The sequence below is a fragment of the Ammodytes marinus genome (genome assembly GCF_949987685.1).
Source record: "Ammodytes marinus genome assembly, chromosome: 8".
Taxonomy (NCBI): Eukaryota; Metazoa; Chordata; class Actinopteri; order Uranoscopiformes; family Ammodytidae; genus Ammodytes; species Ammodytes marinus.
Genome location: NC_137212.1, coordinates 23913931 through 24058109, shown reverse-complemented (window position 1 = coordinate 24058109; position 144179 = coordinate 23913931). Strand labels below are relative to the sequence as shown.

The 144179-nt window shown below is 42.5% G+C and overlaps 3 protein-coding genes across 3 annotated transcripts; 1 reads left to right on the top strand and 2 right to left on the bottom strand.

The window, feature by feature from the left end:
- Nucleotides 1-5325: 5325 nt before the first annotated feature.
- Nucleotides 5326-17021, bottom strand: usp46 (ubiquitin specific peptidase 46). The gene is made up of 9 exons (XM_080033006.1): nucleotides 16674-17021; nucleotides 14675-14755; nucleotides 14151-14364; nucleotides 12121-12359; nucleotides 9793-9869; nucleotides 9596-9679; nucleotides 9010-9207; nucleotides 8107-8185; nucleotides 5326-7990 (listed from the first exon to the last, which is right to left on the bottom strand). The coding sequence occupies exons 1-9, from the start codon at nucleotides 16707-16709 to the stop codon at nucleotides 7889-7891; spliced, it is 1110 nt and encodes a 369-aa protein (XP_079889132.1). The 5' UTR covers nucleotides 16710-17021; the 3' UTR covers nucleotides 5326-7888.
- A 21588-nt stretch (nucleotides 17022-38609) lies between these two features.
- Nucleotides 38610-40661, top strand: rasl11b (RAS-like, family 11, member B). The gene is made up of 3 exons (XM_080033010.1): nucleotides 38610-38889; nucleotides 39019-39152; nucleotides 39694-40661. The coding sequence occupies exons 1-3, from the start codon at nucleotides 38775-38777 to the stop codon at nucleotides 40219-40221; spliced, it is 777 nt and encodes a 258-aa protein (XP_079889136.1). The 5' UTR covers nucleotides 38610-38774; the 3' UTR covers nucleotides 40222-40661.
- Nucleotides 40662-41561: 900 nt separating this feature from the next.
- Nucleotides 41562-134508, bottom strand: scfd2 (sec1 family domain containing 2). Its single transcript, XM_080033000.1, has 9 exons — nucleotides 133626-134508; nucleotides 132792-132960; nucleotides 121742-121869; nucleotides 114835-115010; nucleotides 90521-90821; nucleotides 56772-56917; nucleotides 51682-51816; nucleotides 45334-45453; nucleotides 41562-43179 (listed from the first exon to the last, which is right to left on the bottom strand). The coding sequence occupies exons 1-9, from the start codon at nucleotides 134437-134439 to the stop codon at nucleotides 43087-43089; spliced, it is 2082 nt and encodes a 693-aa protein (XP_079889126.1). The 5' UTR covers nucleotides 134440-134508; the 3' UTR covers nucleotides 41562-43086.
- Nucleotides 134509-144179: the final 9671 nt, after the last annotated feature.

Sequence of the window (144179 nt, the reverse complement as noted above, 5' to 3'; positions counted from 1 at the left end):
GTATGGGTATTAGAACGCAGCAAGAGTCTCTGAGAATGTTTCAAGATAAAGAAAAACACCATCTGTACTGAAAACACACTTGTGATGCTTTGTAATTGGTTCATATGGCTGACACCAATATAGGCCTACACAAGTAGATTCTCTTTCTTGCTTGCTTTTCTTAAAGTTACTTTTAGTCTGTATTTCACCATTAGACAATCTTGCCTTTTTTGGTCTACTAAAATGTTAAGAGCTATTTGTATCAAACAGTGTCTCCTTATAGATTTTTCCTGCGAAGCAAGGCTGCACATTTCCTGCAAGTCTTACTCATTGGCATAACATGCTGTAAAACTAAAGAGGAAACCAAATTCTAAAGAAATGCCTCGCGTGTTTACAGTATTTACTTAACAATTCTCAGATTGAGTGGAGGAAATTGTTTATTGATGTTTGTACAGCTCTTAAATCTGTGGGTCCGCTCTTTGATGGAAACTCCGTTGCCAGAAGAGTTAAGTCTGTTTGGCGCTGCACCCAGCCGTTTGAAGGCTAACTAGGCCATATGAAAATAATCCTCAATTATCCCACATATTACATATTGAGCATTTTGACTCTTTCTTTGCCATAACCAAAGCTTGCGCTGAGCTTTCGGTAATGTAAGCTGTTATGTTGAGGCAGGGTCACTTCTATAAAAAGAGAATAGGCCTATTTTTGACACTATGAGGCTGTTTCCTTTTCCAACACAGTTCACTCGATATAAGCGAAAGTTAACGATCCTGTTCTTGGGGCCACAGACAAAAAAGGGAGACAGGTCAGTTCTCGATGTGCCACTGACACACTTACCTTGAGACACAGTCAGTGAGTTTTCCGTTTGAAAACTAGATTGAAGGAAAAGTGTTTGTCCGTGTTCTGTGCATACTTAAGGTTGAGGACCTGGCACACATCCCAGGCATTTTTTTAAATGACCCAGTAATAGGACTCCATGAAGTCTGATATCTACTCAAGCTATAATAAAAACATTAGTTTTAACAGTGAACTTTTGCGATACACATTGAAGTTTTGCGATATTATGAAACTATTGACATGTTGGTCATTTGACTTGAATGCTTATGTCATGAAATATCTTTGGGGAAGGTTTCTAAGGAGCTCTGGACAGTAAAAATGGCCTCATAGTGTTGAGCTGGCAAATGGGAGTCCAGAAGAATTAACAAGAATTTACTGAGCCCTCTTCTCTCAGGGGGACTCTGCACAGGAATGTATAACACACATCTATTTTTAGAGCAGTGCTCCAATAATTTGAGAGAAGGATTTCATTTCGGTGTGTTTTTTGATAAGGCTGTCACCAAAAATAGCCATGACTAAGGGACATGACTTATAATAGACTTTTGTATAAGCTCTTCATTTCGTTCAATGTAATCTCTGCCCACTGACCTGCTTTTGAAAATGCTTTTCTTGGATCTGTTTTGAATTTCAGTTTTTGGTTCATCTGCCATGTATAACCATCCATAATAAGAGAAACAATAAAAGTCATGTGGAAATAAAAACGTCACAGACATCGAACAAATCAGACCAAAGATGAAGCTAAGAAACAACTATAAATCTGTAAAAACAAATGTAGAAGCAACTGATTTTTGACTGTTTTGATACAAAGAAGAAGGCAGAACACCTGTCCACAGTATGAAAAGAAAATAAGTTAATAAATCCTCTGGGGAGAAATTGCTTCATGAATTCAATGAAACACTGTTGCTCCTGGTCCATAAAAATATAAGAAAGGCTATTTATAAAACGGATACTTTGTCCTCCTTTATCCTCCTTCTTCAGAACACTTGTTTTGGAAACACATTAAAACAAAAGTTGCATTGATTCGAAAGTCTGCTCATTACTTTTTTTTCTTCTTTTCCCACAAATGACCTTGTGCAATAAATAGATTTGAAACTTTTTACAAAATGATTACATACTGTCGCTTCCCTGGATTTCGGTTACTTCACATCCATGGAACATTCAATATCTTTAGTTTCTGGGAAGAAGTTGAAGGTCTCCAAAAGTGTGCTGATAAACAAGACCCTTTCTCTACAAATAAATAGTGTGTGTGTGTGTGCTCGTATTACTCATGTTGTGGGGACATGTTTCTGTTTACATAGTGATATCGTGGGGACGTACCTCCCTTTTGGGGACAAAATGGAAGTCCCCTTAACGCAATAATGACATTTTAGGGTGAAGACTTGCTTTAAAATGAGGGTCGACTTGGGTTTAGGTTAGGGTTAGGGTTAGAGTAGGTTTAGGCAAGTAGTGGTATGGTTAGGGCAAGTCTCCAGGAAATGAGTGTAAGTCTATGTAATGTCCTCGGAAGTGATGAAAAGACAATGTGTGTGTGTGTGTGTGTGTGTGTGTGTGTGTGTGTGTGTGTGTGTGTGTGTGTGTGTGTGTGTGTGCGTTTATGCTTCTGTACAGCTCTCTGCGGGAGAGGAAGTGTTTCTGAGAAGTGCCTGCCTGGGATCTTTCCAGAGAAATAAGATGGGCGGCCTGTGTCATGTCTGAGACCACCCTAGGCTTTTCACTGTAGTTTCATTTCTGAGTCTTACACAAAAACGTTACAGGAAAAAAAGACAAACACCCTCGGTCACCCCTTTGCCTTTGTTGTGCCTCAGATCCAACTAAACAAAAGGGTTCACGGAAAAATCCCACTGGAAACATTGGATTGACACAGCCACTGGTGTCCCTATCGTTAACATTAAATCATTGTGCTGACGACAAACAGCACCCAGCTCCGGATGGCAACAATATATCGATACACTACAAGCAAACACTTTATCCTCCTCGTTGTGCACATCCCTGCTTGTACTGTATCATGAGGACATGTGCGACATTGAGACATAGATGTGCACGTCACTGACCCACCAACATAATTGTATACATCTTTGTTTTATTTATAAAGGAAAGAAAGAGGTATCAGTTTATCAACATACCAGTATAGTCTTCAGTGTTTAAGATGTCGGTGAGCTAATGGTTGCAAGTGATTATTTTAATTATGCTTCATTATAATTAATTGTGGTTCAAGGGAGGGAGGGGGGGGGGGCTTTGAAGCTCTGCAAAGTAGATATGATGACGTACATGCAGCAGCGGGATAGCTGAAGCACTGTTTCCTGATCTCGATACCTGAAGCAGTACTGGTAAATCAAATTCTGAATATTCTTTGTTGTTTTGATATTTCTATTGCAAGAATAGGAACCAAATGTTAAATCACACTGTGGTTTTTTCTCAGGACTGTGTGGATGTGTACAGACACAGCTTGATTAACACCTTCTGACTTGGGTGCTGCAACTTGCAATTTGATGTTTTTTATGACATATGTTTGTTGATTTCTATGACCTTGACAAGTGCCCACAACAGCCTTATTTATTCTGATAGGAAACTGATTTCTAATCACTGTACTACGAGTTCCTCTTATCCATTATGCAGTGTCAAAAATCGTTTACTATTACTGCCATGGTACGAGTAGACATTAGTACTGTTACTGCTTAATGAATGCTGAAATTGTCTCCTGTGTTATTCCTCCATGGCTTGCAGCCTCAGTGAGAGCAGGCAGAGAGCTGGAGCAGAAAAACATGGTGAAAGAGAAGGGAGAAGGTGGAAGTGTCAGCACAGGGTATTTAGACAGCAGGGCCAGTCTCTCTGGCAGCTGCACTGTTTTCTCTCCTGGGGGATTAGCTGAAGTTTCAGGGTGACTGAGAGGACACAAAGCTGATAGCTGTAAAGATGGACATGTCTCATTTTCAGTGAAAACCAAAACAAACAAGAGCTTTCTTTTAGACTAAAGATACAGCCTGGACAGACTTGGATGCTCTAGAGGTGTTGATGATGTTTTTTTTTTATCATCTTTCTACGAAAATCAATGGTAAAAAAAAACTACTTTTCAAATAGGTTTTTCCCAGCAATGGTGGGTGAAGCAATATCAATTTTGTTCAAAGTACTCCATTAAAGGTAAAGGGAGTCCTGCAATCATAATTTGACTTAATGACTGATCAGTCTAGTCCATCGACACTGACAGCATTACACCACAGAGCCCTGATGCCTTACCTTAGTAAATCTAACTCTATAAACAACACCATGCAATATTAACTGATTATCAGTTTGAAAATATACTCCCAGACATCTCAAAAAAAAAAATGACAAACAAGAAATAAACAATAGATAGAGAAAATACATTTTGAGTCACTTCTAAATGCTCCTCTATGTTCCCCAGCTAGTCCCACATAGTCTATGGTCTCTGCCTGTCGGTCCGCTGTTTGATGCTGAGCAGGTCCAGTTACATTTGACACTCTTCTAGACAACTTGTTGTGGCAAACAGCTGTGAACCAAAGCAGTAAAGTTGTGATATTTGTAGATAGTTGGGTACCTTATGATATATATATAAAATGTGTTGGTATTAAAAAAAAATACCTTCAAGGACCTCAAAATTGTAATAAAGTGCAGTAAATTAACTTACAAATAAAGTTGTATTCCACTATATGATGCTAAAGATACTCCAAAGCTGCAGTTTGATTAACAGTACAAGTATCGTATCATTTCTGATGAGTATAAAACTGTGAATGTGTTTTTTATCCATACTAAAAAAACAAGCATTCTCGTTCGATTAGCAGGAAGTATGTAATATACTACTTATGATATAAAAGAATATCAACACAATGTATTCTTTCCTATAATTTTTTTCACCGCTCTGAGCAACTCTTCCATCTTCTCTGTATATTGCAGTAAGAGATTAGTGTGTGCTACCCACAAGTAATTACCATAATTACTCTGCAATCTGTCTCCATCTGTTGAAGTATACTTCAAATTGATCGAATGTGAATACCTGACCTACTTTTAAAAACCTAACTGGAATACAAATTACTGTTGTCGATTTTTTTTTTTTTTTTTTTGACAATTTAAAACCATGTAAATATTGTTGTTGAAATAATATATCATATTCACTCAAATCCACAAAAAAAACTGTCTTAGGAACAACTGAACCAAATCCATCCATGAAATATTTCACGAGATAAGTAAAAAACTTTGCCCTGCTGCCAGTGGTGAAAGGAAAGATTTAGGGGGTTCACCACAGTCATTAAGGTTGACCCTTTGGGGCCAACAAATGTTTGTACAAATTTCCATGGCAATACATCAAAAAGACATTGAGTTGTTTCATTCTGGAGTGCAGGATAGCTAACATGGCTAACAAATGAAGAGAAGAAGAACCCTGGGTAGGGTCTATAACAGGAAGCAGCAAGGCAATAAAAAACAAACCGCCCACAAAGTGAATTGATGGTCATTTTATTGAACAGAAGAAAGAAAAAATTAGTGTGTGAACTGGAGTTCTTTATGGTAAAGCATTTGAAGGTCATCACTAATAAAGTGCACTTTCAGTTCATGTCCCCCAGCTGTCCCTCCAACAAGTTCAGACAGACCCCACCTGACGCAGGACTCACACCACACGGTCACAGTAAGATATAGAAGAGCAAGAAGTGCAAAACGACTGTCCGAGTGCATAAGTGTTAGTGGAAGATCAGCGCGTTCAAGAGTCTCCGTCCTGTCTAAAATGTCTTAGACCATTTCTGCTACTGTTTCCTATCCTGGACAAGTTTCACCCAGCAAGATAAAAGAAAAAAGAATAATATGACAAATTGCGATGACTTCAGCACCAACGTTATGCGATTGATGATGAAAATTGAGAAATTGTAAAATAGCAGAATGTCTTCCAACAGTATTTCATTAATGGTCAGCGTTGAGCTAAAAATCTTTGCCGTAATTGTCTTTACATTTGAAGATCTTTGCTTTAAAAAAATATTTTTCCTATTTCCCAGTAGCATTTTGTCTTCTTCTACATATTATATATGTACAATTGTATCTTTACAAAGAAAATAATGTTCCGTTAAAGACGGTTGCGAGGTCAGTATTGACTCCAGTTTGGCACATATATCAGCCAGTAACAGACTCAAGGAAGAGACGGCAGAAACGAGTGCGCTCGACACCCAGTTTCACTGATGTCACTTTTAAATTCTGCCTCTCCTGAACAGACACATACACTAAATTAGCAGATTAATCATATCCCTACCTTATTTATAATGAGATGAGTTTGAAATGTTAATTCCTTAGATGTGCAGCAAATAGGAATGTCATTCACATCCAAGGGGAGTTGTTTGTTGTCGCACTTTTCTACAGGGCAATGGCCACAGACCTCAGTGAAGAGTAAAAACATCTATGGTAAAAAAAACTTTGTTGCATAAATTAACACTGAAGCTGGAATTTGTTTCTTTTTTTCTAAGGGAATTTTGGATTGCAGTGTACAAACGACACAAACAATTTACGCCTTCAAAGTCAGAGACTTAAGAGGAAAAAAACCAAGCTGTAGTTTAACAAAAACGGAGGGACATTAAAATGAGCACTGGGGAAACATAAATCTACATCATCTACTAGCAACATATACATGTACTTCATATTAGTCTCACTGTGATGCTCCACATGGGATATCTTCAGCTCTTATTGCTTATTGTTTTCACTTTTTTAGTGTTGATCGAAAGATTAGGTAGTTCTGGGTTTTGCGTATCACGCTTCTGCGTCACGTTAATCCGTTTTACCTTTTTCATTAGCATGCAAACTTGAGAAATGAAACTGATAAAACCACCTTTTTGTTTTTTGTTGTTGCCCTATTAAATTGTGTATCACGTACACAATGAGAATTTAGACAAAAAGGGTCCTCACACAAAAAGGAGCCATATTACGTATACACACACACACCTTCATTATCTCCCGGTCTTCATTACAAATAACAGTAATAAATATTCTGAGCTCAATAAATAGGAGTTTTTCCTCTCAGCATAAAAATGTTATAAAGATTCAGCCGATTTTAATAAAGATACAGCAGTCATGTGTAGTGTTGGGAGCATTGGTTTCAGTTGGGTTGAGTGTTAAAAGTAGCCTGGTCCTACCACACCATCGTACTTCATTTCCTTTGTACAGAAGGACTGGAATCGCTCAATTGACAAACGTTAACTCACTTGAAAGCGGGCGTCTGTTGAAGTTTAAAACTATTGGATCTGCCAACCTATCGCATAAGGTTTGGTTGTGATGTATGTCATGCACCGGCTTCTGAGCCACTCCCTCTGTCCAAAATCTGTCCGGAGAAAATCTAAGAATATACCGCAGGCCCAGACTGACTACAGAAGGGAAATGAAAATTGAGTGGATGTACGTAGGCGGGCAGTGCCAGGCTATGTTAAAAGTATATTAAAGTCATATCATCATATTGTCTCAAACAGTAAAGGTCCATTTCAGCTTGTGAGTTCTTTCTAACCGGTGCTTAGATTTTGCTTCAACACCACTAGCAATGCATGGAATCTCCTAACTTCAACTTTTATCAACTTAATTCCCTTCTCATGCATCCACCAGAGACATGTACATGGTGATGGGGGAAAATAGCCCTGACGGGAATTATGAGTGGGTGACACACAGCATGGAAGTACACAACACAACCTTATATACACAGAAAAGATAATCTGACAGCAGTCTGTCTTTGCAGCAGACCCTTAAACCCCATCATGTTCCCTGGTTTGCAGGCTTTTCCCCCACTGATCTAGACCAAGAATGCACCCGCTCAATTTTGGTTTTCTGTCAAGCATTTTTGCGTTTGTTTTTTAAAGTGCAGTCCAGATGCAGGTGACTCAAAAGGCGAGAGAGAGAGAGAGAGAGAGAGAGAGAGAAAAAAATAAAAGAGAGGAAGAGAGATGAACCAGAGAGGCTGGATTGGAACAGAGGATTGGCACATACGTCAGAGAAGACAATGGGATAGAGGTGGCAGGAGGCTGAAGGTAAAAAAAAGAAAAGAAAAAAAAGAGTGTCATCCTATTCAGTCTTCTCCTGTGTCACTGATCCGGCTGCAGTCACTCCCTGGACTGGTAGAAGAGGATGTACCCCGACTCGGAGTTCTTGGAGATGTCTGAGGTAAGCCCGTAGAACTCCTCGATGGCCTGGGCGTCTATTTTCTGCAAGACACAAGAAAAGAAAAAAGAAAATGCTTAGTTTACTAATGACACAAACAATGGCAAGAGAGTACAATGTGAGAAAAAAGGAACCATTATAGAGTCTGAGAGTGACGCACCTCCACAATGTCGTCGTCAAACAGCAGCCAGAAGCCGTGGCTCTTCACTATGGTGATGTAATGACCTCTATTTGGCCCACTGAGGGAAACAAAAAAGGTAAAAAAAAAAAAGTGACTCCCACATTGTCCTAAATACATCTGACGGGAGTCATTTGTACAACATAAATGCAGAGGATATTTTGATGTATTAGGATCTAAAAGTAAGGAATAGAAAGAGAAGATGACTGTCAATCTCATAAAGCCAAGGGACTTTGCACTCACGCTGTTTTTCTATTGCGAGCTTAGAGGAATAGTTTGACATTTTGGGAAAATGTGCTTATTCGCTCTCTTGTCGTCACGGTGAGAATGTTCAGAATCTATAAATACGCAAATAATGTTCTTCTCAGAGGAGACACCACGTCTCCTTCACTCTTTTGTAAGATAGATATTGAACCATGATCAGCGTCCAAACTAGTCGTAATATTATCTGCTTAGGCGTTTCGGAGATCAATGTGTCTGAAGAAGTCCGGCTATTAATCAATGAGCACGTTTACATGCACACTGATGAACCGATCGTTATCTGATTTTTGGAGTTACCAGATTATTCAAATGCTTGTGTAAACAGCATAAACCTATAAGAATGATCAGATAAAAGCCATTATCAGATTATGATAAATCCGATAAACCTAGGTATAGCTATAGTCATATCAACAGGATGTTTTGATAGAAACTGTTTTACGTGTTGTGTTTATGTACTTAAAAGAGAAATCCAGCTATCTGACTGAATCATGTCAACCTGTTTTATTTTTTCACTTATCGCATTACTGAAGAGCATGTAGACACGTCAAATCAGATTATTACCATGACCTGATTATACCCAGTTAGATCATTGCAGTCACGCAAAATGCACTCAGTGAACTGTACCTGCCACAGTGAACCACCACAGCCACTAGATCGTACATGCGATCTAGGTTAACGGCATCGGCAGACGTGTTGAACAGACGCAGCTCTAGGGGGAACACCACTCGGTACGAGAGCTTAGTGTAGCGGTGCAGCTGCTCCATGTACTTGAACCTCTTCAGGTGCAGGGCCAAGATCATGGGAAGCTTCTTCACACGCATCCTGCGGAGAGGCACACATGCTTAGATAGGCTTGTGCCACAATGAAACACACACACACACACACACGCTTGTTCGGCTATACTTGTGAGGACATTCATTGACATAAGGCATTCCCTAACCCCTTACTCTAACATTCAAAACTAAACGCCTAACCCCATCACTTACACCAGCCTTTAATTAAACCTTAGTCATACCTGAACCTTAAAACCTACTGTCAACCCTCAAACCAACCTTTAAAAAGGCCAGTCCCGAAGTGAGAGCCGTCAAATTTCCTCACTTTCTAAAAATGTCTTCACTCTGAAGGTCTAAAACTTAAATTGGTTCTCACACCCACACACACACACACACACACGTCGTGACAGAGCTGATAAGTTCAATGCTTCACTGACCGTTTCTGTGCTTCCTGCTTGCTGCAGCATGCCTCACAGTAGTATTTGTATTCGCTGCACAACGTCTCTGTGTTGCTGAAGTCCCTGGAGAGGAGACAGAATGCCACTGGAGGCTCAGTTATTCAACCTCGCTCAGGCCAAAGGGAATTATGGCTGGCCTTTTAGCCGGGAGTGAATGTTTCATAAATCCATACTACCTGAGACAGTGTGTTATGGATGTGTTCTGCTCCACGTCCACAGAAAGATCCAGAAAATCTTCATCTTTGCTGCTCACCTGTCAGAGAGGGAGAAACAGTCAGTAGGTTTACATTCACAGTTAAAGCAGCTCCGAGTAACATTTAAATATCTTTTAAACAGCCTCATGTTTCCTCTGATAATCATAAATGACCTTTAACAGCAAACGAGACCATCAGTGCAAAGAAAGACGTTTTTATATAGTTTTTATTACTGCGTTTGGTCTGGTCGCACACCCAGTTCGATTTTCGGTTCGCACGTGCAGGCTCTTTGATCACATATCCGTATTGGTCGCAGATTTCAGTGTGGCGCAACAACGCGATTTGAGAAGCCTATCCCTCCAGGTGAGGGAAGGGGAGCGGGAGCCTTGTTTGAGACAGTTATTTGTCGTCATAATGACTGATAAGGGGGCTGAATCATCAAAGAAAAAAAAGAAAATGCAATGAAGAAAAGCTAAAAGGGAGAGTGGTAGACGAGCGGGAGGGCGTTGCCAAGCAACGTATACACAATTTCACGGGAGCGAACTGCAGTGTTTACTCCTAAATGAATGAGCGATAGCCTACTAAAACAAAGTTTACTTTGCCTCACCATCATCAGATGAGTCGACCATTATTCATCTGAAATAGTCATTATTTACAACAACATAAACACATTACCTCATCGTGATCCATACTAACTGCCGTCTCTCGTTCATTCGCTTTCTGTGAGGACACGGAGTCTTTCAGCTCCGTGAGAGTAGGCCTACTTCGGTGACACTGCATCAACTCATTGCAATCAGGTGTGTGTAGCACTTACTGGCATTAGTTGATGCTGTGTCACTAACCACTCTCACGGAGCCGAAAAGAGTCCGGTGCCCTCACACTTTCAACACACGGACATGCACTATATTGCTTCCTGATTATTTGAATCTTGCACGCCCGGCACGAGCTAGAAAACAGCTTCACGACAGCTGGCGTCGTAAAAATACTACCGCTTTTGTCCAAAGGGGCCGCCAAGGGACCAAGTTACTCGTAGTGGCTTTAAGTCGAGCTACGGTTACAGCTCAACTAGGCTATTTAATTGGACTACCATATACACTACTTGTATCCAAGCAAGATGAATTGACCCAAGTAGGTCCAACTCTGCTACGGTAGGTGGTGATATGCCCCCTTTCAGCTTGTTAGCATTGGACCATTTTCCAGTTGACCTTTTACGTCACACAACAAACAACCGATAGCAAGCTAGTTAGCGAGTTGCTAACGGTTAGGAGGTAGCAAACTGAGACCTGTGCTGTGTCTGAAATTTTTTGAGTGCACTTTGCGCAAAACCAGAGAGTGTGCCAAAATGCAGTGCACTGTAAATTCCTCGGTCGTGCACTCAAAACGGTCTAAAACGTGAGTGTGGAGCGATGGACACTTTCCACACTCAACGCTCACCATCTTGCCTACGTAGCGGAGAGGGGCGGGACATTCTAATCAAAATAGAGGAGCTTGAAGCATCCATGGAGACGGAGGCTCTCTACAAAAGTTAAATTACACGTGTTTTGTTTTTCCGCGACTAACGTGTCTGTTTTGGCTATCGGTAACACAAGCACAAAAAAATACCACCGTAGAAGAACCGTCAAAATGCAAAGTCATTTCCGGTAGGTGCGCGACGGAAGTCTAGACAGTGCACTGTAGAAATGAGAGCACTGCGTCTATAAGTAAGTGTACTGCAGGGATAATAAAGTGCACTCAATGTAAGTGCACTTACGAAAGTGCGCGATTTCAGACACAGCACTGGTCCAGTCGAGGTGATAGCTCGACTTGAACTGTGCATGTAAACATACTGACTGAGGTGACTAAACAGCCTGAGTCAGTGAGTATAAGTCTTCCGTTGTTGTCACAGAGCAACCCCCCCCGCCCCCCCCGCCCCACACACACACACACACACACACACACACAGTCAGTCTTTGAACTGCTTATTATACTGAGTAGCTTTTGTCAGAGCCTCGGTGTTTACAGGGGTTGTTCAGGGCGACTCGTCCCACTCCCTCACCCTCAATATGGTGAGGACAAAGCCCTCCGCCAGCCCTGACGTAACCTGGGTGGCCTGGGCCCACCGCGAGAGCTCACAGAATGTTTGTTTTTTTCATTTTCTGCATCTCTCAGCATCTTTTGAAATAGAGGCTAATCCCCTTTTCAGACGTATTCAGGAGAGAGCTCTGACTCAGGGTGACACATGGGCTGGGGACAGAGACGAGGACACATTACACCATTAAATCAAACTGCCCCTCAAAAAACACACACACACACACACGCACACACACTCACCGTTTCACAGTTGAGGCAGCGGGTCTCGTTGGTCAGTGTGCCCTGGAAGATATCGTGGACCCAGGTGGGCTCCGTCTTGTTCTCGGTGTCGGTCTCCGTGGTGACAGCGGTGCCGTTGTTCTTGAGCCGTCCGTTCTGCTTCTCCTGCTTCTTCTCCTCCTGCAGGATGTCTGCCACCGTGTTCAGCAGGTAGTTGAGGAACTCGTGGGCGTCCTGCTGCATGTAGTTGTCAAACAGATCTGGTAGGAGAGGCACAGAATAAACTGATAATGAATAAATAAGATTAAAGCACCATTCGCGTGGAGTCTTACATTGGGCCCTCGTGTGATATAGTGTCCAACCGTGTCCAGATTAAATCAACCAAATAAAGACTGAATGGTTTAAAAAAATTAATTTGTGCTCGCTTCAATCAAATATTATCAAAAAATAACTTAAATAATGCTTCTTGATGCAATATGGGTTGGGCACTACTGTCACAGTTTTCCATTGCATTGGTATATGCACTTCTTTTACATGTGTTTTTTTTTCTTTTTATATATATATATATATTTCTCTATTTATTAAAAAGGTGGAGTCAGCGATTCTGGAGAACACTTGTCAAATTCACCTTTTGACAATATCATTCAATATCTCTTCACAATACGCTGCCTGTCCGTTCTGTGTGTGTGCCAAGAAAAAAAGCCTCATCTTAATACACAATTTCTCTTTATTAATCTTTATTGTAAGTGCAGCTTAATTGTTAAGCCCAAGACACTGGCGGACTTTTCCCTATGGGGACACTACAGCGTAATTGAATTGAATATTAAATCTATACACTGCTGCTGATCGACCTCTGTCGCTGAGGACATGTCGGCATGTCATTAATAACAGTATTGACACAATGAGCAGATTACATTGATTAGTATCACCTGGGCTATCAGACGCTTCTACTGAGAACAGATCTGTATGTGAAAGGTGAAAACTGAGATGTGGAGAATAGGGGATGGGGTGGGTGGTGGTGGAGGGAAGTCCAGAGAGGAGGAGGAGGAGGAGGAGGCAGCTGACCAAAGCTGGGTCCCAACAGAGATTTCATTGTTCATTCACATAAAGAGCTTCCTCAATATTATGGACAGCGGAGAACAGTCAGCCTCTCTGTCAGCTTTACTCTCCCAATGACCTTACCTCCGACATGCACCTGCCCTTCACCCTCAAATATTCAGACTGTATTGAAGCCAGCCACTGCTTAAGACACACACAACACAACACAACACAACACAACACAACACAACACAACACAACACACTCCACATATCTCCACTCTGTGAGTATGTACTAGGAACATGTATGTGGAGAGACAAGAGGCCTTTGGCAAGAACATGAACCCAACAGGGAAAAAGTTGCCAGTGTGCAGAAAACATGAGATGTAGGGAGTTCCGTGTCACACACTGGTGAAGACAATTGAAGTTACAATTGCATGAATAACACAGGTGTAACTAATGATTGCTTAACGATGGCTTATACCCAGTACAAGTGAGGCAGCATTTTATCTCATGGCTTTATCTCAACTTTTCTTGATATTGTTTTATCATAATATCGGTAACATTTTGGATTTTCTTTTCTTTTTTTATTCCTTGTTTTACTGTGAAGCCCTTTGTTTTAGAAAGGTTTGATATCAGTCGTATATCGTAAGGTCTTTTATGCTCCACTGTGACCTCTACATTTGTGAGTACAACATTTTAAGAATGCATCGAGGGGTTGTCGGTCAACTTTAGCACAAACTTACACTTTCACTCAAAGTGAATTGATTATAATTTAATATAAACCACCACTGTACTTTCGCCGTTCGGTAAATTGTATGCCATGCAGAGGCGGTACTTATAGTTTAGTTTGTATGATCTGCTGTCAACTTTTTCTGAATGTTTTGACGGCTCTGTGTTGCACCGACTGTATCTTTTAAATGAACCAATCTATGGATCAGATTTTGAGGAGATGTACTCTTCATCTGGCAGCACACAGTCTAACTCGGTTACCAGCGGGTGCTTTGTTCTCACCGTTCTCTTTCCGTAGTCGAGAGATGAACTTCTTGGGGGGGATAACGCCCACTTTCTTCTTTTGCGTGGCGATGGAGTGGAAGAGGTCAGCCAGGCACGTGAGCAGGTTCTCCTTCTTCTTCTGCTGGGCTTTGTACGCCAGCACATTCTCCCGGAACGGCCGGCAGAAGTACAGCGCCTGGAGCACCGAGTTACAGTAACACGTGTTCCCAAACTGAGGAAGGAAATAAATATGAAGACAAAAAAAATATGACCCGATTAATTTGGCTTCTGGAAAACTACTAGTGTTTTTATGCACTGGGCCGACATAGCAGGTATCTATGGGAGTTGAGTAACTTGTTTATGTGACACATGGCGGAAAGAGAACATCCCCATATTGGCCAACTGAACACAAACAACAGTGCTACCTTCAATAATAACAGTCCACATGACTCACCGGGAGTCCCCATAGCAGTTTGTTTTGTTGAAAAATGACACCAGTGTTTTGGTGGCAATGGCCTTTTGCTAATGTGCGATATACTCACATTGACCAATCCAAAGTAGTGCTCATTGATCGGGAACTGCTCCGGGCCGATGTCTTTCTCCAGAGCAGAGGCATTGGTGCCCTGAAAGAAAAAAAAAACACACAAAAACATGGTTCAGATGAAAAGCCTCATTTGTTTAGTATAGTCCATGTGTTTATAGCCAAATGAATATGGAAATGCTTCAGTCAGGCAGCACCAACCGACCTAGTGAGGCTTTCAATACTGTCGCTATAACAAAAAAAAAAAAAGTAGAGGCCTCTCTGTCATACTGTATTGCTAGTTAAATGTATCACTTTTCGAATGTCACTCGTCTCTGTCAAAGTAGAAAAGGGATATGGTCTAAATAGGTGGACTCGTGTCAAACGTCTGACGCTGAGCACTTATCTCCTGTCAGGAGGCTTCTCACTGGTCAGAGCTCAAAGCTTTTCCCAAAATGAACCACAGCTTTGTTGAGCAAACACACAGACAAGAATTCAGTTTTTCTGGGGAAGGCTTTGACTTTCAGTGATTATCATTTCTCTCTTGTCAAAGCAAAGTGGACTTGGGTGAATATAATAGCCCATTGTCTGACACATGCAGGCATCGCTCCACTTCCTGCACACAAACAAGCTGCTTCTTCACTTGTGTGTGGGACTCTCACTGGCATCGCACCACTAGTTAAACCTAAAAGTCAAAAAAATAAAAGGAATACGAGATCGCAAGGCCTACTAACACCTGACGTCACACTTTGCCATTTGAGCCCCTTTTTATAAACAGCAGGCGGAAGCATTATTTATTTTAAAAGCAAAGAAAATTTAAAAAAACATTTTGTCCTCAAAGAAACGGTGACAGTCAGATGTGTGAAGGCTCAAGACGCACGCACAAAGCCTTTACCAACATAATTGCAAATGATACACGGTACAATTACTGTACTGAGGCTTTGAATATCACATTGTGAGTAGCCTACGAATGAATGTTTTTTTTTTCATACAATAGGCCTGGTACAATGGATCCCAGCTCACCGCATTAGACATCAGACACGGTTTGATTATTATTTTTCTACATTTGCCAGATTGTGATTTATCGGTATTGGGAGAGAGACAGAAAGAGTTGGAACGATTAATTGATTAGGTCAATGGACAGGAAATGAATCAGACACTATTTTTGATCATCGTGTTCTATCGGTCAAATATGACGATAAACTGATAAGTTTCAGTTTGTGATGTGCTAGTCGGATTAAACAAGCACACTAATTTCATTACTGTGGAAATACATCTATTTTCTATCACTATTTCCTGTTATTAAAATAATAAAATTAATTGATTAATCGAGAAGCATAGTTTGGAAATATATATTCATTTTAATGTTGTGATATTCACCATATCACTAAGCCCTACTAGAAATCAGAGAAGCTAGTATTGCACAACATCACACTGGCTGTCTCATGGGATTAACGCTGCATCCATTCAGTTTCAGGACTGTGCATGCTATTAACTGCTTATAAAAGACACACACTACTAACTACTAGACCTATTCAAACTGGATTGGTAGGCTATGTAGCAATGCTCTAACACTTATTTGGGAGGGTCGATCTCCCCCACAATATCTGTACAATTCCCAGAGCATGTAGTGCTTGTGTAGCCTAAAGCGTGGATAGAGATGCAGCGCCCAGCAGCATCAAGAGGAGACGGCCTGGAGCCCTGGACAGTTGTAGGCTATCCAGTCTGAATGAAGGAAGAGGGTTGGAGGAGGCCTGTGGATTGTGACCAGCCCTCTACAGCAGCAGCAGCAGCACATTATGCAATCACAACAAGCTGTCATAGTGACCGCACGCTGCTTCATTCACCTGTCAATCAAGAGTGATAGACACAATTTGCATAGGCCTATACTGTGTGTCACATTGTACAGTGTCTGAGAGAAGGGGAGGGGCCGAGAGGGGGGGTAAAGTAAATCCTTTGACAGTGGCTGCAAGAGGAATCGATCGCAAACATAACACACATTAACCGTCAGGATTACTCACCATATTACAAATGGAGGCGATGTTTCTGACAGTCATTTAGTTCACAGTTTTCCCCTCGCCGCCATCTTTATGAAATAAACATGATTTCGGACACAAGGGCGACGCTCAGAAACCAAGTTAATTCGCAGCCGCAGCTCTGGAGGCCAGACCGCAACCCCAGTAGCGTCACCAGAAAGCAGGCAGAGAGACGCGGAGCGGCATGCAGCTGCACGAAGAGTCCCGCCGACCCTCACCGCTTACACGGCTGTTGCTGCTGCATCCTCGCGCACATCTCCCAGAAACACACCGCAGCTTTTTAACCGTCAATGCGCGAGCGAACGGACGGACAGCGGATGCACCAAGTTGCAGGCAGCAGGTTGTTAGCAACGACCAGGAAACAAGCGTGATGTGTGAAACCAGTGCAGAAGCCCCGCCCACATAATAATAACTCGGGAGCTGATTGGTTCATGTAGACTCTGTGTGATTGACATGATCCCAAAGCCAAACACAAGCCCTGAGTGATAATGCTAAGGTGAGCTGCAGCCAATTAACGGCAAGGCTTTTGACACAGCCGTGTTAGGGAGTTGTAGTTTATATTTGTGAGGAATTTAAAGGGATTGTAGGCGCTATGTAAAACACGAAGCGGCTCTAAATTAATCTTTTCATTGATTTAGACTATTGAAAAACTGATACGTTTAGTCTATAAAATGTAAGAAAATAAGTGTGCTTTGAGCCCAAGGTGTTGCCTTCAAATTGTCAAATGGCAGCCTTTGTGCAAGTTTCAAAATCTAATGTTTTCAATTAACAATGATACACAACAGAATAGGAAACATTAGAACAACAAATCCTTTAATTGGAGGGACTAAACAGAATATTTTTTTTTCTTGATAAATAGCTCAAATGATTAATTTACATAATTTTTGGTGAATTGTCACTAGTAATGCACTGCTACAACACTTAATTGCCAATGCACATAATTAAAGGGGCACTTTAGCAGTTTAGAATTGAAGATTTGCTGCATAAAGATGACATCATTACCAGAATGGTTTTTTGGATTTTGGATGCTGCTTTTTATTTTATTTTTTTACAATTTATAAATCAATAAATACTATGTACAGCTCTTATAAATGCATGTTTGTCTTTAAGAACAAAATATATCATAAATCGGACATTTAACAACGTATGAACTAACCCTTTAACCCTCAGAACAGGGCTAAGATGATTATGGACAACTTACATACTGTATGACAAGCTGGGGGCAAACTAACGGTTTGTCACTGAAGCAATTAGCAACTCTTTACAAGAGAACACTCAAAGTGTTGGACCAGAAGCCTAACAGTTCACATCATTGTACTATATTAAATAACCGTAAACTGCTGAGCTGGGAAGATGTAATCAAATATAAAAACATCTGCCTGGTTTTCAAAATTCTGCATAACACCGCTCCTCCTCCTTTAAAGTCATTCATAATCCAACGTAACAGCAGCAATCAGATCACCAGAAGCACCACACGGGGTGACCTTCTAATCCCATTTAGAAAAAGCTCATTTGGTCAACAACCTTTTTCTGTTAGGGCACTACGAAATTGGAATTCACTGCCTACCACTATCAATGATACACATACATATTCCACCTCTACAGCACACTTAAAACATGGCTGTCCGACGACAATAACTGCACACATTAATTTCTGTCAGACATGATGTGTGTGTTTGATGTGACATAGTCTTAGTCATTGTTGCTGCCGCTCCATCTCTGCTACCTGCCTGCATGTCCTGCCCTAAGTGCTTTCGATGTGATCTTTGTGGCCTATTTTCCCTTGTCTCCTGTGTGTTTGTGTTGTTGTTGCATGAACTGCCTTGATATCTTTGCCATCATCTGTGCTTGCCTGTTTGTTCTTGCTCCAACTGTGTGTAATATGTTTGTTTGTCTTTTTCCCCTTTTTGCTCAGGCCTGCTGTAATTATAAATGTAATGTATTTATTTAAATTGTTTTACTGTTATGTATTGTAGGTTGCCTACTGACAACTGGCCGGGGACTACCAAATAGGCTAAAGCTGCTCCTTCTCAAAGGGGACTGTCCACAAAACTATAAACAAATAAACTAAACTAAACTAAACTTCAGTTGTTGTAAGGGGTCTAGAACTTCTAACAAAAATAACACAAGGTTGAGATAATGGCCATTAAAGATGGTTGTATTGGAGAAATATAAAGACGCAAACAGACAAGGTTTAGTAAATACACTCCTAAATGTACACTACCCTTTATTTATACTATGAAAGAAGACATGTTATGGAAGCAAAACAGACAAATACGCTTAAAATTGGTAAATGCTTGAAGAAAACGTGTCTCGCCTTAAAGGCCAGGACACACCAGCTCGATAATCGCCGTCGTCAAAAAAAAAGACGAATCTGTTTGGTGTGTGCCGTGACGTCGGCCGACGTAGAGGTCGTCAGGCTTGTTTTGAGCCTGTCGGCCGCCGATTGAACATGTTCAATCGGCGGCCGACCGTCTTTCATTTGGAGCAATTTGATTGGTGGAGGGCTAGCGAATCAGTGAAGCCCGGAAGTGAGACGTGTAGCACAAACAGCTAACAACAGCTAGCCATCGTTTTAATGTGTTTGTTCGTTTCGTTTTGCGAGTACTCACATGCATCGACACTCTCTGCTAAAAATTGTGCTCTTAAGGTACGAACACACTGCACTCCGCGGCGCGGCGGTTGGCCGCGCGAATTGCAGGTTCCGCGCCACGTGATCATTTTGGCTCATTTGGCTCATTTGTGTCCGCCGCCGCCCGCCGCCCGATGACTCATTGAATGAGCACGTGGTCCCGAAGTGAGTGACGTCGGGAGGAGCTCAACGCTGATTGGCTATCGCGGCGCGGCCGGCGGCGAAAAGTTCAATATTTTCAACTTCTGCGGTGGCCGCGCCGCCCCATTCGCGCCGCCCCTGGCCGCGCCGCGTGAACCGTTCGCTGCCGGTTCGCGCGGCGGCGCTCGAAATACATTGACTTTCTATTGAAACTCGCCGCGCGGCGATGTGCAGTGTGTTCGTACCTTTATGGTCCATAAATATAAATACGTATTTCTATCTATGTTTATGCTCTAGAGAGCTGTCCCATCATTTCCGGCTTTCGTATTTTTTCGGGCCACAATACAGATTAGCGCCGCCTGCTGTTGTGGAGACATTACAAGCGCGGGACGTACGGAAAATAAGCAGTCGTCTCGGTGTGTTTTTGGGCCGCGACGGAAAGACTGGAGCTTCCTGAAACGGCGACTCCAGTTTTTGGGTAGTCGGAACATGTCGGACTGGTGTGTCCTGGCCTTAACACTCATGTCTTTTACAGTCTTGTCGCCTGTTTGATATGCAGGTATGGGTTATCTGTTTTGTAGTCTCCAAGCCCATACTGACATGTCCCCTTTTATGAGGGCCACTTTTATCTGAGGAGACGAGACCTTAGCACTCAACATTGGGTTGCACTCGCCATCATTCTTGACATTTTGTTGATAATAAATAAATAATCATTTAATGTGCTGGTATCCTGCACTCAAGCCAACAATTAGCTGACCATTACTAAGACGGAAGGTATCAGAAGGTAAGTGTAGAGCTCTGCCAGAGAACCCTGGGCCCCTCAGGACACTCTTTGTTTTGTGCTTTCACAACAGTCCCCCGGCAATTATCTCCTTAGCATTTACATGCGAACAAAAAGAAAGGAAAACAACAAGTAATTGTGGTCCTTTTTCACTTCAAACGGAATGGGGAAGGAGATAGGGATAAACGTATTTACAGTGACAACAAAAGAATTACAAAACAGAATAACAGTAGCGCTGGTTTTAGAGTCTCACTGTTGATCAGACGGTCGTTATGCACCATTCATTTCACTGACATGTTCACATTCATTTATCTAGGAATTATTTTAAATTGACAGGGAAAACAATTACACGTCTTGCGGGTAGCTTTGTGGGCTCTTGAAACCAAATGTTCCCAGACTTATACTTTTTCTATTTTTGCCCAGTCTTATTTATGAGGATTGAGAGGCACAGTGAAAGTAGCTGCCCTTCTTCCTGACTCATACTGCTTTTAACTGATGGATTGTGTGTTTTTTTTACTGGTTGATGCTCTCACTGTAAAAACTAACATTTTATACACGTAAAACGAACCACAAAAACATCACATGCTCTATTCCCAGCCTTGTTGATGGTTCAGGCCGGGGCAGGGCATGCACGTTGACACGAGGCTTGGGATGAAAAGAGACGACGGGTGAATTCAGTTTGTGTTTATTTGGTGTGTTAATCTCTCTCATCCACTATGTGCTTTGCCTTCCTAATGTTTGGATAGAGCTGACAGGACATGTTTCTCCTCCCCCTTCCCCCCGTCAGCCAGCAGGTGAGGACCCTCATCACTTTTGGTTGAGATCAGAGGTGACACTTTGAATTTTCATGTGGGTGCCCATGCACTACACCAGGGGTGTCCAAACTTTTTTCACTGAGGGCCACATACAGAAAAATCTACGAAGGGCCGGGCCACTTCGCAAAAATAACACATTTATCAGGACATGTAGCTGCTCTGATGTTTAGTTTCATAGTGTCTTCGTCAATTGTAATCCTTCTTCACGGCAATAATTTTCTTGCACATTAAACAGACACATCCCCTCTCTTGTTAAATGCCAGTGTTTTCCTTTTTTGCGTTCAATGTCCAGCTGGGTGAACATAGTAGCCAGTCGGGATCCCGACCCTCGTAGGGGGGTCCGGGGGTATGCCCCCCCGTGAGTTTTTTTTAAGTTTTTAAAGTGAAATGCATGAATCTGGTGCACTTTGAGAGGGAAATTAAGAGGCAAAATCATATTCATACAAAGAATTTTGTATGAATAAAAATGGAGACACTGTGTCAGATGAATTAGAAGCTATTGGAGAAGGACACATGGATTTTCCATGATAATATTAATTAAAACATTTTTTTATGCAGGATCCTCTGGGATGGGCTTGGTGCTCTTTTTCTTTTATGGGACATATTTCTCTGTAATATAATGAGTGCATTTAAATTATTTAAAAATTAAAAGGGCCATATTACATAAAATTTTTAAAATGTGCTATGGGCCAATCAATCAGTTTTAACATCCCTGCACTAGTGGGTTAACTAAGAAATGCAAAAAAAAAAAAAAAAAAAAAATTTTTTTTTTTTTTCAAAGGGCCATTTCACATTATATTTTTAAAAACGGCCGCGGGCCAATAAAAAGCGGGCCGCAGTTGGCCCGCGGGCCGTAGTTTGGACACCCCTGCACTACACAGACAGATAAATACACAGAGAGCAAAGAAAAAAATACATATATTTAGCTCAGAAAAACATTTCCTGTAAAAGGCTGCACTACTGAACGCTCTGATGATCTTCTTGCCGTTCAAGCCGCTACAAAGCCAGGCAAATGAATCATGCATCATTTTCTGTGTCGCAGAGAAAATAAGCCTCCAGTTTAGAATCAGTGACTCGATGCAGCCAGCTGTCATTCGCCACAGGTTTATGAAACATCAAGGCTAGGAACAGTCTATTAAGATTGTTTGTATTTCTGGGAGTTTACTTGCAATAAAGAAGTCTTTCTTTTTCACTGACAAAGCTGCTATAAGTTCCAGGAACTAGGTGTACGTATTGTGATGGCTGTGAATGCAAAATGAATCAAAGCCCAAATCTTACCACATTAGACATTTTAAACGGCTAGGGTAGCATTGTTTGAAGTCCAATGTAAAAGATGACTGCACCATGTATCTCATTGTTAATGCTATAGTCAAAACAATGTATAGAAAAATAACGGCAAAAGTTTATAGCAGCCCATAGCTGCTCCACTGAAAGATGCTAATGGTTATAATGGTGCTGTCAGCTGATGACACACAGGCTTCACACACTGTACTTTTCCTTTTATCATCGTGAAGGTTGCCAATGTCTGCGAGGGCATTTTTTACTTTTATAATAATAAAGCCAGTCTCTTTTTCAAAGTCCCTGTATCTTGTATCAATAGCTTGAAGAATACTCTGACTGATTTATTATCTGGTGAGGCAAAATCCCAAGGTAAGAGATGAAACAGCTCTGTCTGGAAAATAAGCTTGTATAAAGCATAGATAGGTATAAAGAAACAAAAACAAGTGAGTGGCCATCAATTTAAAGCATGTGGATGCTCTGTATAAATAAACTGTATGTGTGTTGTGACCTCCAATCTTGATTCATTTGTCCAATCAGACATAGTGTTAGAGTTACCATCCTGGCCAAGTTAACATTCCTCATACTCCCAAACACTAAAGCCTGGTGAAATAAACATTGTCCGTGCTATATCAAAGGAGGTAAGAAAAAAAAGAACAGTGAGAACAGAAAAGGAGGAGAGGAGAGGGGGGGTGAATTATTGGTTGCATACACAAGCTTTGGTGCTTTACTGGCCTTTGGCACACACTGTTCCAAAAACACTGTCATCCTGACTGGTTTAATGTACCGTACCCTTGCTTCTGTAAACAGAGGAGCAAGGCATATTGGGTACTGGCACTCTGCTATGTCAAACGGCACCTCTCTATTGACAAATTGGCATGCAGCACATTTGTTTACCGTGTCATTAGTGGCCCAAAACAGAGGACAGAGCATTCATTAAAGGAAATGTGCATTTTAAACAAATACGTAAAAAACAGTGGCTTAATCTGTTATCAGAATTGTTCATTAATTCACGCCTACTTAAGACAGCTCTTTGTATCTCTCTAGTGCTTTGTAATTACACATCCAAGCAGCCAGTTCACTGGTTAAAGACCTGCATAATACTGTTTTGTTATTTCTCGTTTGAGGACAGTGATGGGTTTGGTTAATTTTTTCAGATTATTTCCTTCTTGTTTTGTCAAAAAGGGTTGATTGGCTTAAGAAGACCAGGTTAAACATCATGGACACTAATGGCTGTCAATGGAACTTTTATTATCTATGAATAATTTATATTAAAAAAGAGAGGGTAGGACCAGATTGTTTTTTAATTCTTCCTTCCCCTTTTGAAAATTAACGTCCCTTATTTTTATATGTTGCTGAGGATCCCACTCTTTTTTAATGCTTATAAGTTTTACTTTGGGTTTATATTATTTTTAAACATGTTCATTAAACTGACTAATTACAATTATAATATAACCCACTGTATTTATACATACAGGAATTAATCATGCAATATCTATTTCGCTGTATGTCCTCTGTATGTGTAGCATCCTGTAAATTGTAAGTTAACTGAGTTAACTGTCCTTTATACTCACACAACAACCCCAAAATACACACATCCAGAAATGTTCATTCAGGTGAAGACCTTGATTACTGCCTCATCTATCCCAAAATGCACCTGTTCGGCCACTTTCGGCCACAGCGACAATAGCCGCATTGTTCTCATCACACAAAGCGGGTAGAAGAAGGTTTCAATGTGATGCTCTGATACAGGCAGAAACAGTATCTGCATGTGTGCTTGTATGGATGTGTGCGTTTGAGTGAGTGCACATTATTTCACGTGTGGATTTGGAGCTAATGTAATGCACAGCACTCGAAGGTAAAAGGATCAAATGCAATGTTTATGTAACCTCCACTCAGCAGTCTATGTAAACACTCAAGTTTATGACTGGCAGGTCAGTGGAAATTAAAACAGTGCTATAAAAAATGCTGGCCTACTTTCCCCCAACGATAACACAATTCGCCAGCGTGTTTTTACAATAGGGTCATGGAGGAGTCTGAGTCCCCTTAAAGAGTATAGGACTACCTGGAACTGTTTAGACAGGAGAGCCACTCATGGAACATGCATGGAACATGCTACAGGTGTATTAGCACAATACTGAAATGGCCTGAAATGGGTAGTTTATCAGAAATCCCACACACACACACGCACACACTCTCACGCACGCACACACTCTCTCTCACACACACAGACACACACACACAGACACACACACACACACACACACACACACACACACACACACACACACACACACACACACACACACACACACACACACACACACACACACACACACACACACACACACACACACACACACACACAAGCAGGCTTTCATACAATGTCCCCTGCATGGTTTTCTCCGGGCCTTTTTTTCTCCTCTGGATGCTCAGCAGCATCTTGTTATGATCTGTTTGTATAACTGGATAGCTATAGCAAGCTGAGATGATTGCAGATAGCACTGGAGCTTGACCCACATTTTAGTCCTCCTGTGAACCGTATTAATTCACCCAGCCAGGTGCTTGGGTGACTGGATGTCTGTTATGTGAACACATTGCTCTGCCACGAGACAGTGCAGTCTTACAGTAAGCTGTTGAGGAGAGATATCCAAACACAAAGAGTTAATGTGAATCATCAAAATACACTCCTCCTTTTTCTGTTACAGAACCCATCCCAAATATGTATTCATCTGTTCATTTTCAATCATGAAAATTATTTTAAAGGTGTGTACAGTATCCATTCAAACTGGGAAAGGACTTGGTGAATAAAACATGAATTACGTAAGGCATAGGATTTAAACTGAAGTGTCCTCTACACTGGAGAGATGACTAATGAAGGCAGTTGAAAATATGCGTGACTGCTGAGGACACCTACGTTCCTCAAATGAATTCATGATTCACTCCATAATCCCATTGTGTTTCCAGTTGTTTGAACTTGGACTAAGGCTCTTTTAATTACCGTGTATATTATCTTGTTGCACCCTCTCCCTCTGCAATGATGGACTTACAAAAAAAATGATGGTTGGTGCTGTTGGGAATTCCACCCTTAATATCAATTCAATTGTGTTCGGCAGAAGGGAATGTTAATTACTTTTTCCAGTGTTTTGGACAGTGCTGTAAAAACGTTGCCACGGTGAACCCAGCTGAGTCTGCCGTCAATTTGATTAGTCTAGACCCAACCACTGCTTGGCCCAGTCTACTTCCTGCTAAGCTTTTTGCACCAATCACAAACAGGCTTTCTCCTCAGGTGCACTAGAGACCGGCTTAAACAAGATGACGACAGTGAAGCGACAGTGAGCAGCTTTTTGTTTACATCCAATATGGCGGCCAACATTTGTCTGATTGTTTGAAGGTGTATCCAATTTGTGTACTGAGACGTTTTAGTCTGTTGATCTCTTAAACTCGGAAATAAAAATGCCGATTCCAGACCCATGTTCAATCTTAAATAAGAATGGCGATAGCCACGTTAGTAAATATGAAAACTTTGGAGTTAATGGGAGTTCCCTTTTCACTAACATGTGCCACAACTGTCAATTGAACACTGAAACTTCACTTTCACTTCACATACCAGATAAATTGCTGGGAGTAGTAAAATAATGTAATTGCAGAATTTTAAATTGTAATCTCTTATAGTGTGTTACTGGAGTAAAGTAATCACACTACTGTCAAGCATTGCTAAGTTTAGCATTCCTTCCCAAAAGGGGCCTTATAAAACCCCCCACATTACCTTGTGGTGGCAGATATTGAATGTTGGAATGCTTATTAATGTAATAGGAAACATTGTATTTATATTGTTTTACTCCTGTATGTCTAAGGTTAAATTCCTCAAATGTGTATTGAAGAGTACTCAGACTGTACCTCCCCATCCCCCCTCCCTTGGATACCCCCCCTGCAACAGTAAACAGTCTGTCAATGAGCCCTCCCCCACCCCCTCCCCCGACTGCCAATTGAAACACACAACACTATTCTTGATGATGTGACTTGCCATCTGATCGGGGCCATTCTGCTCAGAAAGTCATCGCGGGGCTTGCTGGGTCGAATGGACCTCCTTGTTCTTACTGGATAGAACATGAAGCCTCTGTTGTTTGATTGAATACTCCTTGCTTGATTATTAAATACACTTTGTTTGATTATTACAGTCTTAAGATCTCACTTTTCTCACTACAACCTCCTGGCTCATTGCTGATGTTTTAAATTGTGGACAGTTGGGTTTAAAATCTGTCAGCTGGGAGGAAATTCTGGGATTTGGGGGTGCTTGAACAAAATCCGGACGTATACCTGTAAACACATACTTATTATTAAATTCCAAGTCTTTGAATATTGCTACATTGCAGTAAACACAGTCTTTCCCTGAGGTACGCAGGGACCAAAACATTTGGTCAATATAGCCTACTTTTGAATGCAATGGGCAATGTGTGCAGGAATATTATTTTCTAAAAGGAAATATTCTTTTCTAAAAAAAAAATGTATCTCTGTGACACAGCTGCATGACATTTAAAAAAAGCTACAAGTGAAAACATTCCTTAGAAAAAAATCACCACACTCACCTTGATTTTCTTTTGCGTCATACCAGAAGAATCTGAAAAAACATTAATGCAAGCACTATTCTATGAAACAATTAAAGTGATTTTAAATTAATGGTCACGTTTATTAGTTTTTCTTTGCCAGTAATTCTAAAGTCTCATAATGCCACACAGTTTTAGCTTTTATTCTCCAATGAAAGGACTTGAAGTGCAATTTTCAGTAGCAGTCATTTCCCCCGTGTGTGTGATGTGTGAGGCATCAACTTCCCGACAGCTCCCTCTGTCTGTATTCAGTGGTCTAATGAAGGAGGTAACCGAATCTCTGACGCACATCCTCTTTCTTCTCTCGACTATTTTTTGGTTATAGGGTACAGCTTGTACCTGACAAGAAACACTTACACGGTTCCAACATTATTGCCCAGAGCAGTTTGGCCCCATCTTGTTTCTCCTTTGCTCACTCACTGGTAAACCTAATGGCCCCAGCGACACCACAACTCTTCCCCCTGGACATTATGTGCTAGGATGGGGAGGGATGGAGGGAGGGCGGTGGTGGAGGAGTGGTGCTTTAATAGTCTCATCTGTGGTGGGGCTCGAGAGAAGCAGCAAAGAAATGTGTGATCAAGATATAACTATAAGCAGAAATAAGTGGTTGGATCATTTTAGCTAACTTCCTGTCAGCGATTGCAGTTAGCAGTCTACTCCCTTGTCCCTTCCTCGCCACATGAGAGCAGCGAGTCATTCATGCTTTTAATTTCATAGTTCTGAGAGACAGAGATGAAATAGGTATAGAGGGGGATGACATGCAGAGCGTACGACCCGGGCCGGATTAGAACCCGGGTCTGCTGTGATGAGGACTGAGCCTCCATGGGAGGGGTGGGGGTGGGGGGTGGGACACACACACACACACACACACACACACACACACACACACACACACACACACACACACACACACACAATCTAACCACTACACCACGAGCGCCCCCAACATTGGGAATGATTTTTACCGCCTCCGCTATTGTAGCCAGGTAAACATTCAGCTCTCTTCGCGTTCACTAGCAGAAAGACCTGCCTCATTGTAAAGTTATCCGTCCTGATTGGATAGAGGGTTTAGTAGGGAGGTTAAGTGACTTTTGACTTCAAGTCATGATGCAAAAGTCCCCTTTGGTATGGAAGTACCTTAGGGTCATAGAAATACATTTATCCAAAGACACAAGTGAGATCACCCTTTTTTTCTGAAATACACACCTTTTTCGAAAATGGCCGCGGAATGTTATGACAATAAACAGTGCAATACACCAGAGCTCATATATTTGCTTCTGTTTTAGCTATAATGACAAACCTATTGTCAAAATGTACATTGTTTGGGTCAAGGAATGCAATTTGATAGGTTTCAAGGCAAAAAAAAAAAATCTCCTTTTCTCCGGCTATTCTATTTTCCGCCATAGCCTAATTATGCATTTCGCATCATAACTCCTGAACCAAACATGATAACACATAACAGGTGATGCCTACCCCCATGTCTTCATGGTCAGGGATTACAATGCTACCACATACAACATCAGAAACTGTTCAGGTCAATAGTTAAGGTTGAATTAATTGATTTTTGGAAAATTAAATTTTTTTAGTAACCCAGAAATAGGCTTAGGTGTCTGTAAAAGAGTATAACAGTATCAATATTAAAACATATATTTTTGTCTGTTGTCTACACAAAGGGCCACATCCACTAAGAATGGATTGCACATGCTAATAGTTTGACGCATTGTGGAGAAACAGTGGGCGCAATCTGCCCCTGTTTTAGCACAGTATCCACAAAGTATATATTTATATACCGGTGCTTACACCCACAAAGTTTGACAGCTGGGCGCTGTTTGCCATTGTTTATCGTTTACTTGAGTAAACTAGTTTTGAGGTTGAGGTGCAATCTGCAACGAGTTCTATTTGCAGAGGAAGGGAGTAATTTTGCGCTGGATTTTGAATATTCACTCATTTAAATACATTCAAATGGGACAAGCGCACCGTCGGCGCTGTCTGCTTGGCAGGGCCATTTCATTGCAGTCTGCGTGAATTTCAGCCTTTGTGAGTCATCTGTGCAAAGCTATTTTTTCTCACATTTGCAACCGGTTTAGCGGCCGAAAAAGCAGCTCAATCTTTTAATGGATGTGGCCAAAAGAGTTCTGTACTGTCCAAATAGACTGGAAAATTGGCACAGTGTGGTAGCCTGGAAATCCAGATCTGCCGCTGGCCAATTTAAATTTGCTCAGCTTGTTGGTCAAGGCACTCTGCATTGAAGCTCATTAAATATGTCAGAAAATTCTGAGCAACGTTTCAATTAGTTCTATCTGATATGGGCAGGCCAGAGCCCTATGTATGGTGCTCTGGGGCGAACATAACCGGATGACGACAGTGCTGTGCATGCGCCGCCGAAGCCGTGATAGTAAACATCAAAGATGGCTGTGGATATGTTGTTTGAGTTTCAGACGGCTTTGGCCTCGACACTTTACAATTTGGAAGACGGCACTCAAATCTTTTATTAGCAAGAAAGAGCATGTTCTGTTTTGCCGACCGATCACGGCAAAAGTTTAACTTACCAGTTAACCCCGCTGTTCGCTAAACAAACAGGGCTTAATACGTCACCTTGTGCATCGCTCTGATTGGTTGTAGTGCAATCCAATTGTGTGCACTGATATTTGAAATGCATGCGTAGGAGCCACCCCTTGAGTTGGGAAGGTCTATTGATCGTGGCCAGACCCTCTATCAGTCTAGATATGGGTCTGGATTTACAGGCTAACAGTGTGGCACTCACTCAGTGAAATCCTCCTTCGTCTTTCTCCCAAATGTTGATATTCTACCCCCATCATCACATTTGATCAACTGCTTTGATGGAAGGCCCTTTTGATCATAGAAGCTGTGCCACAGGGAAGTGACTTGGGCAGCGTGGTTTTGGGGTCTGTTGCACATTTCATGGCTGGTGCTGAGTTGCAGGAGGAAATGGAGCTTTTCTAACTTTTCTTTTTGCTAATATCAGTAATATTTCCCTTATCTATGTGCAGTGGATGTGCAAGCTCCTATTGGATCATCCAGATATTTACCAGAAATGTGTGAACACTGGCGAACAGAACAAGCACATGGCGGATGCAAGGCGAGCATGCGACATGAAGGATACACTGATCTGAACTACCTCCAAGAAAGACACCATTTCTACTTGGATCCATTCTTATGCAGTGTCTCTACTGGGGTCAATGCATACCTCTATGGAATGTTGATAAGGGAAAGATCATCCCAAACACCATTTTGGCCAGCATGGATGGACAGACTACTGTCAAGAAGTGGGTTCAGGCGGTCAACAACAGTACAAAGAATGTCAAGATCGATTGTGGAGTAGTGCAGGTCGATCTTCACCTGCTTTTCCAGCGCTCACAATTGCTGCAAAAGGTTCATCCAGAACCGTTTGACACCTTCTTGTTGCTTCAACAGCCAGAAAAGCCACTATTAGCAGATGCCATTTGGGCGCTCCACACACCTGACCTTCCAGGAGTCACAGGTCAATTTCAGTATTTGGTGGTCCTGGTGGATTGTGAAGCACTTGTTCAGTCTAACTCGGACACGTAGATCAACATTCAAAGACATCAGTTAACCATACAGTAAATATTTCAAAAGAAGGTATGGAGAGTCAGTTGTCGTATTTCAGGTTATCAGGGCACATCCACCGAAGACATGGCACACTGTAGGCGCGCACATGCCAGGACCGGAGCAACTGTCACCATAGGGGAGGACATGCTGATCTGCTCATAGTACAGAAAGTAGTATCTGCTAGTCTTCTTTATTTACCACACCAACCTCCAGTTCTGATTTCAACAAGCTACAGTGTTTGACCCACTGTCAGAGAGAATGCTTTGCTGTGCCTTTATGATTTTAGGAATCCGAAAAATTGGTACAAAAGTATGGTAAAGAAACCCCTTAGAGAATGACATTCCTCCACTAGGATTCCCTAGGTCTTTGAGTATGTTATGAATTACAATTTCATGAGACAAGAACAGTTGAAATAGTTTCTTTTGCAATTTGTGGGAGGTCCACACTATTTTTCTCATACAATGAGTGGACTTTTGAAAGCATGCATTTTTAATAAAATGTGTGAATTTTATCCCCAATTGTTATGGGAGGGAGAAAAATATTATTTTTTTAGTCTTGAAACCTCTCAAATTGCATTCCTTGACCCAAACAATGTACATTTTGACACTAAGTTTGTCATTATAGCTAAAACAGAAGCAAATATATGAGCTCTGGTGTATTGCACTGTTTATTGTCATAACATTCCGCGGCCATTTTCGAAAAAGGTGTGTATTTCAGAAAAAAAGGGTGATCTCACTTGTGTCTTTGGATAAATGTATTTCTATGACCCTAAGGTACTTCCATACCAAAGGGGACTTTTGCATCATGACTTGAAGTCAACGCCCTATTTTTTGCACTTAACCTCCCTACTAGTTGTGGGATACCAAAAACGTTTCCCCACTGCTTACTGTACCGCGCTCACTGTATAAGTGATTGCTGTATGAATATAGAATGATGTAACTTGTATATTTAACAAAAATATATCACTTACTTCTGCTTTAAAAGGCAGAATGTCTGGAGATTGCTTGTTTTTATAATCACTTTTTGTCAAAATCAGTGAATATCTCCCAGCGATTCGTTGTCCGTAGGCCTACTGTGTGTGCTGCAGAAAAATATGGTGTCACTACTTAAGCTCTGTAAACTGGTATATCAACAAAGGGTGTGTAAACGGGGGCCCACCGTAGCTAGCAACAAGCCAGTTTACAGAGCCTAGGCTGTGTATTAACACCAGATTTCTTTTTTCAGTGCACACACAGTAGTATTTAATGGATTGTGAGCAGATATTCCCAGTTAATGACAGCAAACGTCGCTGATCCCAACTTTAACATACGTATGCCAAGTATGTCCGTAGATTCACAGATAAATGTCATTTATTTAGTGTGTCTGTGAGTAGACCTCGCAACCTCCGAATGCCATAACACCCTTGCACTTCCGCTTACGCATTTGCTGATTAAAATGCCCAGCAGCTGTATTTCCTCGCCCTCTCTCTTCCTGTTAAGCGCCATACACAAAGGACAGACACTGCAAAGAGAGAGAGAGAGAGTGTGGACCTTGAAAAACCTGGGTGAGAGAGAGAGAGAGAGAGAGAGAGTGGTCTCGGTCTACCTCTGAGTCAGGCAAACACATGTTTTAACCCTTTGTGCGTTGTCTCTGTGAGCATGCTCCATGATTAGTACTCAGAAAGCCACAGCATGGGAGACGGTGTGGGTGTGGGCGTGCGTGTGTGTGCATATGAATGAATGTGGGGGCCCCCTAAATCATGACTGTCTTTGGTCACAATGAAAACAGTTGGAGGATCTCTTTGCCCACTCCACTGCTAGTCATGCTGTCTGCATGTGTGGAGGCTAAAAGGTTTGAGAGAACAGTGATGGTAGATTTAATAGTGATGGTAGTTTTAATAGTAAGTGCAAAGGAGCAACTCATGACAACATTAAATGTAAACTTCACTGTGAACAGACGCCATGACCCTAGCACACAGACGTCATGCTCAAATTAAAACAAGACGAGACAAAACAACTGTCAATTAGGCCTACAGGTCGGAGTAACACACTTGGCAGACTAGCAGCAGCGATAGAGTGTGAATCTCAGGCAGAAGGTGACAGCACCCGCTCTCATAAGCGAGCACACACGTGTAATTGCCTCCCTGCCTGGCCAAAACGAGGCTCCCCTCAGTCAGAGGGCTCAGCCCAGGGAAACGAGAGACGAAAGGTAATTCATGGAGGGATCAGCTGAAGACTCACCTCAGGCTTTAGCTCATAAAACACTTTTCCAGGACAAAAGAAAAAAAAATTACTGAAAGAGCAAACAGATATATCATTTCCCAACAGGGCTGGTGAACTCACAGGCTGGTTTATCAGCACGTGTGGCCATCCCCCCCCCCCCCCCCCCCCCCCCCCCTTTGACCTGCTTTGACATGTAATCACAGGACCTTAAACTGCCTCTATCTTCTTGTGTTTAAATATATTATCGGCCTGTCCACAGCATGTTGAGGTCCGTTAAGTCACAGACGTGCATTAAAGCTACGTAACTTTTCCATATGGATGAATATAGGTTACATTCAAGCCATTGCCAATTGCTCTTTGTCTATCTTTGTAATTCTCAGTATGGCAGCATTGATAAACTGGTATCGCCCCCTGACATTGGCACGGTATTTCAGAAAAATCCCAAGAACAGCCCAAGAACTGTTCCAGTTGTTAATTCTACTGCTTAGAAACAACCTGGACGTACAGCAGAAGAAATAAAATCCATGCACCAGATCACCAAAGGCTTACCTAGATGCGCCGACAGTGCATGTTGTTGTAATTACTCAGAATGACTCATGGGGGCGACAGAAGTTACGCACTATAGCTTTAACATTGTTATGTTTGTCTGTTGGTTTAGGCGGGCCTATTTACCCCATCAGACCTGTGTTCACAGGTGCCTAATCCGACTGTGTTCTGTATCCATTCTTCTTGTGAGAAGCAGTGACAGGACAGAGCCCCATCTGTCAGTTCGCACACAAAACTCTTATTTAGTCTCGAAAGGCACTGGACTGAGGGGAAAGCTGCCCCACAGACACACAGGTAAACTGTGAAAGTAACAAGGTCGTAAAGGTAATCGATAAAGGATAATGACGATGAGAGACGTCTTGACAAGAAGCTCTGGCTGAGAACATAATCATGGATAAATATCTGGTAGCTTTTTCCCCTTCTCGTGTGAACATGCTGTTCCTTTCTTTACTGTGTTTACTTCCATATCTACACCTGACCGAAGGCTACATATGGGGCTGCACGTGCGACAGCGGCAACCCACACCCCCATTCACACCCGGGCTCTTGTTACATGTGAACGGAGGAACCCTGAGCGAGTCACTGTGTCCCGCTGAGGAACTGTATAGAGTTGTGATAGCAGTCACATCAAAGCTGGCAGGGTATTTTCATTTAACCCTTTTCTTGCACACAAAAGACCAAAAAAAGAAAATCCATACCTGACACAATATTACACAGCACACAGAGTTCTACTACTACTACTACTATGATGCAAGAACTTTCTCATACTCTTTGGGTAATTGTGGGTATGTGTAGCAGGACTTGGAAGTGGCCACATGTTTTTGGGGCGACTTGAGAAAAAAACACATCCACAGATCAGAGCTTCCAGCCTTGGATCGAAATCAAGCCCTCAAGGTCTGTCTGTCTGTATCAAAAACCACCAAAGGGGCCTACTATATACTGTGAAGCCCCAGCTCCGTTCAGTCTGGGCAGTAAAGCAGGCTAGACGGACAGACAGGGCCCAGGGGGAGGGCAGGGGGAAAGCCTGAATTACCGACACATGCCAAAAGCCCATAAATCTCAACCAGTGAACCGCCATGTCCCAACATGATCGGTCCAAAGCAGAGTGTCCCTGTCTGTCTGTTTGTGTTTGCCTCTATACAGATGATGAATTTTTCTCGTTACAATCCGGGTCTTCATTATTATTATTTTTTGTATGGAAATGACATTGGAAAGAATTGTGAGTGCGTAGGTTGCCATGGATGCCTGAAATGAAATGATTCATAAAATGTGATGCTGAATAGGTTCGTCTCATAGGTAACATGGGCTCAACTGTTTTTTTTTTTAAAATCAATCATTTGAAGTTACTTTTTTTTAAATCCAAATTGGCAACTGTGCCCCCAACATGATTACTTACTGTGTACACGTGGACGAGGAGCAGAGGATGTTGGCAACAGAATGAAGTTCTGTTATGGAAAAGGCAGCTGCCTTACATCTGCGTTTACTCAACCTGTTGCCATGTTTTTCTCCATCAGACTGAAAATAAAGTATGCATGCAGATGATTTAGAAGCAATCAAAAGCTAGCTTCATTTCTTCCTTTGCAAGTTATCTTAAATATTCCTGGACAAAAACATTAACATTACCCAGAAAGATCTCTAAACATAACCTTGTTTGGCCACATTCCATCTGCATTTAAGATTACTCACAAGAGTGTCTTCCTGCGATTTAATCCAAACTTCCTTTTCCACATAATATCTTGGAAAAACAAACCAAACAAGGGCAGATTTACCCATTTTTGTCACTCACAGGTTTTGCACGTGAGCGAAAAACAACAACTTCTCAATTAGGGAAATCCTGAGAAAACAGGCTAATCCTAAGAGTTTAAAGTCTTACCGTAAATACATGTATGGTCACATGCATGCCAGACAAAAACACCTCTAACCTCTGTTATGACTGCAAACGCCTGGTGCTTTCTCTCTCTCTTTCTTTCTGCCTGTCTCTACTACATGCACATAGACACACACTGTACACTGTATATGCGGTGCACATACATATTTCGGGAAATGAGAGGTGCATGCAGATCCTTAGAAGTGATAGTGGAAAGCGATCATACAGTGTTTGGCCAAATATCTGCTGTGGAATGCAAACAGGAGAAGGGGAGCATGAATGAGAGATGGAGAGTCACGATAAATAAATATTTTACGTCATGTTTCTCAAGAAATGTGCTGTGACCAACTGTCTTCCTTCAGAGTAAAAGCTAGTAGAGTTGGCATTCCGGAGGAGGAGGAGGTGTTATGTGTGTGGGACTATTGTCATTCAGAACTAGTGCCATAGAGGAGAACACACAACTACCAGTGCCACCCCCCTTACCAATGCTACTACCCCCCTTACCAATGCGACTACATTCAGAGGCATGCAAATGTTTAAACATGTTGGAAGGATTTTTACATTTCAATAAGAAAAAAACAACCTCTCTTCCTTTGTATGGGTCAAGGGCTGCTTGTGTCAGCAGGCCAACGCAATTTCCAAAGGTCAGTGGGAATGCTAATGCACCTGTAGATGTAAACAAATCAGTGAAGAGATCTATGCAAAGATGTGTGAATGCTGAATAGACCTGCTATTACCTTTGTTTTGGAAATCTGCAGTAAAGTCCTGCAAGAGAACCGAAAAGGAGAAGCAACAACAGGATTGGCAACCAATGATTTCTTAAAATTTGAATACAAATATGAAACTTTTATGAAACATTTTAAAACCCCCATTCTGTTGGTCTGTCAGTGGAGTCCACATTTGGAGTGTCACACAAGTTTCTTTTTGAGGCTACATGCTATTTAATCTAAGATTTGTTGTAAAACCTCGGGCTCCTAATGACCACTTTGCATAAAATGATTAAAGGCAATGTGAAAGATAAGCATCTATCATGATGCTGATAAACACATGACCGTGGCTCTTGAGGTTTGACCCCCAGGGCAGCTCACAAACTGCCCCAGTTTCTCTGATATCCCAAATGACCGTCCTTTGTGGGATCAGGCCTGGGGGCGCGCGTGCCTCCTTCTCAGCTCCACAGTTAAAGGCGAGGCCACCTCGGGAAATCAGCCCTCACTTATGTGTCAACAAGGACATCCTTCTGAGAACACCTCCTCCTGATTTCACCCGCCCTCATCCCCCCTCGCTCCACCAAACCCCAATTAACTCCACATTCCTCTGTTTCCAGTGAATACCCCGAATTCTCAATGATAATTGCCCACACCCCAGCTAAAGGATTACCCCCCATCTTACCCTCCCTAACCATCCATAGTCACCTCAGTGTGAGTGACACCCTGAGCCCCAAGTCAGGCCTTGTTCCCCTCTTGCTGTAGAATTGCCCTCCTTCACTCAAAGGTATTTTAATTGACATCCAGCCCCCCCTCAGGGAAAGTGAAGGCAACACCGGCCCGAAGGCACGACTTCACGGACAGTGGATGGGACTTGTTTTATGAAATGCATTCTCGCCACTTATATAGCCTTGTTTTTTTTAGATACAAAACAAGTCACGTTGCAACCCCTCTGTCATAAGCGCTGTCTGTATATATGTGTGAGTCACTCCTGGGCCTGTTGTGTATCAAACCAGTGAATCCTGGTCCTTCATCAGGCTAAAGACACCTCCACAGCTTCCTCATATTTTCTGTCATCATTAGGCTTCTCACCTGGTTGCTAGAGGGGGAGCTGACTGACTGAGGCCTTTCATCTTCCTTTGCAACAAATATGCTGCAGCGTGGGCCTAGGTGGATAAGTGTTGACGCCTGACTCACATCGCTCATTTAAAAAGGCAGCAGCCTCCTTTGCAGAAAACTCTGGGAGTTCACTTGTCATTAAATGCAAGTATGTAGTCTACAGTGTTCACTTCCCATTAGCAAGAAAACAGGCCCAACTGTCCTATAATGCAGCAGGGCGGAGTTTAATGTGTTGCCTATGATGTGGTTAGAATGCTGACAGTTCTGTGTGTGCATGTGTACACTACACACCCTAAAACCATGTCTGCTCTCGAATCCTGGGTACTAATTTCATATTTCAGCGCAGCCGCCTGTCATCAGCACTCTTATCAAAAATACATACCAGACCATAATCACAGAAGGACTGGATGCCAAAATACCTCAGAGCACTTGAGCACGAATGAAAGATGGGAGAGAGAGGGGATAGGGAGGGGGGAGGAGGAATGGGTGAGGAGGGAGGGGTGGGGGGTGACAGAAGAAAATAGGACAAAGAGATGATACAGGTCAAATCGCAGTGCAGAGCTGCAGCTATTGGATTGGATTGTCACGTTGAATATCCACGAATGTTTCATTGTGTCCTGAAAATAGATGTGTATATTTACAGCTCTGTTGCCATTCTTGGGTATTGTTGGCTGAAATTATGTGACATATTTGGATATCGGGGGCCGGCAGCTTTCAAATCAACAGCACGCATTCTTGCATGACTTCTTGTTGGGTATGTTTCAGTGTGTGTGTGTATGTGTGTGTGTGTGTGTGTGTGTGTGTGTGTGTGTGTGTGTGTGTGTGTGTGTGTGTGTTTGAGAGAGAGAGTGGGGTTGTATTTGTACAACATCAGCCGTCATTAACCCCCTGTGTGGGCGATTCACAGGTTCAGGGGCATGTCTGAACAGGTTACCGGCTGCAACACAACACTGGGAGGTTGAGGCAGGATCCATCCCATAATGCAACACAAAGATATACAGTGCTATGGTTGAGACAGAAAAACATGCATTGCAAAAAATAAACAAAAGGCTTTTCTCTTATATTATTGCTTTTTCTTCATTGCATTGATTCCATTGATTTTACATACACCAAATTGTTATTTTTAAAATGGGATGCCTTATTACTGTTAATTTTGTTTTAATTTGTACTGCCTTCCTTGTATAGCACTTTGTAATGTGGATTTGGAGAGGGCTATAGAGTTATTTCTGAAATAATAATAATAATAATAATAATAATAATAATAATAATAATAATAATAATAATAATTAGTAGCCTATTATTGATTATAATAATAGTATTTGTTAAGAATTATAGGATGAACTGATGTTGTTTGGAATTACAGCATAATTCTGTCAGGTCACTGTCTGTGTCGTGAGCATGGACCTTATAGGGCACCCAGCCAGAGGTCCCACCTGTTTCAGCATCGTTTTCCTGTGCTACAGCTTGCATATACACGTGTAGGCTGGGCTCGCACGAGGGAGGGGGAGGTCACCAGCGACCAATCAGATGCGACCACCGCTCGAATGCTATAAAAGCCGCGCGCGCTGTTACTCAGCAGCAGCAAACAGTAGCAGCATTCAGTCAGTGTGGTCCTCCGGTCTCGTCTTTGTTCCGCGACTATATCCATTGAATTCTGAACCAGTTCGGGATTGACAAGAGGATTTACTTTATCCGTTCTACTCCAAGACTTTCTCGGCAAGACTTGAACACCTTTGGACAAGAGAAATATATTCACTTTGCTTCATTTTTTGGAAGGAATACACTAACGAAAGAAATATAAGAAAATGCGTCTTATCCAGAACATGTCGACCATTGCGGAGAATACAGCACCGGAGTCCTCTGTGCCCAACCGGGTCATTAAGATAGCTGTGATAGGCGGCAGCGGTGTTGGCAAAACAGGTGAGAAAAAGGATCAAATAAAAATATATTCTTTCATTGTATAGGCTACTTTGTTCACCGAGTCTTGTCTTATAGACCGCTCCGTAGTATAATTGTCTAACGTTGTCTGTTCCCTTTGCTTTATTTCAGCACTCGTGGTGAGATTCCTAACAAGGCGCTTCATTGGAGACTACGAGAGAAACGCTGGTAATCTCTATTCCAGAGAAGTCCAGGTGGATGGAGAGCAAGTGACCATCCAGGTTCAAGATACTCCCGGTGTTGAGGTAAGAAGACCCTCCCTGTTTAATTCATTTCTTATTAGCTATTTTCTCCTCTGACAGACTGTGATGTAATTGGGCTCACCGAGTTTAAGATTTGAGGATAATCCAATACAAAGATAATATAATCTAATTCATTGTCTGGGCTGTTCAAATAATCTAAAAGGCTCTCTTGACTGGGCACAAATCCAAAACCAAGGGCTCTGTGTGTGTGTGTGTGTGTGCGCGCGCGCGTATATTTTCTCCTAAAGCAGAGCCCTTCAGTCTGGCTGTCTAATCTCCCATTTAGCCTAATGGATGTCTGAGGCCAGAGTAAATGATACCCTGATTCAGATCCAGACAACTCAAACCTCCCTCTTACTGGAGGAGTAACCCTATAGCTCTTGTCTGCCTCTATCGGCATTCCACTCATTGCTAAAGATCAGTTGCATGTAGAAGTCAGGGAAAGTTTAAACCTGCTCTGAATGTTTAATCAAATGTTTGCCATAAATGAGGTTTTGCAAGGATGAGTTTTTAATCAAATATCTCTTTTTCCTCTCCTCCCCAGATGACAGATAATAGCATCAGTCTACCTGACCATGTGACCTGCTCCATCCAATGGGCCGATGCAGTAGTGCTGGTCTACTCTGTGACAGATCGCCGTAGTTTCGATTTGATCGATCGTTTGAACCAGTTGGTGGTTCGCGCTGGCGGTGCCAACATTCCCCCCGTGATCCTGCTGGCCAATAAGGTGGACCTGCTGCACCTGAGGAAGGTGGACTCCCAACAGGGCCAGGGGCTGTCCGCAACCCTGGGCTGCTCCTTCTTTGAAGTATCAGCCAGTGAAGACTACAGCCAGGTGCACAGGGCATTCCACAGACTGTGCTGCCAGCTAGCCAAGCAGCCACAAGCAGCAACGCCCCAGACCCAGTCTGCCTCCAACTCCTCAAACAACAACTCCTCCGCTGGCGGCGCTGCCACCGAGAAGAAGCGCTTGCTCCTCATCCCCAGGCCAAAGTCTCCCAACATGCAAGACCTGAAGAGGCGCTTCAAGCAGGCTCTGTCAGCCAAAGTCAGGACTGTCACCTCTGTGTGAACACCACTCCACTGAAAATGGTTCCAGAGTGGGCCAGATGAATGAAAAGCATTGAGAGGACGGAGAGGATTCGTACTTCTCCACTGAAGTTCTCGAGAAACCTGCTGATAAACAGTGGTAGATTCTGAATAGCTGGATGCTGATGAATCTTTATGTGACAGGTGTCCAGTCCAGAAACCACGTGTGAGGAGAAGCAGTGAGGAGGTTCACGTCACCACGCCTGAGGGCCGACTGAACCTCAGACTCTCTGCAGACCACAGACTGTAAATCAATGGCTACTAGGCAGCAGCTCTGAGCGAGTCACTGCCTAATGTACACTGTGATGCTATTGTGGCAGCTATTTATTTATTTAGACTGCCACTACATGGCATTGCTAAATGCTGGTATGATTAAACCAGCCACTTGAGCCAGGGCTCTGTGCAGATGTGTGTCTGTGTACACAGTCCTTTGTATATCAATATATTATGCAGTATATTTTTTACATCATCATTGTGAATGAGAAGAGGCGGAGTGGAGGTAGCAAATAGCCGAGTCTGTAGCATGTGACGGTTGTTTCCCTTGTGCACTTTATGAAAAGGACTCATCCAAAGGTTCTATTATTTATTTGTGAAAATAAATCACTTGTTCACAATAAAATGATGATGAATTTGAATTTGATTGTCTGTGGTTATTCATTAACAGTTTACATATATGCATCTGCCAGCAGAAACAAGCACACGCGCAGACCCTACATTTATTATGCTTCCCTATGAAGACACTGACTCACCTGACCTATGAATATACAGATAATTAATAAATTGCTTTGATAACAGCATTAATTAGGACGCATTGATGACAAAAAAAGCTCTTGTGACACTTAAAACTAAATGACTATAGAAAAAAATAAACTTAACAGATTGCAATTGGGTCATAAAACGTAAAAATGCCATTAAAATAGTCGAATAACTATGTACAGTGGGGAGTATCTGTACTAAAACGCTAGTCCGCAACAAATGTCACAGGTGTAGTATATGTATATAGTATCCACATGAAGTCATAGCAGTCATCACAACCATATTGTTGTCATTACCGCTATAGAGAACAGTGTTTAAAATCTGCATTGCCTAAGACATTTATGACCTGAATGCGTTGGTTTTTGCAAAATAAAAATTAGAGTATCATAAACAGTTAAGTAATACATCCACTTCTCAGGTCTGGAGATCTGTCTACAGCCAAAGACTATTAGTACTATGAACCCGAGGAAATTAAGTTGACCATGAAAAAATAAATAAATAAATAAAGCTGTTGAAATAACCTGAGCCGAGAGAGTTCATGTTAGTTTTTTATTAGGGACTCTTCTGAGAAATGGAAAGATGAGAAGAAAAATGATATAAAGCAGTTTTCCAATGAAAGCTCTGTGTGTGTGTGTGTGTGTGTGTGTGTGTGTGTGTGTGTGTGTGTGTGTGTGTGTGTGTGTGTGTGTGTGTGTGTGTGTGTGATCTTAGAAAACTTGTTTATTTACAATCCAGAACCTAATTAGTGAATCCTGAAAATCCTCTTCCAAATCTGTCAAAGTGGGGGCTGAAAACTCAAGAGCACGCTGGATTACAACCACACTTCCCTTTTTTTCTACGTTGGGACAAAACGTGTGTCCAACTGTTGTTCATTCACATGTAGTGCAGGTGGGTTAAAAATGACTGAGCTCTAGACGAGGTGATTCATGTTGGAGAGAATAAAGAGTACTATATGGAGGGAGGGAGATGGGATGGGGTAGGTGAGTTCTTAAGGCCAGGACACACCGGCCCGATAATCGCCGTCGTAGAGTTTCGAGGGGGCGGGGACACAAATCTGTTTGGTGTGTGCCGTGAAATCGGTCTTTCAGTTGGAGCAATTTGATTTGTGGAGGGCTAGCGAATCAGTGAAGCCCGGAAGTGAGGCGGGTAGCACAAACAGCTAACAACAGTTAGCCATTGTTTTAATGTGTTTGTTTGTTTCATTCAGCGAGTACTCACATACATCAACCCTTGTTGACTGCTCGACACTCTCTGCTAAAAATGGTGCTCTTTATGGTCCATAAATATAAATACGTATTTCTATCTATGTTTATGGTCTAGAGAGCCGTCCCATCATTTCCGGCTTCCGTATTTTTTCGGGCCACAATACAGATTAGCGCCGCCTGCTGTTATGGAGACATTACGTCCCGCGCAAGCGCAGAGCGTACGGAAAGTCAGCAGTCGGTTTGGTGTGTTCTTTGCACTTTTTCGGCCGCGACGGGAAGACTGGAGCTGCCTGAATCGGCAGTCTCCATTTTCGGGTAGTCGGACTTTTGTGTCCTGGCCTTTAGTGAGCAAATGATCTACCTTGGCAGACGGTGTGAAACCACTCGTAAATGATGCCGCTCTTGTCACCATATGATGTGGCGAGGTGTGAATGGATAACAGAGAGTGTGTATTCTCTCCACCGCAACGGCACACCTCTGATAGACCCCCTCACTAGTACTACCAAGTTCACACGTGTTTTGCTTTTTAACAAGTGGACGTGATACTGTATGTATGCATATAGCGCCACATGAAAAAGGGAATTGATTATATTGAATGAAAGCACCAACAATGATGGTTCGCGTATTTAAGTGTAAGCTTCCTGTTTGGCGGCAGAAGAAAGGGATCTTGTCAGTCGCACGTGAAAAATAAACATTTTCTTTACCCTTCACCAAGCATAAGAACAGCATGCTGAGTAATTTATGTTCCTTGATTTTTTTGCACCTCTGAAACGGTGAATGTCACACCGTAGAAGAGGTGTCGAGAGACCACGTTTGGCGGTGCATGTGTCCTTCTACATGTGTTGAGTGCACGCGTTGTGTTCCACGTGACTCCCTCTCTCTCGCTCTCACACGCCCATTTCAGGCGCCAGGCGTCGGGTGGCGAAGAGCAGCTCGGGGATGTCCGTCGGCCTCAACAATCTGGTGGACAAAACCAACACCTGGGGGCAGAAACAATACACACACTCGTTAATGTTTGGAAATTGAATGCTGGGTGTAACTTGACCCCCTTTTGAATGGTGGTTAGTCAGGGCTGACTAATGTGCACATTAGCAATCAACAAGCTGTGTGTGAATCAGGTGGCCTCGGGCAGCTTAATTTGAATGAATCATTTCCGCAAACAGGTCCTCTGCTCTGGGCTAGCGGTATGTTTAGTCATTGTTCGACTGTTTTTTTTTTTTCCCAGGAGGGCGTCAGGACACTTCAACATCTCATTTTTGAGTGTGTGAGGATCTGTGTGAGGATTTGGTCACATGTGAAGAATGAAACAGAAGTTGTGTATTTCTTTCTAACAATTGTGACTGGTTGGGTAATGATCCATTACTCAATACATGGAATATGTTATTCTGGCTGATGCACACACTGTGACTGATTTGTAAAGTGTCCTAATGGCTTGATACAGACGTTACAGGGACCATGACGAAAATAACTACAGGGCTGTGAATGCTGGGAAGATGGATTACTACATATCCCATGATTTTTATCGTTATGTATGTTTTGATGCAGAATCTATACTTTAGGTAAAGTTTGTCCTCTTTCAGTGCTTTGTGGTTAGGAGAAGACCCCAGCACTCCTCTTATGTTGTATAACAGAGGAGCTTTGTTTCTCTACAGCGTGTTGCTTTAACTCGGGGTCAGCAACCAAAGTTGGCAACGATTCTGTTTGCAGTGGCACAGTCTGTATATTTCAGAGGAATTTCTGTCCAAAGGCAAGGACCAGATCTCTGTAGCTTGCCCATAGACATTCACCATCATACGTACACACACAAACACACACACTTGCTTTTCATTCAGTATATTGTGTACGTATGTGCTAAAGTTGCATCCGCACTAAGGTGGGTACGTGTGTGGGCCAGTAGGTTACTGTATAAACCCCGTCTTTATTCAGTTCAGCCTGATTACAGATGGAAGGCTTTGATCCCCTCCAGGCCTTTCATTGACTCTGGCCTCCTTCTCAAAACCTTTTATTAAGGCATTACCCACGTTACCCCAGCCTCATACCCCGCACTGCTCTCACACAGAGAAAACACATTCATCTGCATGTCAGCGTGGAAGGCATGTGTAAGTCATAGCATTTAAAACGCAACCCGAACACAAAGGCAGGCAGGCAAGACAGACAGACTTTAATGTCTCATGGAATCAATTACCGTGAGGGATCAGATGGCGCCCTCACCTCCACACCTGAGCCTGGCCACCTGTGTATGTAGGTCAGCCTGGTAATGTGTGTTCACCCAGTCTGAAATCTGTCTAAAGGGAGGTCAGTGCGTAAACATGATTGTCTTTTTAGCTTTATCTTTGTTTATCTGATATCTAACGGCTAAAGAAACGACTCATTCGGTTCCATCCAACGTCCAAGTAGTAGAAGAAGTATGAAGTAAATATGGATTCATATATCCACATGCAAAATTAACTTAGAACATAGGTTAGAGATGATCAGTTTGTTTTGATAATGAGAGACCGGCATAGGGGATTAGGGGATTTCAGTTGTTTTGTCAAAATATTTCCATTCATACAAAGCGTTATGTATTGGAAGAGGAATCCAAGCGTAACAAACATCTTCAAAGTTCTGCGCTGGCAGGAAAAAACTTTTGCCTATGGTGGATGAAATATTCAGCTCTCTGAGCAGAAAAAGTGAGAATAGAAAAATCTCAATATTCTCCACTGCAAGTAAAACAACTCAATATATAAAAGCATGGGAGCACATATAAAAACTGGATTACTGGATTATCAGCACACTGCACTGAAACTATTCAAAGTGTTATATGACTAATATGCAGGTGGAATGGGCCCACTCAGGGTTCTTTAATACAGGATTAGTAAACCACTGTTAAATGTTAAAGCTGGTAAAGGTGGTGTATGATTAACCATCTTACACACTAAAATTAAGTTAAGTAAAATCATGCACATCTTGTTCATGTGGAGTTTTGGTCTTAAATGATCCATTCACTTCTTTCAAAAAGGACCTTAACCACAGGCCTTTTACCACTTGTAGTTCAGTTAGCATTATCCACTATGGGATGTGAAGGACTTCACCGGCCCTGTTGACCCTTGGGAAACTGAAACAGAGCCAAACATGAAAGAAGAAAACATGCTCACCTGGGTCCCTGGTTTGTGTGTGGCGGCGACCTCTTTGATGAGACGAAGCTCGGAGGGCGTGACCCCACCCACCAGGAAGAGGAGGAGCAGGGGGTTGTCACTGGGGTGTGGACGGCTCACCTATGGGGGGTAAAGACGGGGCACATGTGAGGGTCCCTTTTTATAGGAAACTATTAATCACTTCATCATTTCCTTTCCTTCCGTATTACTGCCTGTGTTTATCTCCATGCTGAGTCACTGCTCAGCCTGACACCTGTGATGCTGTGGTGATACTGATGAGAGTGGACCCTCCCCCCAAACAGGGCTTGATGGATGTCGGCTTATCCCATATACAGGTGACACTCAACAAAATTGGTATATCGTGCAAAAGTTTTATTTATTTCAATAATTCAACTAAAAAAACTAAAGTATTATATTATGTAGACTCATTACATGCAAAGTGAGAAAATTATATATTTTTTTGATTGCCTTATGGAATATTCTAATATTTTGAGATGCTGGATTTTTGATTTTCATGAGCTGTAAGCCGGAATCCTGAAAATATAAACAAAACAAATTCTGAAATATATAACTATACGTCCAACCCTAACCCTAATACATCTAGAACATATGGAACTTTCACTTGTTTAATTCAATCAGATTTAAAAAAAGAGCTTTTCCATGATATTCTAATAATATAAGTTTCACCTGTAGGTGTTAGGATGGCGGACACATGGAAAGCAGGTGTACACACACATGCTCTCGTTCATCACATGCACATACACACACATACGTACATACATACATACATACACACACACACACACACACACACACACACACACACACACACACACACACACACACACACACATACAAATGTCAAAGAAACAGTGGTCAGGGTCAGGTTAGCTCTCACAGCCTCTCACACACACACACAGCAGAATAGATTTTGAACTGCCCCCTTGAAGATGAATTTCTAACAGCAGGGTAGGGTCTTTTGTCATTGTTGAACGGGATTGGCTGCTGAGGAATAATGGCTTTGGTCCATTGGTGGTGGCCAGCTGCAGGCGGGGGAGATTTGCTGCCTTGAATGCCAACCGGGCAATCAGTGCTGCAGGGGGCGGACCCAGGTCGAGCGTGGCTGTCCACGTGAAGCTCCTCCCGGCCGAGTGGCTCAAGGCAGAAGCGTGTTGGGGATCATTCAACATGTGTTTTGTAAAAAAAATGTGTGTGAGAGCAAATATGTTTTCTAGTAGATTCTGCACATGTAATATTTATTTGGAGGAGGATCCGTGGCACTCGATCGCACCCGCTACATGTGCGAGTAGATCACCAGCGCCTGCGTGTTGGCTGGATCATAATGGAGACACACCACAGCTGCTGCCAGTGTTTGAAGCATGTGCACCGACATGCAATAGACAGAGAAGGGGGACAGGGCTTGCGTAGGGTGTCTAAAGACATGGTGTGAAGCGTGCAGATAATTGTTATGTGAGGAGAGGAAGGCATTATTTTCTTTATGTTAATTCTTCTTCTTCTTCTTCTTCTTCTTCTTCTTCTTCTTCTTCTTCTTCTTCTTCTTCTTCTTCTTCTTCCAATTAAATAAATTAAAAGACAAATTAATAGAAAAATTAAAATGTAAATAGAATTTAAAAATAAAATGTAAATAAAAATAAAACATTTAAATAAACACAAGTATAAAAAAATATTTTAAATTAAAAAATAAAATAATAATAATAATGCTGCTGTCAGCAAGTCGCCTTTGTCTGAGGAAAGAAGTTCACTAAACCAGTGTTCCCTTACACCTAGAGACTAAAGGAGTACACATTTTCTATCAGACATCAGTTCAGATCATCTAAATCAGGGGTTCTCAAACTTTTGATAGCAGAGGGCCAATTTAGGAACCCAACATTGGACCGAGGGCCACCGAAGGAAAAAAAATTAAAAAACTGAAATAATTTCAATGGCCAGCGTCTTTGCGTCTTTAGAGTTTAAATGTATTGGTCTGCATCCAATAATGTGTAATTCACACATTTTAATTAATAAATGAAGGGCTAGTTTTCATTTCAACATGGGACACATTCAAAGTGGGGGTCTGGGGGTTGTCCCCCAGAAAAATTTGAGGTACGAACACTTCATTTTGTGCATTCCGGTAAATTTTTATGCAGTAATTTGTGTCTTCTCTATTTATTTATGGTGGACATGTTAAGGAAAAGACAAATAGCTCCCATTGACACAAATCTAATGGAATATAAATCAAGGCACTGAGGCATTCTGTATTGCATTCAAATATTTATTCTACTTTATTGTTCAAAACCTTCTGCACATTGAAAACGTATCACCTTTTGGAGTGTTTTTTGTAGGACTCACTACTTATGATGTAGCAGCAGTGTTAACTATTATGACACCATACATTGTAAATAAAAAGGGTGGGCTATCAGCAGTCAACTAGGCAGATAGTTCCATGGCTATCAGCAGCTAGCTAACGTTAGCTTGTTAGCTAAACTTTAGGCAAAAAAGTTAGAAACCAGATAATGTTAGCATCCATCCTTAGACACTTGACCTAATCTAATTCACCTTGAAGGTGAGAAAGTGCATCGTATTGGGCTTGACAAGGTCACTATCTAACAACTTACATTGGGACCACTACACTGCCTGCTGCACTGCGGGAGGCTGACCAGCCGTCTGCAACGAGAGGCAGAGGCCAGCCGAACTTCGCAAGTTTAAGATGGTACGGTCCACTGTAGGGGTGATATTATTAATAATTGGGGAATGAATATAAACAATTAGGAGGGATATTTAAGTGTTTCGACCCCTGTACTGTTCTTACTGTTACGGGGGACGCATAATAATTTTATAATTCATAATTCAATGCGGGTCGCCAGATATGTTTCGCCATTGGCCCGCGGGCCGCACTTTGAGAACCACTGATCTAAAGCATATTCAGATGATTCGTGTCAGTGGATTTAGTAGCTTTATTCATCAAAGTTTAATTTTTTTACAAAATATAATTTTTTCTTTTTTTCACAACACACACACACACACAAACAAACAAACACCTGCACCATCACAACATACAAAACATCAAACAAAAAACAAAACAGAAAAAAATGCAAATCTATCATGTTTTCATCCATCATAAAAGTCACGTATGGCTCCCAGAGCTCGCTGTGTGTCATACTTGTATTCAGTCCACTGAGAATCTAGACTCCCCCTCAGGCTCTGCTACTCTTATCCTGGGAAGACTTCTACAGCCAACAGACATACAAGGCCAGGGTCACACCACCCCTTACATAACATTTCAAAGTAGCTTTCCTTTGTTTATATTTGGGTCTGGATTAGAACCCACCAGTTAGGACAGCTGCTCTCTATGATATCACAGCCTCAAGATAGAAAGTTTAGCTTTGCAACAGTGGCATGTGTAACATAAATAAGATTACAAAGCAATGTACGTGAGATATCCTGCGACTTTATTATTTAAAGGGATAGTTCGGCATTTTTTAAATATTTTTTTAAGATTATTTTCAATGCTTTATTTATAGTGCAGAGAGACAGAGATGAAATGGGGCAGAGAGGGGAATGACATGAACTGCATGTTCTCTGCATATCGGATTTGAACCGGGTCTGCTGCGAGGACTGAGCCTCATGGGGGGACGCTCTAACCACTACACCACGAGTGCCCCCCCTCCCCCCCCCCAGTATTTTTGAAGTGCGGTTGTATGAGGTACTTAGGCATAGTTAGTCTGTTACCTTATGGAGTTGGCAACCAGTGCAGTCATTTACAGGAGTTTGGGGGAGACGTGGCTGTAGGAGAAGTCAGCAGTATACTGTTGAAGAGGGGGCCAGAAGAAATGTATTTTCTGCACATATATAAATACTCACTCAAAACATAAATATCCCTTAAATTGTATGCTAAACTGAGTTTTTTTCCACAGCTTTAGTTTGCCGCCAGACAGCTATTTATTTTGTTTTCTTGCATCTCTTGAATAATCAGCAGTATCTCTGAGTCGAGCAGCTGATGGCTGAGTGAGACAAAAATAAACGGCTGTCTGTCTGGTGGAGAAAATCTCAGTAGTTTTCAATCGAGCGGATAATTAGGTTTTAGGTTAGCATTCATATCAATGGAGAAAAAATGTTTCACATCTAGCCCCCTGTGCAACAATACAAGGCTGACTTCAGATACAGCTACATCTCCCCTAAACACCATCTGGTGACTGCGCTGACAGCCATCTCCATAAGGTATCACACTAACAATGCATAAGTACCCCATACAACTCCACTTAAAAAATACTGAACTATCCCTTTAAAGCTTATATTTGGTTGCTGGTGTTAGTCAGATGGAAGAAATGTAGCTGAATGAATTAAAAAGGGAAAATATCTCTTGTACATCTGAGACTCTAAAAAGAGTTTTAGTCTAAACAAAGACTAAAAGTGGGACACCAGACACAAACTCACACGTTCAGTATTTGGTGTATTTCTTAAAGCAACAGTGCACAAGCTCTCGCTTGAACCTAATCCAGACTGCAGGGTCCACCGAGTTTAAAGCGACAGACTGTAAAGTACACAGTGGGCTCTGTGGTTAAAAATAGAGGTTTTATTGGGTCGTTTTATAGCATAAAGGGTGTTCACTGGGCTCCTATAGAATGCTAAATAGAATGTTGAGGTTTATAGGTTCAGTGTGTCTGAGTTGGTGGTTTGTGGGCCTCGTTTATTAATTTGTGTAAAACAGGCCATGGTTACACAACCAGTCTAATACCTCCTTCCCCCTCTGGGTAATCATCAGTTTAAGCAGGCCCAGATGTGGGATAATCACAATGTGGATAGTGATCTGCTCTGCGGTGGATATAAAGTATATTACCCACAGGACCAAAACAATATATCTGTAGATGAAGAATCTGGCCAAAATAATTATACTAACCCAAACATCATGGTCTTTGTGTCTCCCTCAGACACTCTCAAAACTCAGAAAAACTATATAAAGGAATAAATGAATGGTAAGACTTTACAATAAGGGTACGTTAACTAACTGTTATTAATGCTTAGTTAATGCTTTTAACGATTATTTCATGCTTATTAGGCTTTAACTAACTGTTAGATCATTTTTTGGCATTTTTAATGCTCAATTTATTTATTTTATTTATTTATAGTGCAGAGAGTCATAGATGAAATGGGGCAGAGAGGGGAATGACATGCAGAGAACTGACCACGGGTAGGATTCGACCCGGGTCTGCTGGGAGGACTGAGCCTCATGGAGGGGGACACTCTAACCACTACACCACGAGTGCCCCCCCATCCATTTGTTTGTTTGATATTCAGCAATGGGTCACCAAAGTCCTTTTGTAAACACTGCGGTATCTGCAAGCTTTACTGCATCATTCCATTGCAGTATCATTTTAGGGGCATGTGGAGTTATGGACAATGGTTGAGTCTGTAAAACATCACATTATTTTACCTGTAAGTGGCACTATAGTAAAAAAAAAAAGAATAGTAAAGTGAAAGTATTAAAAAACACATAACTGTAACCCAGACAAAGCTGGACATTTTTTTTGGATTCCATAGGTGAAGACAAACCTCTTGGAAAAAGTTACAGCAGCTACAGCACTTGCAGTTACAATGAACAGTAATGGCGCACCAAGTACGATTGGAAAATGTGAGCTGTGTGCGAATTTACCAAAGACACAAAAAAGGCACACGTGCAGTTCCTTCTGAAAAATATCACCGAGCTAGACCTTTTGTCGAGTGAAAATACTGCTCTCTTTGGGGTATCCCTTGTTATGCCCAACCAAACACTGCTCTATAGGCCCCCAGTAGTTTGGTGGATGGCCATTTGCTGAGCCCATGTAGTGAAGCAAACTGTGCCTTTTGAAATGACAAGAAGCAGCTGGTTACATGAAGCTGGGTTTTTACTATAAAGCGTGATCCTCGTGCAAATGGTCCCTTTGTATTTGTCTCTGGGCAGTAGCTTGCATAATCAGTTATTTTATTGAGTGACATTTTTTGCAATTACTGATTGATTATAAAACAAACTAAAATGTTAAAGCTTTGATCTGTTGGTCATATCGCCTTAAGTAGTTTTGTGCAACAACATCTCTGTCAGGTAATTGTGGTTAAGTACCATAAAAAAAGAGATGGGTAAGTAGAAGCCAAGTAGTGATGCCTTTGAAGTATTTTTTGTTGTTGGTGGCCTTTAGTGTAAACACTGTATATATGTGCAGACACAAGGAGCTCATTCAGCAAAATTTGAAATTAGGTGAAGTTCAAGACATGGGAGAAGGCTCTTTATTGTCCACAGCAGGATAGTTGGCAGAGCTGACCCCATTACATAGAAACGTGTGAGAGTGTCTGTGCGATCGTGAGCAATTCTCTGACCTTCATGAACATGCTGAAACCGGTCTTGAGCAGGTCTGTGAGGCCGCCCGACATGTGCTCTATGTCCGGACATTCGAGCCGGTCGGGGTGGAAAACCTCTTCCAGGATCTGCCTCAGGAAAGGACGATAGCTCGCCTGAAAAGCACAAAAACACCCACAATACACTTGAAATGGAGAGTTATATAACACCCCAAAACAACCACACTGACAACTGTTTTTTTTTGGATGTGTTATTCTACCGTAAACAATCAGTGTACCATTGTGTGTGTTAATATGAAGAGCTGTTGGTTTTTTCAACGAGAGCCCTCGTTTGATTGTTATAGCCTCCACATGTTTGTGTGAATGGCCTTGAATGGATGTGAGAGACAGTGGAGTTAAAAACAGCTCAGGTCGACCAAACAGGCCACTTCAGGAGGAGGTGCTTGGGCACTGGACATACAAAAATACCACAAAACAGCATTTTGGTCTATTGTGAGTGAGTGCTTTAAAACTATCCAAACAACCATTATGTTAGGTATAAACTGTGAACATGATAAATAGTTTTTCACCGTGCTAGTGGTGTGCCTCTAGGGATGCCTATAGTTTTGGTTGGGATACAATTAGCGCCATTAAAAAGGGTTCACAACAAGGTCTGATGGTTATTCAGGGTTTATTGTGAAATGTCTAAGGATTTAATGGATACCATGAAATCTGATATCACATATTCATGTTTTTCTACTAACTTTCCTTTTGTGTTGAATACATGCACGTCGTTTTCCTATGCATTTACCCATGTTTTATATAAGTCATGAGTGACCATCACATCTAGATCATAAAGGTCAGCCATGTTTGAGCGTATCCGTGTTTAAGCTGAGTGAATGAGCTGATGAAAAACAGTCGGTTTCCCTGTGAACAAAAACATATTGACACCATCATCATATGATATAACCTGCTTCTCCAAAACAGTCAACAGCACCGGGCTTCACTTTAACATTGTGATGAGCGGCAGAGCTTTTCACAATGTTTCATAACAACTCCTGCTCTGTCACACTGTGAAAGACATGAGTTTCAATACAACACTGATGTCCTTGAAGGAGCTGAACTTGAAAACAAAAACTACAACTGGAGCTTCATACATTTTTCAAATATTGTTTAAAAGCTGATCCAGAGAAGTGAGCGGATCAAGAATTCACAGGCAAATTCTTTACATTTTCTTCCACGGGAGTAAAGTTTGCTGTCTCAAAGAACAATAAAGACCTGGATAAGACTGGGCAGAGCTCTATTTGAGTCCTCTGAATAGCAGTAAGTCTTAAAATAGGCTGGCTGGATTTTTTCCAGAACACTGGCTAGCTTTTTTACCCCCCACTTTCCATGAGGCCAAAGTTAGTGACACATCATGCCTACATGGCAAAAAAAATGTGCTGGAGGTAAGGAACATCATTTTTCCACTGTAAAAAGCAAACAGTCAAGCATTAAATACACACACCTACACACTCACACAGACAGAATGTTTGGTCAGAAGCTAATGCCTCCAGGTGTTTTTCGCCCTCAGGCATCCTCTAACCTAAAATATGGAGTAATGTATCATTCGCCTCACAGCCTCCCACTCCTCTAGGCCTTCGGGGAAATCCTGCGGTCCACGTTGTATACATTATGAATGATACAAGTCAACATTTACCGCTACCGGCATGACTTTGCCTAGTGGGTCAGCCTGCACACTGAGCTGAGTGTAAACACATTAGTGATTCACCTCAGGGTTAATAACACACACACACACACTCACTCACTCACAACATAAACAAAACCAACGTCACACACACACTCCATTTCCACTGGTAATCCAAGAAGCTAAAGGCGATTCCATTAAAAATGACCACGGCAAACACCCACATGATGAAAACATGATCAGGGCTAATCAAATAATAATGCCAGGTCTTAAATATCTGTCTGCACACACACACACACACACACACACACACACACACACACACACACACACACACACACACACACACACACACACACACACACACACACACACACACACACACACACACACACACACACACACACACACACACACACACACACACACACACGGTGAGAGTATCAGCTTTCCCAATGCTGTTCCGGGCATACAGGTGGATGAACAAAAAAATGCTCCCTAACAACACGCGCTGACAACGTTGTAACATGCAAAGCAGAGAGCAGAACAGACCGGAATGTCTTTGGAAATATAAGAGTCAAAAGGATGATTAATTTGTACAATGCATCTCATTTCCATCTCAAAAGAACACAGCGCTTCATTCCAATCTGCACGTGCACTGTGCATTTTTTGCTGTTGTCTTTTTTCTAAAAAGCGCACAACCATGCTGTGCTCTCTTATTTCTTATTTTTTTTAATAGGAGCTTTATCCTCTCATGTCCTCACCAATTATCATGTTACATCTCATCTGTTCAGCCCGTACAAAGACAGCAATTATGATGTGATTTGTTTTGTTTGAAGGGAGGTTACAGGCTGAACTATTTCTTGGACGGTTGTCTGGCAACCTCGCAGTGACAATAAGGCTCCGGGGAGGTCACTGGCCTGCACACAATATGTGGAATTATTCCTTTAAAGGATTGAAATGATCTGCACGGAACAACTTCATTATACATTTAACCGTATCATGAGCGTCACTGAGGAAATATGATCTTTTTCACCTTTTTTTTTTTTTTTTTTTTTTACAGGGAAATCATTAGCTGCGAGACATGTGCTCAGAAAATATATATGCGGCTGTGCGACGTGTATACACGTGACAGTAAACTGCCGTCTGATTGCTGATTGCAGGTCTGATACGATGGGAGAGGGATTGAAACCCTTGGAGAAACTGTGATGTTCTCATTTACATAATCTTTTTTTAACATTGTCAATATATTGCTCCTCTTAGAAGGTTGAGTGTTTCTTTCACAACAATCGTTCTGTAGAATCACTGACTGCACCTTTAGATGAGCAACGAAAGCTTCATTTTTGAAGCTATATCACAGAGTCCTCATTGATACTTCTACAAACACACTGGGATAAAAAACTATGATGGGGCTTAGTCTTATTTTACAGCTTTGTGAAAAAAAAAAAATATATATAAGCTATTTACATGATTTAGTAAGAGTAAAAAAAAAGATAAAAAGGGTGACATCTGACCAACGTCCAAACCTCTGACTTGTGTGTTTGCTCTACTACACTTCAGGGAAACCTTGACGTCTTGGTTATTGGCTTCAGGAGATGCATGCTGAGGGAGGCTGATGGATTTCTGATGCTTCTCAAAAAGCGCTACGGAGCTGACAGATATCCTGCTGTGTTCTCCCTTTTACATGAAATGGTTTCCATAAAGAAGCAGGAACGGGGACGGACTGTTCTGTTCTAACAGAAACAAATTGCTGCTCACATGCACTCACACGTCTTGACAAAGATGAAGTGATATCTATTTTTATGCAAGTCAAGTCATTTTAGTCATTTTATTCGGCATTTGAAACGTTTTGACGACTGGAGAGAAATACCACTCAGATTTGGCATCAGGCTTTTTAGAGCCTCTGGAAACCTGGTCTTAAATATCAAAAATAAATATTTTTAACAATGTTGGGTGTCTCAATAAGTATTTTCAAAAATCTGATTCAAAATAAAATGTTATAAAGATTATAAAACGTAATTAAAACACAAAGAGGTATTTTACCGTGCTCTAGACCATTTCACAGGGCTGTGTGGGCGTGCCTGTATGAAACGGTCTTCATGGTAACAGCCGTTGTTTTTATAGAATGTTCGGGCAGAGAAATGCACTGTAATCCGGCATTTCATAGTGGCCATAAATGCAGTTCCTATTGACTGGAGTAACTGAACTACATTTTCATTTCATAAGAATGTTATGGGTTTGCGATGGTTATTCCAGGTATTACGCCAGGTCTCAGGCGTTGCTAGTGAAACAAGTTTTTGTTTGTTTAAAAGTTAATATTTTGACTGCAAAAAGGCCTGAAAATATAAATATATAAATATATATATGATATAAATATAAAATATAAATGATTGGTCAAATTATTATTTTCTTTAGTAAGTGACTATGGTATAAGCAGGTAAATGCCCTCCGAAGTGTCAAATTATCAGGAATTTATGGACGACGTGAAGGCAAGAACTGTCCGACGCGCATAAACTAGATGTAAATGCGACAGATTACATATTTAAAGTAGTTGAAATAGCATGACAGTCATGGATGACATACTCAACTGTAACAGTTTATCTCTCTATCCTGTAAACTAGAGCTCCAGGTCTTTCAATGAGAAGAAGGATTTGTTCCAGAGAGCTCTTTGATTGGATAAACGACCTATGTGAGAACTGGGAAATATGAAAAAAGCATCAATCAACACATTTTTAAATGATGTTGAAGAGACATGCACAACAAAAAGAGACTGTTAAACGTCCATGTAAGAACAAACATGACCTCCCAACGAAAAGAAAAACTATTTCCTGAACCCTCATTGACTAACCTTTAATGTGCTTGCTCTGTAATTGTCTGAAAAAGGCTAGCCAATCACAGTGGAGGACGAGTCAGAACTGTTGACTGTCTGTGAGGGAAAGGTAAGAGCCTTTTCACGAGGGCAGGCAAGCTTTCAGATGCACACAGAGGCCCGTCTGAGTTACATAATCTCCAAGAAAAGAGACAGTTTATTATGGAGGAGGCTCTTACAGTGAACAACTTTCTCTGTGCTGTGCTGACGCAATGCCGGACAGGGACAAAAGCAGCACAGGGCCAGAGGTCACCGGCTAAACCTGTAGCCCCTGTTACTGTCACAGCATGAATGCAACAAAAAAAATAAAAATCTAAAAAACATAAATAAAACATGAGGGAAAGCAGCTGTGATGAACAATGATGACTAGATAGTAAGCCAGCCTCTCTTAGGTGTGTGGGGGAATAGAGATATGTAGTTGATGAGCCATGATGGTAAATGGAAGTAGGCGTGTGTGTGAATAGAATATACATGTTGAATTAAATTGCCATGCAAAAAGTGGGCTGTGTGTGTGTGTGTGTGTATGTGTGTGTGTGTGTTTTTATATTTATGCTAATGTATTAGAGTGTCTTAGACCTGGTGAACCCCATCGCTGGCTGTGTAGACGGAGCGCAGCTGCTTGAGGTGGTCTCTGGCGTGGCTCAACCCCCTCAGGGTCTCAAACATGTCCTCCATAGCCGAATGGGCTCTCTCAATGCTCAGCTCCTCGGGATTGGCACAACCTGGCAACACACAAGTAAAGACACACTCTCTTAGTACATGACAAAAGAAAAGTTACATAATCCAGAGAATGTCTCTAGAGACTCTGACAAGACAGAGAGAGAATCCAAGGGCAATTGTGTTTGTGAAAGTGCACATAAAATCCCAAACAAGGCCCCACTGTTCTGCCAAACTGTAGAACAAGAAAGCTAAACACGCAAGAAAACATTTGCATCTGCAAAATAATAATAATAATACGGGTAATTTTCTCAGCTGGGTGTGCAGTGAAACCAATTATCAAAGTTAACGCATGGCAGCGAGCGGACAAGAGCTGCTTTTATCCGAGCAGAAAACTGCCGTCTAATCAAAAGCTAATGTTCCCCTCCTCTTGTAAAGAAGTGCGTAGGGAAGCAAAAAGGCTTGCTGTGAAATAAAAAACCCTCAAAATGACAGAGCGTCAAATAAAAAAAAAGGAGAGGAACAGAGTGTGTTTGTGTGTTGGGGTTTTCTGGGAGAAAGAGCGTAAATAATGTCAAAGTGAAGTCAACCGAGAGAGAAAGTGAAGGAGGATAGAGGAATGGTTGGCCAAGTCTGCAGTTTTAACAGCGCTGCAGTGCTGGCAAAGCAAAGGCAGGTTCGCCTGGCACCTGCACTTCCCCCTCGAGCTGCCTCAGGAATGCAGCTGCTTTTCTCAGCTGTGTGTTACAGATGATACAAAACGCACACCTGAAATCTACATCAGCACAGCTCATAAAGCATATAGGCATAAATCAGTGCTGCAAATCAGCACATTTATGTAAGATGGTGATTTTGCTTTTTTTTTGCTGAGTAATGCAGGGAAACTGATACATTTTCGCAGCCTATGGCAAAGTTGCATGGACTGGATCCTTAAGCTCCCACTTCCTCCCAGTCAGAAGCTGTGAACCTGGTGCTAGGATAAGAAGATTAAAGCTACAGGAGCCACTTCACGTCCTCTCAGGGCACCGTTGCTCCACTCTGCAAATATGACAAGTATACGGGACCTCTCTGCACTGGCTTATGTCAATGATTGCTATATTAGATGTATTGTAGCAGAAATATCGGAGAGGAAAACAGATCTTGTATGCTTTTTTAAAAGTTTCTACCCTTAAAAAACAAGACATGTAGCAAAAGAAAACTTGATATAGGTATAAAACAACTTACAGAATACCATATAATGATGACATGCATGTTAACCTGATTAAAACATGGTCATTTGAAACTGAAAACTGTGTCATCCCAATCGCTCACTGTTAAGCCTCAATTGCTCTCAGTCAGACCTTAGCTCAGTTGGTAGGGCGTCCCCCCCCGGGCCAGGCCCAGCAGCAGACCCGGGTTCGATTCCCGCCCGTGGTCGTTCTCTGCAGGTCACTCCCCTCTCTGCCCCATTTCACCTCTGTCTCTCTGCACTATCAATTAAGCATAAAAATGCCAATTTTTTTATTTAATTTTTTAAATAAAGAAGCTTGCTGGAATTGCCAGCCACTTTGATTAGACTAATTAGGCTAGACTCAAACAGGTTATGCATGACTTCTGACACCACAGGGTTACCGACAAAACCCCGGAAACTCAAGTAGAGCACTTACTTCAAGATTACATAACTACGTCAGAGCTCACACATAATATCTAGACACATAAATTGGGAGTAATACGACGTGTAAAAAACTCCCATCGTGCACACTGATATACGCTGACTGTAAAACACTGTTAAAAAGGGTGCACTATATCACTATATCACCTCCTCCTCTGGCTGTGAGGAAAATATATCCATTTCTAGGCTGAAATGTGACCTTCATAAATACTTTGCTCCATTTTTATTATGTTGAGGAATACATCAACGTCGGCACGGTTAGATAACGTACACACGAACAGCTTGACTCTGTCAGGCATTAATCTCTGTTATTTGTTCTGCTAGGTCCTTTTCCTTCCCATATAGCTTACATCAAATTGAGCACGGCCGGCCTTTGTTTTGAGTTGCCGTATTGAGGAATGTGAAAGTGTCTGGGCCCCAGCGGTTTTGCTCTCCTTGCGTTGCCCTGGCTGAGAGGTAAACTCTAAAAAGGAAAAACAACAGGGGCTTTTTTTTCTTTTGGACGGAGCTGAGCGTGAAGACGTTTGTCAGATGTGGGTCTTATCTCTCCAGACGCCCGCACAGGAGAAAGGCAGAACACACTATGACTGATGTTAGTCTGAGAGCAGTTGTACTTGTATAATACAACAACATGGTTTAAAAATATACCACATGCAAATAGGTTGTACATTGTAGTCACACGATCATGACAGTAATCGTATGAAACCTACAGCTTAGGTTGGATTTGATGTGTTTGTGGCTGGAGACATTAGAAGGGTTATGTAGGAGGAGATGTGTGAAGGCTGCTTGACTTGTTGCCAAAGCATACAGTGTAGTAGGCCTAGGGCTAGGTCTGGGGCTGTCACGGGCTGTTGGATGCTCCTCTCCTCCCTCCTCCCCCCCGCCACCCCCCATCCCCCTCAGAGGCACTCTCTGTGGTTTACGCTGTAGATCCTCAGCAGGAGAAGGACCACGTGCTTATCCAGAAATATCCTGCTAGGTTGAGAGCCCGAACACCTGTGTCTGAATATTTATCTCACGCGATGCCACCATGCCACCTGATTCAACCATACCCACCCACCTATCCATCTATTTATGCATCCACCCTTCCATCCATCTATTTATGCATGCATTAATCCATCCATCCATCCGTCCATTTATCAAAGCAGCAGTGTCGGGGAGCTGCCTCTGAAATCATAGCTTTGCAAACTACCAATGACTTAAAACTGGAAGAAGAAGAAGAACTAGAGCAAAGCTACCCTAGGGAGAAATCTAGTTTGATTAACTAAAGCTACTTTGAGAAAATAGTTCAAACTACTTTGTATCAAATTGACAATGCACATCTGATGTGAAATTATGACAAAATATGATACAAACAAGTCACATGCCAGCAGAAAATGCCATTGAGTTTATTGCAGGAACTTAAAAGTGCCAATTTGGTCCTCACCGGTCATACATAAACCAAACAAATTAACATTTAAATAACATTTCACAGGGCGGGACAGGGCTCTTCAATGGAGGTTCAATTAGAGAGGCAATGTTAAAATTCAAATAAAAATGTATTTCTTTTCTTTTTATGGCCCAACAATGTTTGTAGCTGCATTAGTTGACATAAAATGGCAAATACAAGTAAGTGAACTTCTTGAATCAATATGCAAATATGCATGATGTGGAACTGCCACAAAGCTACGGCAAACTCAAGTTAAACGACTAGTTAAATGACATCTGAGTACATTCAGAGTACCACACCACTGTCTGATGTCTCCCACGTGAGTCGAATTCCGGTTGGTTCATATTAAATGCCTATTCAAAAGCCACCTGACTGTCTCCTGGCATTGCTTTGTGTCTTTCTCTGATTCGATTTTTGGCAGAACTGATGAGTATAAGCATGTGTTACCGGAACAGCTCTGCGAATGCCACCTACGTCCATGCGACTTCCCGACTTGTTGTTTCACAAATAACAAAGTAATAACTAAAAAGATGACTCATCACTAACGCTGCTGGGAGAGAGAGAGAGAAAGGGAGAGAGGGAGAGAGAGAGCGAGAGAGAGAGGTAAGGAGGTAATGCATTTCGATCTCGATACAGAGACCAATAAGAGTCTATAGGCAAGAAAAGCTTGATTGAGGTTTTTTTTCTTCTTAATTAGATCTAACAGCGCCGGGGGTGAGCAATAATTACTGATACGAGAGTGGGCGTAACCCTACCTATGCATTTCGAATACCACTGCACGCAATTGGACAGCACTATACGACCAATCAGAGCAATGAACAAGGTGACGTATTAAGCCCTGTTGGCTTAGTGAACAGCGGGGTTAACTGGTAGATTAAACTTTTGTCGTGGTCGGTCGGCAAAACAGAACATTCTTCTTTCTTCCTAATGAAAGATATGAGTGCTGTCTTCCAAATCGTTAAGTGTCCAGGCCAAAGCCGTTTCAAACTCAAACAACGTAGCCACAGCCATCTTTGTTGTTTACTATCACGGCTTCGACGACACACGCACAGCACCACTGTTGTCATCCGGTAACGTCCGCCCCAGATCCCCATACATAGGGTTCTGGCCTGCACATATCAGACAGAACGATTTGATTGGCTGCTGTGAATTTTCCGACATAGTTAATGAGCTCCAATGGATCGTGTCCAGACCACAAGGCTGAACAAATCTAGATGTGCCATCTGCAGGTCTGGATTTCCAGGCTACTATTCTGGTCCAAAGAGAATACGATTTTATTTTTTTACGATTTACATCAGATGGTGGCGATCCAGTGTGGAATGCTGGGAAGGAAAACAATTAATCTCTTTGCTTCTGTATCTCAGGATTAAAGAAAGAGAGGTGAAGGTGATTCTTTTTTTTAGAGCTAGATGCATTTCATCAGACACTCAAGTCACTCTCGCCACGCGGCTCTTTTAATGACGCTGACCAAAGCACACAGTGGAATGTTTTGATCAAACCAGTCAACTCATTTATCAAGGAGTATTTCAGAAAAAGAAAATATGAGAAAATCTGAACATTGAATACAGTAAAAATTGTTGCACGATTGAGATCATTAAGTCAAAGCATAGGGAAGCTGAAGCAACCATGACCACAACTAGCCACGTGACAAAGTCTGACTCATTAAACACTTTGTATTCAAATCAGATTCACAAAGACTGCAGCTGAGCTCCAGCATGTGCGTATGGTTCCCCTTAATGACAAGGGATATAATCATCAGTCATTAGTTTGACTTTGTAATCCACAACACACGTGCCGACTGTTTTTTTTTCTCTTGGCCCCGTGAATTTGATGGAATCATCTCCTCGTATATGCTCAGAATACCAACTGAGAGCATGCCAAAAATAACACTTGCAATTAATATGCCAAGTTTTGACGGCTGGGTTGAGTCTCACACTGTTAAAGGAGTGGGATGATGAATTAGTGGCAACCTTTTTTAACTAGGAATCACTCAAACAGCCCTTTCTCAAAAGCCACTTAAAGCAACCATTCAACATGTTCCCCTTAGCCAAAAGGCTACTGACAGGGGGCCAACGAGTGTTAAAATTAACCGGACACTTTCAGACACTCCACTACAGTAACAAATGGCAGCCAACTGTTGGGTCCATGGTTGTCTGAATTCCAGTGTTTAAGCCTTAAAGCCTCACCAGAGTGGCCTGCTCGAGAGAAAACACAAGACCTGTTAAGCTGGGGTCGGCTTCAGAGACACACACAGACACACTTACACAAACACTCAAACGGCCTTCACTGATGTGCAACGTCATTGAGCCGCAGTGAACGCAATGTGTTTCATAAGAGAATGAAGAAGATGATATTCACACACATGGCTCACACAGTAACATCCAGCAGTATGCCGGTATCTTCTGAGCTTCTATGTGAATTCACAGTGGATGAAGTGATTGATCACATGCTGAGCTGTGTGCGGCATCAGCCCTGTCACTTATGAAGGGAAACTTTTGTATAGAAAGATCAAGCCACAGGCAGCATAACAGTGGAGAACAGAGGGACCTGCATGCACAGTAGTATGCTGCTTTCATGTCAGCTGAGTGGGGCTATGTTAGAGTGTGGGCGGTGAACAGCGCCCTTTAGATGTTGAACTGTCTGAGATGGGGTGTGGGGACATCAAACAGTAGGACACCTCGTCGCCGCTAAAGGGAGTTTCCGCCAGTGTGTGTGGGTGTAATAAATGACGAACGAGAATGGGGGTACTACACGTGCGTATTGCTAAAAGTGTATCCTAGAGCTATAGAGGGGCGTGTTTTAACACGTGTGTACGTGTGCGTGTGTAAAAAAAGAGATGAAGGTGGGGACGAGTTGAAATCACAGGGTAATGTTCTGCTTGATTAAAGAGTGGCATACGCTAATTTCCCCCATCTGACTAGACTTTTAAAGTTAGGTGGTAGGCTCACACACACACATGCGCGCACACAAACACACATAGGCAAGCACTCGGCCTACATTGACCAAGTGTAGACCTCTATTTTAAGGTAATATAATGAAATCAAAAACACATGAAAATGTTATCAGGATATTACTTTGATGTGCTTTAAAAGTTGCCAAGAGGGGACTTGAATCCTTGAGTGATGTCCACATATCAAAGAGGGGACTTCATTCACTGCATCTGTGTGTGTGTGGGTGTGTGCGCGCACACACACACACACACACACACACACACACAGACACAGACACAGACACACTTACATTAAAATTATTACTCATCCAAATTCCTATACAGTAGATTCTCCCAGACGGCGGCTGACTCATGACCCCAGTTCTAACTGCATTAGTGAAAACTTTCTTCACTGTAAGAGAAAGAGAAGTGTGTCATGGCGCCGACCCTGGGTTCACTCTTTGATATTGTTCCTCATGATTTGTGTTTCACCTCGCTGTCGTCTGCTATTAGCTGGACTATCAGACTGACTGAGTTTCCCTTTGATCCTGAGTAATTACAGAGCCGTGTGTTTGTGAATGTGTATCAGTGTGTGTGTGTGTGTGTGTGTGTGTGTGTGTGTGTGCATGCGCGTGTGAGTGGTGGAGTGTATCATGACGCGGTGGTTACAGTGTTTCAAGCTTGAGTTTTGAGGTAAATCGTGAAATCTGGCGAGACTCAGAGAATGCCACCGACTCCAGACAAAGAAAAAAAAATTACAACTCTGCACGCAACGCAACACGAGTCCCCTCCCTCACATCAGATAACAGGGGGTGTGAGTGTGTGAGTGTGTATGTTAAACAAACCCGCCTTGCACATCAGGTCCACAGTGTGTCTGTTTGACATATAATATGTTAGACCTCCTGACTCATATATTTGACAGTATTTATATTCTGTCTCCACACGTCTCCTACACAATTCTTATTCGTCAGATTGATAGCGGAAATACATACGTACGAAAGTCATGCATACAAATGTTGCACTCATTATGTGGGTGTGCATATTAACAACATGCACAGTCACAATGTCGTCTCAGTGCAAAGGATGGGGCTATTTATGCGAGTCCCTGAGTGTAATGGTACAATCAATGAACAAGATATGACGTGGAGTCTTTAGCGATGCTATGTGTTAAACGTCCACGTGCGCTCTGCAAACAGGGTTAATCTGAGGCTTGATGGAAATGTCATTAGTGCAGGTATTTATACATACTGCATATGATGGTTCGTAAATCAAATAATTGGACATGAGGAATGTTTAACAGATAACGCTAGATTCAAAGTTTGGGTCATCAGAGGTATTATAACTCATCCAGAGGAGCTGGGAGATATAAATATTGCCTTTTTTTTATACATCTGGAAGATATGGAGTAACATTCAAATTAACTTTGAATTCCTAGCACATGTTAGTTCAGCTGTGCACTGGTGAGCACCACTTTTCCCATTAAACATATTTCTCCACAGTTCATTTCAAACTATTGATAAGAGCAGCTAGAAAAGGAACATAGGCTACGGTTGTTTTTTTCTACATTCGAGCCCATTTACTTCAAAGTGCTTATTAAAAGCTTGTTAAAAAAATGCTCATGCCACCATTACTCCTCCACTGTTTTTCAAATCAATTTCTGTCTAGCACTTTGACTTGTGTAGACATTACAGTTCCAACTAATTCCATTTGAGCACATTTTCATAAAGCTACGTCAATAGGTGATTAAGTATTTGCGTCAATGCACATACAATGCAATGTTAAGTGATCCAACAGTATACGGAAACAAGCACGCATTAATGCCATTTAAAATGTACCCTGGAAAAGTCCTCTAAGCAATGCGCATAAATCAGTATACATTCTCTTGTGTACTTAGGGTGTCTGAGTTCATACAGTGAGTCACATGCTTTTTCGGCCAGTCGTCAGGATTTACTTTTCTGAAGGTAAAGACATGGCAATACCTTCAACATAGGCTGAGAAGGCTGCATAAGCACACACAGCATATATAGCTCCTAAAGTCTCAGGGTATTTTGCTCTTTTTGTGTGTGCGTGTGTGTGTGTGTGTACATTCAAAACATTATCAGAATGGAGAGGTACCTGTGCTGCAGACACACATACATGTTCTGCATGCAATACATTAGCAGCAGTGGCTTCTGCTGCTATGTGAAATAAGAGAGCTTTAATTAAAAAAGGGGGATTTTTTAAAAATGATTCAGTTACCTTTCAGGAGCCAAAGCTATTTGATCGTACAATTGGCTGGCCATGAAAGTGTTATGTAATAAATAAAGAAATCCAGGGAGGCCAGTGAGTCAAACATTCGACTTAAAATACTCTTAAGAATATGAAAGATATCATGACCTTATTTAAACTATTTATGCGGAATTTATTGTATAAAAAGTGTAAACGTTAAGAGTTGCATAACTTATATCATTCCAACCTGTCAGGGAAAACTGCTACAGAAAGAAAACTTTCTTCAGTATTACATTTTCCTCCATACTTATAACCTCATCACAGAGCCTAACTCATCATTGTACTGAAAAGAACCTGGCAGTTAGGACAACATCTCCCTCCAGTAGGTCAGGCCCACTGAAGTTCTGAACCCAGCTGAACCTGTTGCCATCCAATTAAACCTGCTGCATGTATGTGAAGAATGTCATTAGCACGGTGATGACTGAGTGTGTGTGTGTGTGTGTGTGTGTTTGCATGTGTGTATCTTTGTGTGTGTGTGTGTGTGTGTGTGTGTGTGTGTGTGTGTGTGTGTGTGTGTGTGTGTCTGTGTATGTGTGTGTGTATGTGCCTGCCAAGTAAGGACAGGTACAGTGTTTTTCTTAATTTGATCAAATATGCTGTGGTTTTGTGCACACACATTTTAACCGTGTGTGTGTGTGTGTGTGTGTGTGTGAGAGAGTGTGTGTTCTAAACCATAAGGAACAGTTTTCATCACCCCTCAATTCAAAATGACGCCTGAAGCCGGGTGTCAGCGGCTGTAGACATCAGGCCACAGACAGTGCTCATGGTGATAGAATAATGCTGAGTTGACTAGCTCCCTCTGCTGCTCAAAGAAAGGTGGACTAGAGACACCCTGTGAGGCCTACATAGGGTTATTCTGCCCCCTGGGGGACAACAGTGAAAGTGCAGACAGTGAGCTACCTGTTGCATATTCAGGATGTGGTAAATGTCAGCTTGTCAGAATACAGCTGAATGAATAGTGTTTGATATAGCTTTAGGACTGCAGCTCCTTCAACAGTCTAAACAGTATAAAGTGTTGTTACAGAGTCTGCTATAATAGGCACACCTTTATTAGGGGTAGAGGTTATTCCCTACGAGACGAGTAAATATGTTTTCCTGAGACGGGAGAGAGCCCTCTGTTGGTCAAAGACCAGAACAGCATGAAGCAATAAAGCCCTCTGTTCTATCTACCAGTCCACAATGTTCACTTAAAACCATTATGAACAATTTAATGAGTGTGTCGGGCAACTGCAGGTCAGGTTTGTGGAGCCGTTAAGCCTAAAGTGAGCGGTTTGACCTACAGCTCCATCGGTCCTCATGTCTTTCTGTCTTTGAGCAAGAAGAATGACTGGGAAGAAAAAAAATTAGTTAGCTCTGGGTATTTGCATGTATCGCCGTCAACTGTACGAGCTGCGACAGTCAGTAATACTGTAAGTAAAAGCTTGCGAGTGACAGATTTAAATGAACATTTTCATACAGACACTGCACGATGAAAGCAGATGTTTGAGAGGCGAAGAGCAAGAACTTATTAGTGTAAGGGATATTCATTATTTGGCTGCACTTTTATTCTACATTTATATTTTATTGTGTATACTATTGTCTATCCTACATTGTGTAATCATTAAAAAAAACATGTAAAGATGCTGCGTTGTTGTCCCAATGTCACAAGATTTATTACAAACGTGCCAGCAGCAATTTAATTAAATGTAAGGCAGCGTTTCAATCTGTAGCAGTATCTGTCCCAATATAAAAAAATGCACGGGTGGCAACCGGTCGAATGCCTCAACAGTTTGTGAACCTATGGCGACTTCAATAGCACAATGTTTACGGGGTCAAAAAGCCTGCAGAACAGGGGAGGTCAGAAACAAGGTTAAATATGAGTAAACAAGGACTTCCTCCCCGAGGGTAAGAAATGTGCACCTGGACTTCTCATTAGTGCTGCGCTCTGAGAGTCTGCTCAGCACCACAGAGCACATGTGGCCCAGAGGAAACAAGCTCACAGCACTGCTAGGCTCCAACATTACATTGCATCACACACACACACACACACACACACAGAGTTCAGGAGAAAATGTACCGGCCAATAGGCGATCAATGAACCACCTCCCCAGTTTTCATGAGCAACCGTAGTGGCAACGTATTATGTTTTAGTACCGAGAGTGTTAACACAAATTCACACACAGCTGTGTACACACACACACACACACACACACACACACACACACACACACACACACACACACACACACACACACACACACACACACACACACACACACACACACACACACACACACACACACACACACACACACACACACACACACACACACACACTGGGGATGATGGCTGGTTGTGTTGTATGGCCTTTCTCCTGATGCTCACTGAGCTGTCCCACAGTGCTGTTAGAATGAGCGTATCGCAACCTCCGCTCCATCTTCCCCCCGGGGGAGCGAGAGGGACTTATTTATGACCCACTGACACTTCGATCCTCTTCCATTTCACGGCTCAAACAGCTTGTTTGCTTCCCCTCTGCTCCTACTCTGTCAAATTCATCTCTTACTATCAGGACAGACTGACACACATTTCTTGCCTTTTTTTCTGAGCCAGAATGCTGCTTTCATGTCTCACGTTCAAAATAATCATTAGCCTCCCACCACCACAAAGCCAAAAGACTATCCTCTAGCCTATTAAAATGCTATTAAAGCAAATGGGCTACCGTCTTTTTTCCCACGTTCTTTCTTTTTTTTTCTTTTTCTCTATGCCTTGTCTTCCCTGAGGTCTTCTTCACCTGGAGTTCTGCAGTAAGCTGTGGGGAGCGCTAGACATTAATCAAAGGGTGGAGCAGAGAAAGAGGAGGGAGAGAGAGAGAGGGTGGCAGGGTCTGTCCTGCTCTCCCACCATGTTTTCCCTAATCCCCTGCCTCCCTTTGGAGCAGTTTAAATCTCTCACAGTCTGGGGAATCATCAACCTCCGCTCAGGGCCCCTCTCTGCTGCATGCGCTCCACCAGGGGTATAGTAATGGATGGCCCAGACACATGCACAAAACATACATGTGAAAACAGAGAGCGTTAAACTAGCATGTCCAAATGCAGGTTTAAAAAAAAAAAAAAAAAATCTTGAGTGAGTAGTGATCAACCAATGAATATAAAGAGAGTCACTGTTTTGAGGAGAAAAAGATGGTGGTGGTGGTGGGGGGGGGGGGGCTAGCTCGTATTTTGACAGTGTCTCAGTCCTGGAGAAAATGGCCTCGCTCCGTTCTGTTTGTTTTCTGAAGGAGAAACATCTGAACATCTGTGGTGTTCCTCGCAGCAACATGCTGGGCTAGAGTTACAAGCTGCACCGGTGCACGAGAATGCATAAACACATGTGCACAGTCAGACACACACACGCAGACACACACACACGTGCACACTCGCACACACACACACACACACACACACACACACACACACACACACACACACACACACACACACACACACACACACACACACACACACACACACACACACACACACACACACACACACACACACACACACACACACACTTACTTAAATGTAAGGGTTTAACTGGCGATGAATTTCTATATACCTACTGCAGAATCATTGAATTGCTTTCACTCTGAAGTAATGTTAAATCCACATGCTCCATTGTCAGATGGCGTGGAGAAAAATACCACACAGCTTCTTCAAAGGGGCTTCCTGAGGAATGTCGCCTAATGTCTGTGAACATGCATGTCACAGTGTGTGTATGGCAGATATAAGTCTCAAGTCTATGTTGCCTTCCATGCCATGGCTGTTTTTTTTTTTGGTGTGCTACTGCTGCCACATATGGCACCAAGAAATCCAACCAGGGCTTAAAAAAACAAACTCGAAAAGCAAATACTGTGTAAGCACGGCTAATATATTTCACTTGGCAAGGAACATGTGGTCTTTGTCAAAGGGACTCCTTCTTCAATACGAAATGTGTGCTTCAGTCAGCCCCCCCCCCCCCCCCGCCCCCTTTAGGCTGTGAGAAGCGATAAGAGTTCAGATGAGAACAGCGATGATGAACTTTTGCCGCAGACCTGCAAGGCAAAATGCGTCCCCAAGAGAATGACTTTGATCACACAGGGAGGAGATCTGCTGGGGCTTATCATGCAGCCCTGCTCATGCTCACTTTCACGCAATACGTCTACGGTGCAGTTCTCAACATGGTCGCTAGGGCGCACTGTTACACTGCCCACTGGACCCTGAAAAGGCCAACACACACACATGTCGAACACACACACACACACACACACACACACACACACACACACACACACACACACACACGTTGAACACACACGTACACACACGTTCACAAGTACACACATACACACACACACACACACACACACACACACAGCCCCCACTCCGAAACGAGCTGCTGCCACGACGGAGCTGTTTTCTCTTGTTCTCTTGAGGGACATCAACAACTTTTTTTTCTCTTTTTTTTACTGTTTCACTGTGTCCAACTTCTCCATCTCAGATAATGCAGCGAGGGGTTGTGGCCCAGATGTGAGGCACCAGCTCTAAAGCTGCCCTTAACAAAAACACAGTCACTTTCCCTCCCTCCCCTGATTTGAATGTGTTTTTCGGTCCATTTTGAACTCCTATTACCTTCTCCCCACTTGTTGGTGCAAATCGTTTTGAACCTGATCATGAATTCAAAGAGCCATAAAAACACAATGTCAACCTCATGTGGAGCTAAGAATGAATAAGGTTCAAGTTCGGCAGTTTGAGAAAAGTATTAGCAGTAAAGCTGAGGCGACTCATCGGCCACAATTACATCATTTTAGCGTTTTACTTCTCTCTTCTATAAGAGCCAGCAGCCTGAACACATTTTTGCAGTAGTGAAATGTGCACAGGGTTGGCTCTGTCCTCCTGAGTGTCCTCTTTTATTAAACCAGAGTCTTTTACAAACCACCACTCCAGGGACAATGTGCACTGGTCCAATATTTTGGGAGGGACGGACGTAGGATTGTCAAAGTACAACAATTTTTTCAAACCACATCTGGGAGGTGCGGCGCCCTACATAGACAGACACTGTGACCTGTACACTGGCAATGATGGTTGAAAAACACAGGCCAATCCAGCAGTAATAGACCATTATGCTGGAGGGAGAGGTTGACATTTGAGAGAGACACTGAGGCTTGTCCCAACCCTTTGAAATAAAGACAGGGTCATTCTCAGAAAATGACAGTCCAAATGTTTACAGTTTGTTTCTATGAAGAGATGGAGATTGATTAAAGGTCAAAAAGGTCTAGAAAATATATAGCTGCTTGTTAACATCTCTCAGACAGTAATCAAAAGCCATCAGACAGTGAGCATGCAGCCTGATGGAGCATCGAGATGCGTTCACTGAACATGGGAGAGGTTAGTTTCTAGTGTGAGAATGTCCATGATGCACAATTTGAAATGCTGAAATAAATCTGCAAAATGTTTTCTTAGGAAGTGAATGCATTCAAGATATTCGTCAGGCCTAAAGGATACACACACAGCGAATGATTGGTAAGAAACAGTGAATGCATCATCATAACCTTTAAAAAGGGATACTTCAGCATTTCGGGAAATTCGCTTACATATTGTTTTATTGCCTACAAATGAGAAGATTAACATGAATATGTAGCTAGAGCTAGCTTAGCTGAGCATGAAGACTCAATACAAAGGGAACGATAGGAAGCCCGGCTGCCAGTCTCAAAGCAACATAGCTGAGACTCAAGGATGTTATTGGTATTGGTCCTGTTTTTTTTCACTTTTTGGTACGGATTAAACGACATGTAGGACGCTAATCAGTAAGCTTTAGATGTGTTGATGGAAGCTGCTTCCGTTACCTTGTGAACTGAGCCGGTCCGGCTGTTAAATCCTTGTGTTTGTTCTAAGATAAACTAACAGCTTCATATTTACCATTCCGACATGAGCCTCACACTCTCGGAAATAAATAAATATTCATATTTCCCAGTATGTTGAGCTACTCCATTAAGCGTATTCAAAAGTTTAGAAATGGATAAACAAGCTCCACAAAGTCTAAGGGAAATGTATGCACGATGATCCACTCTTATTCAATCACACTCGTACTATCAAGAGAGGCAATTAAAATGTTCGCTCCAAGAAGTTTACAAAACCTACGTACAGTATGGTGGAGCCGGAGGAGCTGTTTGTGTGTTACACAAAGCAACACAACCAAAATTCTTCAAAAATAGAGAAACTGAGCAACCACCCACAGAAGAGCAAGAATGTCAGCATCCTCCAGGAGGAGAATATGAAAGAGAATAGAATTATTATTATTTATCTATGTGAATCTTAGGTCTGACTTGTTTTGTTGAACTGAATGAGGGACACACAAATATACTCTGTATCTCTAATGTCGGCTTGGTGTCATTTAACTCACTGGATTTTGAACAAGATCTCCAAATATTCCAGTGAACAGTGTTTGAATGTCCACCCACCATAGGAACCACAACACATCCAACGTACATACCAGACTCCAAGAGATGATACACTCGGCTAGATTTATGAACACTCTAAAATCATGAAGAAGCTTCCAAAGTCTTTAAAAAGAAACAACCACTGTGTGATGGTTCACTTTGTGTGTGTGTGTGTGTGTGTGTGTGTGTGTGTGTGTGTGTGTGTGTGTGTGAAAGTGCTTAAGAGGCCTAGATGGCAAGGGTTCAATCCCACACACCAGGAAGCATGATAATGTGATAATGTGCATGGCAGCCCCGGCATTGCCCTGAGTGTAGCCCGGGCCCACGCCAACACACTGATGGGAGAAAGAGCTAGAGGAGAGAGGCATGGGCTCCGGGCCAAGCTCACTGCTGGGGTTATCCTTAATGAACTGTGGAGCAAGGCGAGCTATAACTCAGGGCAAACAAATATCATTTCTTCTGCCAAGGCGGCTTGATTTACCGAGAAGAAAATCACCCAGATGCACCATGAAAAAAAAAACGCCATGCAACACACACTTTTGAGTTGTTTATGACTTACGACACGGGCCTATCAGCCATGTATGTATAATAATAAGAGTCTTAGACAAGATGCATCACAGAAATAAGAAAGAGTGAAGCAAATCTGGCATAGAATTAAGCTTAATTACATTGTCAATAGATTCAAATCAATCAAATCTTGATCTTTGTAAGACAACATTACATTTGTGAATATACTTGGCTGCATACTGGTTACATATTCTCAACTCTTTCCCCAAATAATGCATCATTTATTTTCCTATTTGTTTTACAAGCACACACTTGCCTGGAGTGCTGATCCGGAAACTCACTATAGCAGGGGAGCGTTTCTTAATATCCACTCCTCATGAACTGAGATAATTATCATGTTTGGAAGTTATTATCTGTGTATGGAAGAGGATTAGGGCCACGGGAGAGAGAAATACCAACTGAGAGGAGGCAGTTTGTTTGTCATGATGCACTTTAAGAATAAAGTCAAAATGTGGAGAATACACTCAAACAGTTATCTCCTATAGGCCTTCAATAGCACGCCCTGGTTTTGTACCACACCGTTTTGTTCACAGCCATTTTGGTAGCCTCCAAAAATCTCCATTTTGAGGGTGTAGAAGAGGGGTCTTTCTGTAAATGTACACCTATCGAATGAATAAGCACTTCCCGTTTCAGACAGGGTTGGGGTTCAAGGAGGGGAGGGGGTTGGACTCACTCTGAATGTCCCACTTTCTCCTTTTGCTCCTTTCTTTCTCAACTAAGAGAAGAAAAAAAAAAAAACTCCACACAGCTCAAACAGTCAAGAGCAGGATTTTCACTTCACCTATCGAGACTCTTAAGCCCGCAGCTAAAATCTTACATGCTGATCAAATCATAGAAGGGTTCTATTACACCAGAGTTTATAGGAGCGTAGATCAAATTAATAGCCATTTTACAACTACAACAGAAAACACTTGGTTCTTATTAAATTGGCTAATGTAAACAGAGAAATTCTGTTTCGTAGGGGGAAAAAAAAATATCCAGGAGATGGAGAGAGAGATAGAAGAAAACAATGGGAAAAGGAGGATGTTTATTCAATGTGCGCGAGCAAAAGAAGGGGCTTCCAAAGCGTCCACTGGCGGGGACAGAAATGCTCCCACAACCGCAGACAGACACACAGACAGACAGACACACACACACACACACACACAAACATGACCATTAGACAGGAGGAGGACAGATAGAGGAGAGGGTGGTGCAACTGATGAAAAGACGTGATTAACCTTTGATCCTCACAGCGAATCGTATGAGTGTGTGAGTGTGTGTGTGTGTCTGTGCACGCCGGCATGTCTTGGAGAGTATGAGCGAGTGTGTGTGGAAAGAAGAGAGAGAGAGTGAGTGTGTGTGTGTGTGTGTGTGTGTGTGTGTTTTCCGAGTGATAACTGTGCTATGTGCTCGGCTGCTCCCATGGGAGACAGAGATAGATAATGTTGACGCTGTTCAGATCCCTTTGATAGCGTCTGCAGGGATGGAGTGGGGAGGAGGAGAAGGAGGTTTTATATATATGTATGTGTGTGTGTGTGTGTGTGTGTGTGTGTGTGTGTGTGTGACGGGCAGGTGACACGTTGGTTTAGGGTGGTTATGTAGCCTCTAACCCCTGGTGGTCCATGGGTGCTGCTGGTCTGAATTACGCGCCTATAAGGGAGGGAGAGTTTGCGTTTTGACCCCTGAACCCAAACCGACCTGGGACAAAGCATGGGAACGCAGTAGCCTTGTGTATGTACGTGTGTATGTTGATGCGGGTGCTAGACAAGCAAAAAAAGTGAGCAATGATGGGAAAAAGCGTGTGTGTGTGTGTGTGTGTGGGAAGGACAGAGGAGGACAGATTAGTTTCCATACGTGGCCGGACAATGAGTATGTGTGTATTTGTGCAAACAAGTTCATGCATGACTGTTTGTTTACTCTGCAAAGCTATGACTGCACGGTCAGAATGAAGGCAATACACATGCGATGGTGAGACACAGTTTCTGCGGGGATTCATTTGATACCTGAGAGCCAAACAAACAACTTCGGGGGCCTTGCCAGATCTGAACCCGGAGCAATAAACTCTAACCGATATCTGAGACGCTGGCTCTGTTTACGGGCTCATCAGTCAACACACCGCAGGGGCGTACATACACATACACACACACACACACACACACACACACACACACACACACACACACACACACACACACACACACACACACACACACACACACACACACACACACACACACACACACACACACACACACACACACACACATACACACACACACACACTAGTCTCGACTACTGAACACTGCATAAGATCTGATGCTTTTTTTTTGCTGTAGAGACATTTGGAGCCAGGATGGGATTCAAAATGAAAGGAGCAAATTCTACGTGAAATCCATGTGCAAAAAACTTACTTGTTTTCAACCACATAGAAATCTTGGATGGTCACAAGTCTCTGTGAAGGGCAAAAGAGGGGTGGGACGCAACAGAAAAACTAGAGATTGGAGCCACATGTTGAGGCGCAGCACACACACACACACACACACACACACACACACACACACGCACACACACTCAAGACACACACATGAGCACACACACAACCAGATTGATTGATTAATCTGGAATGTTTTTTCTTTTCCCTCTGAAAGCCCAAAGTTCCACAGCAAAGCCAGAGCGGACGACAACATAAACTGCTCCCATACTGTAGCACATACGAGGAATTCTATGGCGCTTATACACTCATACGCTTGGTTTTGACTCACTCACACACACACACACACACACACACACACACACACACACACACACACACGCACACACACACACAGGAGGAGGAGGTGTAGTGCTCACAAAACAAAGACTTTTGGTCTCTCAGTCTCACTTCTACAAGAGCGCTGTGTTTGCCACAAAGAAAATGGTGTGATCTCAAACTTACGACTGCTTGTAGGGGGTGGAAGGACTTTTTCTTTCTTCTTGATGTTGCTCTGAAGTGACAGTGGCACACAGCAGGGGGGACGGCTTGTAACAGTGTGTGATCCCATGGTGAGGGATGAGATGTAAAAGGGAGAAAAGTTTAAGATCTTATACAGTGGCTTATCTGCTAGTGCCCACTGTGAAAATAGAAAAACTGCCACAGAGCACACTGTGAACTAGGGACTATTTCCTTTGTATAATGTAAGGTAGTTCCAATGAAAAAAAGTTCTGTGTTTTTTTTCCCCCAGAGCACTGAGGACACTGTTTACAGTCAGCTGTTTTTTGCCTATGGTAACTTGTTGACTTGAAATCGTTTGATACTTAAAAATCCTGTTTCTGGGAGGAATCTGGCTGCAACATTGTATCCTCCCAACGCATGTTTCTTGGCGATGTACACGGGTAACCAGGTTTCAATTTCAAATAGACTTTTTTTTGTGTTTTAATGCAGGACAAAGCCTTCAGCCAGCAGAGCAGCAGGATGCGATTACAGATCACTTTGTTTTTTTTCCTCCCAGAGCTAAACTGAAACGAACACAAATACGTCTCTACACGTCTATAAAAGCCAACGTAACATTTGAATATACAGAGATTTACAGCAGTATTGATCAACTGTTTGCAAATGATTGCACACCTATGCTGTTCTCAATTCTCTGTGTTATCCGTTTTCTCCGTCATACCACCTCTAGCAACAACTTTTTTTCGATTTGTGCCAATGTCATATCTTTTCATCCCAATTTATATACTTCTACACATACTGTATATTCGATCCATGTTGATATCACAACAATGCAATAGGAGTGGTTAAGAGGACACAGGAAAAAAGTTGAATGTTTTTGCAGAGTAACATATGAGGGAGTAGGTTCTTTTATAGAATGACCATTGACCAATATGGCAGACCTACATACAGTGCTGTTGGAAAGTTTGTGAACCCCTTGAGCATTTTGGAATTTTATTGTGTTTAACCATTATTAATTCATTTTTATCAATACCAGTATTTTTTATATGAAATAACAGATGTTTGTTTATCAATTCAACATGTTTCTTTTCCAGAAATCAACTGTTAAAAGAGATAAAACAAATTATTTGCCAACTGTTGTATCTGCAAAAGTTTGTGAACCCTGAGCTGCATTGCTTAAATCAAGCAGGTAAAAACAATCAGATGGGCCAAACTGATTGATGAAATAGACCAATGTAATGAGAGATCTTTAGGGAAGAAATTGGGTGGCACTAGATAAAACAGAGATCAAACCAGGTAAGTTTAGGCTCACCAAAGTGAACCCATACAGGTTGGACATGCCAAAAGGGAAAACAATCTCAGAGGATCTCAGGAATAGAGTTGTGATGCTGTACATTTGTCTGGGGACAGCTATAAATTAATTTAAAAAAAAGTTTGAGTTCAATCGGTCCACAGTGAGGAAGATCATCTACAAATGGAGAGCTTTAAGAGTGACTGAACTTCTGCCTAGAAGTGGACTTCCTTCAAGAATATCCACAAGCACCACAAAAAAAGTGATTTTTCAGTTAAAAGCCAACCCAAACATTACATCTAGTGATTTGCAGACCTCTCTTGCAGCATCTGGGACAGATGTGCAAGGTTCCACAATAAGGAGAACACACAGTCAACATGGCTTTCAAGGGAGGGTTGCTGAAGAAGCCTCTGCTCTCAAAAAAGAACAAAACTGCTTGTCACAGCTTTGCCAGAGAGCACCTGGAGATACCTGAAGAATTATTCTGTGGACAGATTAGTCCAAAATTGAACTGATGGTCATAACCAAAACCACCATGTTTGGGCAAAAACGCAACTCTGCCTACCACCAAGAGAACCTTCTCCCAAGTGAAGAATGGTGGTGGCAAATGGTCTGCAAATCTCCAGATATAATGTGTGGGTTGGCTTTTACCTGAAAAATCACTTTTCTTGTGGCGCTTGAGGATATTTTTGAAGGAAGTCCACTCCAAGGCAGATGATAAGTCATTCTTAAAGCTCTCCATTTGTAAATCATTTGCCTCACGGTGGACGGATGGAGCTCAAACTTTTTTATATTAATTTATAGCTGTCCCCAGACAAATGTGCAACATCATAACTCTATTCCTAAGATCCTCTGAGATTTGTTTCCCCTTTTAGCATGTCTGACCTGTATGGGTTCACTTTGGTGAGCCTATACTGACTTGTTTTTTTCTTTGTTTTACCTTGTGCCACCCAATTTCTTCCCTGAAGATCTCTCATTACATTGGTCTATTTCATCAATCAGTTTGGCCCACCTGATTCCTGCTCGATTTAAGCAATGCAGCTCAGGGTTCACAAACTTTTGCAGATACAACAGTTGGCAAATAATTTGTCTAATCTATTTTAACAATTGATTTCTGGAAAAGAAAAATGTTGAATTGATAAACACACATCTGTTATTTCATATAAAAAATACTGGTATTGATAAAAATGAATTAATAATGGTTAAACACAATAAAATTCCAAAATGCTCAAGGGGTTCACAAACTTTCAAACAGCACTGTAGATCCTTTTCCTCAATGATCAATTACGTGATTACTTTAAAACCACTCTTCAAATGTGGAAATTGCTTAATAAATGTGTTGTTCTCCAGCTAATGACAGTGAATAGCATCACAAACTGGTGCACTATGTAACATTTTCTAAAGGTATATTTTCATAAATGAATAAACAAACTCTCCACCCAGGAAAATTGGATCCCTGGAACAATGCTTGAAGTTAAAAAGCTACCTGAAAAGTTACAATTTCACTGTTTGTTGTTTACAGCAGCAGGGCCCACAACTTTGTTTACAACCATATTCTAGTTGTACGTTTGGTTCCAAGTGCCTCAAAATAATTGTGTTTTGATTTATTGTGATAGGATTATTTAATATTAAGAATTACGTAAATAAAATTTGTTTTTTAACTAACTGCAGGCTCTGCTAAAATAAACAAATCCCTCTCCCCTGAAACAACATAGTGCACCTTTAATTCTATGCACTTCCATTGTACTCATATGGCGGCAGATGCATAACCAGACACCTCTTGGAGAGAGTGTGTTTCTTGTAATTTATATGAACTAATAACCCTTCAACCTGTAAAAATAACTGTGTGACAAAAACAGCTGGCATGTCTAACAGAGAAAGAAGAGAGAGAGAGAGAGAGAGAGAGAGAGAGAGAGAGAGAGAGAGAGAGAGAGAGAGAGAGAGAGAGAGAGAGAGAGAGGAGTATAGGCTGTGAGAGAAGGTGCTCATTGCCAGATAGAGAGAAAGAGAGCGGGGCGAGATAAGATGGAGGGTCCCACAGACACAGAGGAAGCCCTGCTATCGCAGGAAGCTCCTCTTTTGCAAATGTCAGATCCTCCTAATCACTGCTCTACTTCCTGTTTCAGACGCCCGATGCTGGACAACGTCTCACGAGCGCCCGCGACGATACCCGCCGCAACCACACGGGGAGGGATCAGACATATATACTTACCAATCCAGGCAAGCATCCTGCAAAAACACCATATCCACAGGTCCACATCAGAGCCGATTATAGGGTGGATGATGGAGCCGGCGCTAAAGTGACCACTAGCGCACATACTGTACCACTTATTATTTCTGACCTTGAAAATGTTGACGCCACCCATAGGGTTAGAGCATGTCTCAAAACTGCCCACTTCGCTTTTTCACTTTTTTTCTCCTCCACACACATTTATGATCCATTCAACAGTTGACTCACAACTTCTCCATTGTCTTACTAATGTTCTAATGAATTTCAATGTAGGAATGTGCGTGTGTTGTGTTTCTGGCCTGAGGGGTTGACAGCGTACCACAATTCTCCAATGCCGAAAAAAAACTTGGAGCTTACATGAAAAAAGTGGGTTAGCGTGACACAAATAACACACTGTACTCCTAATCACACGCACCAGCCCTAGAGAAACACACAAACTTCATAATCCTGTCATTCAAAATACACAACGGGCTAATCCGCTCCCACACATCGCTATACGGAGGGCCTTCAAAGATGGGTCAGGGAAAAAACCGCAGTAAAGTGCATCGCAACTCAAAACATTTGGACTACAAAGCTTGCTAGTTTTAGAATTATGCAGAGTTCAAGTGAGAGTGCGAGGCAGCTGCCGATGCGCAGTTTGTGTGTGTGTGCACTCAGCCTCTTGACTGGTGCAGTGATGCAAGGAGGCCTACCACAGGGCTGCTGCTCCCACCTGAGAGACAGATGTGAGTGTTATGTGTGCGAGTATACATGTGTCTCCACAGGCGCACTGGAAGGGCCTTGACCTGCCACAGTACTGCTAGAAAATGCAACATCAGTGCGTCTGATAGCGCTTTCGGCAAGGACTCGTGTATCCTGATTGTAAGATCATTTAAAAAAGAAATCTGTTCATAATTCAACAGCTTGTGCCGTACTTCAATCTTAATTCACGATATGTTTAACGATCTGAAAAGAGGCAAATGTCACTTTGTCAACACTAGGTGATGAATATGTGAGTGTTTGATTAAAGCAGAGAGGCTGTGTATACGACTGGGAAACTCTGGTGTGACGTTACTGAGGAAATCACTGTAACCGAGGAACTGTGAACACTTCCAGCAGCAATATGAGAGAGAAAAGTCTAAAAAAAGGGGGACGGGAAGGGCAAAATTAAAACCATACATCCGATTCCTGGATGAATAACACATCCCCTACAGTGGGTTTTTCTTAGGATTTGCTATCGCTACAGTATATACGGAGGGGGGGAAATTAAAGCGTGGCCAAAAATAGTGGAGATGTTTTCAATGCTGGAGACTGGAGTTTGTGTGTTCTGGGGTCAGGGACGACAGAGAAGGATCTGGTATATTAGTGTGTGGGGGGGAGTATACAGTAGGGCCGGGGGGGTTTGCTCTGGCCTTAGGGAAAGTGGGGTAACGGTTATAAGGGAGGTGTGTTCTAAATGTGTTTATTTTCTGGGGGGGGGGGTAGGCTGAGTTTACACTGGCCTCTCTGCAGCAATCCTCCCCACAGACAGTCATTATCGTCGTATGTGTACTACCGCCGCTGTGCTGTGTGGATGGCGCTGATAAAGGCAGCTGAGGCTCCCTATTCGTTTCAAGTGTTTCCCACCATCTGTGGCGACCGCAGCAAAGGAAATGGTACAGCAGGCTGCTGCCATGCCCCGTTCATCCCTCCATCTCTGCCCATCAGGGAGAGAGACGTTTACCTGGGACTGAGAGAGAGGGGGATGAGTCGGATGTGATAGTGCTGAGCTCACAGACACGGTGCAGACGGCAAGCAGCTGTCAGCATCAAAGAACAGTCGAGTGTGTGTGTGTGTGTGTGTGCTTGTGTGTGTGTGTGTGTGTGTGTGTGTGTGTGTGTGTGTGTGAATGAGAGGCAGCCTGAGAGGACCAAGACACAGACAGAGCTGGAGAGAAGATAAGATGAAGTGATGCAGAGGCAGAGACAGAAAATGTGATGAAGAAATAGGTTCTATTGATAGCAGGATTTAAATGATAACGGCCATGCTCCCCGCAAGAGTCTGGGCTTTATCAGACTTATCCAGCTGTAGAACTCATCCACCAGCACTCTTGGATAAACTGACGGGAATACCTTACATTTAGGAATGGGTTGTCCAACAGTGGGTTACTTTTGGACAACCCACTGGAGTTAGCTTGCGAAAAGAGAGCAAAAGTGTAACGTGTTGAAAGTGGGAAAGCAATGCCTGATCATATTCCCAGCCATGTTTATTTATGACGTAGGCCGATAAGTGTATTAACCACTTAGGTATTAAGGAGATTTGGCTTACTTGATGAACAGAATAAATGGTTTTGTAGAGAGCACTCTGGCATTGTCAAATTTTCAAATAATGCAGTTGGAAAAATGCCATGTGACACATTTGCCTTGGAATTCAGCTCAGCCGTCCTTTTAGAGTTTGTCTATTGTGAATGATGAGATGATGAAGTGTTTACAGCGAGCCCCCAGGAACGCAGCTGGCCTGTAAACTGAGTGTGGGGTAGTTGTGGCCGAAACTGTGTACTGCAATCTCCTGGATCATAGAATGAGACACACTGGACCTAAGACCTTTACCCCAATACACAATCATTGGAAAAAAGGAGCTTCTGGTTAAATCATTTATGGAAAATCTAGAGGGACAATGTTCAATAAAAAAGAAAATTCAATTATTTTATCCCATTCATTTGTGAACAGGAGTGGGGGGGGGGGGGGGTCAAGAGGCGGCCTTGCCAACGGAAGGCATAGATGCTAATTCTCCGGCTTTTTGGCATAATGCATACAGTCAGCAACTTTCCCAGGAATAAATGAGTCGTCAAAGTATTCCTAGTATGACTTAAGAGACCAATTTCGTAACGGAACAGTCTCCAATACGACAACACCTGAATCATGGTTGCCAAGATTGTGCTAGCTGTTGTTCCTTCCCTAGCTGAAATGCTTGCTCACTCTTCCGACCTGATGTTTCTTTGCTGTTTCAAATTGGCAGATCTATTTAATGGTTTATTTGAACAATAAACCATTAAGGGTTGTAATGGAAGCACATATTTCATAGGTTGTGAGCTTTATCAGAGGAGAGAAGTAAAAACAGCAATGGTTGGAACTGCTCGCGCTCATAAAAATTAAAGAACAAATTGGATAATACAGGAACAGCAAAACCAAAACCTGATGGAATACTGTGTTTTCATGCCAAGGTATGAAGTCTCATACTTGAAGTGTTTTTCATACTTAGCTCAACTGCCTGTTGTCTAACTGAATTACCTTTTTAAGCATCGATACCAAACAAGCATACACTGCACAAACCACATATGCATATTCTAGAACCTCCCTGCATAGCAACCACAGCTGGGGCTACGTTTTTCCATAGAACACTGAAGATGAAGCACGTAGACCCATTACATGATTAAGAAAAGACATAGAAAGATGACTCGGTCCAAACATTCCCTTTTGGACTGCAACCCCCCCTCAGTTTTTTCAGGTCTGGGTCTGGTCAGCTGAGTGGGAGGAGCTAAGAGATAAGCCTATCTCCCGCTGTGTCCATCACACAACAGGAGACACAAACAGACACGACAGAAAGTGACCAGACCCTCAAGTAAAGAAAGACTCCTTTCTCTTCTCATTCCCTTACTTCTATCTCCTTCTATCTCTGGGGCTGGTCCCGCAGTCCTCCATAGGGACACTTTGATAACACAGACCATTACCAGCTCATGGTTTTACGACCCCCCCAAACACCCCTCAGAGTGGAGCATGACATGTATTAAACAAGGCAGGGGTACGGTATGGAAGACAAAAGAAATAAAAAAAAAGTAAAGGGGGGGAAAATGGGGGAGGAAAGAAAAATGTGTATTTCGTAGCCTCTCTGCTATATGAGGGGGTGTAAGAGGAGAGGGGTTGTAAGAAAACAAAAAAAAAGAGATGGAGGAGGAGGAGGAGGTAGGGGGGGGGGAGTTAGGGGGCGTTCCCCGCTGGCTGGGGCCTTGATTAACACCAGGCCTCCTGACAGGAAATGACCCGGCCAGCTCAGAGCGCCAGGAGAGCTTCCATCTGGTGTCGAGGCCGTGGATGGAATTCTCCACCCAGGAGAAAGTCAAGAAGAAGAAGAAGAAGGAGCTAGAGCAGAATTGAATGAACAAGCTTTTCACTTCCACGTGTGTTGGAGAAGTACCCACTTGCTTGTACAGGACGCTAAAACAGAAAGCATCATTTATCATTGATCCTTGTACTGTTGTTGTTGTTGCTTAAGGGCAAAGTCGAAGAAAGCAGCGCAGACCAATTGAGCCAATATAGCGCCAAGTCCCCAACTGGATGGCAGTTTAGAGTTATGAGGTAGAGAGAGAGAGTCTGATACAGATTAAAAACTGGAGGGAGAGAAAAAAAACTTTGGGTGGAGACTGGAGAGAGAGAGAGAGCGAGAGAGAGAGCGAGAGAGGGGACAGCTTGGGGAGGAAAAGCGGGTAAATTAGGACAGGTCATCTTTCAATGCTGACTGGAATCCCAAACGTAAACAAGTTCTTCCGCACCAACAGATAAAACACAGATATACTGTAAAAGCAAGTGGCTCTGGCAAAAAACACACGCGCACACACACACACACACACACACACACACACACACACACACACACACACACACACACACACACACACACACACACACACACACACACACACACACACACACACACACACACACACACACACACACACACACACACACACACGAACAAAAAGTTTGTTCCTGTGGCCATCTGAGCATACACAGAGAACCTTACATACTGTACACAACAAATCTCACAGCATTACTGTCTTTAAGAAAAAAAATTGTTGGATAGTGTAGAGGCAGAGAAAACACACACACACACACACAACTCTCACACTCATTCATGGATGTTGTGTTGGCCCTAAACGTTGTTTCGGTGTCCATAGGAGCATATACACAGAAACTAATTCATATTAAAGAAAATGCTTTCTTGAAATTCTTTGTCTCTCAGTCGAAGCATGCACAGAATATAAAGCAGAAAGTTCAGTTTTGCAGATTGTGGAGGCATGTCTTCCCAGAGGAGCCAAAGACAGTCTCGTCAAAGGGTCACAGTCTGACCCCCGTATGCACTGACGCGTGTGCAGGGGCCAAGGGGCCGCTGTCAGAGTTCTGGTCCCTCTGGAGCCTGCCCCTCATGCGAGTCTGGTATGAATTTTCTGCCTTTTTTTAAAAATTGTTGAATGAGTAAAGTGTGTGTGCATCTATTTGCTAGTCTGTGTACGTTACGTTCCTCCTCCTCATAGTGTCCTTTATCATTCTACGAGCCCAATTCCCCGCGGAGATATCAATGCTTACGAGCCTTTTATGATGTGCATTTCCTGTCATAAATAAGAAGCGGTGGAATTCTCCGCTGAGCGCTAACACACTCCATAAAGCCAACAGAGGTGTAAACGACACTCTGGGCCAGCTCTCGGTGAAATCTACCCAACAAACTCTGGCTACTACCGACTGTTCTGCCTATTTCTGAGTATTACAGTATCATCTATCCTATCCTATCCTTTTCCTTACCTACATTCAGACAAATGTCTGTGAACTGTGATTGTTACTTTGTGACACTATTCATCCATCCATGTATCTTTGCAGGTACCAGGTTAAAACCCTTAAAAGTCATTCAAGACGAGTTGTCAAAGGCCCGTGGAGCACCAACTGCATCTTTCAAGGCTCATCAATTGCTCTTAAAGGAGCAGGGTGTCAAGGGTATTGGCATTTTTCAGAACGGACTGGGTAGAAATGGATTATAATATTCATAAGTATGTTTCACTTGAAAATAAAAGTTGTTGTTTCTTTTATTACTTGCTCAGAATGAGCGTTTTATATCTGCATAGGAGCGGGATAAGCCGCAATGTCGTATGTTGTCATATTACAGTGGCACAGACATTGACAAACTGAACGGACTAACGCGTTTTATATACAGTGGCTGTCCGACGGAAATGCACCTGTTAGAAGATGATGAAGAAGCACTATAGCATAAAGAACTAAATTCATTTTCACCTTATCACTTAATATTGTGGAAAGACTTGAGGCTTTCGAGGACGATGCCATCTTTAGTAACTAGCCAAATATTCATCACTCTGCAAAAAGCATCAGTGATGGACGGAGGCAGGGTTCACAATTACAGTATTGTCTCCAAGTTCTTTTTTTCCCCTTTTTAAAAATATATTTAAAAAAGGAGACATGCGACAAAGATCGCAGGCAGGAATGGAACCAGTATGCGGCATGTGCAGAATAAACTAGGCTACTAAAATGCTCAATCTCTTAGTTTGAAGGATTGACAAGTCAAAACAAGTTTAAAACAACTGGACACAGTTGTCAGTGGGCTTATCTTCTGACAGACGTCTGCCATATTGACTCTTCTCCCTCTGGCCTCATCAGGTGGAAAAGCCTAAAAGCAATGCATTACCACTATCAGACCACTTCATCTATATATCAGTGTGTTGCCAATCTACTTTACTTTAGTTTCCTTGCCTTCTCTTTTACCTGCTGCCAGGGTGTAAATCAGTTTAGCCCAGAGGAGAAGGGAGTAGGAAGTGGGAAGGATACAAGGGAACAAGAGGCCCATGCAGTATTGGAGAGCCGACCACAGTGCTGCTGACTTTGGGAGCAGAGCTGGTGGTGGGATGCGAGTCTGGGGGTCTGATGGTGACTCTGTGTGTGGCCCTGCCTAGTTAACCAGGCCCTGTCTGGGCCCAGGCAGTAGGGAGCTGATGAGCCTGGGGTAATTAGAGCCTGAGCTCCATGTCCTCAGCTTATCTGATGAAGTGAACTAGAGAGAACAACACCACTGGCTGCTATGTTCACCCAGGGCTCTACTGTTTTCACCCTTATACATTTGTGTGTGTGTGTGTGTGTGTGTGTGTGTGTGTGTGTGTGTGTGTGTGTGTGCGTGTGTATTTTGTGTGTGTTTGTGTAACAGTGGAGGAAGTATAGTAAGACTGCCAATTAAAAATAATTGGGACTAATTTCATAAACACAGTGCAACAGGGGAAATATATTTAATCAGGCGCGATCATTAGACTTACTTATGCTCCACTTCCCCGCTGCAACCAGCCGGGTGCTTTAGGGCCTCAGAGACACAGGGAGAGAGGGAGGGAGACGTACAGTAGAGAGGGTGGTAAAAAGGGAGAGAGAGAGAGAGGGTGTATGTGTGTGTGAGAGAGAAATGGAATAGGATTATAAAGAAAAAGAGAGGAAAAGTTTTTGGGAAGTTAAGGCAGACGGAGTTGGTGGCCAGAGTTATGTATGCGTGATCCCTTTCATGTCCCTCGACCCGGCCCGTGTTGCCGTGCCAACACAAACAGCGGGCGTTGGGGAGGTCCGTCTCTCAAACTGCTCCCCTCTTTCCTTGCCCTCGTGCACACACACCCCCACTGACAGGATGAATAACAAACCCAATGTTAGAGAGAGAGAGAGAGAGAGAGAGAGAGAGAGAGAGAGAGAGAGAGAGAGAGAGAGAGAGAGAGAGAGAGAGAGAGAGAGAGAGAGAGAGAGAGAGAGAGAGAGAGAGAGAGAGAGAGAGAGAGAGAGAGGGACATAGGGACATGACATGAAACCACTGTAATTCCAGTCCAAATTCACGGTTTGCACTAAAAAGTTATTTTTTGCAACCTTCCAGTTAATCACCATCATCAGCATCAGGGGAGGGGGGCTGGGATTTTCACATTTCTCACTACTGGAGCTGTACACCCACACACTGACATGAGTGCAGACAAAACTATGATCCATCATAGTCGGTTAGCAAGAAGTCCTAGGGTTGAGACTTAGAAACGTTTGGGTTGGCTTGCTGCTCTCTTGCTTGGCTCTGTACCCCAATGATGAGAGAAGAGAAGAAAAATTAGAAAGGAAATAGAGGGTGGAGGTTCAGTTCTGCACCAAAGAATAACAAGATCCACCAAGGCTGACAGGAAACAAATCCATAAGGAAGTTTGAAGAACACTCATTTTCCCTCTCTCACCAGCATCAATGTCTTTTTTTTGTGTGTGCCACAACTGAACGACAGATTAACAGTAACTGCTGGGAGCTATTTACAACCTGCACACATCACACACACCACCCATGTTAGACCACAGACTGTCTGGCAGCAGCCAATCAGACTCCGGGCTTCAGGAGGGCACTGGCTCCATCATCCAATCATAACGTTTGTTCTCCATTTGTGGCACTGAGCCTGGCCAATCCGGCTCTTTTCCACATGTGGTGTTGGCCGTTTGAGCGTTTGGGTTAAGAGCTCATTTCCCAGGCTGCAATAAGCGGAACCATTTTCTTGGATAAATAGTGTTCAACTCTTTAATTAAAGCCATACTCTTAAGAAAACAATGTAGACATGCTAGGCTGTAGTGTATAGGAATGTTGTTTCTCACACACACACACACACACACACACACACACACACACACACACACACACACACACACACACACACACACACACACACACACACACACACACACACACACACACACACACACACACACACACACACACACACACACACACACACACACACACACACACACACACACACACACACACACACACACACACACACACAAAGTTGTATCTAAAGCCTTTAGGGCAGATGAGTGATTTAAAGGGTTATTCTGTGATATACATTTTTCTTATTGTCAACAAAAAACTGGAAAAGTGCAAAACAAACAATAAACTGATTCTATGAACAAGCATTGCCTGCGGCTGCTTAGCCAAAGCCTGACAAAGCCATTCGATATTTCCATCGTTTAACAAAAACTATCCATTGGACAGAGTGAAATGTTCCTTTATTAACTAGAACATTGGCAATCCCATTTACACTGTCCGGCTGCCCTAAAACCTCACCAATTCTGCTGCTGAAAATAGTCCCCACAAACTACACCATTTATTTCTGCTTAAGCATTATTTGTTACAAACTACAGTGCCTAGCTGTTTCAGTAATTGAATTATTCTTGAATAAAACAATTAAAGTATACATTTGTGACCAAATTTCAAAAATGAACGTCTTTAGTAGGACTCCAATGAGCTTCGAGATCTGTGTCACAGACAAGGTAGAGACATCAGAAAGTAGTGAGAATCTGACAGACAATCTTGTACTGTCCACTCCCGCGTGGTATTTTGTTCACTATATTGTACACCACATTGTTGAATAAGTTGAACAAAGACAGGCAACTAAATGTCTAACAGGACTAGGGATTCACATTGATTCCTGTCTCACAAGTGTCCTCAAACTATTGCATTTTTGTGGAACAGTTTTTACTCAGGGACAGAGGAGGTTACGTTAATGTGAGTCATTTACAATCGCTTCCTCTATTTTAGACACTCCAGCTATCCATTCCTTTAGATGTCAGCACAGTCAAGATGGTTTGCTATTGGACACTGACATGGGTTGGCAGGTCACAATTCACTTCCATTAAAATCAACTTGAAAATGATCTGTTATTAGACTTTTCCCCATGATCCGCTGTGCAGATCGCAGCAATTCCACTGGAATGAACTGTGATTGAAACCTAGCAGTGTTAAATACTGGTGTGACCCGGCCTTTATTCTTTCAATAACCCTATAGGAATCAAAGGTGAAAACCCCCCTCATATACTATGCAACATACCATAGCTTGCTGCTTAAAAATGCACTTATTTAAGCCTCTCACCTAGCCTGGCATTCCCAGACCTGCCACTAGGCGCTGGCAAATTAAATTTGCTGCGCCTCTTGGTCTGGAAACTCTCCGTTGAAGCTTTTTCAAAAAGACCAGAAATCTGGGCTCACGTTTCAATTGGTTTTATCTAATATGGGCGCGCCAGAGCCCTTAGTATGGTGCTCTGGGGAGGACGTAACCGGATGACGACAGTGACGTGCATGCGACGTCGAAGCCGTGATAGTAAACATCAAAGATGGCTGTGGATATGTTGTGTGAGTTTGAGACTGCTTTGGCCTCGACCCTTAATTATTTGGAAGACGGCACTCAAATATTTCATTATCAAGTAAGTGAAATGTTCTGTTTTGCCGACCGACCACGGCAAACGTTTAATTTAACAGTTTAACAGCTGTTCGCTAAACGAGCGGGGTTTACGTCACCTTGTGCATCGCTCTGATTGGTTGTAGTGCTATCCAACTGCGTGCAGTGGCATTTGAAATGCACGCGTAGGAGCCGCCCCTTGAGTTGGAAATTACTATTGATCGTGGCCAGACCCTCTATCGTTCAAGATATCAGGGTCTGGATTTCCAGGCTACCTCACACCGGCTTTTTTATTGAATAAAAACAATGTGTTTAGGGAAGTATGAAACCTCGGGTCCACCAGGGCCGACAGGAAACATGGAATGGACAACACATCTACAGGCTAGAGTAGTCTGAAGAACAGCATTTCCTGAAGATGCTCTTTAATTAACTTCCCAGAGGGAGGTAGTTAGCTGGGTTGGGTTGGTGTTACATTAGCTTGTCCTGCGTCCTGGTCCTACCCTGAACTGACTTTGTTTCTGGCTCTGTTGTGTGAGTTTATTGTTCTTGCGTCTTGTGCACCGGCTTTGTGCATGCACCGTAGCCAAGGGGAACAAAACAGAAGAATTTGTCAAAACATTTGCTCTCGTGGCGACCAGGTTTCATTCGGCGTCTGGTTTCCATTTGGTTCTTTTTTAATTGGGGAGAATGTCCCAATCAGTGTTTTGCTCTTGATGCAGAGGGAGAGAGAGACGACCTCCCGCCTCACCATACCTAAAGCCAAGCACTTCATCGACTTCGACTGCAATAAAAAAACCCTCACATAGACACTTGTGCACGTGCATACACACATGTTCAAATTCAAGAGCAAGGTGCGCACACAGCTGAATTCCTCTCAATGGGCAAGACATGTGCATGTGTGTGCACACTCCCATATTTTTTTGTTGCTGCCTTTAACACACCTGGCACACTACGACAGGGTAATTTCCAATGAAGTGTTTATAACAGAGAGTCAGGTTTTTAACATGAGCCACATCTCTCGGCCCCGCGCCTGCCAAGAGGCCCCTTTCGATTCCAAGCTGCACTTAGCCAAGTAGAACAGGAAGAGAGAGAGAGAGACAGACTATATGGGAGGAAAAAAAGAGTGAAAAAGAGCAAGAAGGGATGAACAACAACTTTATTAGAGCTTTACATAGAATAACTCAGCCTATATAAATATATATAATATATACGGGCCAATGTGCAATTTGAGATGCAAAGGCACATAGCAGCAGTGTATTATTTCAGGGTGTACGCTAAGGTACGGGGAGCGAGGCCAAAACTGAAAAGTGGCTGTAATTATGAACTATGTGGCAGGGGAGGAGGCCATATGTGCACAGGCTCAAGGTTAAAGGCGCTATTACTCTGGGAGGTACAGCCGACTGTGGTGAGGAGGTAGACGGTTAATTCATCTTAAGGGCTGGCTTTTGATGTGCAGTGACCAGCTCAGCTAAACCGGCAGAGACGACACAAACTGCTGCCTATTAGCAAGTTCAAACCACATTTAAAAATATATTTTCCTGATATCTGTATACTTAGAAGGTAGATATATTTGAAGTGGCAAAGAGGCAGTAGATGTTTAAGTAGAAGTGTAATTTCTCTTATTCACATGCACAAAGTCCAGACTTTTCCCACACTCGATTATTTGTGTAGTCGCTTGTGCCAAACTGACCAGAAAGTGTGCGTGTGTGTGAATATAAAAGTGTGTGTGTGTGTGTGTGCGTGCGTGTGCATGAAAAAAAGTGAACTGCAAGCATGGAAGGAAGGTGATGGAATGGGGGGGGGAGGTTTCTAAAACTCTGATAGAAATCCTCCCATTAGCAGTGGAGGCCGACAGAGGAAATAAACAATCAGCTGTTCCCACTCTCTTTTACTCCCATTTTCCCATCAGCGAATTTGGCAATGAGTGTTGCAATGCTCCTGGAAGTAATCATGGAATATTGATCAATTAATCCCCCCCACACACACACACTTACCGGTGAGTTTCTGGAGCAGAGGGCTGAGTTGGGTCTCGAGGGTGATGACCAAGGTGAGGGCTCCTATCAGCTCTCTCTCTAGCTTCTCCACCTCCACCTGCTCCTCCTCCTCATCCTCTGCTTCCTGGGCCTGGTCAGCGAGGGAGTACAGGTAGACCAGCAGGAGGATCAGCTCATCTGGACCACACTCTTCCTCCCCGGTCCTACACCCAGTGGCCAAGCTGCTGTCCTCACCTCCACGGGGCTTCATCAAGGGCAGAAGCTGCCTCAACATGGCGGGGAACTCAGAGTCTCCCAGAGCCTATGACACACAATGCAGAAACACAAGACACAGAAACAGGTGGTTAGTCAGAAGACTTGCAATGTTGTCTTCCTTCAAGAGACACATAAAGCAGCTATGATAGATTTTCAAGTTTGTCAGCGGATACCTAAACCGATGTGTTGAATTTCATTTGGTCGATGTCGATACCGATGCAAATGTTTTTTTATTTTATATGACCATGATAAACAGATAATATCTTGTCATATAAAAATACTGCAGCATCTTCATCACACTGAATTGTGTGATGGCATGGGGGAGTCCCCGCCCCAATTTGCCTTTATTTTAATCCGGGTAGGCTACTGTTAGATGAGTGAGACTAATTTACACAGCATTAAGGCAGTGCAAAATGAATGCATTCAACATCCGCAACGGTCATCGGCTGATGCCACCTTATTTTCCAATGGGCCGGTACCGATGTCCAGCCGATACAAATGTAGGTGCATCCCTAATTCTGTGCCCATAACACATGATGATGTGTGCTGAGATATGGATATTGATTAATGGGGAACTTGGTGTTGGAGAGTAATACTGCATGTGTAAAAAACTTTGTCCAACGTCTGTAGAATGTCCTCCAGTGATGTCACTTGATGCAGTTTGGGTTGAGGACGACAAGTTTGAAAATGAGAAAGATCTTGAAATAATGGATCTTAGCAGACCTCAGTAGCATGCTCCTCGCCCCATGATAAATGATCTGCAATCAAGTTGCAGTTAGGATAATGTAGGAGCCAGGTTTTCACAAGGAAAAAGAAAAAGTGGAATAAGAAAGAAAGTATGTCTGGTTGTGCTTTTTAAACTTTAAAACCCTGAGGCACAGACTATTTCACAGATCTAATATTACACGTTTGTTACGTTTATAGCAGGCGTTCTTTGTGACTGTTGTGAAACTACTGCAATTGTTCACATCAAAAGCAACACAAATGTGAGTGAGCTCATCGTTCCATTAGCTAATTTTCCTGCTCTGTGAGTGGCTGAGGTAACGCTTCATTTTGTTTTAATCCTTTGTTGGATTTGCATGGGCACTGATTTGACTGTTTACCCTTTCTCTCTGTCTGCACAAACACACGCACACACAGACACACAAACACACTTTCAGTGCAGTGACCTGTTTTTGTGAGCTTTGTCTGAGCAGGTCTGAATAGTTGCGCTCTAGTCTAACACACTGTTGTTCACCGGACCGTTTCCAGAACACTGGCCGGTGAGCTCATAGTCCTATAAAACAAGGGCGTGGATCTAATCTAACCGATGAACAGCATAAAAATGTCATGAAAAAAAGAATAGGGCTGAAAGGGGGGAAAACAGAGTGGAAGGCAACAGTGAAAAAATAAAGCAATGAATAGAAGGAGTTGTGAGAGACACTACAAGAGGAATTAAGCTTGATGATTGTATAAAAAGGGAGTGATTGTTGACAAGAGGACAGTACAGTTTGTGTCGGCTAGAGCTACAAATGGCCCCTGTGGATGGATTTCATTTTGACGAGGGATTCCTTTGTGTTCCTCTCTCTCACCGAAAACAAACAGGCTCTGAGAACGAGAAGGGCTTTGGAGAGCATGTGGTGGTGGTGTGGGCCCAATAGGGGGTGGGGGGGGGATTCTGTGTCTGACCCAGGAGAACTCTGTATGAGCCAAAGACGCAATACAATGAGATGGTTAGCCAGAAAAACTCACAACGGACTGACTGACTGACTGACTTTCCCTCACAAAAGACATTTTCGGAGGAGACTTTTAAGGACAACGACGTGGAGTTGTCTTCAACAGTGACTGTCCTTGACCATACACAAAAGGAGTCGAATGTATCACGTGCCTCAACATTACAGTCCTGCGTGAACAGATGCTGGCTCAAAAGGTGCCATCTGCATTAGTCACATCCTCCCAACGTCCGATGTATCAGGAGAACAAACTCTTTCCCCGCTCCAAACAGGGGCCTCCTCCTCCTCCCTGCCTTCAGACCCCAGCCAACTCTAACTCGCCCCCTCGGGACCGTTTGAAAAAAAAAAAAAAAAAAAAAAATCACACCGCACATATTTCTTCTTAAATATTGTGAAATCAAATTCCTCTATGAGTTGTACTCATTCTTACTGCCAAAAAAACAATGCTTGGGATCTTTTCCCTAGCTTGTTTTTTTTTTTTTGCTGTTGGACGGACGGCAAGCGAGGAGAGAAAATGACATTAAGGGGGTTTTTATTCTTGTTGAAAAGCAAAACAGTTTCTCTTTCAACTCTCACTTTTAGAGCGATTGATAACACATATGTCCGTACATGTCTAGTAGGATATGGACATGTGATCTCTGGTCTAGCCAAATGAAGTGTGACGATGTCAACAAGTTACATTTTCATTTTGACGGATGGAGCTGGCCTCAGATGCTCCTGCTATGCCATCTTACTTTGCCATCAGAAGCTCTGAGTGTGTGGCAAGGTGGAGAGCTGAACGAGCATCATAGATAGATATAAAGTTCTATTGTCATTGTATTTAAAATACAATTATGTCTGCAGCACCACTCCAAATAGCAGCATTAAGTATCTAAAATGGCATGAAGAGGTAATAATAAAGTCATCATAGAAATCAGTCAGTCGTAAGAACAGTCAACTAAAAATAATATATTAAAAATACCTTCTTAAAATAAAATAAAATAGAGCAGTACGATTATATAGCACTTATGAGGTGTATTGCACTTGCCAATCTAAGTGTTTTGCACTGGTTGAAAAGTAAGTGTATTGGTGTTTTTTTAATGATTTTAGGAGTGAGGCCACAGCTCTTGAGAAGAAGCTGTTTGTTTGTCAGTCTGTTTGTACAGGCCTTGGATGGTTCTCAACCTGCCTGAAAGGAGGGTGCTGCACATGTGTATAGAAGTACTTCCATCATACCTGAACTCGGGTTTTTTGGCTATTGTTGTCATTCAACATGTGGTCTTAAACAGAGTGTGATAGCTTACAGGGTTGGCTAGCACTGCAGCCAGAAAGGAAAAAGGTTGTTAGTTGGATCACAATTATCATTATGTAGTTGTATCTGGCTGCTAACTTGCATAAAAATCATCATCTCGGAATACTCAGAGGAGGCTTGCAAGGCTATCCCTTCATGTATTACCCAACAATGAGAGAACAAAGATTTTATTGCATACATCATTTAAAAGTACTTAAAAATGTATATAGTGGCACAATGGTTACCTTTAGTCTGAAATCCTTTCAAATGAAGCAAGGTCAAATGTAGCTGTAAACTAATAAGGTTATTCACTTTTCTGTTGTTGCCAGTTTTTGTTTGAATCTAATTTTACTTGCACATTTTGGTAATGTTCCTGCACCTGGAGTGTGTCTTATGACAGCCCATGAAGTATGAACACTGAATTGGAGTTTGGGAAGATTGAATTAGAAACCGTAGCTAGCTGAAAGTAAATATTGGATATTACCAAATGTATTTGATGCGTGGACTTGCAACTCAAGCACAATTTCTGCCATCACCAATGTCTTTCTGTCCCCAAGATGTCTTGTTGTTTTCTCTTTTTTAATTTTTTTTTGGTTCATGCCATAATGTGTATATGTTCTTAGACGTGAAAGGAAGCATGCACAGTTACTGGGTCCCTTCAGTAGATCTATAAAAGCCGCTGTCAGCAGCGTGACATGGCGCCAGAGCAGGAAATGGGAGATCTTTGCTACAGAACTGATCCTGAACTGAGTGAAACTGAGCGGGAAAAAATGACTGACTACAAGCTCTTTCCAGCACTCAACAATGGCCGACTCACAGAGCTGGCACGCAGTTTGACTGGAAAGGTAGTAGGGCACTGTACACCTCTGGGAACAGAATGCAGCAGAGTACAGGCTTAAGTGTGGTATTAAGTGGTATTAAGTGGTCCACCTACAACTTTTAAATACTCCTCATGGGTTTACAGATGAATGCGTCATTAATTAAACGCTAAGAAAAACAGCCCATTTTTCTGCTAATACCAGTTTGTATTCAAGTTGACCTATGAAGGGTATCTTTCCACCACAGCATTCCCCTAAGATTTACTTCAGGAAACGTTATAAAAAATACTCTCAATGACCGACTCTTAAAGAATGTTACCCAATCCAATCCAAATTTAAGGTCCGCAGCGCAGATTTAGGTGGCAGCGCTCGTGGCCTGAACTGCAGAATTACTGCCGTAATAACAGGAAGCTAACGTTATTATTACACACCATTACTGAATGCTGACTTTACTCTAATGCCACTATTACACACAATTATATAATTAAAATGACATTGCTCTGTCAAAACAATGCTAATTTTAGGGATTGCAATTTCTCTAAATAAAGCCATGTACTTCAAATGACTTGAGATTTCCTTATCATGACAGAATATTCCCCAAAGAAAAAAACGACTACTTCTGGGATAAAAATATAGAACATAGCACTTCTTTGTTCTCCGAATAGGCTCAGCAGGAATGATGCCTTCATTCGCCTGCTGGATCATTGGCACATGACTGAAACATCTCAGGCTCCTGGCTCACGCCCCTGCATCGATCATGAGCTCTCTCTAGCGTTGAGTTCTGGTTTGAATCGGCAATGACAGTGATTGACAGATTATCGTTTGGCAATTCCAACCATCCAGGGGTCCATAAAGCCTGTATATCTCGCCCAATCACAGAGCCGGGGCCAAACTCCGCCTCCTGCTCGGCACAGCCTGAACAGGAAACCAGCTCCAGATGCAAAGCCTGGAGGAAGGTGAGTGTTTCAGATGCAGCACAGCACACTAACCACAACCAGGCCTCGCTTGCCTTTGCTCGCTGCCTGCACAATGAACCTTTTTCTGGGCCCGAGGGGGGCAGGGGGAAGGGCAGGTATTGGGGGGAGCTAGGGGTCCTTGTGGGAGCATGAAGAAAAGTTGGCTATAGGTCAGTTCTTCTAGTCAACCAAGCACAACCCTGGACAGGAGTCGCCTTACGTGGCGGCCAGACAGTTCATCATTACCATAGCAACTAGAAGAAAAATCTTGTTGGCAGTCTTTTGGAAAAAGCACACATGTGCTTGATTTGGCGAATGCGTAATCACATCCAATTTGCATTCACCAATAACAACACGCAAAGCTGGAAGGGACACAAGCAAAGCTCTAAAAAACTAAATACATAAATCTTGACTTTAGAAGTGAGCAACTACACTCAGACTCTAAATGATGTACAGCAAGTTCTCCATTGATTTAAAGTAGAACAGCTGGAGAACAAACAAGTCTGTCTTCGCCCTCAGACAGACTGGCAGGACTTTGAACATGTAAACATCTAAGCTCAAGAGCAAACTCACAAATAAACACTTCCACAGATCTTTTGTATACGAGTGTGTCTTATCTGAGCCTGCCAGCGCACTTGAAAACACACATAGAGCATCTCGCCATGGACACACACACACACTCACTGTAACCTGTGGTGAGGACAATGATGAATCCAAGAAGGGCTTCACCGGAAAAGTTCTGTTTATCGAACGGCGGAAATTTGCCCTAAGTTGAGCGGGAATGGAAAAATAAAGTTTATCTCCGGCTCGCTTTTTTTTTTTACAACCATTATTCTGTCTTGTGTGAAAGGTGTGGACAGCGGCTCGTGTCTTTAACAAGGGGGAAGCGGAAACGTGGCTATAAACACAGGGAAGAGCACATCTGCACACTGGATCATACAGATACTGAACATGGGAAGATACTCAATGAATCAAAACACTCAGCTAAGCGTTGTGCAACAATAGCTTGATTTTCTAATACTGACTGCTTTAGTATGTTTGTGACAGTATAGTGACATTTCTGAAGTGAGAGCTTTGAATTGTAACAAAACATACTTTCTTGATACTGTATTTCCGTGCTAGAGATAAATATCCTCCATACGGATAAGGGATTCACAGGAAACAACGCACGCATGAAATCCAGGGTCACTGTTTTTTTATTTTATCCTTATCCTTATCAGCCTCACTCTCACTGGTAATGCAAGCCAAACTGTTCCTACGGCCGCTGCTTCACATTAAAAGCATTCGACTGGCGAAAACACCAGGTGGCTTTTCTTCTGACGCACTCACAAAAAAGTGCAATGTATTTCTTCACTGAGGGTTAGCGCTGACTAAATTTGTTGCAGCTCCAAAACAAGATTTAAGTAAATTCCACCTGTAGAGAATAGGTTGTCTGTGTTGCATGGGGCGGTCACAGTAAATTGGTAGATGGATCCAAGGTAACCAACTTTAAAATGCCCTGCTGTTGTGTGGGAAAAAAAACACTTGTGCCATGGGCAGCGTGTAATTTGATCGAGTTTGCAATGACTTAAGACTGAAAGGAGAGCTTGTGTAGTATTGAATTGTGCATGTTGTTACCAACAGTTACCTTAGTTAACCGCCAAAAAGTCTGTCGCTACTCTCTCCTCCAGAAATATCATCAACACCATCCAGATGAGCTGAGGTCTCAACAACACTCTGCTTCAATGCATGAAACACACAAGGATTTTCTTTATAAAAATTCTATTAATACTCAGTAAACTATGGAATGTACTGGTACTGAATGTACTCTACGGGCTTGACCACCACTCTATTGCTCATCCATAAGTAGGTTGCATATGTCACCTAATAGAACACACACATAAGCCAAATCAGAGCAAGACATTCAGAAAAATGTGATTTACTTATTGGACAGATTGTTGTAAAATGAGAGATGCAATGCTAGACACAGGGCAGTGGATGGAAAAAGCTCTTCAAGGTGAGGTGACCACTGGTCTGGCTCCAGCAGCCGGGTGCTTGTTATGTTTGTGGGAACAAAGAGACATAAATCTTTCCTTTTTAAATGAGGCTTGTATTACCACACAGAGTGCAGGGTGGGTCTGTTTTGTTTCTGCCTGTTATACTGTTGGGGAAGGCAGAAATCAATGGACTCCTGCGCATGGAGATAACTGAAGGTCAGCTCGCTGGAGGAGGGATGGACGGGCAGCTGCCTCTCTTGTCAATGTAGGCGAATGCGCTCAATAGCTTTCACACCAGTCCTTCTCCCTTTCACCTTTTATCCTCCATAAGCCACTGTCTACGCGTGCATCTCCCTGCCTTTTATCTGTACTTTTTTTCTCTCCCCTGCTCTGGTGTGTCAAAGGTTGGCCTCGGCTTAGAGCTGGAGGGCTGTAATTTAGAGGGGAGACGTGGGACCCAATCACAGACACAAACACACAGTAACCGCACGCCGCCCCGCCACCACCACTCAGCCACACGCTGGTCACTGCAGCTGGACTCTGTCTGCCTGGCACACGACAACATGCCTGCTGCTTATCACACTGCAGTCCCTTTGGCGCTCCGGTAGTCGGGTGGGCAAAACAAAATTGAAAAAAAAAAAATCGGAAAGGTGCATCAAGGACATATTCTGTGTTTGGAAACATAAGGGGAATTAATGAGGCTTTATCGTTGCCACATAGGCTGCAACAGATTATGGCGTAATTCACCAGATGAGAGTTGCTCTGCAGCCCGCAAACCCCAGGGCCATGTTAAAACCTCCCGCACTTTTCTCACACTGTGAGAAGCTGGAGTGTTCGCGTTCAAGAGCACATGCACGCGCAGACACAGAGACACGCACACAAACAAACTCTCCTAATATTGCCAAGGACAGTACATCACATCCACTACTAATTGACTCAGGAGGCTCCAACAGGGAGAAAAACATCCTGAGGTAAACAGACGGTTTCTAGACGAAGAAGAATGAAACAACCGCAATTTATGCAACGGGGTCCAAAGCAAAACAACTGGCTTCAACATTTCATAGTTTCTAGGTTTCAGTCTTACAGCGGTCAATCAGAAACATGATACGGACATAACACAAGAAATCACATTATTTTCCCTTTTTTTCTTCTTTTTTTTCTAAGGGGGTTGGGTGGACGGGGGTTAACCGGCATGAGAAGGCTACTTCAAAATAAGAGTGTGGCTTGTCTGGCTAACGGCAACTGTGTTTATGTGTATTGGAAACTTAGTGTTAACCTTAGATTTATGTGAGGGAAAAAAAAGCATATTTTTAGTTATTATGAACATGTCTGCATAACAGGGAGATTTAGTCTTTGGTGTTTGAGAGATGCAGTGTTTTAGTAGTGCTCCTATGCCTGTGGTAACATTCTAACATTAGGGGGCACTGTTGCACCACAACGGGCCCAGGGAACGCTTGATCTCAGCATGCACAGATTGAACCTCAGCTCGCCTCTTTCCCTCCAAAACTCCATCCCTTTTCAACTTATTGGAGGAGTCTTCAATGGACAGGAAATGGACTGCAGTCAATATCCAAGTTTTGGATATTTTTAAACTATTAGCTGTATGTTAGGTGGGTCACAGCTGGGCAATTGTGCATTCTGCATGGTTGACATCAGCTCTTCCTCCGCATGCGGTCATTCGTTAACCTGGCACGGTGTCATCACTACAGGCTGCTGCAGTGTAGATGCAGAGCTCTGTCATATGCTTATGTAGTGAAGTTTGAATAAAACATGGAAGCCATCGTGAATAACCAGAGGGCTGTGTCACTGTATAGTATACTGTGATGTGAGTCATTAGACGCAGATAGTATGCTCTCAAAAGAGGAGGGGTGTGTGTGTGTGTGTGTGTGTGTGTGTGTGTGTGTGTGTGTGTGTGTGTGTGTTTTAAATATGGGGAGAGGCTTCTTTACTGAACCCCACTTTTACAGAAAAAGTCACAGAGGTAACTGTATTTATGTGTTAACGAAAAAGAACTTAAGTGCACATCTGCTTTGAGGGAAAGAAGTGCCAACTGCTACAGTAAGTTTTAGCAAGGGAGGACTGTGTATTTAGATGTGCACGTGTGTGTGTGTGTGTGTGTGTGTGTGTGTGTTTGTACGTGTGTGTGTTTTTGCGTGTTTCTGTGTAAATACGGTGTACATTATAATCTGGACTGTCCCGCCAACCTGTGCTTATCACTATCATAGACACTGACAAACACGCCTCCACACGGCTGCTCTTCCCTAAACATTTATAAAAACGCTCATTGCAGACATGGGAACAACTAATCTCTCCCCTCCATCTCCCCGCAAGCTCCACTCTTGTACACACACCTGGGTGGATGTTGAGACGAATCATATGCTCAGACATTTGAACCAACATTTCGTAAACAAACAAAACAAATCCTGAAAGAAAAAAAAAAGAGAAAAAAAATTGGAGAAGATTGGGAAAGAGGGGAGTTACGTCTGGGATGACGGGAAGGAAATGTAGTGAGACCTCCACAGAGAGATGTTATCAGTGCAGTGACGGCAGTGTGAGTGTGCAAGGTCATGTGACGTTCCCCCATGACCATCATTATGATGTGACTCAGAACGATTTTCTATTTACAAGTCAGTTATGACTAGCGGTATTATTTACTGTCTAAGCTGGGGCTAACGAGTCTCTGGTCTCTATGTCAATAAGAATAGACCTAAAGGAATTCAATATGGATTATAACACACATGCACAGACACAGACACACACACACACACACACACAGACACACACACACACACACACACACACACACACACACACACACACACACACACACACACACACACACACACACACACACACACACACACACACACACACACACACACACACACACACACACACACACACACACACACACACACACACACACACACACACACACACACACACACACACACACACCGAAATAAAGGCATTATTTGGTTAAGACCATGTAATAAAACTGTTACAGGCATCCCATTCCTTTTTTTTAATAGAAACCCCTAGTTTCCACAAAAAAGAGAGAGAAAACAGATTTAGGAAATAAAAGCCACATTAGGGGACTTGTGGCGAGAGGAGGAAACCTTCAAAATAAAAGTTTAGCAGAAATAATGGCAATTATCCTTCCTCCATGGGTTTTATTTGGACGAGACGGACGAAATCTGAACCATTTCAAAAGTTTTCCTCACAAATGCTGACAGAGAAAGCCACGCTGTACGATTAATTACATTATTTTAAGACAGTGACTTGTCCTTCGGCGTATCAGAGCAGTGGGCCGTGAAGAAAAACGCTCTTTATGTGAGTAATCTAAAACGTGAGACAGAGTGGCATTCTGCACACACAGCACCTCCTCTGTCACACATTACATACTATAACGTGCCTCCGCTAACACAGGTTGTATGGAAGCACGCTGGTCCCCATCAAAACACTAGGAACCCAGTCTGGTTGGATGCACGTACGCACGCACATGCGCGCACACGCACGCACACACACACACACACACACACACACACACACACACACACACACACACACAAATACTCAACAGAAGGTATAAGTGTTACGCTGGTGTTTACTAAAGTGTCACTGGGAGAGCTGGATAAAACATGAAGGCTAGAATGAAAGAGAGCACAGACGCACAGCCATCTTTCTGCAGACTACATGTCTACACACCCATCGCCCTGCATGAATTCCATCTGTTATAACACTTTGAATATCATTGGGGTTTTACCAGCATCACTTTATTGGCAGTTCATTTAAACATTTACCCATATTTTCATGAAAGGGGCAAAAAAAGGTGCAGATATAGATGGGCTCAGGATGGAGAGAGAGAGAGAGAGAGAGAGAGAGAGAGAGAGAGAGAGAGAGAGAGAGAGAGAGAGAGAGAGAGAGTGTGTGTGTGGGTGTGTGTGTGTGTGCGCATATGTTTGTGTGTACAGACAAATATGTATGTGCACGTGCGTGTGTGTGTGTGCGTGTGTGTGTGTGTGTGTGTGTGTGTGTGTGTGTGTGTGAAAACAAAACCCATCCTGGTCTGCTGACATTAGTTCGACACACACAGGCTGAAATAGAACAATACAAACAACATCACCCAGGGTTTGTGCTGCACAAACATTCCCAGAGCGGTAAGCCCACCAGCTCAGCTAAAAGCACCGCCAGGAGGGGCAAGCTAAAACCATTAGCACAGCTTAACACTTCTCTTTTTATTTACTTTGTCTAGGACTAAATACATCATTCTGTCCATTATTGTCTCCCTTTCCTTTCCCAGATTTCTTCACCCATTCCCCTCTGTGCGTCCCCCTCTCTCGCTCTCCTGCCAAATCACACAGACTCTTCAACACTTCTGACGTGCTTTAAAAAAAAAAGTATTTCCCCCAAGACCATCGTAACTTATATCTTGACAAAATGAAAACTGGTAGAACTCACAAGCACGATAACACAAATCAAATCGAATAACGGCTCCGCTGAGGGCCTTGAGAGTCCTGTATGACTGAGATAGTGTTGGAGACCAAGTGAAAAGCATGGACAGTTTGCAACACCTAACTCCACTACTCCACCCTCTTCCAATTCCTCACCTTATCTCCCCCTCGGTCCAATGGACAACCTTAGCTTCCCATATTTCCCCCCATCACACATTAAGCATCCTCCTTCCCTGAAGTGTCCTGCACCTTTCAGACTGTTTGCATGGAGAATTTCCACACCAGTGCGCCTAATAAGAGGGGGTAAAAAAGCAGTTGTATTTTTTAGTTAGCACTTAGCCGGGGGCGGGGCGGTTCTAAAAGCTGTTTCCATTGGGATTCTGACCCCCATCACCTTCTGGGTCCATATTCCAGGTGGATCTTGTATATTAAAGACATCATTGACAGTCCCCCTGGCCTGTATTTTTCCAAGTTAAGGATGACAGTGTGTCACAGAGGCTAAACCAATGTTTGACTGGCCTCTGATAGATAATGCTTGATGTCTGGTAGTAAATCCTCAGACCCCCCCCCTACCCCACTAACCTTGCGTAGTTCGTACACCATGAAAATGTCTCTCTTCCTCATCCTCTGCCATCATGTCTGTCCTTCCTGAACAGATGGTAAACACATCCCTATTACTGCCCTGTCTGTCTGTTTGTCTACGCCGTGATGCAGCGCAGAGCCCTAGCTGCTAAACAAGATCCAAACACATCACGCTGGCAAAGAGGTGCTGCTTCTCCAAACACCACTGAGGCCGTGAGAATTACAGTGTCACTGATGCTCTGTGCCTGATGGGTTTAAGTGTTCAAGTATCCAAAGTATATACCACTTAGCTTATATTACCCCTTTACTGTGTTTGGGTTGGTTAATATGTCATTTTCCCACAACTACTGTGTGTGTAGTGCTCTCACACTGACGGCAGAGGTGGAAAGTAACCGAGTGAGAAAAGAAACGCTTTCTTTTCTTTTAATCGTACAGTCTCAATTTCAGAATAGTAGGATCTCGGGGCGCTCGTGGTGTAGTGCTTAGAGCCGCCCCCCCCCCCCCCCCCATAGAGGTTCAGACCTCAGAAGCAGCAGACGGATTCGAATCCCGCCCGTGGTAGTTCTCTGCATGTCATTCCCCTTCTCTGCCCCATTTAGTCTCTGTCTCTCCAAACTGTCTAATAAAAAAAAGCCAAAGTAAATCTATGAAAAAAAAAGAATAGTAGGAAAACAAACATTCTCTACTCAACAAGGTGTTAGAGGACAGAATATTGCAAACTACTTTTAAATATAATGTAATGCCGTGCAACATCACAGCATTCAAAATGACCATAGAGCTGAGTCAGCACCTCTTTGAGAGAGGTCCCATCCCAAACTGAATATGATGAGCGTTACAAATGTAAGATTTATTGCAGGCCTTGTGTAATGCATAACATTAGGTTTAGTGGGAACACAGTGTGCCATAGGGAATGTGTGTTTATTGTAAATCAGCAATGTATAAAATGGATTCGTTTTGTAACATATCATGACATATCTGAGCAAATACATTCGGGCAAACCTTTTGTCTAGCCAACGAAAAGAAGCATTAAAGAAAGAGCAGAGGCGGGCCAACTGCAGACTGCAGTAATGCAAAATAGCAAAAAAATAAATAAAATTGCATTCTGCAGTTTAACCTCTGTATTGTTATGTTTTGGACAGGATGTGGAGAAGTGGTTTGCACAGTGTGAATGAGGACATCTGAACTTTTGATCCTCACAGCCACATCTGTGCAGTTTGTGTTAAATGTGTCATTTGAGTCGACATTTTGCTCTCCTCTTGTGTTTTTCTCTATAATGAAATCCCTAATAACCACAATAAGCAGCTGGAAACAAGCTCAAAGCTTATCGCAAAAAAAAAATGAACACAAACATGACCATCAAAAGTGAACAAACATTTCTTAAATGAAACCCGGTATAATTTATTGTGCTTCTGAAACACAATACAAGGCATGTAAAAGGCCATAAACCTTGTCAATTCCAACCAGGCCTGGAAGTTATGAGCTGAGAGGAGCAGATATCTCCACTGTGATGTTTAGACACGCAGCGCTCCAAACACAGAAACATCACAACTGCAGACATGAAAGGGAGAACACACAGCATCTTAAATGACTCAGAAGAAACCAAAACAGTGGGCTGGACGAGATGGAGAGTTAAGGAGGAGAATATTGGGAGGAGGGGGGTGAGGGGGCACATGGTGGGCGTATGTGAAATGCTCATAATTAGCAGTTCAGCGTTGGTGCTCGTTTTGGGTTACTTTCAGTCCTTTTCCCAATCTCCATAAAAACAGCAGTGGGACAAAACAGGGCCACATGTGTCTCCAAGCATAGAACAATAGAAGAAGAGAGAGAAGTGGGGCACGCCAGTTCACTCCCAGATGAAAGCGAGAGCGGGAAAACACAGGAATTAGTGAGGTTTTCTCTCGCATGTTTCCAAATCAAGCCTCCTTATTGGATAAAATGCGACGTGGAAAAGGCTGGAACGGCTTAGTTTGGCTTCGAGTGCTATACACCGTGACAGGCAGTGGAAACTTTTCAGCAAAACTCTGTAGGCCTATCAAGAGGCACTGTTGTACAATGGCCCACATATTGTATTTATTTAAACACATTCTATGTATTTATGTCATGTGTAGCTCATTGGAAATACTTCTTTCTGTGCGCTGTATCCAGCACAGCACACATGTGGGCAGTTGGCCTCCATTTGTCATAATTGCTCTAAACATATCCAGTATTTTGGCAACTGTTCTGAGGCCTATCTGACAAATCCATTTACAAATATTTTGTTGATGTTCAGATTGGTCGCTCGGGTTTCAGCATGTGGCTACGGCCCTTCACACTGCTGTACTGTACCCGATACACCCGACTGCACCAAATTAAGACTACACAGATTTAATGAGACACATGTTGGCTACTCAACACAGAACCAATCACATTAATAATGAAAGATAAAAGGGCTAGGGGAGGAGAAAGAATGGGGCGGAAAAGCTACAAGAGAATATACAGAAAATACTATTAATATGGAATACGGACGATGACAGAGCTTGAGGGGGCATCTCTCTATTCTATGCACCCTTATGTCAATCACATTATGAGGGGAACATATTGGTCCGCTCTTTTTAAACATATCTTCACAGTTGAGTTTCATTTCCAGTTCATAGAAGACGATTCCAAGAACAACAAAAGACAACCTTGCCAAACAAGAAGAAGAAAAAAAAGAAGGGAAGCTGTATGCATTTTTCTTTTTAAATCCACATTGCTCTTAACAAATGCAAATACCAGCTCAAGTTGAAAGCTGAGCTCAAAACCAGACACAGCTAATGTTGTCACAACTCATAAACATTGAAGCGTTTAAAGTTAGAGCGGACTGGGATCTGTATACGCTCTGAATGCTCCAATCAAACACTGAGATGCTTCTCAGCTCGGCTTAGATTGCTCTGCCGTGAACTTTTCAAACATTCAATCAAATAAAGCCTTCCTTCAGAGCCAGAGGTCTATGTAACACCACGCAAGCCGTAGGATTGATTTGACTTTCTTTTGCTAACATGACATTTCCATTCGAAATGCCGGTTTCAAAACACTGTCAAAGGTGGTACACTTAACTGACTATAAAGACAACACTGACCCTGACATGGATACACATAAGAAACAAATAGTGGGCTGCACCTGATCATACACTCAAAGCCCTTGGATCCAGCCAGTTGAGATATGTGGTTACACATGGAGCAGTGCCCGAGGGGACTATGAGTAATTAATGACAGAGCAAGGGTGGCAAGAGTCTGTCTCTGATTGACCCGAATTGACCCTTGATGCTAAGTAACCATAGTGATTGGTCGGCCACGTTCCCTTTGGGTGACTGGGCGAATCCCTGGGGCGACAAGGTGGTCAGCATGGTGGGCATGAGTGAACAGAGGGGTGGGGGTAGAGAGGAGAAGGAGGTGCAGGCTGGGGTTTCAGATGGGTATAATTACACGCTATAGCAAAGAGGAGTCCTTGTCCCACCTTTGCTCCACGACCCAAGGGGGTCACTCCTTCCTCCCCCAATGCAAACCCATTCATCTCTGTTTACAGAATGCAAGTCCTTGCCCATCCTTGGCAGTAGGGGGCACTCCTAATCTACTGTTTCCAAAAAGATGCAATCCAAGATGAAACTGGTCAAGCCAGATCTGAGAGATTACTATCCAATGGTTCACATTCATCGTTAGTCAACCAAGCATACAGGAACTGGACCGTTGTGTATCCATCTGCAGCACTAACACAACTTCTGTGAGGTCTAGCAGTAGAGTTTCTTATTTGTTACTGGTCAATAATATACTCTTCATCCTGAAATGATCAATCACAATAAAATCTTCAATCTGGCTAAAAATCTTTACTCTGGTTCTGAGGGGTCAACCAGTATCTAATGAAGAAACTCAGAAGGTCCTGGAATGTTTCCCTGTCTCCATTTCAGATCAGACATACAGACACAAAGACACATGTCCTGTGGGCCGTGACCCTCCATGGCCTGTGCTCAGCAGGTAGTGACAAATGACCTGATAGTTAATCTGTCCTGAGGTGGGGCTTTTCAACAGGGAACAGAGAGCCTGTTTGTGACAACAGGAAGTTAAGACATTGTTGCCGGAATAAGCACATTAAAGGATGCACATGCATGAATGCATGCATGCACACATGGGCGTACGCACTTACGTGCACGCACATCTGGCTAGAGTTTTTGATGCAGTTCATGATGGAGAAAATGGGGTATAAACAGTTTGCAGTGACGTGTTAAAATAAGGGAAGGGGTCTTGTGCATGTTTGAGGCATATAAAAGTTATGAAGTGGTTCTTTGGTCAGCTCCTTCTGGGACACTGGGTCATTGTTGTGTCTCTTGAAACCCCACCATCGTCTCTAACGGTCAGCTGTTTCTACGGCCTTCCTTGTTAACAATCCAAGTGTGAATGCTGGGCATTGTGGGATTTTCCCCAGTCTGTGGTGTCTTGTTGGAGCATGCTCAAATGAAGTCCGACGCCAAGAGGCCAAGTCAGCAGACCACACTGACCTGATTCACCAGGGATAGAGAGTGTTAGTGGGTGCTCTGAGAGCCCCCTCGGATCATTTTCCCTAGACCACCTTACCCAGATACTGTAACATGAAAATGCAGCTCAGTACAACAGAGATCTGAAATGCCAAGATTATGCTAAAGTGGAGACTGGAGAGAGAAGCTATGGATGATCTCCAACATAGATCAACCATTTGATTCTGCAAGTTTGGTCTTGTGCAAGTGTGAGGAAAACCTTTGGCTGAGGCTGTGAAAAACATTCGGTTTAAATCTTACAGAACCCACAAAAACACACATTCATGAGGAAAGAAAAAAAAAATCCAGGCCACATGAAAAATACTACTGACATGAAGGGGTTTTGACTCAACAGTTAAACAGCCACAGTAAACAATAGAGACCAGAACAAAAAATATCCACAGATGCACATATGCAGCAAACTCAGCCTGAACAATAATAAAAGAAGAAAAAAACTGCTTTAAAAGAGACTAAGAGGAACTCTTAAATGTTTATGAAACAGCCTCATTTATCCTCTGATGATCATAAATGACCTGTAACAGCAAACAAGACCATCGGCAAAAACAATGCTATTTTTATAGTTATTATTAATGCCATTGCTTGTGTAGGATTTTCCACAAACTTAGATAAATCGATTTACGAACAGTAGTACTAAATCAAAGTTTACTTTCCCTTCACAATCTTACATATTCACATGTAAGGCATCCTGCGGTCTCTCTCTCCCTTTCGCTTGCAACCTTAACACATGTATTCACCATCAGCCTGCACCAGCAAAGATCTTTAGGACATCAGGCACTGGTGTCACTATCTGCTTTTGTCTGCTAGAATCAACACAAACTGAAAGTTCCTCTTAGACACTTTAAGTACAAAACAAAATCTTTAGTCTATCAAACCCCTATGACCCTATCTTAATTCCTCAGCGTTAACATTCAGAGAGCTGTGGCTTTATAATTCTACAGCTATTAACATCAAAGCAATTCCTTGGCGTTTCAGTTCAGTGGGCTGAGATATAGATTTAGTAAGGAGATGCTTAGTAGAACGTTTAAAGTGCAGCACATGCAAATTAGTATTGAGCTGAGAAGAGGAGCCCAGGTAGTTTAATACGAGGCAACTTGATCGAGCCTTCCCGTGTTCCTCCTTTCCAGCGGCGAGACGGATTGAGCACAATCATAGCCAGCAGCATGGCGAGGCGATTGGGGATAAGCGATACAAAGAGCGGAGCGAGCCAAGCACCTATCTGTCTGAGAGAAGAGAGGTAATGATAACAGGAAGTGAGATGAGTTGGTCTTGCCCTCTGGCCTGCCAGCACCATCACCTCTGTTAAAAAGGTCCCTCTCTATAAACAGGCCTCTCTCAGCCTATTAAACAGATAGTACATTAGGCCTGAGCTGTGCAGAACAATGTAAACACAGCCGTCTCAGGGTACCGGTGCTGAGAGTGGAGAGTGGGGGGAGAGGGCTTGAGATGGGGGCTATTCCTGGGTTTTCCTGGGAGTGAACTCCATCAGTCCTCCCCTCTCCCACTGTAATCCTTTCCAACTAAACACAGGAAGGAAGAGATAGGTAAATAACTCAAAGTTCTGATAAACTCAACTTTTCCACCAGTTTTGGAAGGCTTGTTATGCTACAAAATACAGAGGCATCCACTTTAGCTGAGTACATGTTGTACATCTGTGTGTATGTTAGTGAGGCATATGGTTGGAGAACACATGACAGGAAAACCATTCTATAAAAAGGGAAGTGCTGGATAAAGTTTGGTTTAGGAGAGAAGTGATGGAGATGATAGGCGAGAGCCAGAGAGGGCCCCTTTCTCATGGGACAGACATGAGTTGATCCTGAACCTCCTGTGGTTCATTCTGTTTGTGGGTCTGTGTTGCTCCAGGGCTGAGGGGGGATATACAGAGCGGATACTCAGAGGGGTTGGATGAGCTGAATGTGGTACTGAAAGTGGATGGATGGGGAGACGGTCAGTCCAGGTCATTCCAGATGTGAGGCCGTTAAACAGTAGGGAACAGGAGAAGGTCAGTGCTGGACATCTCAGGGCATTGCCCTGAAGTCATTCACACCCCTTTGTTACAATCTCTAGAGCAAAACACAGCAAAGCCCCCTCAAACACCCCCACCCACCTCCCCATGGGGGCATCAGGGACACAGCAGATATGGAGAATAAGGAGAATGTCTGGGATGTGGGGACAGGCTCCATACCCTGGGGAAAGGCCAATTACAGGCTTTAAGCCCCCTGTCTGTCTGTGGCATGCAGCTCAGATAAGATGAAAGTTCCTCGGGACCAATATCAACATTTTTCCTTCTGTCGCCATGAGAAATAACAATATCCAGATGCTACATATATTACTGCATGTTAAGTGTTCTGAGGATTGGCGTGTCTTCTCACGGCGCCGCATAACAGCAAAGTGACACAGGCTTTGTTGTTGTCAGGCTACTGACATACTGCAGACCTGCAGCTTTGAGCATCTACAGGTCAGTGTATGTTCAGGAGGGGTCAGGGGATAGTGGTGAAGGGGTCATGCACACGCTGAGACTGTACAGCAGGAGGGTTAATGGAGTATGAGGGTCACCAGGTTCCAATCTAGCTTAAGACTCAATTACAACAGCTATAAAAGACTTTGGACTAATTTTGAAGAATTATAAATGACAGAGCAAGATCAAATGTAGGTTTGCAAAGTTTTGATGAGATGAAGATAGATCATAGGATAAAAGAGGGTACTCAATCCAAAAAAGTAAGTACAGATAGAACTACTCTGGCAGAAGCCAGATGTTCCATCGATTAAGCAGCAGCCTTAGTTGAGAAGAGAAGATTTACATACAATTTTTCCCAAACAATTTATTAGAGCTAGATTGATAAATCAGCTAGGCCGATATGTTGGACGATATTAACTTATTGCAGATATAGTGTATCAGTACATTAGAGAAGAAATGCCAAATTAGGTAAGAGGTTTCATCGTGTTCATAATTATTTCAAAAAATAAGTCTATGGCATCCATATAGAGATTTTAGTTTGTGTTTATGCAACAACAACAAAAAGAAGCAAAACAACACTTTTTTTTCACCTGAAAAATTGGGCAACAAGGCCGACTACCAGACCAAAGGCCTGCGGTAATATACTGGGACATTAAACAACCCTGTCAGTATTTTGAATACTGGACGTCTCAGATCTGTTTTCATGTCTAAATAACTTAGAAACAAGCGGACCCACGAGGGCCTCTAATAGCTTATTCTGGTAAACATTTTTTTTTCTTCATATTTCAGTAGATGCATATATTTTCAGAATGACTCATTTTGAAGATATAAATCCTGTGTGAAGTTAAACAATGAGGGCAAATGACCAATTATCAGTGCATACACATTATACAGTATTCTTCTTCTTCGGAGTTCCACTTCTGTAAATTCATTGCACTTATACTTATATATACAGCCTTTCAGACCTGAACACAAACACTCAGCAGAGATAGCGACCAGGGTAGGCAGTTTCAGTGGCTCATGGGAGAATGGGACATACAACCGAGTGCAGCTTTCTGTCTGAGCACTGCAGCATTGTGTGACCAGTAATAACTCGGAGCTTGAATGTTTGCAGAGGCATGCCCTGGTAATCCCAGCGGAGGAAAGCAACAGGCCGGGGTGAGAAAGGTTAGCTCCTCTCTACTGCACTGCTGTCAACATGACTGTGTCCAGTGAAGTGACGGACCAATAAACAGTGGGCTGCACTGCACACTCAGAGACTATACTATAGCCTTAAAAAGTGGCCCATTATAAAAAAGGAGCTGCAAAACATCCCAAGTCAACTCTCTATGGGAGGGATGTGCAGTAGCAGCAGTGTGCGTGTTTGGCTTGGTGGGGTCGAGGCTCTGGCTGGGCTGTTGATGGGAAGGTACGTGAAGTGTGCCTGTGATGTTCTGGGAAGTGGTGAAAGAGCGAGTCTGTTGGAGTTTTTACCTTGGGTGCAACGCCCCCTGTCTGGGTACCGAACACGTCTAGCATAGGCAACACATTCTGTTACTGCGGGCTGGAGCTGGACCAAGCCTGCTCAATCTGACCCATTCAGACCCAAAGGCCAGTCACTGTACATGCCAGACAGGGGATCCAGGGAGGTGGGGGGAGTGTCATAGGTGCAGGCAGGGTGGCAGTGCTAGCCAAGAAGATATCTCCCCATCTCATACAAATATACAGTAGGTAGTATAATGAGTATAGGTAACAATTCCAGCAGTCTCCTTAGATACACAGTAGGTATCCCATAGGTAACCAGATTTATAATCACAGTCCAAATAACAGGTCAACCTTATAATACCATCTGTATCATAGCCAAACTCATTAACCTCCCATCTGTAAGACCTAAACAGGTACATTGCCTTTCAAGTAAATGCTGCAAAACACAGTTCATTTCCGATGAGATTTTGTTTCAGCATACTTAAAAAAAGATAATTTTTTGGCGTTTTTCGCTTTATTAGATAGTATTTTGTAAAGACAGAGATGAAATAGGGCAAAGAGGGGAGGACATGCAGAGAACCGACCACGGGTTGGATTCAAACTGGGTCTGCTGCGATGAGGACTAAGCCTCTATAGAGTGACGCCTGAACAACTACACCACAAGCGCCCCCCTTGTTTCAGCATATTTAACCAGTCTTTCCCCTAGGCATGACGCAGAGAGCGCTCTGTTATGCTCTATGGTCGCCTCTTCATATTATTACAAACTAACACATTGCACTTATTGCGAATGCTCAACACCTCCTTACACCCACAAATGCCCAGCTGCAATGTCTCAATCCTAGGCAAAACACTGCATTATCTCATTAGCAAAACTCTACCGCTGCCACTGCTTAGGAAAGGTTGTGTATGTCACAAAGTAGCATTATTTTATTCAGGTAAAGCATGTATGTAACTGTTTGGAATGGCATAAACCAGGTTGCCGGGGCCCTGAACTCACTGGCCCTTCAACCTCAGTACGAATGCTGTCCACTCCAATGGCCCAGTGCACCGTAGAGGAGATGGCCTGAATGAACTCACACTGTCCACCAGCGATGGCATGTCCAGCTGTGTCCAGTCGTACCCACAGCGGCCCTCACAAACACTCTCAGGCAGAGCAAACACAGCCCAACCGCTAGGCAGAGCTGACAGACATTTCACCCCGCCATTTATGCAATGTAATTAACTTCTCTCTTCTGTCCATGTTGAGCCAAAGGAAAAACCCCACATGCAAAATTAAATAAACAGAGGGGGCACAGAGGACACACAACTCATTTCCCTTAATACCCCAATAAAACTCAGGCCCGTTTTGATTGCAAACACAAAAAGCTCACATCAGGCTCAAGGCTCGATTGTGAGATTTGATTCTTGAGGAATGTCATTTTAAACTCCAGCCAATTTCTATGTATAGACAGAACATACACTATCCTCAGGCTGAATAAAACAACACATTGTTATTAACACAGTCATTATCAGTTCATGAGACCCATTCACACCTGCGGACAGTCAACTCAAGCCCATATAGTTATGAGACTTGGTTATGAAACTAAAAATGAGTGGTGAGAAAGTTGTACTTCGAATAATCCAGGTACTGTAGACATTACCATAGGGGAGGGGATCAAAGTGGAGCCATGGAGTACATGGATACTGGAACCATCAAGCCCTAAAGTCTTCCTCCTTGATTTAATAAACCAACAATGGCCCCAGCTGAGGACCCAAGGTTTATGGGGTTGTTTTCAGATTCCAATTTGGCAGGGGCCACTGCTGCGAGCTTGTTTTATTTTTCCGTGATTTAGTTTAATAAGTTCCTAAATACTCTGCTGTCCTACTGCTTTGCTTTTACAGCTTCGGGAATATTTAAAGAGACTCAATGAAAATAGCAAGGTAAGGGAGGAGGAAAGGGCTCAGGCATTATTTATCTCACGGTGCAGGGTATGCTGCTTTGCGTGTAAGAAATTTGACTAAATAATCAGTTAATCACTGTTGGAGAGCTGAAGTGGACAAGCGATGGCTGGTCTGGCTTTTGACTTGCTCTTAGACTCTTCCTTGTCTCTGTGTCTCCATCAGCCTTGCCCTCTGACCCTTCCACAGTCAAACACAGGCGTAGTACATCCGCCTCCGACCGCCCCCGTAAACTAGTCCTCTTCCTCTTCAGAGCTAAAAAGCCTCTAAACAACGTGATGGAAACCTGGAGTTTTTGCAAGTGTTTACTGGATTTGAATGTTTTCCCTCCAAACACAACTGAGCCTGTTTATGAAGGGGAGGAATCTGCGTTTTTTTCCCCCTGCCTGTCAGTTTAACACAACATTCTGGCCACCAGCTAGCCAACCACAAGCACTCACTTACCTGCTGAGCATCGCAAATAAAATATTTACCCGAAGGGCAGAGATGTGAAAGAGTAGGGGAGAACGGGGTAAGTAGGCACACTTTTTACTCTAGTGAGAATTGCTCATCACCACAACATCTGTCAATAGCCATTCCTACATTAAATTGAAGCTTAAGGTGTTGGCTAGAAATGTGTGTCTCTCTTTTTTTCCAACTTATTGTAATGAAGAAGTAATTTACCATCAAAGACACTCTGACACATTGTGACAACCAACCCCATCAAGGGGTCGGTTGTCACACACTATGGGGTTGTTTGTCACAATGTTATCTTAATGGGAAAAATCTTAAAAAGAAGGCAAGGAGGCAGAACCAAATTTGAATGTTTAATTGCATTGTCAAGTTGACAAATAGGCCTACATAACGTTCTGTAGCCTTGGCAGCTGGTCTAGTTTGGGATGCACTGGGTTGTTTTGATTTTGTTGCCCTTTTTTCTTTTGCTTGCTAGCTGCCTTTTCCTGCTCTATTCTTTCCTTCTCTGGGGTGTCAGTGAGGATACAGCTTGACAATTTCTTTCGTTATTGGGTTCCTTTTCTGGCTGCAGCCTTGAGATAACATGTGACAACCAACCCCCCAAAAAATTTGACGACCAACCCCAACTTGAATTTCTTGCTAGCATCAAGGCCAACAACCATCTGACAACTAATTAGCTTGCTAACCACAATCTAAACTATAGTTTACCCTTCACACTTTCTGAGGGTAACAAGTGTTTTGTTATAAACCCATTGTGTAAAAGCCTAGAAGAAAAACACTGAGAAGCAAAATATTTTGAATTTGACATGAAAAACACAAAACATCCTCTCACCTGAAATGCAGCTGTCTTCCTCCAAGGAAGTCTATGTATGTGACCTCTGATCCCAATTCTGGACCTTTTTTATATCAACATTTCAGAGCTAGCGTGCTCTGGTGGCGAGATATAACGAATGTGACATCCAACCCATGTGACAAATTACCCCGTTCTCCCCTAAACTACCTGAGATAATTAGACATTGCCAGGGAATGTGTGTGTGTTTTCATTTCTGGCAGTGTAACATTGTTTAGGATATATTCGACAACAACATGTGTGCATTTTTTAAGCGATTTAAGTCTACTTTCAGTCCCCAGTCATGACTTAATAGTGAGCAGCAGCTTTCAGTTTGTATGCACCACATATCTGGAACAAACTCCCAGAAGGGTTTTTTAAAACTTGTTTAGACCTTTAAAATGCAATTATTGAAAAAAAAAATATAACAATGTATCTGCCTGTTTTCGCTCTTTGAATTTATCATCTCCTGAATGCAATATAAAAAAAATTATTACGTCTTATCTTCATGTATTTTAAAAAGGCGAATATTCCATTTTAGAAATATACTTTTCATCGCCTGGGACGCATATGGATAATGTGTTTGTGTAAGATGAGCACACAGACCTGCAGCAGCAGCCTCTCGAAGGCCAGGCAGGCATCCCAGCGGGGCAGAGCGGGGTGGCTGAGGGTCTGCGCTGTGGCCAGGCCCAGCTGGAGCACCCCACAGTTCCTCTCTAGCGCCCCCCAGCTGCTCCGGAACAGCTGCACATAGGAGCACAGCTGTTCAGGGGTCACGCGGCCTGAGAGGAGGGGAGAAGAAAATACATACGGTTAGTATTTGCGAAAATACATTTGGTAAACGGACTGATATAGCGCTGTTGTTTCCCAAAATGTTCACAGACCCAAAGAGCTTTACATTGTTTTGTAAAAAATTGACACATCCAAACACTGATAGCAGCAGCTAGCACGCAGGGCGCAAGCTTACTATCAGAAGCAATTTGGGGTTCAGTGTCTTGCCCAGGGACACTACGACATGTGGTGGGGAGGCGAGGGATCGAACCCCCAACCCTGCACAGGTATCGAAGGTCAAATTAAACCAAACAGTATATAAAATATCCACAACTGTACTCTTGATGGTTGGCTTTATGGTCTTTTGCGTGCCATCCATTACAAGCAGCATACACAATAATGTACAACACTGCAATAAACACACATATATAAACACACACACACACATCATGCATCCAAAATACCAATATTTCCATACTATTAAGCATACCAGAGTACAATTTAGGATGTCCCAATGCATGATGTCAAATGCAGTATGCCAAAAATACCCGGGTGCCTTAATACATCCAATTGCATTTTGCAGTATACAAAAATACATGCTTTTAGTATGTAGCATAGTAGAAAATAAAAGTATGTGATTTGGAACGCAGGGACAGTTATTCGTCCTGGTGGGAAGAGTGTGGGGTGGAAACAGGACAAATAGACAACCTTTTTCCAAGCACAGCAGCCTTTTGAATGACTATCATACACTCAGCTTATGGCAGAGAGGGGAATAACTGATACCATGGCAGACAATAATATTTTCTTAATGAGTACACACTTTACGAGCGTGGGGAAAGCTAGGGCCGTGCAGAATGTATACGTGTGCAAGCTTCAGGTGGAGGATTGCAGTCAGAGTTTACAGTTAAGAATTCTTATGATTAAACATCACTGAGTGTGTTTGTGTTCCCCGAGAATGTCTACATACGTAAAGCGGCGGTGCAGGGACACTGACAAGCCGCAGATAAGCCAACTTGTGTGTGAAATAAGTGTAAATTAAATGGTTTCTCTCTAAACATTTATTGAGGCAATACAGAGACTATAGAGACAGGACTCCTCACACTGTTATATGACCCTCTACGTCCCACCAACTTGCGCAGAGATTCAGAAAAGACACAGGAAGAACGACGGAGAGAGTGTAAGGGCAGGGGTGGCCTGAAGGTACGAGGGGCTGGGATAGAGCGAGGGGGCACACATTAACTCCCCATAAAGCTCACTTCTTCATGTTGATGTTCTGAACCAGCACCAGATGTGGGAGTATTTCCTGTTGGACTACATGGCCAATGTTTTCTTTAGCGGGGCCAAACACATGACTAGAGGAGAAACAGGCAGGCCAGGTTTAAAAAAGGAAAAAAAAAAAAAAAAAATACTGACAAATACTAGATACAATATGGAGTCGTGGCACAAAGACAACTCATTGTTCCAGCTTTGTTAAACTGGATGTAAAACATGACAAAAACTGAATTGGAGTCCCTCCAATCTACTGTCTGAAATGGAGGGAATGATCCAACCAAGCTAGTAAGAAAACATGCATTTTCAGAGCAGCAGATAAGTAAACCTGACATATAAATACATATAAATAGACCTCTGCAAGTCGGCATGCTTTGGAAACATACTTTCCGAGCCGAACTAAAAGAGTTGGTGTGTCTTACGAGTCATTTACTAATACAGGCAATAATGTGACAAGGTGTCTACAAAAGGGAATTAAGTTTCTCGCTGAAATTAAAAGTATTTTTGGAAGAATATTCTTCAGTCCTGACATATTCAAAATACTGAAAAGCTCTATTGTGAACATATCGAGGCATAGAATCCTGGCAGAGTAACTATACCAAGGTTCGCTACAGCTTGATGTGCCAAGCATAACTCAACACAGAACCAGTAGACACGTCCAAAGCAAAGACCTAGAACGATTTCAACTGAGAAAAAGGGCGAACAAAGAACGGTCCACTGTGGGCCAAATACAATCAGACTTTTACAGCTCTGGGTAGATCATAGGAGAATGAGTGAGAAAATGTAAGACATTGGGGAAAAAAGGGAATAAAATAACTTAAAAGCCACATAAAAGCCTGTTCTCCATTACACAATCAAACCAGCCTTGGCCAAGACTTAGTGCTTATCTATGTCACTAAACTTCCCTGAAAACTCTCCAAGCAGCTCGTTGCCAGATGCAAAAAGAATCTCAGAGAGATGATCAAACTTCAGAAAAAGTTCCAAGTTCTTTTATTTGTCATGTGCGGAACAATTACCGAAGCAGTCCTTGGCAAAGACAGCCTTATTTCTAACTCAACGAAGCTCTACAAAATGTACAAAGAAAATCAGGCAAGTGGAACAAGAGAATCCAAGACATAAGACATAGGGCCAGATTGAAGAGAAAAAAAATAAGAAATTGCATTTGGAGAATAAAGTCAAAATGTCAAGAATGCACTTGACATTTCAAGATTTAAGTCGAACCTTTGAGAATTAAAACAACTGAATTTCCCCTTCATTCTGAAAGTTTAAAAAAAGTATATAAATAAATCTTCCTCTTGATTTATTTTTCTTATGCCTGGAACTAACACTGAAAGTAAACCCTTGGTTTAGCATTGCAACGTTATCCTCGAAATGCTGAATACAGTAAATGCTCTCGTTTTCCCTCTTTATGCTGGCCCCAATACTCCTTCAATGATGATAAACAACTGGTTTCATTAGGAACATTTTACATTACTTTCCTTTTGTGTTTTTTTACTCAATGTCAAACCACTGACACTAAACTCTATTTATAGGCCTATTACACTATATACACTATTTCTTGTTGGAAAGCAGCAGTGATTTTAATTGTGGTCAAGTGTCAACCATACGACTTGTTCGGTCAGTTAGATATTGCATACATAAAATATGGAGTTATTTGAATCACATGCAACTCCACTCATGACATTAGCCTGTACCAGTGTCCTATGTTCAAAGGTTTTCAGGTATATACTTTACTGCACTGCGATGGCAGACAAAGCTTGAACCTTTTGGCCTGAACCCTTTTCTTCTGGGTGCATTTATTCATTGAGGACCGGCCATAAAACAGATCACATTATTCATCCCCATGCTTTCAACTGTTTGACCTGCTGTCCATTTTTAGCCTGATGTGCAGAAGTGGCAATTGAGGCTCGGGGCCATGATCAAAGTCCTGAACAATGTTTAAAAAAATAAAAAAATAAAAATGTACAGGGGCCAACAATGATTTAGTCCCGTTACTGGAAGATGACTTGCATTGTAGGTGCACAGGGTTACTCAGAGGCTAAGTGATGTCTGATGTCAGCTGAGTGAGTGGTGAGCAGCCCTCGGCAGCTGGACAGCCTCATAAGTAATTCTACATGGATGGGGGGACACAGGAAGGCAGAGGGACTCTTTTATTTATGCACTCCAAGAGGAGGAAAGTCCTGGAACTTTTATTTGTAGATGCGTGATGGGGCCTCTTTCCAGACCCTACCACTGCCATAGAGTTGAGAGCACAGGTCACAACAGTACAGCTGTACCCACACATTACCCAGACCTTCTATTGTCGGTGTGTTAGAAAACTTTTAACATCTTGTGTGTATGTCAACAAGACTAAGAGTGTACAGCATGAACTTAGGCATCAAGGTTTAGAGCTTAATGCGAACATGCTGATGCTGAGCACATATAATGTTAAACATGTTCCCAACTTAGTACAGCAACAAAAAATACAGCTGAGGCTCATGTGAATGTCTTTGCTTCAGCAGGCATTTGGTCATAAACCAAAACATAATGTTGACGCTGCTCGATGAAATGTCAGTTGTTAGAGTTGATCCCGAGGAGAACATGAATATGAGCGCCACATTTCACAGCAATCCATCCAATAGCTGTTGACACGTTTCAGTCAAAACCCCAAAATGTCATCCTCAGGGTGGAGCTGGAGATCACCCAAGCCATTAGGTTTCATCCTCTGGGGACCGTGACTGAAGTGTGTGTGTGTGAAATGGTACGGCCATCAAATGTGGTGAAGATTTTTCATTTGGAACTGAAGTGTTTGACCGACCAATTGGCTGACAGGCAGACATTAACCAACCCTTTAGCCATGATGCTAGAGAAAAATCCCACATCATATGTATGAGGCTAACGCTGGCAACACAAGTCAGAATAGCATCATAGCACTTTGAATAGACCAAGTTTTGATCATCACAAATAACTCCTAATCCGGTTAGGGACCTGTTCTTGTAGTCATGCTGTTTTTTTGTTTTATATAGGCAAATCAAAATACCTAAGTTCAACAATGTGAAAGGTTTCTGGAATGATGGCAGTGGAGTACTGTAACTGTGTGCCCCTTCAAGTTGTTACATGATTAACCACCTGACAGAACTCTAATGCATTTGTAATCATGTCATTGTTGACTGATTGCTATTATATAAAGGCTCTGGTGTCCAACTGAAATAAATGGCCGTGTATTGGGATCTATGTATGTTCACTGCCTTTGCAAAAAATAAATGTTGTCCTAATTTTTGAAATATACTGATTCAAAATCATTAATTGAACAACATGGAGAAAAAGCCATAAATACTGACTTGTGAATTACTAGACGACTAATAGGTCCTTTTTGCCATTAAACAAATTGTTATCTAAAAAAGGAGAGCTGACACTGTTAAATATGAATACTTATTTTAAACAATAACGACATAGCATTCTTCCAAATCTCTTGCATAAATTGATGAATGCCATCGATTGTCTGCTCATTCCTCACTCGTCGCCTCTTGAAAAAGCCTGGGCAGCACTACAGGAAGAAAGTCCCTGTCAACAAGTCTCGTTTACACTGCAGTAGCAGTGCACTGCACACAGCATATATGCACAAACTGTATATAACTGTGACACACGCACATGTGGGCATGCACGCACACACACACACATACAGTACATACATATAGATGAACAGATAAACGCATGTTTTAGGACGATGAAACCAAAGCTGTCTTACTAATTCCCTGCTAAGAGCAAAAACACCCAATGTAAACAGTGGACCATGCACAACCCAACCCAACACACACACACACACACAGGGAATTTCATCATCGTATTGTGCTATGGGAAACCTGATTCTGAGAAATGGATTATTTTTTCGGTCTCTCTCTGGATGATCTTATCCTGTTGAGATGTTAAGAAGCCAAGTATTGCCGGTGTGCATGTGTGGGAATGGCGGGGCCTGTTGCATCCCAATACAGTACTTTCTCTGCTGATCTGCATAAACCCAGCAAGTGTGCAAGTGGAAAAATTCTCCTCTCCTACAGAGTGAGTGGGCACTGACAGATAGGTATTAATGCTAAGCGTTTTGTGTTACTGGCCTCAGTGTGATGGATTGAGAGCTCTGCTGGTGGCGCTGGGCGGGTGGGCAGGATGGGAACCGTGTGGGGGGTGAAGCTGGGAGCTCAGGCAGCTTCATGGAAATCTGGGCTTCTGCCAGCGGGGTATAAAGGTTCAGTGTGCGAGCAGTTTCACAGTGCCCCCTTTTCTCTCATTCTGTCTCTCTCTATCTCTCTCTCTCTCTCTCCATAAAGACATTAAGTCAACACACTGTCAGTCGGCAGGGGGGAGCAGCTTCAACACTACACCTTCTGCATACTTTCTTGCTTTTTACCGTCACTCCCAATGTCTCTGCACCTTCATTTTCTGCAGCTCGATCTATTGTTCGGTCGATTTTTAATGGTAATTCTGTTTTGGTGCCAAAAACCTTTTTTTTTTGGTTTGAAACTTGGAACTTTTTCATGCTGCTCTATGTCTAATGTTTGTCTGTTTTGCAAAGTGTTGTACGGGAGGAACGACATTTATTTTTAAGTATGCAAGTACACAAAAATTAAAGAACCTGTAACCTTGAAACCTGAACCTTGTTGTTGCAATTCTAAACGTATCCACAATGTAGCAGCCATCCAGAATGAGAACTTAGAAGTACTGCTGTTAAGCACCAAAGTGTGAAAGGAAACCACCATGTGCACGCAGATGCTTGGCAGAGTGTGTGTGTGTGTGTGTGTGTCCTCCAGATATTACAACCTACTTGTTACGAGAGACGAGACCTTCTTTACCTCATAGATTATAGGTGCTGAGGGACCACATTGCCCCTCCCTTACCCCCACCCTCCCCCCTTTCTGCCAGATGCAAACCTGCACATTATACTTGCGTGCGTGTGTGTGTGTGTGTGTGTGTGCATTTCTCTGAGTGTAGTACATCCATTACCTTTGTGAGTCAGTAGGGAGCATAAAGGTGAACGTTCGCAGGGGCACTGTGTACTTACTTGTGTGTGTGTGTGTGTGCGCGCGTGTGTGTGTGTGTGTAATGACTTTATTTTTGCGTGCCTACACATATGTTTAGCCCTCGCTGTAGCCCCCTTTGCTTCATTAGCAAACAACAAAAGTTTTGAAAAGCAGCGTGTGTGCGAAGGAGCATGTGTGTGTGTGTGTGTGTGTGTGTGTGTCACAGAGCCAACATGTGGTTCAGATTTCCTCCGAGGCCACATGGGCAAATATACGGCAAAGGCAGAGATGCTGGAACTCAGTAGGAGGCGCTATGGTTCTGCCAAAAACACACTACAATACTTACACACACTTCTTATTTTTGCTCAGGATGCTTTACGTTGATGTGAGTTCTTGTGTTTTTTGGGATTTTGAGTGAATGTGTGTTTTATGTAATGGGAACCAGGCTGTGTACTTTGCTCCGTCTGTGGCATTCTTACCCATGCTCATCTTGATTGGCAGGTTCTCCTTGCTGGCCGTTTCCACTAGTTGCCGACGGACCTCCATCACGCCCTCTTTATGTTTATTGGTCAGCATGGCCTCCCATAGTGACTGGGCTGCAGGTGACCTATAGGTAAGAACAATCAAACAGCTCGTTAAGATGTGAGGGGGGGGGCAAAACAACAGTGTGAAGTTGTTACAGTTATTTCCAGCACGAACAAGCTGAGCAACTGTTGTTGTTCTTGATTCTTCTTCCGAGAAAGCATAGTATAAACACTAAAAAAAGGACAACATGGACGTGATTGAGTGCTCGTCTCGCTGATAGAGAGCCTGCTGGACCCACTCCCCTGTGGGACCCCTCACAGGAAAATGCTGAAATTAGCAAAAGGGAACATCAGGAATGTACTCTCAATCCACCTTAAATGTCTGTATGCCACATTCTTCAGGACTGATAAGTGCTGTCCCTACAGAGTGTGGACACCCAAGCTCCTCTTGATACCAGCAGTCTCAGTCCCTCGTCTCATTATCCACACAGGTTACGAAACACACTGATCCACATCTCTAATGGGAGAATGAGGACAAGGCATGTGTGTCAGACAGACTACTACCATCTGCTATGAGCACGGGAAACTACTTGCAAGTCTTTCCATGAAACAATCAAAGAATGTTACTGAACTGCAACATAACATACTCCTATATGTAAATTTAAAGCTATAACATATTTGGTCTCTTCTCAGTTTGTATTCACTTAGGTGTCTCTCTGTCCGTGCCTTTGACAGCTAGACTGACCTGAGTGGCCATGACCTTGTAGATACTCTTGACCAGTAACTGAAGAAGGGAAAGAGTCGGAGTGTAAAAGGGGCTCGGGACACAGCGAGGGGAAGGTAGGGAGGGAGGGAGATCGTTGACAAATCCACTCTGTTTTTCTTTCTTTTCTTTGCTTTTTTTTGTGCTCTTTTTACAACTTTTTTTCTACTCTCGCCTTTTCTCTATTCTAACTGCTGCCATGTGTTTAATATCAGATGTAATCTGTTCCAGACCTTGGGCTGGGGCTGTAGATGGGGAGGAGAAGGGGCTCACACTGGGACGGCCGCCATCTTCACACAAGAACCAGACACAAAGACCGGCAAACACGACTACAGTACAGAACAGGACAAGAGTCTAAATTATGAACTGATAGATTAGAAAAAAGAAAGAAAGATATTAGGGATTCATTCATTTGATGAAGACATGCACGTAAAGTTGTGCCTTGGAGCTATTGGTCAACAGCTCTGAAATTGTATAATTTCTTCAAAACACTTCAGAAAAACACCTCCCATGTACACGATGAAATATTAGAACTTCTACCATTACGCAAACGGTGAGGTCCCCGCATGCTTGTCATGGTTGAAATACCAATACAGTGACTTGACCCGGCCATATGTGAGCCATGTGTGCTTGTGCGTGAACGTTTGATTGTGTACACATGCATCTGTAGTACAGAATGTTTTTCACACAACGCCTGTGCATCCGTGTGTGATCTTGGAAGACGCAGGGCCCCGGTGGAGTGTGGATGAAATATGGTTCTTATTTGGCTCTTTGCCTTTCCAAGCTCCAACACATACCCCCCCTCCTTTCCGCACCACCAACCCGATCCCCTGATGCTTTCCCTGGGCCATTTGGTCAGATGAAGGTTGGGGGGGGGGGGGGGGGGGTTTGGAGTTGGGCTGAGAGGTGAGCGGGGTGAGGTTTGTACTGGCGGGGTGTGAGACAGCTCCACATAACCAGCCGGGAACCTTGTTGAGTAACTACTCTTCTATGCAAAGGAGAGAGAGAGGGAGGAGGGGAGGGTACATGGGGCGCGTGTCTTTGGCCATCTGTAAACGTTAAGTGCAGTGTGGCTGTTCCAAAGGCTGCTGGGATACAGACTGAAGGGGGCACTCTTGCTCTTGACTTATGTACACCAACCCAGTGAATGCCCCCTCTCTGGCATGCTTGGAAAGGCGGGGAGTGTGTGTGTGTGTGTGTGTGTGTGTGTGTGTGTGTGTGTGTGTGTGTGTGTGTGTGTGTGTGTGTGTGTGTGTGTGTGTGTGTGTGTGTGTGTGTGTGTGTGTGTGTGTGTGTGTGTGTGTGTGTGTGTGTGTGTGTGTGTGTGTGTGTGTGTTGGGGGGGGGGGGGGTTATTGGGAGAGTGTGGGCGTTTGTGCAAACTAATGTCCAAACTGAATTCCACTGGATGTGTAATGAGTGTGGTGCCATTAAAAGGCAGTTAAGCATCAAGAAGTACTGTAACTTAAAGAGAGAGAGAGAGAGAGAGATGTGAGTAAAATACCTCTGACCGTGTGCAAGTCATTAATGACTATGGGGTTTGAGGAGGGGGGGATAGTTTTACTGGAAGTGTGTGATGCAGCAGAAAAGAATTGCCGCAACCGTTCTGACTCAGGATTTCTTAAATGTACTCCCTATCCCGTGGCCCCCTACTCAATGGGTCGAACAAGCGTGTGTACGTGTCAACTCATATTTCACTGTTTATTTCTTTACTCTGACTTCGGCCAGCACACACACACAAACACACACATACATGAGTGAGTGTGTACCGCAACATGCAGTATTATTGATATGCAGCACATGATTCAGAAGTGAGTCATTCTACATATACAACATTGATGAAATGTCTTAAGGGTCAGTTTCCCCCCCAAATGATAAAAAACACATTTTCTCACCCCCATCTAGTCGCGCCTAGTTTTATCATTTTATTTCCCCATTTTGAGATAGTATGCGTCTCTGAGATTTCTGCTGCCACCGCAACACAACCGCATTGATTGAATGTATAATCCACTTAAGATGCTGTCAACTGCTTCCATGGGGGAGTCGTTCCAGTGTAGAAAGATGATCCAATAAACATTTGATGTCTGGGAATTTGATGATTTTATTCTATTGCTTCTGTTGAGGCAAATTGCTGTTGAATTTTGAATCATTTTAGTATCTGCGATGATGAGCACCCCAAATGAAATGAAACCAAAGCAACTTGTATCGAGGTAGCAGAATCCTAGGGGAAAAAAAAGATATCTTCCATCTCTCGATACAAAATCCAAACTATCTGCAATGGGTAGAACATATAGGTGAGAGAATGAAACTCCTTTAACTTCAGTTGGACAGCAGAGAAATGTCATAATACACAGCTCATAAATATCTGACATCGGCTTCTAGCATTTGTCAGAATCTATAGCCCCTTTTATGTAGGACATCCCCAAAGTACAATACTCTACTATAAGTTCACGTTAATGCTTCTATCTTTAATAGTATCGAAAATACACGCTCAGCAGACTGCAATATCAGGCTGCAAATTGTTTTGTGCACTTTACAACATGTCCACACATGTAACAGATCTAGCCTAATAGAATTGTGCAAGGTCAGCCCCTGTTCCTCAGAGACTTAATTCATAGTGTTTTATTTTTTTGTAATGGGACCAAATACACTGTCGGTTTCCTGTAAACATCCCCGTGTACATGAGTAAATGAGAGCCAGAGAGACAGAGAGACAGAGAGAGAGAGAGACAGAGAGAGAGAGAGAGAGAGAGAGAGGCAGACCTAAACCAGACCTGGCCTTGAGCGTCTGTGTGTCCTGGCATGGGGGGACAAATGACCGGGCAGATTTATGGGGAGAAAAAGAGGGAGGGGAGTGTTCTGCAGGAAGTGAGGAGAGGAGTGGAGAAGCTCACTAAAACGTTTAAACACATCAATGCAGTACCAGAAGCTCCCACAGGCCACTATTTCAGTGACCTTACACTTTGTATACAGTATATACTCATGCCAATGGAAAAAAGAATAGTAAAATGCATCATTGTTAACTGTTAATTATACAATCTAATTCCAACAGTAGGAAGCTTACTTGAAATATGTGTTACGTAAAATGTATGCACCATTTATCTACACAGTCGCCAACAAAGTTGGAATAAAATATGTTTGACCTCTTCTCATGAAATGATTGTGATAATGTGATTTATACTTGATAGATAGAGTGTGTTTCTTCTCAAAACCTTATTTATCAATCTCATCCAAACATAGCACAGTGAAAATTAAACCACAATTAACCATTGCAAACTGTGTATTCAGGTTTAAACAAAATTGGGGCATGCAGGCAAGAGACATCTTTTACAACCCTTTTGCTTCAAGAAATGATCTCACTGCAGCTGCCCTATGTGGTCTTTGGTTGTTGTCTTGCGGCCTAAAGTTGTTCCCAGACCCTTCTTGCATTATTTCTCCAGAATGTCCCTGTACATGACGGCGTTGACGTTTCAATCCAGCACCACAACTGGCGTTTTTTGATGAAAACCAGCCCATACCATCACTTAGCCGCCACCAGCTTGGGTAGTTTCCTGGATGCAATCATCACAGAGGTTCTAACCACTTAATGGTCTTTCATCTAACTTGTATGTTCATGTTCCATCTATACGGTTCAAGATATTGCTGCTCTAATCCATAAAGACAACATGTCGCCAGTGCCCAAGCTGTAATGCCTGTAGGGGGTGGTCATAATCAATATTAGTGAGTGAGTGACATTTGAAAGAGTAGTACTGGACATTCCTATGCATGAAATGCTCAGTTGACCAAGGTGCAAACATTTTAACGAAACCCTTTTATTGTTCAACAATGTTGTTTAAGCCTGAATACACAGTTTGCAAAGGTTAATTATGGTTTGATTTTCACTGTGATATGTTTGGATGATATTGATCAATAAAGTTTTGAGAAGATATACACTCTATAACTTGTAACACATGCAAAAATATTTTACATTTGATGTTGGTGTTGCATTTGTAAAAAATGCAGATACATGAGATAATAATTACAAAACAATGTAGTCTTAAAGAAGCTTTTTTTTTCCTTCTGCATTGCAGAGAGAATGGTAAAATGTGTGAGAAGGTGAGATATGAAACAATCGGGGCTGATGCCGGAGTCTCTTCCTCCACTCATGTGTCTTGGCTATAGTTTAGCATTTCAAATCTAAGCCAGCAGTAGGGGCTCTTTGAAGACGTGAGGCCTGGAGGATGTAAAGCGTCATCTCTCGCTGGGCTTTATCCTCTTTACTGAATAACTGCACGCATGATCCCTTCCAAAATAGAAAGTGTGTTTTGTAGTAAAAATCAAATGGACGAGTAGGAGACGCCGGCACACGAGACAGGGTTGATTCCGTTATCTGGGTCTTGATGGGAACACGGAGTACAAGTTGTTCAGGTGAAAGTAATCTGTTTGATGGATGTACTGAGGTCTCTCAGCACAAGATACCTTCCACACTGGAGGACAGAAGACAATTAAAGAGTGGGAGAAACAGAGACACAACAGCTGAAATGGAGCAGGGCACGTGTCACGCTTTCTAAAACCCTTAACATGAGGCTCAATCCCTGCATCTCCTATACACAACTATCATCAAAATCCAACCGATATAAACTATATTTTGTCATAGACCTTTGGGGAAGTCTTGATAAAAATCAGTGTGGTGAATTATAAGATGAAAGCAAACCAAACAGTGTTGAACTTGCACTGACGCACAGAGGGAGAGCCGGTTCTCCTCTTCAAACTATTGAATCGGGACAATTTCGGTTTGATCTTCACTCTGTGTTTGAAATAATGACACGGTATGTCAGGCGCGTAGCTAGGACTCCCTTCAAGTGATAAGCTTTGTTCTAGAAAAAAGCACTTTTCTTCTCTGGCCATGACTTCCCGTTTGGTGTAACAAACACACATTACGTACCGCAATTCATCTTCCCGACAAATAATGTGCGAGTGTAATATAAAAAGAAGTTGGTGTAAAGATTGAATTTTTATCAAGATACAAAGTAAAGACATTAGGTGAAGAACCATATCCTCTGTAAATAACCACTGTTCAAACAAAACTATTAGAACAGCTCTGTATGGAAACTCACACTATACTGTAATTGATGATTGCTTGTTGTTAGGCCTATAAATCACTTGAAGGACTTTCCTTTCAGGCATAAGTAAGAATAGAATAGCAAAAACAATGGAACCACCATATGAATGAATGTGGCCAGTTTCCATCGCCCTTTTTTTAATGCTTGGTGGGGTAAAGACAGGGTTAGCTTTCCTCAGCTGTCTGTCATCTCCTCTCCACTCTCCACAATGTACTATCGCTGGTCTAAAAGAAAAAAGAAAATGTTTTCCCATAGAGCCTGAACTCAAATAAGCGTGCATGTCTTTTTTGTTCATGCTCATATTTCCCATGCTCAGACAGAAATAGGTGTTTTTTTCCTCCCTTGTTCCTTGGTGGTACGGGTGTTGGATCTTAAGGCTAGATTTAAGGGAGATGGCAGCCTTGCAGTATGTTTTTCCCGCGACAGGGTGTGGTCGGTTGCTCTGCCTGGCTCAGGGCTCAGGAGCTCCTGAGGCAAAAGGCCCCAGAGCACCTTGGCCACCCATACTCGGGTTCTGCCCACATGCACACACACACACTCCCACCGCAGGATCAAGGTCGACGGCGGCCAGATGACGGGGGCAGCAGGGTTCAAGTCTGAGACTGAGGGAAAACTTGGTGCCCTCTGCCAATGGGGTTCATATGTCCTGCTGCTGGATCAGAGGGGCCCGTGCAGCCAAGCACAGCAAATTATACAGACTGGGCTGGAAGGTACCTGACCACAAACACAAACACACACACACACACTCGGGCACACAAAATAACACATCCAGTGCCACTTTCACTCAACATCCTTCTACTGTATGTACAGTAATGGCTGTAAAAGAATGTCATAGAACAAGCGGAAAAATATGTGTGTGTGTGTGTGTGTGTGTGTGTGTGTGTGTGTGTGTGTGTGTGTGTGTGTGTGTGTAAAAAAGTATACTTTTTCCCTGGCATAATTACTAGAACCACAGAGTGAAAGTCAGGTTGTAGGATAAGGAGAAATTCACACCAGGTTATGAAAGACAATACAGCAGTAATTGCAGAGTAAGTGTAGGGTCTTGCCAGGAGAGCTAGAATCAACAACCACCCACAGAATGTTTAAGACACACTAATCTACAAAAATATCCTGGAATTACTGAGGGAAATATCACACAAATGGGTCCAAATTAGGCCCACGCCTAATATTTAAAAGGCTTCAGCAGGTCTACACAACAAAACCAATCAAAACACACTGTGGTCTGCGCTAAATATAGCTCAACAAATCATAGGTGTATAAACATCCAGTAGGAGGGAACTTATTATATAGACAATCAAACCACAAAGAGCCAGTAGAGTCTGGTGCTTTGCACAGTTCACATCCTGAAAAGAAAACAATCCATTTTAGAAACGTGTGCTTTTGTATTTTTGGGGGAGAATTTGTAAAGATTAATGCTTCAGAGATGTAAACGTATAAAAGAAAGCATTTACGGAGCATGTCTCGGAGTTGATTGACATGAACTGTGCCTGTGGTGTGCTGCGCAATTGAAAGCCGTTAAATAAAGTGTCAACTCTATCGGGCTTCTTTCTCGCTGTGACTCGGCAGCACTTCAATTTCCCAAACATCTGTGATAAGGTTCAACCCGGGCCATCTGCTCAGAGATAGCACAGGCAATAACACTGGATGGCCCCCGATCAAACAGGCTCTCCATACAAACACAGCACCCGCCACCGCATCACTGATTGATTTCTTTTCAGCTACACTTCTGTCCAAGAACTTAAACATGATATCTGATCCGAGATTGCAAATATTGCCGCTGGGGCCTCAGCACACCAATTCCTCCTTAGTGGCCTACAATTTAATCTACCCATCCATCATCATACACTTTCTTTAAAGACAGACAATGTGAGAGGGTAAGCTTGTAGCTGCAGCATCGAACACACCATATAAAGCATCCCATCCGCTCACAGAGACTACTCGGCTGTTTTTTCTGCAACTGCGATATTCAAAACAGCGACAGTGACTTGAGACATGCCCTTGTGGGTGTATTGTAGGTCTGTGGTTGTCGTGCCCCAGACTTGAGCCCCACATCCGAGGGTCGGTGCAACCTGCCCCTGCTGCGCTCACATTATCTGCTACAGTAAACACTGTGTAAACAGCACTGACTAGAAAGATATCAGACTGGTTCCATTACAACAGAACCTCCCACCTAGCTCCTGCTGCATTCAATAAGCCTGTTTATGAACGCAGGCAGACGTACTGCATGACAGCTCCAGCCCACAAAACTCTTCTCTCTAGTCAAAGCCTTTTCCTCCTGCAAACCACATAAAGAGGGGGGGGCAAAGCAGGAGTGGAACACATGATGTAGGGCTAATCCCTGCCATGTACAACAGCCCCACCACAGGCGCCTAACACGTGCATCTACATAGGCCAAGGCTACAGCCAGGCTTCACCGAACTGCTGGCACCCCAATGCTGGTCATGTGCCACTCAACTCACTCAGTGGGGGGCTGCCTCTGGCTGCCGGTCAGTGTGCATTTGTGCATATGCAGTGTGTTTAGCCAGGTGGGGAAGGTGTATGTAAAATGCATATAGTGGTTGTGTCACTGGTAGGGATGGGTTCCAATAGCCAGTTCTATTTTGGATCCAGTTCAGAGTTGGTAAAATACCACGATTTGTTGATCTCTTGTTTATCCCATTGATGCCTGATGCTGCGCGACAGACAGGAGATACGTGTTGCATTGTGCAGCATCAGGCATCAATGCATGATACTTAGCGGAACAATCCCACATATATTTTTTAACTTTGATGATTTAATTCTCCACCAAACAAACTGGAATAAGATAAATGCTACGTAACCCTAGTCAGTATGCAAAAATGTACCCCAGTTTTTTTAATAAGATATGAATAAGTTACATGTAAATATTGAATGGGGAGGCAGGTAAGAAAAAGTTTCCCATGCTCCTTGTTAACTGAAGTCATCATCCTGGATAGCATTTGAACATTAACACATACGTGTAGACAGACAATTGTTCACACTGACATTCACACCTTTACAATTTATAACTTACTCAATTGAACCTAAACTGCATGTTCAGTCAGAAGAAAACACAGAGGTACAAGCCTTTCACACCGCAGCAAAATCGGAGCCGGTTCCGGGCTAGTTCGGAGCTAGAGCCAGTGTTTTGGTTTCACAACGCCAGAGAGCCGGCTCCGGCCTGTAAAAACCGGTTCAACTCCAACCCCAGAATTGAGCTGGGCTTGAGGTAAGAACTGCCTGCATCGTTAGCCACAAGAGCAGCGGCATTGGGCGACGTACACACACGTTTACAGTGACGTCATGACGTTGCTCTCTTGCCGGCTCCACGGCTGGCTCTGGTTGTTGTGAAACCAAACGGTTCATAACTGGGATAAGGCTGTAACCAGTTTTGAACTGGCCCCAGCACCAGCCCGGAACTGGCTCATGGTTCTTTTTGGTGTGAAAGGCCTAGGAGAACATGCAAAGCACACACAGAGAGGCCATCCCTGGTCCTGGACATGTTGTTCTTTTTGTAAATGTATTTTATCTTAATCAAATTATTTGAACAATGAGTTGCAAACTACTGAAATGATCCTTTCTGAAAGGCTACTAATATGATTCTGCAGTAAGAGAGGAATTGCTGTCTGTCACGTGATGTACGTGTTTTCCACTTCACACAAAGTCGGCCACAGAAAGTCAGTAGCCAGACAGAAAAATAACCGGTAACTGTCTGACACAACAGGTGAGATCTTTTGTATTTTCCTGCTGTGAAATTCACTTATATTCACTATTAAAAATGCAATGAACTGAAAAACAGAACATGATTGTGAATGAAAATATTACAAGGGTAGAGATGGGAGGTACAATTGCTGATTATTATTTAGGTGGAAAAAACTATTCAGAAAAAAAGTTTAAAGGTGAAGTAAGCGGTTTATTTATGTTAATATAAGTGTTAAATCGCTCTTTATTCATGCAGTGATCACTTACATAATGTGCACGTTTCATAAAGCCGATCTCTCAGTCAGCTGCTTTGCATGTAATCGGCGAATAAACTTATTGGAGGATCCCGAAATTTTTATCCAATCAGAAGAGAGAACGCTACAAACCGACACTCGTCTCACTCATATATAGTATATACACTCCATGGTCTCACTGCCAGTGCACGCCAGAGCAACAGATGGATGAATGTGTATGCGCCTACAATGGCGGAGCTGGTAAAAATCCTTCCCAATGTCTGTTTTGATGGTTTTTATCATGTTTTATCACACTTATGGATCTGAGATGACGCTACATAACTTGCTGCTTGCAGTGCATTAATGTGGTGACGTAGGGACGAGCGAGGGGACTGCTAACTGCAGTAACGGACAGGAAGTTAGCTAAAAGAACCATTCCGCTTACAGCACCTTTAAATTGTCGAACACGATTTCCTAGAGCCAGTTTCTTCAAATGTTTTGTTTTATGTGACCAACAACAATTCAAAAACACAAGGAATTTAATTTAACGTTAGGGAGAAATGTGTCATATTTAAGAGAGCTTGGAACCATAAAATATTTTCTTTGGACATAGTAGGTCAATCGACTAATCAGTTAATATACCAATCCTTGCAGCTCTAGTACAGATTAAAAATCATATTCCATTTGATCCAGACGGGAACAGCATTACTCAGTACATGTCAAAAGTCCCTAAAATTGGCCCTTTGAACATATGTTAAGTGTCAAATTGGGTGCTAGACAACACAATGAGAAGCACCACCAGATATCTGCACAAACAAATGCTGTACATTACATACACAAAACAGATCAATATAACTTGAATATATAAACCAAAGCATTTCAGTTGAAATGCATTAATATAGGTACGGCACGTTTTGGTAAAGTAAAACCTGCAAACTTCTCGTTCCAGCAAAACACTTTTTCCTATTTTCTTTTCTATTTTTTCTGTTCTTTACTTGAGTGTTTTTGTTGATAAAACAGTTGTTTGATGAATAACCAATACGAATACAAAAGTTCTACTCCTACAACTACTAATAGAACGTTTAATCCAAGTCTCCAAAAGAGGTGATAATGAAAGTTGTTAGTGCATACTGTATAACAGCAACTAAATCAAGAAAATTACAATTGCTAGATAAACGGCCCAAAAAACTATCAATAGAGATGCACTCACTGTGTCTGTGCTAGACAGCCGGGGGCAAGTGTGGTCTGGGAGTGAGTTGTTCGCTGCAGACTTGTGAGCTCCAACATGTCCACCTGTACGTCTGTCACATGACCAGGTAAGGGCTGGAGCATAGTCAGAATCTTCTCCACCAGGTTGTCTCCGTGGTGACCAACAGCTCCTGAAGATCCAGAGTTAATACAGGATCAAACTTGACCAACTATCTATTTGGTAGCCAGGTGAGACAAGTCCGATCTTGGGAGCTTCACATATGTTTCTCTCCCACTGATTATTGTGGCCTTTCTCCAATCTCTGTGGGGAGGAGGAGAAAAAAGAAATACCGGGCCAATCCGGACCGCGTTCTGACCTTCTGTCCGTCCCTTATATTGGAAGGCAGCTTATGATTGGTTCATGTAGTCGTCAATCTAAGCTTGGGAGACCAGCCATATCTCACAAGCTTATTCGCCGATCCATGATGACGTCTATATTAACCAATGAGTGGTTGCCTTCCATTAACAGATGGAAACTGGGGAGGGCCCAGTCTGAGTGGAGGCTAGATTGACAACTACATGAACCAATCAGGGACCGCTTTCCACTAACGGAAGGGGTCGGGCTCCTCCCCACGGAGATTGGAGAAAGTAAAGACTGACCTGCGGGAGAGAAACAAATGTGAAGCTGGCGAGTTCAGGCTTATCTCGCGGGCTACATATTCAGTGAATCAACAGTCAATATCAGTGTGTGCCATTTTTTACTTGACACAACCCACAGAACACAATGAATGTCAGACTGGGTCATGAATGTGATGTGATTAGGTTGAGTTGCTGCAATATGGTTGGGAGATCTCACCTGTAAGATCCATTGTCCGGTCCACAAAAATGATGGATGCTTTGTTAGGGGCTGTCTTTCTTCGGTTTTTCGCTTGAGGGTGACTGGCCAGTTCCCCTGCTATGATGCGGCTCATGGGTCCTATAGCAAAACTCTCCTCTCTGGTGCTTGTAGCTTCAAACACAGTGTTTAAAGCTGAAGCCAGTGATTTGATGTGAAGCTGCAGTTCATTAGGGAGAGAGTTCAAGTCTATGTCAGCCAGGCTTCCGAATCTCTTCTTCTCTGGTCTCTTTGCATTGATGGACTCCAGATCTGCTGGGAGCAGGGGAAACAGGTGAGCAAACATGGGCGTGAGGAGTAGCTGCTGCGACACAGGGGCAAGGAGCACGGGGACATGCAAGACTTCAGCCGTGTAGTTCATGTTGCCCATCCACTCGCACAGCTTCTCCTCGAACTGCTCGAACACCGGGCTCCCTTCCATTTCTGTGGTGACGCTGTTGGCGAGCAGGTGCACCGAATGACCAATGGTGGTGAATACGATACAGTACTGCAAGTGACTGAGGGCTATGATGTCTTTAATGATGTCTACCGTCCTGCCCTTCAGCATACTGCTCACTATAAACACAGCTTTCGGTTCGTTCACGGCGCAGGATTCGAAGCTTGAAAACTCCTTCACATTTCTGGCTCCAGCCTCCAGTAAGACGGCGGCCCCTCCGCTCCAGTGCAGAGCCTCCGCACACTTGTCATCCATAAAAACAACGGCTTTCTTTACCTTCGACAGCACCTTCTCCCACACCTGCTCAGGAAAGTGCGTAAAGTCCTCCGTCGTCAGCATTGTGCCAGTTATCGATGTAAACTTAATGCAACGAGCTTAGATACGCATCAGCTAAATGTCAGCTAAAGTAGCCTCAGACCAAAACAAAACACACGAGTCTCTTCGAGGTGACGTGGCAATCGCGCGTCGCACCGTAAAAACGTCATCCACGCTTTGACTCGTTGCTATGGCATTGACAAGAAAGCAGCATCCAGAGGAAGGAAAGATAGATAGATAGATAGCTAGATAGATAGATAGCTAGATAGATAGCTAGATAGATAGATAGATAGATAGATAGATAGATAGATAGATAGATAGATAGATAGATAGATAGATAGATAGATAGATAGATAGAATTCAGTAGGCCAGTAATAATAATTCACGTAGGCTAATTTACAATAAAAATAAAATAAACAGTAGGCTAATGAGGTCCGTAACAAAGTCAAGACAAAAAGGCAGAAATGTTGTGCAAATATAGGCTACTAATAGGCCTAATAAAAATAAAATGTTGGGTTGGGTATCCGAGCCTATTAATGTTACAGTATGGGCCTAGTCTCTTATAGTCCATTCCTTCTATACTGACCGAATCTCTACAATTACCTGACAAAGTAGCGATGACCTTTTAAAGGATGAAAAACAATAAACCTGAATTAATAGATTATATCGTCTTTGATAAAAGAGGTTGATGGCGATGGCAGTTGGTCAACTCAGCGCGAGAAGGTGTCTGACAAACGCTGGCTTCATGCACGAGCCGTCTCCTTCCTTCTGTCTCCATAGAAACGTTAAACTTTAATTTTTCCTGACATGGATATAACTACACTGGCAAACTAACAAGGATAGCCTTCATTTCGATTAGTCCCTGTTCCATATTTGTCTGAAAAATACATTTTCTTCATTAAAATGTCTTCACAGGACGACTCCAGCGACTCAGACTCCAAAGTTATCACCGAAGATGAGGATGAAGAGGAACAAATGTATAAGTGTAAGTTTAAACTATTTGCCAACAACGGCTGTATGTGAACTCAAACAAAAATATTAACAAGATAGCGATTATAGGCTCCATATAGGCCTAGATGTTTAACTGTCAAATTCACCCAATAATGTTAACTGAAGTGTGTTCTGTGTTTCAGTGATTTATGACATGAACACCACAGGTGACAAGGAGGAAAAGGAGAAGTCCAAATCCAATCCAATCCCATCCAGGTGTGTAGGCCTATTCCCCCAAGCAATACATGCAGTTGCTCCCTTGAGATATATTTTTTTATGAACATGAGACAATAAAGAAATATAAATGTTGTGCCATTTTTGCCACCATATTTTAATAGCAACAAGCTCAGAGCAATGTAAAATGGACACTTTAGGTTATCTTATTTATGTAGCCTCTTTACAGCATAGGCCTATTTGTAGGCTATATTATGTGAGCTGAATTAGAATAATATACAAGTTGGTTCATTGCCACGGGGGTCAACCACAGGTCTCACAGTATTTTGCTATCATGAAAGTTACCCATTCACTTTGTTATGAATAGCCTACCTGGGGTGCTCTGGTGGTGTAGTGGATATAGTGCGTACCATATTGGCTCCGGCCTTCGTTGCAGTGGTTGCGGGTTCAAATCCGACCCGTGGACCTTTACTGCAGGTCATCCCCCCTCTCTCTCTTTCCCTGTCTCCCCATTTCAACTCTGTACTGTCTAATAAAGCTTGAAAACGGCAAAAAAAAAAAATTAATAGCCTACCTGTCAAAAGTAATGTTCTAAGTTAGTATGCTATAGCCATGAGAGCATTATTATATGAAACAGTAAATGAGAAATGTTAATCAATCGGGCCTACACAATATTACATTGGTCACTTCAATTACATTCAAAGGGGCTTTATTGGCAGACAGAAGTTTACATGGCCAAAGCAAGTATGAAATAAGAAAGAGTGAAGTATGTACAGTGTAAGTATATGTGTTACATTGTATAGGTCAGACAAACTTTTCCAGTCCCAACAGTTCACAAATCTCTTTTTTTGTCTCACCAGATATGGATTTTTTTTTAAATTCATCTGGGGTAATTGTTATCCAGGGGTAGTATGTGTCTCTGTTTTTTTGTTATAGTTGGTTAAACGTTGCAAACACTCGGTTTCCAGCTCTTGCAGAGTGCAGAGGGTACACAGTCTGTCTTGTCTGGGGAGCCAGGTCTGCCTGTGGCGGCCTCTGTCCTCGAAGAAACTGTGCACACTGAGTCTGTACAAAGATGTCTTTAGTTCTGGAATGGTCACAGTGGTCAGGTAATCTGCCACTAAAGATTTTCTGTCCAGGGGCACATAGCATTCCAGTTTGCTCTGGTTTTTGGTTGGTCTTTCCAAAGTGTTTTTGTTTTCTTATAATTAGGTTTAGTCTAATGGGTTAGCCTGTCTTAGGGCTCAGCTTGTGTTTATTAAGTCCCAGAACCTGTGGGCAGAGGGAACTTCTCTCTGTATGTCGCCCTGTAGGTGAGGGCTTTGAGTGTGTCAGGGAAACTTTCTTTTTATAGAATTGAAATGCTCTGCTTTGATTTTTTTAAATAAGTGTGTATCTGTGTGCATTATTTGGATTTTTCTATTGGACGTGGTGAATTGATTTGCAGGATTCTGCATGCAGAGTCAAATTTCTAAATTCCACTTACTTCACTTACACTCCAATACACCCTCTTACTTTGAACAGACGGGTTAAACATCCTTACTGACAGTGAGTTGTGAACACATTTTATAAATAACAGTACAATAATCTCTGGTCTGCATTCTCCGGCCTCTTTGCATCAGTGTAAATGTAGCATAACCTGACAATTACGTTAAATTGCTATAACATATACCAACACTCAACAATATTCTTGTTTTTGTGTGAGTTTAGTCCTTGTGTGAGCTATTGAAAAGATAACAGTCAAGGGTTTTAGCGCTTCTGTTCACTTAAAGCATGATGCTTGATTGTTAGAACGACCCACCTGAACAGTTGTTGATTATTATACAGTAATTTTAAAACCTAAGATTAAATTGTGTCATTATTAGCCTTTGTATTAGAAACGTACGTAAACTGCCAGAATAAGGTAAGCGTCACTTCAGATGGCTGTTGAACTGACATTTGTTATGATTTATTATATAATTCTTTAAATAATCTGTGAAAGTGGGCACTTAGTCCACTAAGCGATTCATCTTGACAAAGAGTAGTTGGAGTGAAGCACTTAGCTAAAAGTAGCTACGCTCAATATGGAAAACAATTGCCTCTATTTTTCATTATTATCTGACTTTCTATTGTGTACCTTGTTTTATATTTTGGTCACAGCGCCTGTCAAATAAACTGGATTAAACTTGTTTTGACATGCAAGTGGATATTATTATCATTATTTTCCCGCATTTCTTTTGTTTTATGGGGTCATTTAAAAGCTGTCAGAGATGATGATGAAGAAAGTGGCTGTGACAGTGCTGATGAATACAATGATTTGTATGGAAGCCTGCAGCCTTGCATATGCGTGTGCAGCTGTTTACTATCCGTCTTCTGACAAAATAATGTGGAATTTTTCAGCCTTTTATTGTGTTTGTTTGCCTGTGGGACATACTATGAATGTGCATTATTTGTCAGCAACTGCCTTCTGTCAAAATGTAGATTTGAGATATTTGTATAGCTATTTTCTGTTGATATATTTGGCTTGCATATGGTGGTGCCATTTGAACTCATAGCTTCTCAGCCCTCAACCCATTTAGCAGTGTTTCGCTGATGATGGAGTTAACTGATAATGTGCGTGCCTTGTTTTCTTGCAGCTCTGGGCACACACCTGTGCATCTGAAAATTAATGCTGAAAGTAGGACACGTGCAGTTGGTAAGTAGGTGCTCTGGCACACCTTTTAGGGATTGCTCAGAAGACATGATTTCACAAAACACAAGATGAGCAGAAGGGCACGAAGACAAGAATAGTCGTTACATTATAATGAATGAAACACAATTCCAATTAAAAATACACAGGTGATGCTTTTTCCTATGGTTAGAAAAGTCAAGAAAAATATTATTTCCCTCTTTGTAATACAGCCCGGCCTAATTTCTTTATAGATATTTCATGAAACAGCGAGATCAGATATTTTTCTGGCTTCAACACTGCACATCTGCTCAGTTTAATTATGTCTTTGTGAATTTAATTTTTTTTCTCATGACCTCATTACAAATGAATAAATGATAATCTTCTACATTAAAGTCCTTGGCAAATACACATGTCTCGATGGTGAGGGGTCTTTTGCCGGCACCTGCAATCCTGTCAAATGTTTTACAGTTGGTAACAGTAAGGGACTAGACATGGACGGATTGAACGATATCCCCGAGATGCTTGTGCTGACGGAGAATACAGAGCCAAAGCCATGGAGGAAAGCTGGTAAGTGGGGGTCTGTAGATGTAGGTGATCCTCTTCTTAGTGTTGTCTCTCTATGCAAATGTATTCAGTGTGGCTGTGTATTGAGTCGTACATTTGTTCATTACTATTTTGTGTTTGGCTTTTAGGTGCTGACATCTCAGATTACTTTAACTTTGGTTTTGATGAAGGGGGCTGGAAAACCTACTGTAAGAAACAGGCCAAACTCCGTGCAGCTAATAGAAAACAATACACTAAAATCATGGTGAGACGAGATATTGATGATGTGATTTTAGTCTTCATTGAAGAGAGCATAAAACGCTTGCTTGATCTGAACTAGAAATGAATAATGATTAGATTGGAGAGCAGAGCAGAGGGTGAGTGTGAAAGTGTTGTTATTCCACTCAGGTCCAGAGGGGGCACAGTAGATATGATGAAGAAGAAGAGTATGCTTATTCCTCCTCAGGCAGCCCATCTTTTCTGGCTTCCAGGTTGGTGATGTGTTTTTTTACTTTTGTGTGTATCCCCTTTGCTTTGAAGGTGGAGTCAGCGATTCTGGAGAAGCTTGTTGTCAAAATCACTTTTTGTCAAAATCAGTGAATATCTCCTCATGATCCTGTCCGTACAGATACTTGTCCGTACTGTGTGAGCACTGAAAGGAAATATTGTTTTAATACACAGCCTAATTATTGTGTTAATACGCAGCCTAGGCTCTGTAAACGGGCATGTTGCTAGCTATGGTGGGCCCCTTTGTTTACCCTTTGTTTACATATTGGTTAACAGAGCCTAGGCTTTGTATTAACACCATGTTTTTCAGTGCACACACAGTACGAACAGTCAGGGGATTGTGAGGAAAAAAAGTGATTTTGACAACAAGCATTCTACAGAAACGCTGACTCAACCTTTAAGTCCGAGCTCAGAGCACGGAAAATCTTGCAGCTGGTTGTTTTTATTTGTTGGGGACACAATAGCTATCAGGCTGCTGCCATCTGTTTTCTGTGATCTTGAGATGGGCTCAGCATATCACAGGTTGTATTGGCAGGGGATCATAAAAAAGTGTTGAGGTAATCAGAAACTAATGGTAATGTGTGAAAGGCTGAAGTGATATTTCATAGACAGCATATACTCACACAGCTCTATGAAGAGATTTGTCCAAATAATTGATTTAGAGGTTTATGATGGACAGTGTCTGATTTATTTTCTTCAGATATTGAGACCCTCTTCTTATTTTTTCTATCATATGCAACAATTAAATACTGCTCACATGTTGATGCTTATGTAATACTTATCAATTTACATTATAACACTCAGTGTTGTCTTATGAGCACTTTTACATTTGATTCTTGAAGTACACGTTGCTATTAATGCTTCTGTATTTACTAATAAAACCTGAATGCAGAATCTTTTCTTGAAAGCAAGTATTTCTACATTGTTGTATTGCTGCTTCATCTTCAATAGTATATCATATTGAATTAATTTACAAACATAGGAATTATCACTCAATTGTGTTAATACACAAGTACTTGAGTTATACAAAAACCAAAGCCATCTTAAGGAAATTAGTCAGCTTTGGGTTGTCAGATTGCTCTGTTCCTTCAGTACAGTTTGTATTGTCCTTTTCACATTAATGTGAAGCTCTTAAGGGGATTTTTTGGAACACTAGAGCTGGCTCAAGCCTGTGGGAGACATGGCTGTTACACTATAGGCCCATGGTGCTCTGCAGCCCAGTTACAGTCTCCTATAATTTATGTATACACTCATGAGCAGCATATGCTTGTCATGTTAGTAAATAGCATCCAGTCCCAGCATGCATTTAGCTCAAATTTATGGACCAGGTGCTGAACGATGTATACTTTCTTTTCACCACATATGTACATCAAGATGTTTTGCCTAACCCAGCCCCACTTACTTGAATGGTTGTGGAGGATGCTGAATGTTTCTCAGTGACAGAGCTGGACCAGAGGGGAACCAGGAAGTCATACTGTGGCCTGCCAGAGAGAATTACACACTCTCAATTATGTAGTGGATGATGAGTTCAATGAGGCTTTGATACAGCAGGCGTCTCTATCTCTGAGAGTCTGATAATGTGATGCTTTCTTTGGAAGGCTCTTCCTGTATTTGTTGATATGTGTGTGATGTTCTGCAATCATGCTGCTTATGCAATACTGTAGCTGTCCCCCAGGATCTGAGTGAGATCCAGTTACAATTTTTCAGTTTTAGATTTTAAATATTTTATCACAATGTCAAATAAATTGCGTGTTCTCTTTCTACAAAGACAGCGTTTTACATTTTCAATCAGATGTGTATTTCAAAGCAGAAATGAGCAGAAGAGACATGGAGGAGCTCCAAGCTCTTCCCTGTTGAGTTGCCAATGCCATTAGATGTAGTTGGTATTCCATTTTTCTCTATGGTTTTCTCTATTGCTGATTAAGTCCTAGTGACAGAAATAGGTTACTGTCCCATCTGTGTCAGTGTTTGTGTGTGTGTGTGTGTGTGTGTGTGTGTGTGTGTGTGTGTGTGTGTGTGTGTGTGTGTGTGTGTTTGCTTGATGGGTGTGGGGGGTTGGTAAAGGATTGTAGAGGGCTGTTTGGTGAAGAAGCAAGATGACCCAGATAAGGAGGTTTAATGCGTTAATGGACCTGCAGGGGGTCGTAGGGAAGTGCGATTAGGACAAAGTAATACCCCCTTTTAAAAATATTTTATACAAGTGCAGTGCACATCAACACCACATGAAGGCTTTGTTTTAGGTGACTATGAAACAGGGCTGATCTTTAAAAAAGGTTGTCCTGTCATTTTTAGTACTTCATCAACATTATGCATTGATTAGATGTCATTGTGCCCTGTTTATCATATGACCTCATCAACAGACAGCCAACTCCGATTAGAAGACGACCTGAAGAGCACGTATATCTCGGTGATGAAGGAATCTACGCTCAGGTAGTGTGTTTGAGTAAAAGACAAAGATGCAGTCGTTGAAGCTATTAATACTTATGTTTACATTGCAGATGGTTAATGAGAGGTCCCCCAAGGAGGATGGAATCAACCCTTTTCTTCCACCCACCCAATCCAATGTCAATTCCCACTTTGCATTCATCCCTCCACCACGTAAGTCAGCTCCCCTACTGGAAATAAGCAACACTATTGTTAATATACATGCTTATCATCACATCTCATGGATTGAGAATATTATTGCATATTGTACGTTCTCATCTGACGCTATGAATATGAAGAGAATCATTTTTTTAAGAAGTGGGGGAAAGTGGAATATGGAGAGTTCAGGTGGAAAGCGCCCCATTAGAAACCCCGGTGGGTCACATCACGCATCATGCAGCTGCACAAATGACCAATAGCAATCTGAGCATGTGTGTGTGTTTGTGAAGCTGCAACACATGTCATAATAAATAATCCTGTGGGGTTGAAGGACAGAGGTGAACACTGGTGTGGGTAAGTGTGTGTGTGTGTGTGTGTGTGTGTGTGTGTGTGTGTGTGTGTGTGTGTGTGTGTGTGTGTGTGTGTGTGTGTGTGTGTGTGTGTGTGTGTGTGTGTGTGTGTGTGTGTGTGTGTGTGTGTGTGTGTGTGTGTGTGTGTGTGTGTGTGTGTGTGTGTGTGTGTGTGTGTGTGTGTGTGTGTGGGTGTGTGTGTGTGTGTGGGTGTGTGTTTGAACACATTGTATGGATGCATGTCTTCTTGCAGGCAGGTGTTTGTAGTGCCATCCAGGTGCTGTCAAGTCTTTTCGACTTCCTCTTGGTCTTTGTAGTAAATCAGATAGAGATCCAGGAAGGCTTTCTCCCTGGGCCTGAGCACATGCCATATCATCATCTTCAAAGGTTCCAAAATAGATGCCCCCTTCTTATCCCTCACACTCCTCCTGTGAGCCCAATACCGCCCGGTGAACCTGTGCCAAAGGTGCTTAATACAACCAAAATATCAGACATCCTGCCGACAACAGCTTTGAACAGTCATCCCCAGCTTTGAAGTGTATTTGCGTAGCTTTTATCAAGGCCACTCCCCTTTCTTTAAGTGACAGGCTCCACCTCTTTTTATGATGCAAATGTGTAACATGATAAAAATAGCCCGTGGTGAAAAAGTGCCGGGCCAGCATATTGGGTCTTGAGAAATGTGCTGTACAGACCGACCGTAGGGAATAGGGCAGAGGGAAAGAAGGCGTTGGATTATTTTTTCTTACATTTTTTGTTGTTTTTCATTGAGGTCACATTAGATGCCAAGTGTGTTTGATAGGTGCATATTTGAGTGTAGAACTGTGTCATTGCAGGGTTGTTCTCGTCAAGGTGAGGCTGCGCACTGCAGCTAATGCTTTCCACAGCTGGTTACTGGGTCACTGTCAGAGTAGCAACACAGCTTGTATGTGATTGTCCTTACATATACGCACAGATACATTCACTGAATCTCATAGCTGAGTAAATTGAGCAGTTCTGTATGAATTAACCATATATTACCAAATGCCCTTAGATCAGAATTATTGACTAGAATTGTTGACCTCTACTGTATAGCTCTTATCATTGAAGGAATAATTTAAATTGAAAGAAGGAATGTATAGCATTTACACAAATACCAATACAATATAGTGAACAAAACAAAAACTATTGCATTTAGGTGTCTAACTTTGTCATAGTTAGAAACCAATGTGTGTGCATTCATCTCTTTTTATCATCGATTACATTTAAAGTCTGATTTTGAAGATTAGAGTTGAGATTTTTTTTCAGGAAGCCTTTGAGTTGCACCTAATGGCTATGCTCTTTACGGACAGCTGGGCCCTGACAGGACACCACTGCAAGAGAAATTGTGCACATCTGTCCATGCAGATTGCTGCATCTCAGAGTGACTGCAAACAGTAGCCTTTACATAAGCAACAAAAAACTCAGACCTTACCGTAGAGCAGAACGGCAGCATGTGATTGGACGTGAAATATCAACTCTAATCTAAAACTGTCCAGCCTGTAGCCCTGTGAAACATTTAGCACGAGACAGAAAGCCACGCAAGCACAATCGGCCCCGCAATTAGCCCTCAGCCATTAGCTCTCTCATACGCTGCCAAGCATGGAACTCCAGCCCCTCATCAAACACTCACTTGAGATCACCACAGGTAGAAACAATTACTCACTCACGCTAACATTCATGGCGTACGTGTGTGGACGAGCCTGTGTTTACCGTGAGTGCATGTGTGTCTTTCTCTTTTGGCAAAACACACTACACAACATGACTGTAGCACTATTGCTGTCGGCAGGTGGTGTTTCAGTAGAAATGACTTTTTAATACATGCTTCTAGTATTTTCTAAATGGTAATTGATTTTTTTTTAACTCTCAATCTATTTGTTGAAATGATTTCTTATCTTGGGTGTTTGTTTGAATGCAGCAGACTCGTTCCTGATGAATAGCACCATTGTCCT

Excerpts from the sequence above, each read along its gene's own strand:
- usp46 (XM_080033006.1), bottom strand. The coding sequence starts at position 16,709 with ATGACTGTCAGAAACATCGCCTCCATTTGTAATATG. Across the intron at positions 9,680-9,792 it reads TCCATAACACACTGTCTCAG|GGACTTCAGCAACACAGAGA; the intron begins GTAGTATGGATT and ends TCTCCTCTCCAG. Across the intron at positions 9,208-9,595 it reads AAGCAGGAAGCACAGAAACG|GATGCGTGTGAAGAAGCTTC; the intron begins GTCAGTGAAGCA and ends GCCTCTCCGCAG.
- rasl11b (XM_080033010.1), top strand. The coding sequence starts at position 38,775 with ATGCGTCTTATCCAGAACATGTCGACCATTGCGGAGAATACAGCACCG. Across the intron at positions 38,890-39,018 it reads CAGCGGTGTTGGCAAAACAG|CACTCGTGGTGAGATTCCTA; the intron begins GTGAGAAAAAGG and ends GCTTTATTTCAG. Across the intron at positions 39,153-39,693 it reads AAGATACTCCCGGTGTTGAG|ATGACAGATAATAGCATCAG; the intron begins GTAAGAAGACCC and ends TCTCCTCCCCAG.
- scfd2 (XM_080033000.1), bottom strand. The coding sequence starts at position 134,439 with ATGCTGACGACGGAGGACTTTACGCACTTTCCTGAGCAGGTGTGGGAG. Across the intron at positions 121,870-132,791 it reads GGCTGTCTAGCACAGACACA|GTCACCTGCAGCCCAGTCAC; the intron begins GTGAGTGCATCT and ends TCTTACCTATAG. Across the intron at positions 45,454-51,681 it reads GTTTCAGCATGTTCATGAAG|GTGAGCCGTCCACACCCCAG; the intron begins GTCAGAGAATTG and ends TACCCCCCATAG.